Here is a 144,179-nt window from a genome sequence, read left to right on the forward strand (position 1 = left end):
AGAGAAAGAGGCCAAGGCCCAAACTGAGCTCCAAACTGTGCTTGACACAAAATAGGCCGAACTCAAAGCTGCCGACGAGAAGGCCTACGCCGAAGGGGCAACCGACGTCTGCGATGCCTACAAGAAGCAAGTTAACCAGGCGTGCAACAAGGGTTACAACCTTGGCTAGATGGCTACATTAAAGGAGATGGTCATCACCGATGACTCGCCTCTTTATGACGCCAACCGACTTACTCGACCATTCCAGTCTACTCCAAGCCAATCTAAGGACGACGAGGATGAGATAGAAGAAGACATCGAGGCTGACAAGTCCAAAGAAGTTGCTATTACAGGGGCCAAGTTCCTAACTCTGAATGAGCAAGCCCTAGACTTGACTCAAGATAAGGAGGATGAGGTCTCCAAGGGTGCCTCCCCTAAGAAGACTACTTTTGAAGCCAAGATCCAAACCGCCGAGAAGACTCTTGACCAAACCCTTCTTTAGATCGATGCTGAGATCGAGGCTGAGAAGACTGCTGAGAAGCTTTCCCAACTGTCTGCCGAGGCTGAAACATCGTCAATCGCCGAAGTAGAACAATCTATTTAGAATTTTTATCTTGTTTGCACTTTTCTCTTTCACTTTGAACAGTTGTAATCTTTTTGAACAATGTTAGTTTCATTTTGGCCGACGTGTCTACTACCTTATAACTTGAACGAGTTCTTCTTTGCCAGGCCAAAGTGCCTTTTTATCGGTATTTGACCAAGTTTTCTTTAAATGCATTCTTCTCTTTCTCTAAGTGTTGAATGCTTTTCTTCATGTATGCTTACTACGTTCCTTCTATGCCTTGCACGTTTCCACACTTAGAATATTTTTGTAATTTTCCAAGTATACCTGAACTGTGTAATCACTTCGAGTGAGAATACTTCTGACATGTATCCCCTCGGATCTACTTCATCTCGGGTGCACCATTAGTTGGTTACGTCGGATCAAATTACCTCGGAGTTCACCTTTTATTATGATCTCGGCCAAACAACACTTAAAAATATTTGATTCAAACATTTTTACAAGTGTTCTTCCATCACTTGTACTTGCTGTCTTTTATCTATACTTCATTCTTTTAACCCTTCCAAGCTTTGACAAACTGTTTGGTTATCCTGGGTGACAAATCTCGAGTAACTCCTCAAGATTTTACCTCGGCTAACAAATGTTAAGCCTATTCCTGCTTCCTACCCCTTAATGTGAATTTGAGTACCACTTATATTCATATTAAATAAGCAACTCCAATTCTTGCCAAGGTCTTATTCAAACAAAATTTAGCCAAGTCTTACGACCTCGGTCTCTCTGTTAATCTATCTAGATTAAACTTAGTTCAACTCTGCCGTCGTGGAAAGTCTAAGTTATTCGTCATGTTCTCATTCGAAAATATCGCCAACTTAGTTCAACTCTATTATATGGCAAGTATAATTCAACTCTACTATATAATAAGTCTAAGTTACTCGTCATTTTAATTAGAAACATCGCAAACTTAGTTCAACTCTATCGTGTAGCAAGTATAATTCAACTCTACCATATGATAAGTCTAAGCTATTCGTCATGTTTCAATTAGAAACATCGCAAACTTAGTTCAAATCTATCGTATGGCAAGTATAATTCAACTCTATCATATGATAAATCTAAGTTATTCTTCATATTTCAATCGGAAACATCGCAAACTAGTTCAACTCTATCATATGGCAAGCATAATTCAACTCTACCATATGATAAATCTAAGTTATTCGTCATGTTTCAACCGGAAACATCGTAAACTTAGTTCAACTCTATTATATGGCAAGTATAATTCAACTTTACCATATATGATGAGTCTAATTTATTCGCCATGTTTCATTCGAAAACATCGTCATAAGACTACTTCAGTCCTATCGTACAAATATCACCAACAATAAAACCAAATCAAGCTAATGTTTTTTTAAAACTTCGGTTGATATTGCATAATTCTCAAAAAATAAAACTAATGATAAAAAAAAAACTTTAGATTGCAAGTGTTCTAGGGTCGTGGCAACTCTTTGCCATCAGTGTCTTCAAGCCGATATGCCCCATTGCCAGCAACCAAGATGATTCTATAAGGTCCCTCCCAATTTGGGCCAAGTTTGCCCTCCCTAGGATCCTTCTTGTTGCCAACAAATTTCCTCAAGACGAGGTCCCCAACCTTGAATTCTCTTGGGTTGACCTTCTTGTTGTAAGCCCTAACAAGCTTCTGCTGGTATGCCCTCAGTCGAATTGCTACTCTCTCCCTTCTTTCTTCCAATAGGTCCAGATCTCGGGCCAAGAATGCCTCATTAGTTCCATTCTCCATTCCCTGGATTCTGATTCCAGGGATATCGATTCCTAGTGGGATGACTACTTCAATGCCATAAGCCATGGCAAACAGAGACTCCTTAGTTGATCTTCTCGGCGTAGTCCGATATGCCCACAAAACATTAGGCAATTTTTCCCACCACTTGCCTTTGGCTGCTTCCAGCCTCCTCTTGATCCATCCAAAATGGTCTTGTTGGATGCTTCTGCTTGCCCATTACTCTGGGGGAAACTAAGAGTAGAATAGTAGTTCTTAATCTTGTACTTGGCAAAAAAGCTCTTGATCAACTTACTATCAAACTGAGTGTCATTGTCTGCTATAATGGCCCTCGGGATCCCGAATCTGGTTATTATGTTCTTCTAGATGAAGTTCTTCACATCGATATCTCGAATCTTTGCAAGGGGTTCAGTTTGTACCCAATTTTGTAAAGTAGTCTACGGCTACTAGCAAGTATTTTCTTTGTCTGGTTGCCTGTGGTAGTGGTCCCACTAGGTCTATGCCCCACTGGGTAAACAGTCAAGGACTGGACACTGGGTTCAGATTTGCTGCTGGTTAATGTATCAAAGGTGCGAACCTTTGACACTTCTCACACTTTCTAACATAGGCTTCAGCATCCTTTTGCATATATGGCCACTTGTATCCCTAGGATATGGCTCTATGGGCAAGTGACCTGCCCCCAACATGGCTTCCATATACTCCTTTATGTATTTCATACAAGAAATCCTCAACCTGGAATGGATGCACACATCTTAGAAGGGGCCCAGTAAAGGATCTTCTGTAGAGATGGCCATCTGCTGACAAGCAAAACCTGGTCGACTTCAATCTGGTCTTATATGCCTCTTTGCAGTCATTCGGCAGCTTGCTATCCCTTAGGAACATTACTATTACATCCATCAGCTTGGACCCATCTCCACACACATATCTTCGTACTTTGTGATCAGTGGTTCTACACTTGGGCCTGACAAATAATCAACCTTTATTGTTCTTGTCTCTCTTAATTTCATTGCACTAGTTAGGTTAGCCAAGGCATCAGCATGACTGTTATCATCTCGACTAACCTACTGTAGTCGACAATCCTAGAACAATGCTAGCAGTCTAACAACTTCTTTGACATAGGCTATCATTCTTTCATCTCGGACTACATACTTGCCTGTTGCATGATTCACAATAAGTTGGGAGTCACAAAAGACTACCACCTCATCAGCTTCCATTGTTGTTGCTAACTTCAACCCTACAATTAGTGTCTCATACTCTGCTTCATTGTTTGAGGCCTTAAACCCCAAACAAATAGACTGCTCTAACATTCGTCCATCTGGCGATACTAACACTACTCCTGCCCCTGCTCCTTGATGGTTTGAACTTCTATCAATAAACGGGCGAAAGGAGTTGTCGATGTAGATGTCGCAGGGCTTTGGTTTCTCTTTTTTCTTCTGTTTTGTTGGAATGGGGTTCTTGGGCCCCGGTTGGGTTTCTTCTTGCTCCCTCTGGGCATCCCAGGCCGCTGCTCACCGAATTCCGACATGGGATGGCACTAGGGGTGAACTCGGCCACAAAGTCGGCTAGAACCTGGCCTTTAATTGTTGTTCTAGGTCTAAACTCCTAGTCATATTGGCCCAACACTACTGCCCATTTAGCTACCCTGCCTGTCAGATCTCCTTACTACAATAGGAACTTCAAAGAAAGCCCAGTTAGAACCACAATCTTGTGGGCTTAAAAGTAGTGATTCAGTTTTTTCGAAGCCATCACCAGGGCTAATGTTAGTTTCTCCAAGGCAGGTACCTGGTTTCTGCACCTGCTAGGGTCTTACTTACATAGTATACAGCCTTTTGTTCTCCTTCATCTTCTCAGATTACTATCGCGCTTACTACGTGTTCTGAAATTGCTAAGCATAGGAACAATTCTTCTCCAAGTACTGGATTTGATAGACTAAAGCTGTTGTCAGGTAATTTTTCAAGTCGGCCAAGGCGACTTCGCACTCCTTTGTCCACAAAAAATCTGTGGCCTTCTTTAACAAACTAAAAAAATGTTTATACTTATCTGAACTTTTGCTAATGAACCTGTTCAAGGCTGCCGCCTTGCCAGTCAAAATCTAGACTTGCTTGGCCGATGTTAGACTCTTTAAATCAAGGATAGCCTTGATTTGATCTGTGCTTGCCTTAATGCCTCTTTTGGTGACCAATTATCCTAGGAACTTACCAGACCTGACTCCAAATGCACATTTCGAAGCATTGAGTCGGAGTCGATATGTTCTTAGGATATCAAAAACTGCCTTCAAGTCGGCCAGATGATTTCCAGGTTCTTTGGTCTTCATGACCATGTCATCAATGTACACTTTTACTGTCTTGCCAATCAAATGTCTGAACATCTTGGTCACTAACCTCTGGTAGGTTGCTCCTATATTTTTCAATCCGAAAGGCATCACTCTAGAATAGTACAGCCCTTTTGGAGTGATGAATGCAGTCTTCTCCTCGTCAGGGGGATACATTTCTATTTGGTGGTATCCCTTGTAAACATACAGGAAGCTCATCCTCCCATGCCCTAAAGTGGCATCCACCAGCTGATCAATTTTAGGCAGAGGGAAGCTATCTTTGGGACAAGCCTTGTTTAGGCTAGTGAAGTCCACATAAACCCTCCACTTCCCATTCTTCTTTTTCACAACTACTGTGTTAGACAGCTAGGTTGGGTAGTTCACCTCCCGAATAGCCTTGGCTTCTAACAGTTTGTCCACTTCCTCTTCTACTGCCTCTACATGAATCAACGTCGGCTTTCTTGCCCGTTAAATAACAGGTTTAGCCGACCTGTCTACATTGAGCCTATGGAAAGTGACCTCAGGGTCAATGCCAGGTATCTCATATGGCTTCCAAGCAAACACTTCTATGTTTGCTAGCAAGAAAGCCACCAACTCCCTCTCCTCCTCCTCGGCTAAGCCTGAGTTGAGAAGGAATAAGCGCTTTACATCATCTTTTTTTACCAGAATCTTCTTCAGTACTTCGTCACTTTTGTTGGCTGGCTATTTGCAGACATCATCCAGGACCTCTATGTCATCGTCTTCAATTTTTACTGTTTCTGCCTCTCGCACATTGCAGGTGGATTTCATTGCTACTATGGAGAAATTTTTTGTGTGCACCTGATCTCTTCTGGCTTCCTCAATTCCATGTTCCGTTGGGAACCGCAACAACTGGTGCAATGTTAAGGGAACAACCCTTATTGCATGCAACCATGGCCTTCCCAAGATAACGTTGTAAGGGAAGAGGGTGTCAATTACCGTAAACTCGATGCTTACCTTCTTCATGCCTGTTTGAACTTCCAAATTCGTGGCTCCTAGAGGCCACGTCGACATTTCGTTGAATCCAACCATCAGGCTGTTGGATTGTTCCAGATCATCCAGGTGAAGGCCAAGCTCCATGTAACATCTAACATACATGATGTCACTAGAGCTGCCTTTATCAACTAGTATGCACCTTACCTTACAGTCCCCAATCTTCAGCATTATCACCAAGGCATCATTGTGTGGATGCTGCTCCATATCCAGGTCTGCCTCGGTAAAAGAGACCATCGGTCCTTGGTACTCAATGGTTCGAGGTTTCTTCTACTAGACTTGATACACATGCTGCAGGTGCCTTACTCTTTGAGTTTCCCTATGCACCTCATTCTTATTAACCTTTGAGTGAATAACATTGATCACCCGAAGTCCATCTGCTTGCTGTGGTGGCGGTGGCGGTGGCAGAGGTGGTGCTGTCGGTGCCTAGGGTAGTCTTGCCTGCTCTTCCCTTGTTCTGGCTTCATTTACTAGATCTCGCAAATGACCCTGTCTAACCAGATCCTCCAAGTGCGTCTTCAGAGCCCTACAGCTCTGAATCAAGTGTCCATCCTCATTATGGTAGGCACAGTGCTTCCCAAGGCTCTTTTCTATAAACTCGCCAAGAACCTTCTCTGGCGCTCTATAATACAGCTGGTTTCGAATTCTTTCTAGAACTTTGTAAACTGGGATTTGGAACACAGTGGTGACTGCCTGTGCAGCCCTCAACCCTGTCTCCTGCTTGTTAAAACCAGTTTTACCTCGACCTCGCTTCAGCTAGCCGTTTCTCTTCTCTTGCTTTGGTGCCTTTGTTCCTAGCGTAGCCTCTTCTGCTCTGGCATATTTTTCAATCTGAGCCATAAGCTCCTTCATACTTTTTGGTAGAGTTTTTTCCAGTGACTTCCAGAGAGGGCATGCATCCTGCAGGTTATTCTTAAAAGATACAACTGTCAGCTCCTGGTTACATCTCGGTATTCCGTTGAACACCTCATAATACCTTTTGGCATATGCCATGAGGCTTTCACCCTCATCAATTTTCAGAGCCATCAGGGAGTTTACCCTTAATGGCTGCAACTTATTCGTAACAAACTTGGCCACAAATATCTCAGCCAAGCCTTTCCAACTCTTCACAGTTCCTTTCGGCAACTTGTGGAACCAATCCGATGCGATTTCCCTAAAGGATGAGAGGAACACCTTGCACAGTAACTGCTCGTTCTCGGTATACAAAGCCATTGAATTCAGATATAAGTCGACATGAAAGTTCGGATCAAACTTACCATCATAAATCTGGAACCTTAGCATATAAAGCCTCTTTGGGGTTTTAAAACTATCTAACTCCACTGAAAACGGCATTCTCGGGTTGATGGGTGACATGACCTTGTCATTCTGTCGCTTTCTCTGGAGGTAGTCCTTCAAATCCTCCTTTGTTCATCCGGAAGCTCGGCTATCAACAGATTTTAGCCTTTTTGGATCGCTACTCCCTACATCATTGTGCGTCCTCTTAGACTTCTCTTCGCTCACTATATCAAAGCAAAGTCCCTTCCCCTAGATATGCCGAGGTTCTTTGACATAGGTCCCTTTTGTTCATGGTGTCTTTTGCGTCTCACCTCTTGCTGACTCCACTCGCCCGGCATCTCGTGAAGGCCAATGTGAGCGTTCATTCTCCTTGTCATGCTGAGGGACTACTGGGATTGCTTTCTGCCTCCTTTCTGGGCATTGGTCTTGGCCGCTAGTATCGGTGTGTCTCGCAATGGGTACGGTGGTTGCATTACGTTGTTCTACATCATGAAGTTGGTAACCGATTATAGGTTTGCCAACTTGTTTGTATTCCCTTCATCTCGCCGTCCCTCCTCAGGCATCTGTCCATTCATACCTGGAGGTCACTTTCGTTGTAATACTTGTCTCGGCCTACTTTCTTCGGGCATCTCCATCTTTGCCGACAATATTCTCCCCAGGATTCTGATCCTGTGCTCCTTTATTATGATTTTATTCCTCTATGTTGGGATCGACATGTTTACCACTCCCACCTAGGACGTCATCCCCGATCTTTTCTCCCTGTCCATTGTTAGCTATCTATTCTCCTTAAGTTCCCACAGATGACGCCAAATTTCGGGTGTTGATTTCTGACCACACAAGCAAACGGGGAACTCAATTGGAGAGCACCGGCAGAATAGATTAAGTCTAACAACCTGCACAAGAAGATAAGAATCCAGCAGTGGTTCGTCCACCCAGGGTGTTACGACTCAACCCCCGTCCCACGGGGTTAGAGACGTAACCGGCCAATAATTTAAGATTACCACAGGCCTACTTAACAATTAGTAGTATAAAAGGCTAGTGGAAGCCAAGAATATCACAATACATCGGCCAATGAGCTATGAAACTAAAATGAATAACAACCCTGTATATGCATCATTGTACAATCCTCCAATATTATATCATATACATGGACCAAAAGCAAATACAATATCTAGGGAATTAATCCCTTAAGGACTATTCAAAAAAAACAAAAGATCTTTTCTATGAGTCACTTGAGCACGTAATAAAAGGGTGAATTCATAACCACCCAAACAGCCTTGGAGTTAGACCCAAAAGGAACCTCGAAGGGAGGCACAACGGCTGGCTTGACAACTAGAAGGTAGGTTGACGCCCTCAAGTCCTTTCTTGAGCTTCATCAGCTACACGACAGATATCAACTGTGAGCCAAAGCCTAGTAAACAACAATGTGTAAAGAGATTAGAAATAATGTCCATTTGAACAGTAAAGTCAAGTCACATAGTAGTAGCATGTTCGTTAAAACATAGCAATCATATGGATCTACGGGCTCATATGTCAGTTCTTTAAATCATATTTATATAACTCAATATCTCATACGCATTTGGCCATGGTACTATTACCCCTAGGCGAGGGCCACGTGAATATAGGTCACGGTATTGTTAGCCCTAGGCGAGGGCCATGTGAACATAGACCACGGTATTATTACCCCCGGGTACGGGCTACGTGGATACAAACCACGGTATTATTACCCTAGAGTAAAGGCCACATGTATAAAACTGCAGTATTGTTACCCCCGGGCAGGGGCCACATGAGCATATTACATGGAATGGACTCATTCATTCAGTAAATTATATCACTGTAGAACAAAACTTGACCAAGAACAATAATAATCTAAAAGAAGTAGAACTCAAACATAGCTTTACTACATTGTCACTCACAATTAGTTTCGTGTAGCACGTGGCTAGGATGCGGCGTTTGACCTACATAGACACATGAAAGCACAATGGTACAATGGTTCAATATACAGTCCTTCCACCCAATTAGTCACTAACTTATTCCTTACTTATTATTTAATCCGATCTCATTCATTCTTTCATTTCCTCTTGTGTTTCTACAATGCACATACACAAGAAAACAGTTGAAAATCATGCAATTAGAGGCCCGAAAGTAAGAGAAAATAGAAGAAAAATCAAACTGGGTTGGCCCTGCTGGCCGCACGTGCGGTGGCCCCAACCACACGTAAGATGGTTTGGCCATTTGTGCAATGGCCTTGGTTGCACGAGTGGGTGAACTTCAGAATGCAAGTCTGGCCAAAACAAGGTTGGCCGCTCGTGCGGTGGCCCAGGTCACTCGAGCGATCTGAGTGAAAAACCAGTGTGAATTTTTGCTGAAAATGGAATTTTTCCCTTTTTCAAACCCAACTTCATTTTACACAAAAGAAGGCTAAAAAACACTTCAAAACCACATGGATTGAATACTTCCAACTTCAAACAATCAAGCAAGGCTCAATACTCGAATTAGACCACAAAGTCATGAACTTTGAGTGTAAAATCAAACTCAATGTAAAGTGTGGTTACCAAAGCTAAAATCAATACAATTTCTCCTCAAATTTGAGGAGTCATGCACAATCTCACATGGAACAACAAAAATGATGCCATGTGTGCTCTAATTAAAAGCTATTTCCTACAATCTTCATCTTTAGGGTTCTTAACAACCATTAACACTACTCTACTTTTTTATTCTACTTATTTCATGATAAATGCAACCTTAATTCGTAAGATTTAAGGAAAATTTCTTACCTTGCTTGATAGTTTGATGAAGATTGCTCAATTCCCCTTTTTCTAGAACCCTAGTTCTTCCTCTTCTTGAACCCTAGTTCTTCCTTTCTTTCCCTTTTTGGCTCTAGAATGCTCAAGTCCATCTAAACTGTCTATCTCTATTTACCTTTATTTGATGAGTAGATTTAGGCCTTGTTTGGGTCTTCCTAATTCTATGTTTAATTTTTAATAACTAATTCTCATCACAAGCCTCTTCAATTAACACTTAATTAAAACGTACTACTGTGAGTCAGGCTCTAATTGCCTATTTCAAATATTTAATTTTAATCTTATGGTTCGCTTATTCAGACAGGTTTACTTCCTAACTTTTTCTATCTGTTCTCCTTATTCTAATGCAATGAACACATAGCACAAGAGTACATATAACACATGACACATAATTTGCATATAAATACATAATTACGACAAATCACATCATTTAACAAGTAATTAAGGAGACGGGTGTTACACAGGGACACTTTGACGATCAAGTCAGTAATCAATATCCCTCAAAGATAACAAATTGTGCTTAAACTCACAGGAAAGAACTTACCTTAGACCCACGAGAGTGCCTTGCTTTTATAACCAACAGCGACTTGATCTCATTAAAAGTCTCACTTCAATGGACTCAAGCTCAATGCTCATCATGGACTTTCATCAGATAGAGATGAACTCTTCTTGAGCCTTGTCTTTATCCAGACTGAGACCCTCCCATGTTCTAAGACTTTTGTCCCTTATCCGCTCATCTCAGATTTCAGTATCTCCTTAGATAACCTCGGCATAGCCGAGATCACCTCGGCACATAACCAAGCCACGTGACACCTCGGCTGACACTTTAGTGTCACCTTAGTCACTTGTTGTCATTCACAAAATACTTCTCCACAAAAACATATAGTGATTAAGGCATTATATATCACTATGGTGTAAATCTAGCCCGGCCCAGCCTATGTCGGGCCTCATGGGCTCTCGTTAAAATTCGGGCCGGGCCGAGCTATGGGCTAAAAAATTAGGCCCATGCACTAGCCCTAGCCCAGGGGTATTTGGGCTTTAAGCGGGTTAGTGGGCCAGGCCTCGAGTTAGCCCGGTGGACTTGGGCCTAGCCTCAGACTTGGGCAGGCCTAGCCATTTTTTTTTTAATTTTTTCTACTAAAATTTTATTATTTTTCACTAAAAATAATCCTGGGCCTCGAGCAGGCCAAACTTCGAGTGGACTTTGAGCGGGCCGACGGGCTGGGCCCACAGGCTAGGGCGAGCTTCAAAATGATGGCCCAGGCCTTGGTCTAGGGTTTCGGACTGGGCTCGGGTCCGGGTCTAAACGGGCCGGGCCGCCTCGAATCGCGAGCCAATTTTACACTATATCACATAGGGCTGAGCAAGGAATCCGTGAAATCCGTAATCCGATCCAATCCAGTCCAATCCAGTAGGTTTGGATTGGTTTTTTGAATCCGTGGTTCGGTTCCGGATTGAAAAATTAAAAATCCGTAGTTCACGGATTGGTTCCGGATTGAATCTCACGGTTCCGGATTGGAACCGATCCGGACCGTATACAAATAGTCTATATTTTTATTATACACCCTCCTGCATAGTATCTTCTCTTATTTCATATAAAATTTAAATCCAAACCTAAACTTGCATAGTATCTTCTTTTATTACTTTTGTTTGCTAGTGTTTAGTGTTAATTTGTAATGGTCTAAATACTTATGGTGGAACTAGTTTCTTTATGGTTGTTTAAATTCTAGAACAGTTTGTCGTTATTATGAAAAGACATATTGCTATTGTGAAACTAATATGGTGCTATATTTATATTTTTATGAAAATAAAGTGTTATATATATTTTTGTTATTTAATTATATAAATCCGTGGTCCTAAACCGATCCAATCCGTATTTAAATAGATTGGTTCGGATTGGTTCCATGATTTAAACGGATTGGATTGGTTCCAATTTTTCAGGATCCGTAGATAACGGATTGGTTCTGGTTTTATTCCAATCCGGACCATGCTCACCCCTAATATCACAATAATAATGCTTTCGCCATAAGAATGAATATGAAAAATTACATATTTCAATTTAAAGAAAATAATAATAATAATTTTATTTGTATTATTAACAAATAATTAATAAAAAATAATTAAATCTTATACTATAGAAAATAAAATTATAATAAAAAGGCAAATTACATCGATAGTTTTTACATTTATTCATAGTGTCATTTTGATCTTTCTTAGACTTTTAATTGTTTCAATTTTGACATTTAATTTTAGATTTTATATCATTTTTTTATAACTTGATTTTATATCTTTTTGGTTTAATTGATAATACCTTTAATATTTTTTTACGGAAAATGATCACTAAATTAGTTGAGGTTAACCCACAAAGTTAAGAAAATTTATAATTTTATCTCTAAAAACATAACACATACCACTTATATATGTATTTTTTTTATGAAAAATAGTCACTAAATTAATTGAGATTAAATCACTAAGTCGAAAAAATTTATAATTTTATCCTTAAAAATATGAGACATGTATTTTTTTTTTATTTAAAATGTTAACAAATGTAATCATTTTAGACTACGGCCTTTTTTGACAACATATAGAAGTGGGTTGGCTTTTTGACTTTTTAGCTTTTTTGGCTATTTTAGCCTGTGCTTAAAAGTTTGGTTTGGGAATGGTTTTTTGGCCTTTTGACTTTTTTAAATTTTTTTGTGAGAGAAGAATATAATGATTATGGGTTGGATGTGATATTTTGTTTGTTATGGCTAAAATAGTCTATTTTATTTTTTGTGGCTAAAATAGCCAAAAAAAACCCAAACCATGGCTTCTCAAACGAAACCATATGGGTTCGTTTGGCAAGAAGAGTTTGGGGCTTTTTTGACTATTTTAGTCACAAAAGACAAAATAGGTTATTTTAGTCACAAAAAACAAAACATCACATCCAACCCATAATCATTACACTCTTCTCTCACAAAAAAAGTCAAAAAAGTCAAAAAATCAAAAAATTCTTCCCAAATCAAGCTTTTTAGCCCAGGCTAAAATAGTCAAAAAAAGCCAAAAAATAAAAAAGTCCACTTCCCAAACGGAGGCTATGGATATTATTTACTAAAAAAAAATTATAAAGCTCAACAGTTTTTTAGAATTATTTGAGAAATTGATTAAAATTTATTTTTTTATTCTTTTAAAAAAATAAAAAAATAAAGGAATAATATAACTTAAAATGAAATAAAAATAAATTTTTAACTTTTAAATTTTTCAAATTACGCCTTAATGATAACTTAACCAGAAAATATAAAAATTAGTCCCACCGACCGTCCATCTAATTTTCATTATGTGATCATTTTTTAATCGGCGAAGTGACCGTAACCTGACAGGTCGGATAGAGAGAGAAAAAGATACAGATAACTCAGACACAGACACAGAGAGAAAACAGAGCGGAGAGAAGAGAGAGAGAGAAGTTTCTCCCCCCTTCTGAGTTCCCACCTATCTCTACCAAATTTTCTCTCCGATTCCCGGAAAATCTTTCACTACTGCTTGGTCAGAATATTCGATTGTATTTATATGTTTCATCTCTGCTTGGTCAGAATATTCGATTGTATTTTGTTTTGACTCATTCGATTCAAAGAAAAGAAAACGCGGCATGTTAGGTTCAGAAGACAATGATCCCAACGGCGACAACAAGTCGTCGTCGTCCTTCGATCTCCCCTCCTCCGTTGCTTGCTCGATTTGCCTCGATTTGGTCACCGATAATGGGGACAGGTCCAGAGCCAAGCTTCAATGCGGCCACGAGTTCCATCTCGGTGATTAAACTCCTCCCTAAAATTTCTTCTTCATTGTTGTTTTTTTTGAGAAATTGATTGTTTCTCAGCTGAAATTTTGAATTGAGTTGTGTTTGGTTGTGTCTCTGATTTTTTTCTTTTTCTTTTCTTCTTATATTGAAGACGACCTAATGTCGAAGTGATTGTGTTTTTGTTAAAAAAAAAAACAAAACGGATGCCTTGTTTGGGGGAGTATCCGTGTAAATTCATCTGTTTGATATCTGATTAAGGTTTTAGTAATAGTTGCATGGTCTCTGGGTGGATTTGAACATCTTTGTGGAGTTGAATATCAATTCTAGATATGTAAACACAAGCTTGAAAACTTGGAAGAGATTGATGAAAAATCCCCGATGTGGTTGGACAATTGGTAATTTTTTCAGAAAGGTAATTGGTGTTTAAGATTTAGATGGTGAGCTGAGCACAACTTGGAAAAACCTAGGATTGATCCATTTGGTGAGGATATAATTGTATTAACTTAGATGGTTTAGTGAAGTAGGGATTCTCTTTCTTTTGCATTTTGGTTACAAGTGGAAGCCAGGTCAGATGGTTTGATCTTATGTGTTGGTTACAAATGGTTAGCGCCAAAAACATTGTGCTTGAAGTAGTGATTAGACATGATTGACAAAAAGGACTTATGCAATTTTCTCCTAACATTTCGAATTAGACTTTCTGGAGTTTAAGTTGTGGCAGGGAGAAGGCGTAATGACTTTGGTTTACTGTGTTGATGGGATGTCAAATTGAGCAAAGTGGTTTTGTTATTTTTATAGTGGGATGATGGTTTGTGGAATTTTTTTATTTTTTATTTTTTGATTGGCACTGGGGTGTCCAGATCAACGTCCGATCACATTAGACTAAGATAAGGTGTCATGTGATGCTAATTAGTTAAACTACTAGATTGGACAATAGCATTCATGTAACTGGGGAGCTGCATGGGTTGACAAGACCTCAACTGTATTGAGTTTTGTTGCAGCAATGAGTAATCTTTGTTTATGCAAGTAGTTGTAGTGTAGAAATTTTCTTTTAATAGTTGGTGAATTGATGATAGATTTAATCAGTTTAGGATTGGTTAGAACCAAGATGCCTAGAGGATTATATTACTCCTCCTGTCAAGTGTTAGATGTTGACAGAAGTATGAAAATTTCTTTAGGCCAGTGATATTTGTCAGAAAGCCTTACGTCAGTCCCATGTCATTAATGAGAAAGATCATAATTTGAAGAGACAAACTTTCTTTAGGGTTGAAGGGTCAATTGAAGCAACTCTTTCTCTCTCTCATCGATTTATGGGTGCCACTTTCAAATTCAGACTTTTCAAATTCAATTGAAGCAACTCAATCTCTCTTTTCTGCACATAACTTTTCTTGGGGGACAAACTCAAAGAAAGGCAAGCTTAGCAACACTATCAAAATCATCTAATGCAGGCCTCGGCAACTTTGCGACTGAAAGTAAATTCTTCAAAGACTAGCTCCAAGATAATGATTATGAACAATCTTACGTTTTGTTTAGGAGAATTTGACTCATGCAAAAACAGTCCCTTTTTAAGTGAACAAATTTTGTGAGAAAAATTTGCTAATCCAAATGCAACCCCTGAATTTTGACTTGTAAGAAATCTGTAATAAATTTGCGGATTTCAAGGAATATATATACTCAAGTCGCATGCTATGTAGGTTGTGTAAATGACTATAAATCTACCATGTCTTGCAAAGAAATTTTCCAATTATGAAACTGAAAAGTTCTTTTTATGAACTCAAGTTGGCTCCATTCTTTGCTGCAAAATTAAGAGCTCTTTGTAGATAATCTGCAACTTGGAGATTATGTTCCTTAATCCAAACTGGTGTAAATACCTGTAGTGTGTACAACTTTGTCTAATAATTAGATTACCTTAAATGATGCAAAAATAGCTTAAACGCACTTTATAGAAAAGTGCATTACTTGTAAACCCTTACGCATTCCTTGGTATGAAACTTTTACTTTACTTCTAACTGCATCACAAACTAATCGCAATAATGATAGGGAGGTCCATGGGTCAGCTTCAGTACTTTATCTGTCTACACACATACACACAATACACCTCTCTTGGATTTGGCATAAATTATTAGAAGAAAGCAACAAAACAGTCACTAATATAAGAAACTTTTATTAAATCCAAGTGAGATGCTAGTACTCGTAATCCTGTTACTCTAAAGTTTCTCAGATTTTCAATGCTATGCTCGTTCAATGTTTTGTCAAACACTTCACTTTCTAGAACCTGCTTGTTTTCATTGATTTCACTGAGTTGCTGCTGGGCATGATTTTTTTTAATTTGTCAAAGCATGTGGTTGCAAGAAATATAATGAATATTGATTATGAGAGATAGTTCATACAAATCCTATGGAGCTTCTCGTACAAGGAGTAGGGGTGTAAAATGTCTCAAGTTATTCACAAGTAGCTAAAGCAAGGCTTATTAGGAGCTCTTGAAGGCTCATTCCTTGCCCTGGTCAACCTCACACAAGCTGGACCTCCTAGCTTGTTAATAAGCATCAGTGTTCTATGACTCACCAGCTCTTTAGACTCAATGTCAATAGAGCTTATAAATGTAGATCATTCTGTGATCACTACAATTGTCTTTCCTAAAATCAAAAGAGGCTTATACATGATGTAATTAGGAACATTATTAGGGGCATCTTTTATCCTCCATTCACTCTCTAACTAAACAGCCTAGTATCTTCAAATGATAAGCTTTTTACCGGATCATAGAATAGAGAATCTGTCCTTTCAAATAAGTTTAGACAACAGCTCTTTAATAATTGCATTCTATAGTCCTAAGCCACCTATAGGCACTTCTGACAAGGAATGACAACGGGCCGGGGCGGGTCCGGGGACCACACTCCCCGTCCCCGATCCCCGAAGGTTCAAATATCTCCGTCCCCGTCCCCAATCCCCGGCGGGGAAACTCATCACCCCCCCATCCCCGTCCCCAACGGGGATCGGGTTTCCCCGACCTCAAAAAATCCCCGAGATTTTTTTAATTTTTTTTAATTTTGTTCAAGAACAACAAATCAACATAGTAGATCTGAGAACCAACAATCGTCATCAACAGATTTAAATTAAAAAAAAAAAATTAATCTGAAAAAAAAAATATATGTTTTCATCATCATTAACAGATTTAAATTAAAAAAAAAATCTGAAAAAAAAAACAGATGTACCAACAATCAGATCAAAGCGAGAGAGAGAGAGAGAGAGAGAGAGAGAGAGAGAGAAAACAGATCTGAGAGACCGTGGCTGTGGCGAGATTGATGGTGGCTGTGGCGGTGGGTTCGGTGGTGGTGAGAGAGAGACAGACCTTCTGCGGTGGTGGTGGTGGCGGTAGCGGCGGCCATGAAGAATAGAGAGACAAAGTGGAGAGAGAGAAAGAAACCGACGTGAGGGGAAGAGAGAGAGAGAGAGGGTGTCGGGGCCAACGGTGGTGGTGGGACACGGCGACTGTGAGAGTGAGAGAGTTGAGAGAGAAGAACGAGAGAGTGATAGAGTTAAGAGAGAGAGTGAGAGAGAAGCGCGACAAAGTGAGAGAGTTGAGAGAGAGAGAGAGTGAGTGAGTTAGACCGATATAATGATGCACTATTACACTAGATATTTATTATAATACAACTAAACACCAACATAGGTATTAGCGGGGAAATTTCGGAGCGAGGCCGGGGCTCAGGAGCCTATTCCGGTTCCCGGCCCGAAAATTATCGGGGATGTATTTTTCAATACCGGCCCTGGCCCTATGGGGAATAATTTTCGGGAAAAATCCTATTTATCGGGACGGGGTGGTCCGGGTCCCCGTCGGGCCGGATTCATATTGTCATCCCTACTTCTGACCAGGCAATTTTTACAATAATTATTATTTTTTAAGTAAAATATACACCAATGTTCCAATTATGAATTGAACCTTGTGCCTTCCTATTTGCTGGTAGCAGGAGATACCGCTGAAGCTAATGGCTAGTGGTGTTTTCAGATAGATTATTCCCATCAAACAAGCCTTGTTGAGCTAGAGAAATTTGTTTTCTTATAAAATGGAATTTTAATGTGGCTGGCCAACCTTCAGTTCTGGTAAGGCTCCCAGTCAATGAGACTGACTTTTTTTTTTTTTTGTCCCTTTCTTTTACTTTGTAATACTCGAGTCTTTACGTCCTTACTGATCTTAAGTTCAACAAGTGAACTTCATTAGATGGAGAGTATTGATGCCATCCATGCATTATCACATTCAAGTTTTGGTTGCGCTTTGCATTTACATACCTAAAGTCTTTAATATTGCCACCTAAGTCTGCATTTTAAACAGTGTTTTAAAAAGTCCTAGGTGCATCGAGGCGCCAAGGTCACCTGGAGCCTAAGCCCTGAGGCGCGAGGCGAGGCGCAAGTTATAGAAGTTAAGTAAAATATTAATAAAGCACAATTTTCTACATAAACAAATATTTAATATGTATATTATTAATTTTTTTAATAAAAAGAAAAAAAAATTAATTTTTAATATATATATATTTTTTTTATTTATTATATTTTTTAAATAATGTGTTTTAATTAATTTTTTATTTTATTTTATTTTATATACATGTGTTTATTTTTATTTTGCATAAGTATATTTTTATTTTATATACATTTGTTTATTTTTAAATAATTAATGTATTTTATTTTACATATTATCTATAAGTATATTAGATATTATATAATAGGTATTGTATTACATTATATATATAAATCAATTATATTTTATATATTATAAGTATGTTGTATATTATATAATAGGTATTATATATATATAAATCAATTATATTTTATATATTATAAGTATATTGTATATTATATATTATATATTAGATATTATATAATATTATATATATATATATATATGAATAGAAGATAAGGGAGAGACAGAAGAAAGAGAGAGAGATAGATCGTCAGCGCGAGAGAGAAGACGAGAGAGAGATTGCGATCGCGATCGCGAACAAGACAGGAGAGAAAGAGAGAGATCGCGATCGCGAGAGGGAAGGCGACAGAGAGAGAGCAAGACAAAAGCGAGAAGAAGACAACGAAAGGAAGAAGAGGAGAAGAATCGAACCAGAGGAGAAGAGAAGAATCGAACCAGGAAAAAAAATAAATAAATAAAACAGGGTATAACAGAACCAGAAGAGAAGAGAAGAATAGTCGAAACAGAAGAGAAGAGAACCAGAGAAGAGAGAAGAGAAGAAGAGAGAGAGGAGAAGAGAACCTGTGTTTTTGCTCTGTTGACCCACGTTTGTATCATTTTATGATGTAAATGAGATGTTATCCCATGTGGGTATCCACACAGTAAACAAATGGGGGCTGCTGAAGTGAAAAACATTTGAAGCGCATGAAGCGCACGCCTCAGGCTTTATAATAAAGCGCGCGCTTCGTCGCCTAAGCTGCGCCTCGCCCATGTCGCCTCGCCTCGCCATGCTTGAGGCGCAAGGCTGTGCTTCATCTCGCCTTGGGCTTAGGCGCGCGCCTAAGCGCGCTTTTTAAAACATTGATTTTACATGTTTTACTAGTAGTACCATGTGAATGGGGAAAATCATTTATGCATATATATATTTTTTCCGTATTGTTTTAATGATACTAGCATATTTGTATTTTCAATATTCTGTATTCTATGTAGATTGCATCGGTTCAGCATTCAATATGAAAGGAGCAATGCAATGCCCAAATTGTCGTAAGGTTGAGAGAGGTCGATGGTTATATGCAAGTGGCTCTGCATGTTCATTTCCTGAGTTTAGCATGGACGAATGGATTCCTGATGAGGATCCTTATGAGTTAAGTTATTCTGAAATGGTGAGTGCAAGGCCTGTTTTTACCTCTCCTTTTTCGTTTTCGTTTTCATTTTTTATGTTTGGGTGGAGGGTGGATGTGCTTAAGCCAAACTTTTATATTATGGAATATTGAGCCCTGATGGCCAGGCAAATACGTACTTTAGTATATAAAATGAAAGACTTATATTATGAATTTTATTTTGTTACAGAACTCGTACTGGGTTGAGCCAAACCTAGGAAGACCTTTTTACTAGACCTTGCCCAAATATGAATAGGTACAAGTTTGCCATGATTGAAGCAGGAGCAATATTGAGACACTGAACTTGCATCCTTAAAGATATCACACGCACCTCTAAAGTTTGTATTATTATCATTATTTTTATTATTACCCCTCCCAGGCGCCAATTACTGAGTACTAAACTGGGCATACTTATTTTTATTTTTATTATTGGATCAAAATGTGTCTGGTTGTTTCAAAACCTTTAAGAGAGCTTTATAAAAGGAGGTTTGCAGCTAGAGAAACCCAATTAAATCCAATGAGTCATGCAATTACCCAATTGTACAAACAACTGAACAATGTATAGTGACTGTCGTGAGTTTCCCCTTGAACAAAATATACATCTATGGAGACAAGCTCTAGTTATGTTTCCAACCACATTTGAAAAACTAAAAGCAAATTAATTGCGGTTTCTTATATTTTATTGCAGCCGCTTAGCGTTCATTGGTGTCCGTTCAGTGGATTGGCACGAGTGCACTCATCTTTTGAGTAAGCCAAATTTCTGAATATTGTCTTACACAGGAGTTCTTTTTTTTCACTACAGTTTCATCAATCTGTTTTATAGTTTTTGCTTCTTTCACATTCAGGTTGCAGTGATTGTAAATTACATCTAATCATATAAGTCTACTACCTAAGGTAGAAAGGGAGGGAGGTGTTGGGAGTTGAACTCTTAACCTGATGAGCACCCTTTCAAGGCCCTAACCAATGGGTTAATGGGCTTGCTCATGCTTATGGAGGTCTCTTGCCTAGTGCATTTTGGTTGGCCTACTTGTATGAAAAATCACTATGGGTTGATTGAAATGCTTATGTTGATGATGATTACTGGTACTTCTGCATTTAATATGTTTCAGTTAACAAGCATGTGATCCTGAAGGAATTTCAGCCCAATTTTTCAGTTTTGTAACTCATCCAAATAAGTAGCATTGCTTTAATTTGGTTGCCTACTCACTGCGAGGTTGTGAAACTCTAGATGTTGCCTGCAGCTTCATTGGAGTTACATCCCACTCTTGTTGGCTTTACCGAAAAATGTTTTCAAGAAAATTTCCTGAAAACATCCTATTTTCAGGAAACTTTTTAAAACTCTATTAGATTTTCTTTGAAAATTCAGGTGCACAAGAAAAGGTAAACAATTTGAAAAGATTTTATCCTAACTTATACATTGTTTTCATTTCTGAATGAAAACTAAATACAAACAAAAACGATGAAACAATACCACAGACCCTTATTCGAGGAATCTTGTTGAAAGCACGAATCATTGCTCAAACAAGTATAATAGTCTTTTCCACAATTCATCATTATTGCTATCTAACATTTACATTATTTCAGGGAAGTGGAACCGCCATCAACAACATGTAAGAATTTTGTTTTGATTCTTGATTGAAAATTCAGTGGTCCCCAAGCAACCCAATGTAATCGAAAAATGTTCTTGGTGCAGATCATAACTTACAGAGACAACATGCTTTATTTGCTGAACATACAGCAGCATCACCCGTGGCTCATTCATATGTTGCATACTTCAGGCCTCTTCCACCGGCTTCCTCAAACACAAATGAGAGTGAAGATCCCAACTTCAATCATCACTGGAATGGCATATCTGGACACAATGAGATCTTTACTGCCCACGGTTTTCCAGTGATTGATGTTCAATATCAGACTTGGGGTCATCATTCCCATCCTTTCTCCACAAGCAGCGCTCATAGTAACAGCACCGATCAGGCTTCAGTTCCTCCTCCAACTCTGAGATCTTCCAGGGGTGAATATGATGCTATGACAAGATCTGGGTCATTTGCGCATCCATTTCCTTATGGTCATGGGTAAGTTGTTTTTGCTAAATGCTGAGGCAACATATAGGATTTTTGATTTCTTCATTGCATTGAACGTGGCTTGTGAACCTATTATTGGTTCTTATCTCAGTGATGGTGCGAAGTCAACACTTTATTGAATGCAGTATCTCTTTCACCCCTCAAATAGATTTTTGGTTTTTGTGAAGCACACTTCTGAAATAAAAAAAGAACAAAAAAAAAAAAAAATGAAAGAACAAAGGGTGATGACAGGCTGCAAATTACACTCCTTTTCTTTGTAGTTTGGTCTGCAAAGAATTGTAGAATGTAGTACTGTACTCCTATGAAGTTCATCTTAATATTTGGAGCATTCTATGATGATTCTGATGCTAAATATGGATGCCCATGTTCATTTTCATGGATTTGTTGTTAAAGGTGCTGTCTCATTCTTCTCATCAATTGTTCATTCTGGCAGAAACAATCGGCCTCACGAAAGAATACAAACTTCTCATGCCATTCATCATCAGCAACATCTGAGCAATCCCACAGGCATACCTTCACCTGCCATTCCTGGTGTCAGGAGATTCAATGGCCCGAGGGGCTTGCCACCACTGGTGCCACCAACCTCTCAATCTGATCACACTGGAGGCTTTTTTATCTTCCCCCCTCCTCCAGGCTCATCGGGCCAAAACCTCCATGAAGCAGAAAATTCGTTGCTGAATCGGATCCACGTATGGGAAAGAGACCGTTCATCTCATCTCCCCGTTAACTCATTTGACAGGGACTCTGGTCGGGGTTCATTTCATCACCCTGCCAGTGGCTCTGATTCTGGCAACAGTTCTGCAAGCTTTTGGCATAATAGGCACTGATCTTGAAAGAGACTCATTTGCTCGCCTATTTGCAGGAATCTATTAAGCCTATTTATCCCGGCTATCTGAATATAAACAACTGGAACCAGGAAATTTGTATGAGAACAGAAATATAACAATATTTGGTTTCTGTAAATTTTGACAAGACCCACCTTGTCATATATATTGCCCGAGAAACTGTAAAAACTGTTTTGGGAAAACTTGAAATGGGTGATCAGTGTGGTTGAGATAGACTTTCCTACATTCTTGGGAGCTTAATGCAGGATATGGCAACCTTTCAAAGGGGTTAGATTTGGGCCAAAACACCTATTTCGGATTTGGATGACTTCAATTTGGAAGGGCTCATGATCAAAACTCACATTGAGTTATTGTTTAAACTTCTGATTTTGCCATTTTTTGTTGTTTTTGAAAGTGTTTTTTTATTATTTATTATTACTTCAACCAGGAGTTTTTGATTTTTTGTTTTCTGCTTTTATATAGAGAAAAAGCAAAGAGATATATAATAGGTATAAATCAAAGAAACAATATGTACAAAATTAACTGCCAGGCTTCATGGTAGCTCTTGATGATGGTTGTTTTGGCATACACTCACTATTTTTGGTATCTTTTTTCTCTCTCGTCTTAGCATTCATTTGGGAATTGATTATGTAGTTAAAATAGTCACAAAAAGATAAAAGATAAAATAGGTTAAAAAATTAATAAGATAAAATGTTATATTTAAATTATAATTATTTTTTTTTATTCTTATAAAAGTCAAAAAAAAATCAAAAAATTCATTATAAATAAGACTATTTAGTCTCAGGTTAAAATAATTAAAAAAAATTAAAAAGTTAAAAAGTCAATTCAAATCTCAAATAAACCCTTATTATTTCATGTTTTATTAGTAATAGGGTTATTTTGTTTTAAGAATTGCAGGTCTCTATGTTTTCTTTCATCTACTAAAACAATTTTTACCTTTTGTTGTTAATGCTAAGTTGGTGAGTTTGGCACTGTACAATGTTACAAGGTGTGCTACAAAATTATACTATAGTAAATTGTGTATTTTATTTATTTTAGCTGATGTAATTTTGAAGTAAATTAAGAAATTGAAGTTTTTTTAGAGAAGAATAATTAGATGGAAAAGATTATGGTATATATATATATACCCTCAAAGGGTGAAAATAATAAATATTGCTTTTAAAAATTTTGATATTTAAAAACATGTAAATACACATAATTAGATAGATGGGAAAGACTATGGTACACAACCTCTCAAAAGGTGTGTATTATATGCACCTTATAACCACAGAAAAAAATGACATAACTATATACTTTATGAGTCATAATAAAAAAAATAAAAAAATTATAATTATTTCAAACTAATGTCATAATTAAAATTTAAAAAAAAAAATTAGTCATAACCAAAGAAGAAAACCATGTAACTAAAGACACATATGTTATGAGAGTATATAATAAATATATACAATCACTGAGTCATATGGTGATTGTGTTAAAAAAATGACATACACTACTGGAACAAGTTTGTCAAAATATAATATTCTAACAATATAACGTACTAAAATATAATATTTACACTATTAAAATATCATGATTTTCTTTGTAAAAGGATACTCGCTATCATTAATTGTGTATGTGTAACAAAGAATAACTTACTTGATAAAGAGATTAAAAGGAAACTCAATATTGAAAAATCCATCAGAAAGTAAATCTTCTCTCGACAAATAAATGAAAATTATGACAAATTTTGTGTTTCTCACAATAATCGACAGATATATGATACTTGGTCATGCCAATTACAAAACAGTAGCAACATTCATTTGAGTAAACAAACTGGCATTCAGTTTTGCATAGCAAAGCTACTGAGAAGAATGAGATTGAGAAAGAGTGGAATCTATCATTTTCTGAACTTCAGTGGCACCATTCAGATTCATGCTCTGTCCCTTCAAAAAATTGGAGTACCAATGTGCAGAGAGTTTAGGGTATCTTTTCAAATCCTTGTCATTCAAATCTACATAGTAGAGGCCATAGCAAGATTCATAGCCGTCTAATAACTCGAATAAATCCATGAATGACCAATAGAAATACCCTCTTGCATTTGATCCATTCCTTCCACAATGTCAAATTGAAAAGAACCAAAAAAATAACTATATCAGATCTAGGAAAGGCCAAGATTATTAAAGAATAACAGTTTTTCGTGTGATGTTTAACAATATTGCTACATGCACAGAAAAAATCACAGAAACATACTCAAAAAATTTCAATGTGTGCTCCAAATTCTATCAGACCACAAAGTTAGAACGAATCAGAGTCCCATTGAAACATGTTACCCAGATTCATTTGAATGTGGCCAGCCTGTTTCAGATTTAAATCATGATCATACACTTCATTTTCTGTTCATTTTGTTTGTGAATTTTTTCCTGTGTGCAACTTTTTCGCATGTCCCTGTGGTGTTACAGCTTGGTGTAAAACTAAACATACCTCATAGCATCAAGCAAACTCCCAATGAAACTTTGTATATATTTCACTCTTCCTGGATCACTCAATGTTGCATTCTTCCATGTCCGTTGACCTATCCAAATTAAACCAAGTCATAAATTTTCAACAATTAGATAGTGACATAGTAGAAAGAAAAAAATGAGTTAAAAGCGAAAAATTATTCAACGCTACAAGTGACATTACCCAAGACCCGCACAAATATTTGATCCTAAATCTGTTGAGGACAATGTCACTTGTGACATATTGGAGAGAGAGAGAGAGAGAGAGAGAGAGAAAGAGAGACCATTTTCATGGATGTAAATAGGAGGGTTTCCATAATTTTGCTTGAAGTACTCCAAAAGTGCAAGCAGACCCGAGGGTACAAGAGCCAGCTGAGTCCATAGAAAAAAGAAAAACTTATTAGTAAAATGAATAGGCCTCAATAGTAAAACCAACTTCATAAGATTTGTTTTTAAGCCCTCACCTCACCTGACGATGTATCACCTTCCTCATCTACAACCACCCAAAAATCAGTGACCCATATATATTAGATCCATCAATCAATTGACAGTTATAAGGGCTGGAAAATTGATTAACTTGATACAGTACCATCATGGTTAGCTCATCAAATTAGAAGACATAAATCAAACTATGCAAGTTGGTAAATGTGTTAATAATGTTTTCTACTGAAAATATTTTTCCAAAAAAAATGTTTTAATGTATTTCAGGCATTTGAGGGAGAAAAAAAAATAAGGATGTTTTTCATGAGCCAAAAAAAAAGAGAGAGAGAGAGAGAGAGATCACAACATCTAGCACATCATTGTCAGGATTGCAACCAAAGAAAATTATTTTCTGTGAAATGCATTTTATAAAAAAATATCTTATGCAGAAAACGTTGTCTCGGAAACAGACGTGAGTAAATTCAAACATGAGATTGTGCAGAGTACATCAGTAAATTCAATCAAGTTGAGTGAAGGGGAAGCTGAAAGTAAATTCATCTTACAAGTAACTTTTTTAGAGTTTAGTCAGTAATGTAGTGAGAGTAACACGTACATATCAACTCCACAGCCATGTCTGCATTGAAGTCCCTGGTATCCATTTTCAAGCTACTAGATTTGTCCTTGGTGTAAATTGTGGTGTAATGATTCACTCCTATGAAATCAAATGAACCCTTCACTTGTTCTGATTCAATTTTTGTAAATGCAGGAAGTCTTGTGCCTACATTCTTCTTCATTATGTCAGGGTAATCCCCGAATACCAAGGGACCCATAAACCTGCAATAGAAATTAGTTTTTTTACTTTTCGAAAACAAGAAAAAATGAAAACACAACCAAACAACCCATAGTTTGTTAAAATAATAATACCAAGATGTATAGACGTCATTTAACCTATTTAGGTTAGTGAATTGTGTGACTCACCAACCAATAAGAAAATCTTTGGTTCTTTGGGCTGCAATCACATCTTCTGTTGTATTTGTGTAAGGAAGAGGCCAATAAGCATATACATTTATCCCTATGAATCCTTGTTGCTTGCCCTGTTTCATCACATTTTCCCCAAAGTCATGAACACTTTATGTGATGTTTCTTTCATGATTGTCATAATTAACTATTATAAAAATAAAAAATAAAAAATAAAAGAAAAAAAGAGAGGTCTCAAGATGATTAGTGTGGAATCAATATAGATAAATTTTCAAATTTCCCCCCCAAATATAGGTTTGGATAAGGTTGGCAAGTTGTCAAAGTTCACAAGGAGGAAAAAAAGCAGAACTGTTGAAATGATTGTTATCCCTAAAGAGAAAGAATTAGGGTAATGGTTGGAATGAGATTGATAAAGGCCTCGAGAAAGGCTGACTAGGAAAAGGGGAGAAAAGATCAAGAGGTAGGGGTACAAGTTTATAATGTTGAAGCAATACTTGTATAGAAAAGGGGTCGATGTTGTGCATTGTGCCCATTGGTGGGGCTTACCCTAAGACCTACCTCCATGATTCAAACCATTTAAGATGAATAGAGAATAGTTCAAATTATGGAGGTGGGCCTGGGCTAAGTCCCACCAAGGGGATAACAGTGATTCCTTCTCCAATTTATATGGCAAACACAAAGACAATTTAACGAATAGTAGATTCCTTAATATCCTTGCAAAAAAACTCATGTAAGATATACCTGGTACTTTTTCTTGTACAATCTTGCAGCTAATGAGTGTGCCAACAAGATATGATGAGCAGCAATGTATGGCTCCGTTGAGGAGTTGCCCACAGCGCATTTCATTCCAAATGGGGAAGAGCACCGCTGAGGGGGTATTATTCCTATATCATAACCACCGACTACAAATATATTGGCCTCATTCACTGTTGTCCAATACAAAACCCTATCTCCAAATTCTCTAAAGCACACCTCAGCATATGCTGTGAAGTCTCTCCTGCATCCACAAATTGGTAATTTTATTACAATTACATCTTACAATTTCTACTTCAATGAGAGCACGCAAGAACCAAAGAAAAGCACATTATTCTAACTTCAGGGGTGAATGTATGTGCAATAAAAAAAAAACTTGGACATATAGGCCTAGAATACTACTAAAATTTCTCAAAAGAAAATCTCAAAGGCAGTATTAAATTTTCCTTTAAAAAAAAAATTAGGGAGCAAATAATACTACTATAGTAGGGGGTTTTCAAAACTTTTGGGGGGGCGGTTTCCCCCTGCAGCCCCCCTGGTCCATCCCTGGCGATAACTGAATGAGGCAAGGGCTAATGGAAGTTGAGAACCATACACCATTTTCCGACTAAGCCATCCTCCATATTCATCTTGAAGAACCTGAGGTAGGTCAACGTGCGTTAATGTAGCATGTGGTTGGATTCCTGCTTGATAAAGATAAAATTATATCTATGGCAGAGAGAGAAAAAGAAAGAGAAGCCAAGTGTCATTTGGTTAGCATTTTGGAAGTACCTCTTCTTGCTTTTACAAGAAAAACAAACTGGTTTGATATTTTCTCAAATGCTAACAAAAAGTAATGCAATGTTTATAATGGAAAATTCAAATTTGTGTGTAACCATGTTTGACAAGTTCATTGATGAGATTGTTGTAGTATTCTAAACCCTTTGGGTTGACAGGTCCTCTTCCATCTGTAAAAGAGAGTGAGCACAAGCATGTGAGCGAGAAGAACCAGACTTTGCTTTTTGTGCAATAATCAAGTTAATTACGTGAGAGACAGACAGTTAGGTGATCTTACTAGGGATAAGTCTTGACCAAGATATGGAGAACCTATAAGCCTCCAACCCTGTTTCCACCATGAGTTGGACATCTTCCTGCAAGAGATTCATGCTCCAAATCACACATGGACCATACTCCAGCTACCAATAAGTTTGTGATGTTATTCATGTTAAAAATCAGCATTCATGTTAAACCACCATTTTGTATACCTCATTAATTTTCTTGTTTGAAAATAATTATTAAGAGCAAACAAATTATATAATACCATATAAGTCGACGACATAAAGAAGTAAAATAAACAAGTAAATATATATCATTCTTGAAGGGAAAAAGCATAGAAAAAAAAAGAAGGAAAAACACCTTGTATTTGTGGTATCCATCACATGCTACGTCCCCAGTGGCTCCTTGCGCTTTCCCTTAAAGTTTTGAGTTGGAAACATATATCAATCAGTTTTTGGTCAGGATGATAAATGAACCAAACAGTTTAAATTAAATTTATTAAAATTCTTTTGAATTCAGTTTGTCAAATAAGTCAGTTTTGAAATCATTTTGGAGAGCTTTAAAATTTTTAAACCAAATATAAACATAGCCAATTATTCATTCAAGTTAAATGAACCAAACAGTTTAAATTAAATTTATTAAAATTCTTTTGAATTCAGTTTGTCAAATAAGTCAGTTTTGAAATCATTTTGGAGAGCTTTAAAATTTTTAAACCAAATATAAACATAGCCAATTATTCTTTCAAGTTAAATGAACCAAACAGTTTAAATTAAATTTATTAAAATTCTTTTGAATTCAGTTTGTCAAATAAGTCAGTTTTGAAATCATTTTGGAGAGCTTTAAAATTTTTAAACCAAATATAAACATAGCCAATTATTCTTCTGTCTTATTAACTTATTTAGCATATTTTGTCTTATTAACTTATTTAGCTAGAATCATTTTACTTTTTGGAGAGCTTTAAAATTTTGGAGAGCTTATTTTGTCTTTTGTGCTTTTTTAAGCCAAAAAGCCAATGCCAAAGTCTGTGTTTGGTTAGAGGATTTAGGAAGAGATTTGAAAAAGAAAATAAAAAGAAAAAATGTGTCAAACTATATGAAATGTAAATATATTTTATTCATATTTTATCTTCTGTTTTTTTTTTTTCTCTTTTCAAATTTATTCCCAAATCTCTAAGCCAAAAGACAGCTTAAAGGAATCGAAGATAGAACACAATTGGAGATGCTTTAAAGGCAGCTCCGAATATGGATAGAAAGAATTCAAAGAGAAAAATAAAACAAAATTTACTCTTAAAAATGAAATAAAGAGGACAAGAAAAAGACCAGCATGAGCAAAAGTGTCCCAAATGCTAGCAGTCCTTCCGTCTTGGAATGCAGCTCCCTCTGACTTTTATACACACAACACACATGCACATAATTGTAAAAAATAACAACATTAATCAGAATCTTCTTTCATTATATAATCCAAATCCATGTTCTGCATTTTGAGGCCCCCCCCCCCCCCCCCAAAAAAAAAAAAAGAGCATAATAATGAATAATAAATCAAACCTGATAAGCAGTGGTTCCTGAACCGAAAACAAAGTCAGGAGGGAATGGAAACTCATGTCTGCTCAATGTTTCTGCGCAAAAGACTAGGTTAAGCACCACAACAACAACAAATGACCCAACAAAACACAGGTTCTTCTTTGCCATATCTTTATCTATCCTCTCCTCTCCTGTGTTATTTCTACCTATCTATCCATATCTAGAAAATACTTTAATGATATGGCAAGTTGTTCACACATTCATTGATTTAAATGAAGCCAAAACACAATCACTATCAGCGCAACCTCATCCTCTACATAAAGCCCCCCACTACACTTTGGGTCCCCCCAGTTTGGAATTTAAAATTTGTCCCCTTTCTTATCAAACATAATGGGGCTGCTTGATATCTGCTTACTTAACTATTTATAAGGATAATTTTGTCTAGGATGGACTTCCCTTCGAATTGTTCAATGCAAAATGTCTTTTTTTTAAGTATACTATTAAAATTATACTTGTCGTTCATTTTTTAACAATAAATTAGATGCATACAATTATTAAAGAATAGGAGAAAAAAAAAAATTTATACAAACATGAGTCACTTGCATCCCATCACAAAACTACTTACACCTCACATTATTTTGTAATTTTTTTTTATCTATCCCCTTGTGTTAAAATTCTCCCATTATTAAATTGACCTAATTTTTTTTATAAATTATTTATAAATATAAGCCTAAAAAATGACTAGAATTAATCATAAAAATAGACAATGTAATACTAAAAAATTATCAATCTAAATAGTTCAATCAATATTTGTACTAAAGAAATGTCCAATTCTTTTGTCCATTAACAAGTTTACAAACACAAAACTCATTACGTAAAACAATTACAGTTATACATGTTAAATGATAAGCCCATCATAAAATATATAATTTCACTCAAACTATTTTACTTATATATTATGTGGCTGTGATTAATTTTATAGTCCATTTTGTATATGTAATTTTGTTGTTTGTTTTTGCATACTAAAGTCTTACAAATCACATCATGTAAAGACAATCCCATGTGACTACATCCCTTTATGTTACATATTTGATTGTGTGCCTTGATGGTCCATACTGGTCCATACTGTGTTTTTATGCCTTTGGACAAGTTAATAGAGCCACCCAATTATTAAAGATATCTCTAATTGGGTCAACTCTAGTAGTCATGAAAAAACTTTTAAGGTTAACACATTATTATTCTATTACTTATACTATATACGTCCCTTACCTTGTCATATTATATATGCCCTACTTATCAACTATTTCAATGAACTTGTTAGTTTAGTATGTACTAAAAAGAAAAATTTTGTGTATTGCCGTAATTTATTTCACTACTCTGTAAATGATAAAATCAATATGATCATAACATTACGTCATGTGAAGTAATTTTTGGATACACAATATTTTCAATTAAAAATATTCATCCTAACATCAAAGAATAAGATGACATATACAATTTTTATTGTGGACTTTGAATAGGGTTTAGTTTTTTGAAAAAAATTAATTTATCAACTCAACTAAATAAGAGACAAAAAAGTTTACAGAGGAAGAAGTAAAATTATATATGAATAAAACCCTAAGTTATTGTGGACACAGGTCTAAATTTGTTGACATGAAGTTAGAATGAAAATCCTAAGTGATTCGTGATTAAATCAAGATTAAAATATTTCAAATCCCAAGTATCCAAAACACACAATCTAAACCAACAAGCACTTACGAAAGTGATTTAGATTGTTTGTTTTTCGGAATAAACAATAAATCGACACAAACGATTTTTACGTGGAAAAAACCACAATTGAAGAACCTTCAATTGTAATAAAAAACCACGGAAGAAACGCCACTAATCAATCCACTACTGAAGTAAGAAAGATTACAAAGATAACACACAAATTACCCCACTCAGTCAATTTGCCTTCGAATCTTCTGTAACTCTTTCTCCACGCCTTCGTCTCGGAACTGATCAATCCTGAAGTTGAATCCACAACTTCACTTGTCGAATGAATGACTACGTACAGAATCAAACTCCTTTTAATACTCTACGCTTGAATCTTCGGAATCCACCGAAGAGATCTCTCTCTTGAATTTAAAGTAACCAACTCCTTGATGTATGTATCTTAGATCATGATTGAAGAACTCTTCTCAAAACATCAAGGAAAACTTACAAAAAACCTCAGAACAAAACTTCAAACAAAACCCTAGGACTCTTGAATAAGATCTAGGAAAAAGTAGTCCTAAAAACAACCTAAACAGATATAAATAGGAATCTTGAGTCCGCGATCTCCGCTCGAGCGGCCAACATCCCGCTCGAGCGTCTTCAGCAAAATCTGCGAGCGACAAAACAGAGTTCCGCTCGAGCGCTTGATGACCCGCTCGAGCGCGAAATCATGCCTTCTAGTATTTTTACAGACCTGTCAAAATACTGAGAGACTACAATATCCGCTCGAGCGCCAATGGTCCCACTCGAGCGGGAAGAACAAAAACACAGGAAAATTACAACTTGTTCAACCCAAAGTTTTGTACCCAGATTTGACAATCAAGAGACCTAACAATCTCCCCCTTTGTCAATTCCCGGACAAAACCTTTCTAAACAAATGTCCTTAAACACACGCACTAGACAAGATTAATAAACAAGAAAAAAAAAAACTCTAAACAACTCTATTATCAAACAATCTTGCCCTGTGATCAATCAATCCATCCATCCAACTTCATTCAACATTCACCTGTGAAATAACTAGCAACATACCAGAAAAACAAAACTTGTGGAACTGTATAAGAATATACCAAAACATACATAAAAAGAGAACCATGATACAGTATCCACCAACTACAATAACCAACCTATCCGAATATCAACAAGGTATCCAACATATCCAAACATGAACAAAATATCCATAGAAACAAAAGATCAAAAAAAAATGTATACCACAAAGATCATCACAAAAAGAATGTATACCACCAAGATGTATACCACCAAGATCCACCAAGATCACCACTGTATCACCAAATCTCCCCCTTTTTGACCGGGAAGCAAAGAAGCAATGAATCATGCACCAGGAGGAGGGGGTGGTTGCTGAAGCTGAAGTAAGGAAATGATGTGGGCCAGATGAGAAGTAGTGTGGACGGCAGTCTGCTCCAACTAACCAAGGCGACCATCAAACGCATCAAAGCAGGCATCCAGAAGGTCCAATCGCCAGGTCATAGCCTCCTCAAAATGCTGAAGCTGATCATGAAAGCTCGAGGTGGAACAGGGGGAATAGCATCCTCCTCACCCCCGGCTGCTGCAGCGTCAAACTCAGCCTCCTCAACTAGGCCAGCAGTGGTACCTGCAGAAGTATCAGCCCGAGAAGACTCCCCTTAACATGAGCCCGACTCTGAGAAACAGTTTTCTTTGTGAATGGTCGGGAGGGAAAGGCAAACTCATCATCCTCTAACACTCGAACCCCAAGGTCAGACAAAAGACGGTTGATCAAACAACCATAAGGAAGTCCTAACTGTTTATTCCCAAAAACACCTATCATTTTCCTAATAATCAGGGTAGCTAGATCAATAGACAAGTGACGGGCGATACAAAACAAAACAAAACCTTGGTCTTGATTAATTTCGGTGGAGTGAGTGGTCACAAGGATGTTTGCACAAACAATCAGATTAAGCAGTCTAAACTCCGGAAGAAGTTCAAACTGTTTAATCAAAGCGCCCGTAGGCCAAGGACGGGAAGAACCACATAACACCTCAGTCACAGTATTGAAATCATAGGTAGGACGGCCTGGAACAGGAAAATGATAGTGTTGAGGGTACACTTGATCAATATTAAGAAGATGGCGAATGAGAGCAGGTGTGACAGAAATGGATTTGGACCGAACCCAAGTAGTGAAAGAAGGCTCAAAATCACTGACTTTCTCAATACTGCAGTAAAATTCTCGGATCCAATCGAGATTTTGACGCCCAGAAAAAGACAACACCAAGTCACCACCTAAAGGATCAAACAATGGACGGATAGGGATGGACTCGAAAGTGTTAGACTGGACATTCCGTTCTAGGTGAACAGTGCGGGCCTCAAAAGATTTATGGAACAACTTGTCTTGCTTAGCAGTCTGAAACCTCTCAGAATTAAAGGATGGACGAGACACTGTCGCCTTGCGGCATTTAGGGGCCGACATGAGGAGATGAGAGAGGACTAAAACCCGAAAACCCAACAAAGCCAAAAAGAAACCAAACCCGAAAAGCAAACCAGGCACAATACAGAGAACATTAGTAACATGAAACGCATAATGCATAAACATGAAGGACAAATATCAATGATATCATTTCATAAACATAGAGGACAAATATCAATGATATCTTTTCATAAACATGGAGGACAAATATCAATGAAATGCAGAATGCAAAAATGTGCATAATGGCAATGGTAGAATATCAATGACCTAGTGAAGCTAATCACTGATATAAAAACCAAGAGAACTCCTATGGCAACACTACTCCATCATGTGGTCAAAACAGTTGCTCAAATTTGTAGCACAAACACAAATACCTCAAGCATGTGGAACACAGAACCCTAGGTTGAATGGACAACACAGACTCCATACAAACAAACAAGAAATGCAATATGAGGAAGACAAAACGACTTAGTGAAAGAGTGGGAGAGAAAGGGAAAAAAAATGAAACACAAAAAACCCAAAAACCCGAAATACAACCCCTAAATGTGCCGAAATTACAGAAAACAAACAGACAAGAAGAAAGGGAAACACTTACCAAAGTGTAAATCGGCAAGGAATAGGAAGAAGGTAGGTGAAAACGAGCACACAGAGCCCACGAGCCAAACCCTAGGTCTGAGAAACTGAAGAAGAGGGGAAAAAATGACCTGAAGAGTCGAGGGAGGGAGTTTTATACAAAATAGGTCCGCTCGAGCGTAGGTATGAACGCTCGAGCGTGAATCAAGGCAAGCTGACACCCGCTCGAGCTCTAATAAGGACGCTCGAGCGCAAAAAAAACTCTCTCAGAACTGTAAAGCAAAGAGCAAACTACTGCAAGGCGCAAAAACACGCTCGAGCGTGGAAATATCCACTTGAGCGGGAAAAAAAAATAATTTTTTTTTTTTTTAAATAAAACAAGAAACTCAATATCTAGAAGAAACCTGGGACAAAAGTAGATGATCACATTTAGCCAAAATTGACGACGAAGATGAAATAATCCGCAATTCATGAATTCCGTAAACTTGCAATTTTTTTAAAAAAATGACACTGGAAATCATGAGCAAAGCAGATAAAATATAATCAATGATCATAAGCTACATGAGAATGTACAACTCAAAATCCAACATGAGAGCTCACAAAAGAAGTGTGTGTGTGCAATCCATGAGAGGTCACTGAGCTAGAGTTAATCCTAGTAGTGATCGGATGGCTGGACTTCCATCAAGAGTAACTCAACAATACAGAGAAAAGTCAAACCACTAGGAATCACGGGGTATTTGTTGAGTAAAGGCGGAGGCTCCCCCTCAATCAATGAGTCCCTTTTTTTTTTTTTTTTTTTTGACATTTTCTTTCTTGTGGGCATTCACTGGTGGCATTCACTCTCAAGAGTATGGAAACCAAACCAGAGAAGAATGAAATCATAAAGGATGGCCTGGTTGGTGCCTCTAAGGTAGCCTTTTCCTAATGCCCGGACTTCAAAGAACTGAGGGAGAAACCGTGGAAGTGAAAACAGATGGTAGATGGTTAAGAGACTCAACATCACCCATGATATGCTAGTATCGGTCAATTCCACTGTAAAAGTACAAGAAACACTGTTAGTGGTCCATAGAGAACTTTGATCACTTGTGCGGAAACCCCTGCAACAATTAATCTCAAGGATGTGTACAAAATGAGATCATGAGGTTAATGAGCATGGGCATTCAAAATGAGCTATGACCAATGAACAATGAGATCTTGTAAGCAGCATGAGTAGTGTACATAAAAAGTTGGATGCAAGTAAAACAGATATCAATGACAATGAGATTATGACATCCAAGCATACATAAGGCAAAACACTTACACCTACTCAAGAAACAAGTAACACTCTAGTGATCGAGCATGACACCCAAGGTCTTTCTAAGGAACTCAAACCGAAGAAGATCAAGGGGTTTTATAAAAATATCAGTTTTTTGATGCTCAGTGGGAATATGCTCAAGAACAACAAGGCCCTCTTCCACTAACTCTCAAATAAAATGATGGCGTATGCCAATGTGTTTGGTGCGAGAGTGTTGGACAGGATTTTTTGAAATGTTTATGGCACTTGTGTTATCACAGAAAAGAGTGAGAGTGTTTTGTTCTATCCCATAATCATGAAGCATTTGCTTCATCCACAGCATTTGTGCACAACAACTCCCTGCAGCAATGTACTCAGCCTCAGCAGTCGAGAGAGAGATGGCATTTTGCTTTTTACTATGCCAGGAAACCAGATTATTCTCAAGGTAAAAACACCCACCGGATGTACTTTTCCTACCATCAGCACACCCTGCCCAATCGGCATCAGAAAAACCAGTAATCTCAGCTGTAGTATCAGTAGAAAACCAAACCCCATACCCCAATGTCCCATTAACATATTTAATGATGCGTTTGACAGCAAGAAGATGAGACTCTTTAGGACTAGCTTGGTAACGAGCACAAACACCTACACTGAAAGCAATATCAGGACCACTGGCTGTGAGGTACAAAAGACTCCCTATCATACTCCTATAGAGGGTAGGATCAACATCAATACCAGAAGAATCTTTGGAGAGGTGAAGACTGGTGCTCATGGGAGTGCGTGCATGTTTGGCAGACTCAAGACCAAACTTAGACACAAGATTTTTTGCATACTTAGACTGAGACACAAATATACCTGAAGGAGACTGTTTAACTTGAAGACCCAAAAAATAAGACAACTCTCCCATCATGTTCATCTCAAACTCATGTGTCATGCAATCCGAAAAATATTTCACAAGATGTTCAGCAGTGGATCCAAACACAATATCATCAACATAAATCTGAGCAACAAGAATATGAGACTTAGTATGTTTCACAAATAAAGTCTTATCCACACTACCCCTTTGAAAATCATTATCAAGAAGAAAGGTAGTAAGTCTATCATACCAAGCTCGAGGGGCTTGTTTCAATCCATACAAGGCCTTGTCTAACTTGTAGACATGATTAGGACATTTAGGGTCCTCAAACCCTTTTGGTTGCTCAACATATGCCTCTTCTCTCAAGTACCCATTCAGAAAGGCACTTTTCACATCCATTTGAAACAATTTAAAGCCAAGAAAACATGCAACACCAAGCAAAATATGAATAGATTCGAGACGTGCAATTGGGGCAAACGTCTCATCATAGTCAACACCCTCTACTTGTGTGTAGCCTTGAGCAAGCAACCTAGCTTTATTCCTAACAACTGTACCATTCTCATCAGATTTATTTTTAAAGATCCACTTGGTACCTATCACATTCATGTCTTTAGGTCTGGGAACTAGAGTGCAAACTTTGTTACGTTCAAATTGACCTAATTCTTCATGCATAGCATTGACCCAACTATCATCTAGCAAGGCCTCTTTAAAATTCTTAGGTTCAATTAATGAAACATAACACATGTGTGATACCTCACCCCGAATCTGTCTTCGGGTTTTCATTCGATCCGAGACATTTCCAATCACCTGTTGAGCTGGATGATTCAGTTTCACCCTAGCTGATGGTTTAAGCTCAGGACTTGCGGTGACAGGAGCAACAGTAGTGATGTCCCTTGGAGCACTCTTTGGATTTGAACTTACCTGTGAGGATGGAGCTATAACAATTTCTTGTGATTGGTCTGCAGCTTCTCCTTGATTTTGTGGTTCAGTATCCAAGATTGGAGACTCATCATTGTCATCCTCATATGTTGCTGGAGCAGGTGCACCTGTGTCATCTATAACCACATTGATAGATTCCATTAAAGATGAAGTTCGCAGGTTATAGACTCGAAAAGCCCTACTAGTGGTTGAATACCCTAGAAAAATACCTTCATCACTTCGGGAGTCAAATTTGCCCAAAGGCTCTCTATCTTTGAAAATGTAGCACTTACTCCCAAAAGTTTTGAAGTATTTTACATTAGGTTTCAATCCCTTCCACAATTCATATGGAGTTTGTAAAGTGCCAGGCCTTAAATACACGCGATTTATGACATAAATAGCAGTATTTAGGGCTTCGGCCCACAACTTTGGAGGAAGTTTCTTACTAAGGAGCATGACCCTAGCCATTTCTTGAACAACCATGTTCTTCCTCTCAACAACTCCATTTTGTTGTGGAGTAATGGGTGCAGAAAATTCATGCTTAATTCCATGTATAACACAAAAATCCGAAAACGAACTATTTTCAAACTCACGACCATGATCGGTTCGGATTCTTATGATACGACCAATGGAAACACCTTGTTCATTTTGGATTTTAAAGACTAAGGCCTGGAAAGCATCAAACGTATCAGATTTTTCCTTTAAAAAATTTACCCATGAAAATCGAGTAAAATCATCAATAGTTAAAAAAATGTATTTTTTACCTCCGATGCTTTCAGTGCGAGTAGGACCCATTAAATCCATGTGAACCAATTCAAGAGGACGTTTGGTTGTAAAGCTGTTCACATTTTTATGAGGGGCACGGGTTTGCTTTCCAAGTTGACATGGTCCACACACATGGCTCAAATTCTTACCCAATTTAGGTACTCCTCTCACAAGCTCTTTGTTGGCTATCTTAGTTAGGTCTTTGAAATTCATGTGACCTAATCTTTGATGCCACAGGTCAATGTTACTAATGATGGCAGAGTGACAAGTGAGATCATTAGTAGTAACAATCCCATAGCAGTTATCAGATGTGCGAACCCCATGTAAGACAGTATTTCCCTTTTTATCCAAAATTTCACATTTATTTTTTGAAAACAATACTTCATGATGGGAATCACACATTTGACTAATGCTCAAAAGATTTGCTTTAAGACCATCAACAAGAAGAGCATTTTCGAGCTTAGGAAGACCAGCAACACTTATAGAGCCCTTACCAATGACTCTAGAAATGCCGCCATCTCCAAAAGTAACAATTCCTCCTTCATATTTTTCAAGGGAGGTGAAGTAAGATTTGTTACCGGACATATGACGAGAGCACCCACTGTCAAGATACCACATGTGTGAATCATGTGCTTTTAGAGTAGTGTGAACAACTAAACAAGTCAAATCATCTTTTCTCACCCAAATCTTTTTAGTCTTGGTATTCCGCCTAGACATATAAGGTTGTCTCCTAGCCCAAAAAGTTTTCGAATTTCTACCCTTTTGAGACACCTTACCAAACAATTCAAAACAATAAGGACGAATGTGGCCATACCTACCACAGTGATGACAAATAAAAACAGGTTTTACCTCCCTTTTGTTGATCTTACCAACTTTAGGTAGATGAAGAGAGAGATCAGCCTGGTCTACCTTCAACTTTCCCTTTGCTTGAGTCTTCATGTCATATGAAGTGGAGGCCTGTCCCTTGTGAGCTGTTGCACCATAGCCTAGCCCGCTTTTGTCACAACCCATTTGTTGAGACCCGAGGATGTCTTCTAAAGATTTGGAACCTTTGTTCCACATGGCAATAGTGGCTCTAGCAACACGGAGTTCTTCATCTTTTTGACAGACTCTCTCTTCCAATGTTGCTTGTGATATCTCAAGACTTTCAAGCTTTTCTTCATATGTGGAATACACCTTTAGGAGTTCATTCCTTTCAGTTTCACAGGATAGAAGTTTTCCACATAAGTCTTGCCTATCACTCGAGATCTTGATGATATTCTGCTTTGCTGTTACAAGTTCTCCTTTCAGCCTGACATTCTCACTCTCACATGTTTTGAGCTTGAGAGAGAGTTTGTCGTTGATTTTGGACAAATTCAGAGATTCCTCGTATAGCTTTTCGTAGGCTTGTTGTAGTTCATCGCCATTGATCTCATCATTATCTTCAGATGTTTCATCATCCTTTTTTTGCTCTTCATTCTCCTTGACCTCATCCAGTTTGGCAACTAAGACAGAAAGATTGCTGGATGGTAGTGAAGGTGAATTTCCTCTTTCATGGAATTGCTCAAAATTTCCCATGCCTCTTTAGCCTTTGTGCAATAAACAATCTGTTGCTGTTCTTCAGTAGAAATTGCTCCACGAATAGTGATCAGGGCTCTCTGACTGCTCGGATTGTCAGCCCTGTCTGTATCTTCTTCAATAGCCTGCCAGCCTTCTGGATCAAAAGCTCTCAGAAAAGCCCTCATTCTGATTTTCCAAAATAGGTAGTTACTCCCATCAAAGGTAGGAGCATGATACAGGTTCTGACCACGAGCTAACTCTGCTAGTTTTGGAAGAGGTTGAGTGAAAGTGGACCAAAATGCCATGAAAGCACTATCCCCGTCTTCTCCAGATTCAAGTTCTTCAGGTTCTTGCTCCGACCCGCTTTCATCATCCCAAGTCACAGTGTAGACTTTCTTTCGATTCTTTTTCGAAGGGCATTCAAGGGCAATGTGACCAAACCCTTGACATTCATAGCACTTGACCCCTTGCCCCTTTACAATCTTCTTTTCAGTTTTTGGAGCAAGTTTTGGTGGAAAAGTTTTGGGTTATCATTACTCTTGTCTTTTGAAATAGGGTCTCTGAAATTAGGCTTCTTTTTCTTCAAAATTTTTTTAAATTGTTTAGTAAACATAGCCGTCATCTCAGACTCTAAATCAAATTCAGTCTCCGGAGTTTTTGCAGACTCATGAGCACTAGTGAAAGCCACACTTTCTTTTTGTTTTTTCTTTGAAATCTGGTGGGCTTCATAAGTCTGCAAGTTTCCAACCGATTGATCAAGCTTGAGGGTATCAACATTCTGAGCCTCCTCAATGGCTGTCACTTTTGATTGGAACCTCTCGGGTAAAGACCTCAAAATTTTTCCAACAACTTTAGCTTCCGGGATTTTTTCCCCGAGTGTGAAACAGGAATTCACGATATCACTAAGTTTTGCATAGAATTCATCAAACGTCTCATCATCGCGCATAAAAAGAGTTTCAAAAGCGGAGGTGAGACGTTGAAGTTTTGACCTTTTGACAGAAATAGTACCTTCGTGAATCGTTTCCAAAATGTCCCAAGCCTCTTTTGCTACCTCACACGTGCAGATACGACGAAACTCTTCAGGTGTGACGGAGTAAAACAGGGAATTGAGAGCCTTACTGTTCCAACTCGAGTTTTGGTAATCAATTGTGTCCCATTTATCAAGGGGCTTAGGAATATCAACACCATCAATGATGACAGTAGGTTCACTCCACCCATAGATTACGCTGTGCCAAACTTTCTCATCGATGGATTTTAAAAACGCTCTCATACGAGCTTTCCAATAAGAATAGTTTGTACCATCGAGTAAAGGAGGTCTATGGGTCGAGTTACCTTCACGAATAGAATCCATATCACTAGTCACACAAAATCACACTCCTATATTTTAAAAAAAAGAGTGACCTGCTCTGATACCAAATGAAAATCCTAAGTGATTCGTGATTAGATCAAGATTAAAATATTTCAAATCCCAAGTATCCAAAACACACAATCTAAACCAACAAGCACTTACGAAAGTGATTTAGATTGTTTGTTTTTCGGAATAAACAATAAATCGACACAAACGATTTTTACGTGGAAAAAACCACAATTGAAGAACCTTCAATTGTAATCAAAAATCACGGGCGAAACGCCACTAATCAATCCACTACTGAAGTAAGAAAGAATACAAAGATAACACACAAATTACCCCACTCAGTCAATTTGCCTTCGAATCTTCTGTAACTCTTTCACCACGCCTTCGTCTCGGAACTGATCAATCCTGAAGTTGAATCCACAACTTCACTTGTCGAATGAATGACTACGTACAGAATCAAACTCCTTTTGATACTCTATGCTTGAATCTTCGGAATCCACCGAAGAGATCTCTCTCTTGAATTTAAAGTAATCAACTCCTTGATGTATGTATCTTAGATCATGATTGAAGAACTCTTCTCAAAACATCAAGGAAAACTTACAAAAAACCTCAGAACAAAACTTCAAACAAAACCCTAGGACTCTTGAATAAGATCTAGGAAAAAGTAGTCCTAAAAACAACCTAAACAGATATAAATAGGAATCCTGAGTCCGCGATCTCCGCTCGAGCGGCCAACATCCCGCTCGAGCGTCTTCAGTAAAATCTGTGAGCGACAAAACAGAGTTCCGCTCGAGTGCTTGATGACCCACTCGAGCGCGAAATCATGCCTTCCAGTATTTTTACAGACCTGTCAAAATACTGAAAGACTACAATATCCGCTCGAGCGCCAATGGTCCCGCTCAAGCGGGAAGAACAAAAACACAGGAAAATTATAACTTGTTCAACCCAAAGTTTTGTACCCGGATTTGACAATCAAGGGACCTAACAGATGTGTATTGTACAAGTAATGTCAAATAAACAAAAATAGGGTAAATTACACTAACCTTTATTGGCATGAAATTTGCCCTTTGAGATTTGAGAAAATGTAATAAAACTACAAATTTAATATAATTATACCGACTTCCATTTTAATAATGATAAAACAAGAGTAACTAATGCAAACGATGTACAAGCAAATTCTTAATTAAAAGTAAAAAAGATAGAAAGAGAGTACAAATTTTTCTTAGCATAACAAATAGTTAGGAGGGCAAAATGTTATAGGAATTCAAAAACCTTACAAGAACACAAGTGTAATTATTCCAAACATTTCAAGCTTGCTATATTTTTCTTAAAAGTTAAGAGAAGGTTATTGTAATTTATTCATTTTTTCAAAATTTATTAATGATCTATACACATACTTAAAACATGAAGGGATTATTAAAATAAACCCAAAAAAATTACTTCAACCAAACCAATCCTCCAAAATTACATATGGTGGGGCTTTTGTGGGTGTATGTAACATGTAAAAATATTAATTTATTTAAGGTTTTGTTTATTAGGTTTGTGTGATTGAAGTGGTGGAGCTGGGTGTTTGGAGTTGGTGTTGGAATATTATTTCTAAGCGTTTGGAGTAAGTAACCCTCTATCACTGTTGGTACATTTTTATTCCTATTGAATTGTTTAAAATTATAAGTATTTATTTATAGCATTCATGTTCTCTTAAAATAAAATATGGGTCAAGTATAAAACAGTATCGAATATTATTATGAAAATTATTTGAATATTTTGTGAAACTATTCTGAAAATTGTACTAAACGTTTATTCTGAAAATATCAAATGTTTTATTTAAAATTTGTGTATTGTTTGAATTTTGAACATCACTCTAGTCTGGCTACGATTTGGACCCTAGCCAATGGAGGTTATTTATTGGCAAAGAAACTAGTTTCTTTTGGAACTTTATCACCGGCCTATGTGTGGTTCTGGGCCTTGTCACAGGCTAAGTGACCGTAGTCACCAAGACTTGAGTTTTGTGAGTCAAATCATTGAACCATCGATTTGAACGACGAATTTACTTTGAATTATCTTGTTGGCTTTTCAATTAAAATGTATTGTACATTGTATTTTTTTAGCTATGAAACCATCTTACAAATAATTGTTCATTTATTGAATTGTAGCAAAAATTATATTTATTGGTTATCGACTATTTATTTTTTTTTTGTATACTTTATCCAGCTAGCAATGATGATTGGTTATTTACAGAGTTGACTAGCTTACCCTTATTTTATTTATTTTTTTCAGATTCTAAGAAATAGAGCTGCGCGGGATTTTTACTCGGGGAGTGCCGAGAGTAGGACTATGATTTAAGTACTTAGATTGTTATTTTGGTTAGTGGATTATATTAATGGACTTGGTACTTAGATTATTATTTTGGTTAGTGGATTATATTAATGGACTTGGTGGACAATTTTATATGATAAGAATTATCTATTTTTATGGATTTAAGCATTTTGATATTTAAGGATTTAATTTGAGTATTTTACATTGTTGGTTATGTGTTGGACTCTTAACCTTGCATGCTCACTTAAATGAGTGTGCGGCATTGTCACGGAGCTTGGGGCGTGACATTAATGATAGTCTGAAAAATTATTTTAAAAATATATATATATTATAAATATTAATGGTTAAAATTATATATTTTTTTTATTAACATATAATAATTTTTGAAGACCGGTCCCGAATGGTAATTTCCCTTTAATCATAGCCTAGAGGTATATTTCAAAAAAAGTTGTAATCCATATTCAACTTTTGATTAGTTGTCGTTTGATAATTGATTTATTTAGTTAATTTTGTAATTTTTTTGACTATTTAACTTGAGATTAAAAATTGGAGCAATTACTCATAAGTCCCATATGGAAAAATGTTACTCCATCTAGTCCTGAGTGTTTTTTTATAAACCATTTAGTCCTTTTTTTACATCACAATAACATCATCAAAACAACATCAAACCTCACAACATCATCATCAAACAACATCAAACATCATCATCAAAACAACATTAAGATTATTCATTTTTCTTCGCCCAAACATTAACCTAATTTTTTTCCTCTTTTTAAAATTTTTATAAAATAAAAATACGTTTCTTTTCGTGTTAATGTTTTCGATCTTCATCAGAAACTCCTCATCTGTCTCCCTCTCTCATCAATCGCATATACTTCACCATTCTTGCAAACAATCATACTTCACCATTCACCATTCTAAATTGAAAATACCAGCAAAACAAAAGAGACAACAAATCTAAACATCAGATTGGGTACAAATCGAACAACAACAACATCACGATAAGGCTAGAGTAACCCTGTGACGGCGCCACCCGTAACCGAAAATACACCAACACAGATCTTGGAGATCAGTGAACAGAACCCAATAAGTTTCGATTTTTTCCTCATTTGCAGATTCATGGATGTAGATATATAGGTATAGAGAGATGTGTATGTGATTGAATTTGGGGGATTCTGGAGAGGTTGAAGAGTTTGCACCTGCAGAGGGAGAACATCATAGATCCGACATTCAAGAACATCACTGTGTTGAAGAACATCACAAATTCGATATTCGATCCGATTTGAGGGTAGAACATCACCGTGTTGATGATGTTTTGTTGATGTTGATCTGATTTGATGATGTTTTGTTGATGTTTGATGTTCGAAAATTACCCAAAACATCATCGAACATCAAATGGGTTAACATCAAACATATTTTGAATGTGCTTGAACACATATTTTTTTGTTGATGTTTGATGTTCGAAAATTACCCAAAACATCATCCAACATCAAATGGGTTAACACCAAACATCAAACATATATCAACAATAGACATTAGATGATTTTTGTTTATGATATTCTGATGTTGATGTTCATGATGGTAAACATTAGATTATCGAAATCTGATGTTCATGATGGTAAATGAATCTGATGTTTCATTCTACAATTTCAAACATTATTGAAATATGATGAACATTAGATGTTTGAAATCTAATGTTTGAAACATTATTGTAATTTTTCACGGTGTTTTAAATCTGATGTTTGAAATCTGATTTCAAACATTGCAATTTTTCACGTTATTGTAATTTTTGATGTTTGAAATCTGATGTTTGATATCTAATTTTTGATGTTTAAAATCTAATTTTTCACGATGTTTGTTCATGATGTTCTGACGTTGATGTTCATGATGGTAAACATTAGATTATTGAAATCTGATGTTCATGATGGTAAATGAATCTGATGTTTCATTCTATAATTTCAAACATTATTGAAATCTGATGAACATTAGATGTTTGAAATCTAATGTTTGAAACATTATTGTAATTTTCAACAATGTTTGAAGTCTAATATTTGATGTTGGATGAATAATGTTTGATGTTTGAAAAGAAGAGAAATCTAAAAAATGCCTATAGTAAGCTTCTTGGGAAATAGGACCTATTAGTCTAACAAAAAACTTTCGGGACTAAATGGGTTAACATTTCTAAATTTGGAATTTATTGGTGCTTTCCCCTTAAAAATTTGTTTGGTTTGAATTTTTTTAGCTTTTTTAATTTTTGTGAAATAAAAAGTAAAATGATTCTAGTTTAGATGTGACATTTTATTTTATTAACTTATTTAGTTTATTTTGTCTTTTGTACTTTTTTAGCCAAAAAGCTAATGCCAAAGTCTGTGTTTGGTTGGAGGAGTTGGGAAGAGATTTAGAAAAGAAAATAGAAAAAAAAAATATATGTGAAATTATATGAAATATAAGCATATTTTATTCACATTTTATCTTATCTTTTTTTTTTCTTTTCTCTTTTCAAATTTATTCCCAAATCTCTAAGCCAAGAGACAGCTTAAAGGAATCGAAGATAGAACACAATTGGAGATGCTTTAAAGGCAGCTCCGAATATGGATAGAAAGAATTCAAAGAGAAAAATAAAACAAAATTTACTCTTAAAAATAAAATAACGAGGACAAGAAAATGACCAGCATGAGCAAAAGTATCCCAAATGCTAGCAGTCCTTCCGTCTTGGAATGTAGCTCCCTCTGACTTTTATACACACAACACACACATGCACATAATTGTAAAAAATAACAACATTAATCAGAATCTTCTTTCATTATATAATCCAAATCCATGTTCTGCATTTTGAGCCTCCCAAAAAAAAAAAGAGCATAATAATGAATAATAAATCAAACCTGATAAGCAGTGGTTCCTGAACCGAAAACAAAGTCAGGAGGGAATGGAAACGCATGTCTGCTCAATGTTTCTGCGCAAAAGACTAGGCTGAGCACCACAACAACAACAAATGACCCAACAAAACACAGGTTCTTCTTTGCCATATCTCTATCTATCCTCTCCTCTCCTGTGTTATTTCTATCTATCCATATCTAGAAAGTGCTTTAATGATGTGGCAAGTTGTTCGCACATTCATTGATTTAAATGAAGCCAAAACACAATCACTATCAGTGCAGCTTCATCCTTTACATAAAGCCCCCCACTACACTTTGGGTCCCCCCAGTTTGGAATTTAAAATTTGTCGCCTTTCTTCTCAAACATAATGGGGTTGTTTGATATCTGCTTATTTAACTATTTATAAGGATAATTTTGTCTAGGATGGACTTCTCTCCCAATTGTTCAATGCAAAATGACTTTTTTTAGTATATTATTAAAATTATACTTATCGTCTATTTTTTAACAATAAATTAGATGCATACAATTATTAAAGAGGGAATTCCATCCCGGTGGGAGAAAAAAAAAATTTCACAAACATGAGTCACTTGCATCCCATCACAAAACTATTTGCACCTCACATTATTTTGTAATTTTTTTTATCTATCCCATTGTGTTAAAATTCTCCCATTATTAAATTGACCTAATTTTTTTCATAAATTATTTATAAATATATGCCTAAAAGATGACTAGAATTAATCATCAAAATAGACAACGTAATACTAAAAAATTATCAATTTGAATGGTTCAATCAATATTTGTACTAAAGAAATGCCCAATTCTTTTGTCCATTAACAAGTTTACAAACACAAAACTCATTACGTAACACAATCACAGTTATACATGTTAAATGATAAGCCCATCATAAAATATATAATTTCACTCAAACTATTTCGCTTATATATTATGTGGCTGTGATTAATTTTATAGTCCATTTTGTATATGTAATTTTGTTGTTTGTTTTTACATACTAAAGTCTTACAAATCACATCATGTAAAGACAATCCCATACAATCCCATGTGACTACATCCATTTATGTTACATATTTGATTATGTGCCTTGGTGGTCCATACTGTGTTTTTATGCCTTTGGACAAGCTAATAGAGCCACCCAATTAAGATATCTCTAATTGGGGCAACTCTAGTAGTCATGAAAAAACTTTTAAGGTTAACACATTATTATTCTATTACTTGTACTATATATACGTCCCTTACCATGTCATATTATATATATCCTACTTATCAACTATTTCTGTTAGTATATGTATTATATGTTAGTACATATATATATTAGCTGTAAAACACCAACTAGCTTTAATAATGTTGTTTCTTTAGTGTATGCTTTCCCCTTTCGGTGGCCCTTTCCCCTTTCGGTGACCACTTTCCTTTTAGGCCATGATGTTGTTTTGTATAGTGTATATACCACTTAGGCCATTTTCTCCTATATAAAGGAGACCGTGTATAACATTCAATATATCAATAACATCTCATTTATTCACTTGCTCTCTCTCTTTCTGTATACATAAACTCTTACATGGTATCAGAGCTAGGTTAAGAACCTAGTCATTCTGTTTCACCGGCGGACGGCAGCCTCGCCTTGGCCGCCCGCTGGACCTCTACACATACCTTCACTCCGCTGCCACACTTCTTGCTGCCGTGAACCATCACTATTTCTTGCTGCAGCTTTGTTACAACATAGATCTTACCCACGTCGTCGAGCACTCCGTCGGCCCACACGACAGCCACCGACGCCGTGATCTGGCCAACGTCGACCCACGCCACCTTGCACACCGTCGGCGGCCACAACCGATGTTGGCGTGATACCAACCGCGACGCCACACAGTGGGTTCTCTCTGTATACTCCACACAGTGGCTTCACCTGAACTGATGTTCCCATCTCTCTTCCTACCAACTTGTTTGGTCACCTTTTCTCTCTCTAGACATGCTCTCTGCCGAGAGCTCTACATCAATTGAGGGGCACACACACACAGCAGCAGCTCCTATCACACACTCAACACACACACACAGTCGAGAGACACTCAACACACACACGCATGAGGCAACACACGCCACCATTGCTGTCACACACCACACCACCGCTACCATCACCATTCACACACTGATACACAGACCGATCATCAACCTCTCTCTCTCTAACAGAGCTCTCTCACTCTCTCGGCACCTCTCTCTCTCGACAGCTTTGACACAAAAAAAAAAAAAATACACACACTGATATGCACACTGCTACACCTCTTTTCCATGGCTGCTGAACGAGTTGAGAGAGACGAGTGGCTACACGTGTTACAGCTGCCCGTGTGTGGAGGAAGTTGGTGTTGCACGTGGATCCAGCTTTCCCGCTGCTCACGTTGTGGTTAACTCAATTTTTTGGAAATACTAGTGGTGGTTTCTAAGTTCTGTGGGCTGGTATGTTCTATTATAATATATTATATTGTTGTAGTATGATATATTATATTGGCCATTATATATCCAGCTGGTTTTGTATGCAAAAAGTAAGCATTGGTATGCGTGGATCAAGTCTCACGTGGGACCGATTAGCTCGATGTTGATGTTGTTTCTGCAGAAGTGATTCACGTGCGTTTTGGTGTCTTCCTTGGGCCCACGGTTTTGTTTGAAAAAAAAAAAAAAAAAAAAAAAAAAAAAAAAAAAACTCGTTTTATTCATGGCAGGGATCTCCCCCAATCAACATTCTACACCAAAAAAAAAAAAAAAAAAAAAACAACCCTTCTACCATTTTTTTTTTTTTTTTTTTGAGCCGTTCTGCTCCACTTTCTCAATCCCTTTGTTTCAACCTCAAATAGGTTTCTATCTTCACACCTATTTGAGTTTGAGGGGGGAGCTATACATATATCATGGTGAGCATGGTTATACACCATGGGAACCACTCAAGCCACCCCATGGCGCACTCCCTAAGTCGTCTCCTTGGTGCACCACCACAAGCTTCTACAACGGTCCGGCATGACCCCATAAACTGTCCCGACATTGATTCCGGTCAGCTTCTACAACAGTCCGGCATGACCCCATAAACTGTCCCGACATTGATTCCGGTCAGCTTCTACAACGGTCCGGCATGACCCCATAAACTGTCCCGACATTGATTCCGGTTAGCTTCTACATCGGTCCGGCATGACCTCGTAAACTGTCCAGCCATTATCTGCTACAACGGTCCGACACGACCATACAGTGTCTTCTCCAACGGTGTGGCACGACCATACCGTGTCTTTAACAACGATTTGACACAACCATACAGTGTCTCCTATCCACTTTTATTTGTCAGTTTATTTTCTTGTTTTGTTACTCTCTCCAAACTCAAGTTGGTTAGTACCTATCCTCCTTGAGTTTGAGGGGGCTGTTAGTATATGTATTATATGTTAGTGCATATATATATTAGCTGTAAAACACCAACTAGCTTTAATAATGTTGTTTCCTTAGTGTATACTTTCCCCTTTCGGTGGCCCTTTCCCCTTTCGGTGACCACTTTCCTTTTAGGCCATGATGTTGTTTTGTATAGTGTGTATACCACTTAGGCCATTTTCTCCTATATAAAGGAGACCGTGTATAACATTCAATATATCAATAACATCTCATTTATTCACTTGCTCTCTCTCTTTCTGTATACATAAACTCTTACAATTTCAATGAACTTGTTAGTTTAGTATGTACTAAAAAGAAAAATCTTGTATATTGCCGTAATTTATTTCACTACTCTGCAAATGATAAAATCAATATGATCATAATATTACGTCATGTGAAGTAATTTTTGAATACACAATACAATTTTCATAAATTTTCAATTAAAAATATTCATCCTAACATCAAAGAATAAGATGATATATACAATTTTTATTGTGGACTTTGAATAGGGTTTAATTTTTCGGAAAAAATTAATTTATCAACTCAACTAAATAAGAGACAAAAAGGTTTACAGAGCAAGAAGTAAAATTATATATGAATAAAACCCTAAGTTATTGTGGACACAGGTCTAAATTTGTTGACATGAAATTAGATGTGTATTGTACAAGTAATGTCAAATAAACAAAAATACGGAAAATTACACTAACCTTTAATGGCATGAAATTTGCCCTTCTGAGATTTGAAATAAAACTACAAATTTAATATAGTTATACCGAGTTCCATTTTAATAATGATAAAACAAGAGTAACTAATGCAAACGATGTACAAGCAAATTTTTAATTAAAAGTAAAAAAGGTAAAAAGAGACGACAAATTTTTCTTAGCATAACAAATAGTTAGGAGGGCAAAATGTTATAGGAATTCAAAAACCTTACAAGAACACAAGTGTAATTATTCCAAACATTTCAAGCTTGCTATATTTTTCTTAAAAGTTAAGAGAAGGTTATTGTAATTTATTCATTTTTTCAAAATTTATTAATGATCTATACACATACTTAAAACATGAAGGGATCATTAAAATAAACCCAAAAAAATTACTTCAACCAAACCAATCCTCCAAAATTACATATAACACTAGCAAGATTGAAAATCCATAAGAAACAAAATCATCTGATGACAAATAAATGAAAAATGTAACAGTTTTTGTTGTGTATCTCACAATCATTATGTCAAATACAACACATTAGCAACATTTATTTGAATAAACTAACTGGCATACAGTTTTGCAAAGCAAAGCTACTGAGAAGAGTGAGACTGAGAAAGAGTACTACTGCAATTAATCTTCTGCTCAACTTCAATGGCACCATCAATGGTCTTTCCTTTCAAAAAATTGGAGTACCAATGTGCAGAGAGTTTAGGGTATCTTTTCAAATCCTTGTCATTCAAATCTACGTAGTAGAGGCCATATGAAGATTCAAGGCCGTCCAATAACTCAAGTAAATCCATGAACGACCAATAGAAATACCCTCTTGCATTTGACCCATTCCTTCCACGATGTCAAATTGAAAAAACAACAAAATAACTAATATCAGATGCAGGAAAGCCAAAGATTCTATTAAGAATAACAGTTTGATAACAATAATGCTATGTACACAACAACAACAATAACAATATATATATATATATATTTGTAACCCAAATTTAATGGAACCATACACCTATAATAATAAAAATGAACCAAATATTGATTTTTTTTAATCCGTTGAGTCTTGACCAATATATGTCCTTCAACAATGCTACAACACACTTACTTTTCTACGTACTTTGTGTGTTTGTAACTTTTGCGTCTCTCCTTATTAAATGCATATCATTCAAATGTCCAAAATTCCATATGCTTAAACCAGAAGTGGGAAGTGGGTAGGATTAGTCTTATGTAACATAAAAAAAAAAGACATAAAAATGGATTCTATTTCTATTGGCGTGAGGTTATGGAATTTTGGTGTACCAGCTTATTGTAAAACTAAACATACCTGATAGCATCAAGCAAACTCCCAAGGAAACCGCGTAAATATTTCACCCTTGCTGAATCATTACATGTTGCATTCCTCCACATTCTTTGACCTATATCAAAATAAAAACAAAATTCATCAAAGTATCAGCAATTAGATAATGAATGACACCCAATTAATACATCATATGAACTGAAATTATAAACTCTAGGGATTAATTAGATGAATTTGATAGTTTAAGGATAAAATAGAAAAAATGTCAATAGTTTAGATAATAAAAATGAAATTAACCCATATTTAATTTTACATCTGTTAAAGACAATGTGATTTATGGCTTAGGATGTAACAAGGATATGAAAGAGAGAGAGAGAGAGACCATTTTCATGGATGTAAATAGGAGGGTTTCCATAACGTTGCTTGAAGTACTCCAAAAGCCGTAGCAGACCTGAGGGTGTAACAGCCAGCTGAATCAAAAACAAAACAAAACTGTTTAGTAGAAAATAGGCCTTAAAACTAAAACGTGATAAAATTTATTTTAGTCCTCACCTCACCTGTCGATGCATCACCTTGCTGATCTACAACCACCCAAAAATCAGTGACCCATATATTAGATCCATCAATCAATTATATAGGTTGCAAAATTGATTTACTTGATATAGAGTAACATCATGGTTGGCTTATCAAATTAGAAGACAAACACAAATCAAACTATGCAAGTTGGTAAATATTAACAATGTTCTTTTTGGGGGGAAAGGGTTTTGTCAAAACAAAAAAAAAAAATATCTGCATTTATTGACATTAAGTATGACGAAAAATTATTGTTAACAGAAAATATGAGTTATTTAAGCGGAAAGTATTTTTCATTTTTCAAATTTAGAAATGCTAAATCTTATCACCACCACTGTTAATAGTCATTGTCACTATCACAACCCTCCTACCACCACCAGTACCAGTATCACCACCTCAACTAGTGCCAATGCTGCTGCCACCACCCCCTCCCCAACTCCCTACCACAGCCACTGCCACCACAACTACTAGCACATCATTTTCAGGATTGCAACCAAACATTGAAAAAGATTTTCAGTGAAAAGACATTCTGAAAAATGTTTTCCCTGTAAAAATGTTTTCTATTCAAAAAAGTAAGTGTAGAGGTTGTGCAGAGTTCATCATCAGTAAACTCAACAAAGTTGAGTGAAGCTGAAAGTAAATCCAACTTGCAAGTAATCTTTGTATCAAGTGTAATCAGTATAGCGAGTGACAGTAACATACAGATTGTCTACCAAAAAAAAAAAAAAAAGAAGCACAGTAACATACAGATCAACTCGATAGCCATGTCTGCATTGAAGTCTCTGGTATCCATTTTCAAGGTGCTAGATCTGTCCTTAATATAAACTGTGCTGTAATGGTTCACTCCTATGAAATCAAATGAACCCTTCACTTGTTCTGATTCAATTTTTGTAAATGCAGGGAGTCTTGTCCCTGCGTTCTTCTTCATTATGTCAGGATAGTCTCCGAATACCAGGGGATCCATAAACCTTCAATAGAATTAGAATTTTGTTTTCAAAAACAACCCATAATTTGTTAAAATAATAATCCAAGATGCATAGACATCAGTTTATGTATTTAGGTTTGGGAATTGTGACTCACCAACCAATTAAAAAATCATTTGTTCTTTGGGCTGCAATCACGTCTTCTGTTGCATTTGTGCAAGGGACAGGCCAATAAACATAGACATTCATCCCTATGAATCCTTGTTGCCTGCCCTGTTACATCACATTTTCCCCAAAATTATGAAACATTTTATGTGATATTTCTTTCATGATTGCCAAAATTAACGGAAAAAAGAATGATGTCTCAAGATGATGAGTGTGGAATCCACGAGTAGAGAGGAAATTTCATTTTTTTTTTTCCCTTTCAAATATAGGCTTTGGCTAAGATTGGCAAGTTCTCGGAGTTTATGAGGAAGAGTTTATGGATATAGAAGAAAAGCAAAACCGTTAAAATGATTTTTTTTTTTTTTTTTTTTGGATAAATAGGTCATATTATAACCAAAAAATAAAGATATACAATGAAATTCAATACACATTTTTTGGTAAGAAGAACAAACATAAATAAAAAAACAAACTCCTCCCTCAAAAGAAACAAACTAAGCCTATAGATGACAAACACAACATACATAACAAAGGATTCAAAATTTCCCTCTAGCACTCTTCAAGTAATGAAGTTTCGCTTTGAGTTTTCTTCTGTTATACTCTTTTATAGTCTCCCCATTAATGGGAACACTTAGAGATGGATTCCCTCTACTTTTTAGGCTCTTCGTTTGACACAACAACTCTTGATTTAATTCTACATTCCCCAACTCTCCCATATCACATGATTCAAGGACATCAAAAGCATTAGATGTTGATGGGGTGAAACGCTACGTCTCTCCCTCTTTATTTATCACTGTCGTTGAACCTTGCCCACCATCTCTCCCTTTTTTCTTCACCACTTCCCACTTAGTTGGAACTTGTATGTTAGTCTCCTTGACTCTCCACTCTTGTTTGGAAGATGGAGGGTTTAAGATCTTTGGCTTCTGAGAGCACAAATTAATGGTATGACCAAAAGTCTTACAAACATCACACCTTTGAGGCTTCCATGGAACCTCAACTTGTATGTTATCCCTAAGGCTATGTTAGGATCTTGGATTTGTAGGAATTGGAAATAGAGAAAAAATTTAACTTATATTTCATTTACATTTTATTCACATTTTCCTTTCCCTTTGCGAATTTCTACCCAAATCCATGATCCAAACAAGGGAGAGAATTGGGATAATGATTGCAATAAGGTTGATGAAGAAGTCTCGGGTTAGAATGTTGGAGTGGGATTGTATAAGAGAAAATTGTGCCCCTCAGTAGGCCCACCCTAGACCCTTTTTTATAAGTTGAATGATTCATTTTATAGAGCTTGTCAAACAGATCATTTAGGCCAAAAAAACAGATTGATCAGATATCATTAATTACACGATGAGATCATATTTGTTTTTTTAAAAAAAAAAACTATCATTTGTTTTAGAAAAAATGAACGATCTACTCTCAAAATTCACATTTGCCGTCTATTTTTGTTAAAACAAATGTGATCCGATTATGATTACTGATCAACCTTTTTTTTTTTCACGAATGATTTGCTTTGCAACAATGTAAGATGAACAGCAGGATCACAAAAATGAACCTGAGGTAAGCCCCACCAAGGGAAACAGCCGTGACCCATTCTCTAATTTGTATGACAAACTAAAAGACAGTCTATGTAAAGAATAGTAGATTCCTTAATATCTTACCAAAAAGGCTCATGTAATATAATATACCTGGTACTTTTGCTTGTACAATCTTGCAGCTGATGAGTGTGCCAGCAGGATATGATGAGCAGCAATGTATGGCTCAGTTGAGGAGTTACCCTTAGAACAGTTTATTCCAAATGGAGCAGAGCACCGCTGAGGGGGTATGCTTCCCATATCATAACCACCAATTACAAATATATTGCCCTCATTCAAGGTTGTCCAATGCAAAACCCTATCTCCAAATTCCCTAAAGCACACCTCAGCATATGCTGTGAAGTCTCCCCTGCATCCACAAATTGGTGATTTTGTTACAAATATATTGAACATTTTCTACTTCAATCCAGGAATGTACCATAAGTGCAATAATCAGGGACAGACATTATTTTGATTTCAAGGGCTGGGTGATATGTAATGAAATTTTTTTACATTAAATTACTCTAGACTAGAAGTACTTTAAATTCTTATAGTGCAAACTTTACAAGTCTACCCCGATTCATATTCTAGGTAACAGAGGATCTTCCCCTCCCCCTAACATCTTGAATTCTCTATAATAAAATAAATAAGTAAATAAAAATCTTGGAGGGCAAACTATATAATTCAAAAACAATAACTAACACTACTATAATAAGGGAGTTCTCAAAACTTTGGAGGGAATTTGAGAATCATACACCATTTTCCGACTAAGCCATCCTCCATATTCATCTTCAAGAACTTGAGGTAGGTCAATGTGCATTAATGTAGCATGTGGTTGAATTCCTGGTTGGTTGATAAAGATAAAATGGTATTAATCACAGAGAGAAAAGGAGAGATATGTCATTTGGTTGGCATCTTACAAGAAAAACAAACTGCTTTGATATTTTCTCAAGTGTTAACAAAAAGTATTGCAATGTTTATAATGGAAATTTCAAATTTGTGAGTAACCGTGTTTGACAAGTTCATTGATGAGGTTGTTGTAGTATTCTAAACCCTTTGGGTTAACAGGTCCTCTTCCATCTGTAAAAGAGAGTGAACACAAGCATGTGAGAGAGAAGAACCAGAATTTGCTTTTGTGTACTTATCAGGTAAATTACAAGAGAGACAGTTAGGTGATCCTACTAGGGATAAGTCTTGACCAAGAAATGGAGAACCTATAAGCCTCCAACCCTGTTTCCGCCATGAGTTGGACATCTTCCTGCGAGAGATTCATGTTCCAAATTACACGTGGACCATAAGTTTACAATGCTATTCATGTTTAATCAACATTCTTACGTTAATTAAACATAATGTAAATGGATCCTCTATCCCACTCTTTCGTGTCTCAAATCACATCTCTACAACACGAGCTATCTTTCTGACTCTAATCATGTGATAAAGAAGGTGTTGGCTCCATTCACTACCCACATGGTAATGAGCCCACCATTTACATAGTGTAGGTAGCACCATGTTGTAAAAGAAGGTGGTGGAGGGCTACACCAACTCACTAAAGGAAGATAGTGAGGGTGGCACTACCTTGGCCAATTATGGCTAGCACTTCACCTACTCCTCCTCTCTTGGTTATAAATTGAGATGAGTGAGGAGAGGTTTGAATCATCAGAAATTGCAGAGTGACAGCTGTGAGTTGAGTGAGTTTCATCTCCTCCTCTGTAATTGTATTTTTGCTCCATTTTAGTGATAATTCTCATTTCTGTCCGTGGATGTAGGCATTGGGCCGAATCACGTAAATATTGTGTTCTCTGTGTGTGTGAGATAATTCTCTGGGTGTCTTTGATCCCAACAGAAGGGATTTGAGATAAAGAAACAGGGCAAGTGGGACAGAGGATCGTCAACTATTGCCTATACACACAATTCCAATGAATGTTATGATTATGGATTTAATTTAGTTCTTCCACAACCAAACAAGAAGAATGTTTATCCACCACCAGCATTTCTGTTTAAGTTATGGGGTTTGATAAGAAAATAAATAAATAAACTGAAAGAAATCTCTCATCACCTGTTTGGAAGATTGAGGAGGTAAAAAAAAAGTGAGAAATGAACAGAAATTATAAGAAATTTTTTAAAACTCATGTTTTTTTTCTTACTAAAAGTAGTGAGATATTTGGTGAGAAACAGATGTTGATGTTTATACAATTTTTAATATATTTAAATTGTTCAACTAAAGAAAATTAAACCTCACCTAAATGAGAAATCATAGCCTTCTCATTTTTTTTCATTGATTTGAGTAGTATACGCTTCCAAAAAAAAAAGTGAAATTTTAACGATTGTGTTTAGGCATTTGGGCACCCTTAAAAAAAAAAAAAAGTACATTTTACTATTCACCATTTTCAAAGCAAGCAGTTATTGATTTCAGAAAAGTTTTAAATATTTTTACTTATTTTTAAAATACTCTTTCATTCCATTTCCAATATTAACAGGAGGCCCGAGGCAAAATAAACAATGAATTCCCCTCCCACATTAGATGCAAGGTCCAACACATGACAAAATCATAACTCTCCAATGATGCACTACAGAGGAAATTATAATATCAACCAATCTTATTAAGGTAGTGGAGGAAGGAAAAATGCATTAAAAAAAAGAAAAAAGAAAAAAGAAAAACACCTTGTATTTGTGGTAACCATCACATGCTATGTCCCCAGTGGCTTGAGCTTTCCCTGAAAGTTTGAGTTGGAAACATATATATATATATATATATATATCAATCATTTTGTAGAACTAATCAATATCAATATCAATATCAATATCAATATCAATATACATCTGTTAAACGTATAGACATTTTATTGGAGGACATAAAATTGGAGCATAATAAAAACTAGAAAACCATCCCAAGAGAAATAAATTTGAAGTAAATTCCTATTTAGATAAACCAATTGACCCAAACTCACAAGTCTCATGATTCCCCCAAATTCCATTGTTTTGGATTCAGAAACAAGAAGGAAAATCAAGAAAAGTCAGAAATCGTCCACGCACATAAAATGGGATCAAAATAATCTTTTAATTTGTAATTCTCCCTTTTAACTCTCGCTGACTCGGGGTGGCCATGGCCGAATATTTTTAGGATTTTCAAAATAAGATATTTAGTCATAGAATCGGATTGCATAAGAGTTTTAAGTTCATTTAATTTTTAGATTGATAGTGAGATAAGAACTTTTAACACAATCCAGATGGACTCAATTTATTTATTTATTAATTTTAATTTAATTTTTTTATATTATTTAGTTATAAAATAAATTTTAAAAAATAAAATAAAAGGCAAAAATCTATAATATATATATATATATATAAATTAAAAATTTTGTTAAAATATTATATTTAGTTTACAATTAAATTTTGTTAATGTATTAAATTTAAATAATTATTATAAGAATCTAAATAATTTAATAATTCTGTAAGACAATAATAATAATAATAATTAATATTTCATATTTATTAAGTCAAGTGAGCTGAGTTTTAGATTTTTTTAAAAAAAATGTAATGATTGGATTTGGGATTGTATTGTTAAGTTAAGTTTGATGTTGGGTTGGGTTGTGTTGTGTTAAATTTAAAATGACACATATAATTTTACTATACAAGGTAGATCCAAATCAAACCTTGTCCGGGTGGTGTTTACCCACTATAAATGAAATAATGACATGGCTTTTCTCTTGTACAAAGTCCGAAGAATTATGGAGCATTTGGATTTGGAAGGAACTCATCCTTTTTATTTGTCATTGCATGTCATATATTGCATTGAAAATAGATGATTCTATAATAAAACAAAATTTACATAGAAAATAAAATAAAAGAAACAGAAAGGAAGGAACAAGAAAAGAAACAGACCAGAATGAGCAAAAGTGTCCCAAATGGCAGCAGTCCTTCCATCTTCAAATGCAGCTCCCTCTGACTTTTATATGTAATAATAATACACACACAAATGCAAATATAATGTTAACAATATTCATCATAATCTTCTTTTCTTATGCAATTCTTTTTCTTTTCTTTATTTTTTTTATGTAGTGTGTTCATGCTCTATTTTTTGAACTTGAGAAAAGAAAGAAAAATAAAAGAAACAGAGCATAATAAGAAGAAAACAAACCTGATAAGCAGAGGTTCCAGAACCAAAAACAAAATCAGGTGGGAATGGAAACTCATGTCTGCTCAATATGTCTGCACAAAAGACTAAGTTGAGCCACAGAACAACAAATGACCCAACAAAACACAGGTACTTCTTCACCATCTCTCTCTCTCTCTCTCTCTCTCTCTCTCTCTCAATGCTAATGTATTTATCTATGCTTTGAATATTGTATTTTAATGATGCCAAGCCGTTCACACATTCATTGATTTAAATGTAGCCAAAACACGATCACTATCAGTATACCCACACATATTGTTATAATAATTTTTTTTTAACATCAAATTAATTATAAATGAATGAAGGGTTTGTGCTAACGAAAGCAAAGATGATACTGAACTAGTTGGAATCAGAGTACGCATTATAATTTTAGCATTTTCTATGGACAAATTGGCCGTTTCAATGTTGACTCTGTTTTTTAACCATTCTCTGAGAATAATTTTATTAAAGGTGGGGCTTCTCTTCATATTGTTCAATTTAATAATTTATCAACTCTAATGACTTTTTTTTTTTCTTCTTCCGAATGATCAGTTACCTTTTATTTTACTCAGTCTAAATTTTTTTAATTAAATCGATTTGATAATAATCAGCATGACTTTATCATAGTTATTTTGTAGTATATTTTTAAAATAATACTTGTCATCTTTATTTTACAATGATTGATCTTCAAAATATAAGAATTGATAACGTGACGAGCACACTACAAAATTGATCTTTATTTTGTTGGATAATATTTACTGTATTTAAATAGTTTAAATTCTGTTGTGTATTAAACAATAACCAGAATATAAAAAAATAAAAGAAAATGAGAGAATTTGTTTGATTACAAAAATCAAACTAGAAATAAAAATAAATAAATAAAAATAGATTTTATTTTGTTACAAAAAAAAATTAAAATCTGATTTAAATAAATAAATAAAACAGAATAATAAATTAAACAACTTACTTGATTAATTTCTTTGAATAATTATCTGATCAAGTCCAGTGTTTGACACTGTGTCCTTAAGACAGATTTGTCCTCTCCATGGTACTTTCAGAATTTGGACGTCTATCTCTCAGGATAAAATGATCTACTACAAACAATAGTAGCACTACAAAAACGGGAAGGGCCCTGTTTGAATGTACAGTAAAACCAAACCAATTTATTTGCAGTTTAATTTGAATTATGGATTTTATTTTATACAAAATAAAATTAAATTCAAATATTTTTTGTCCAAAAAGATTAGTATTGGGCCGAACAAGCCCAACCTCACACCACGCACACGCGCCCAAGCCAGCCTGCCCGACGGCGGCGCGCGTGTGGTAATTTTTTGGTCCAATGGGTCTAGCCCATTTTACCCATAACCTCTCTCTCTAAAACACTTGGATACCCCTTGGGGCACACCCCAAGTACCAAACCTAAGCCTTATAAACCCATTCAAAACTTCCCACCAAATCAATGTGGAACAAGTCATTTAACAACCTTAAGGAATTTTCACCAAAATTCCATTTCCATGGAACACACTTTAGCTTCAATTTCTCATTCACTCGATAATGGTTTTGAACAACCAAATATACCACGTAAATCACAACGCAGCATAGAACGCGTTACCACTTTGACTCGTGAAAATCGACGCACGGGACCCACCTAAAAAATAGACAAACTTGGAAAAAAAATTCTGATTTTACCCAGAATTTTATAATTATTTCCAACATATTTTACAATAATTGATTACAAGAATTAATCTCCAAAATCAAAAGTACATTACCCTGTTTAGAACGGCAACTCCATAAAAGAAAATTAAAAAATTGAGTGTCGTTATTACTACCCTATCAATTATTTTGGAACTTATATTTTTTAGTTTTTTTTTTATTACAATAATAACTTTAAATGAAATTACTAAAAATGACATTAATAATTTTGGAACATCTCATCTCACAATCAAACCTACACACCCACTAGATCATGAGTTAAGATTTATGAGAGTATCCACCTTCATCACCATCTATCCATCTTCTCCAAATCCTATCTTCAAAACCTATTCACCCTCAAAACCTTGAAAAAATTTTGGCGGCAATATTTCGACGGTAACAGTGGCAATCATTTAATTACCTTCACTTCTCTGCCAATAACAATAAATGGAAGTTTTTTCGACAACCACAACTCTATGAGACGAGAGGAGTATAACAATAAAAGCTCATAGGAGGTTCATAACTTAATGGTGTTCTTAGCTCAGAGGAGATTAGCCTTATAAGGATAAGTTTTTTGAAAAAAAATGACAAAAATAATAAAAATTGTTTATCATTTTTTTTTTGAACTGAACTCCCAAACATATAATTAAAATTCAAGAACATATACCCAAACATTGTTTATTTGTTCGGGAACAGATAACCAAACTTTATTTTCTCAAGTCGTGAATAAGCATGTAGAGATAAAGTAGCAATCACCTTCGTGGATTTTGTTAAGGTTTTTGAGAAACTTTTTGGGATGTTTGGGTGTGTAATCAATTGAATAGGTGAAACATTTTTATAAGGATAATTTTGATATTATTTAAGGGATTCAAATAAATAAGGCTCCGAAATAATTAACAAGATCTAATAAAGTCTAGGGATGGCAATAGATAACCTACCCTGTGGGTATCCATGGAGACCCAACCCAAATACATGGGTTTTTCCTTCTTTTTCTTATCCATTGGGTAGGGTAAGTGATATTCTTTAAATATCTACAGGGGATGGGTACCCACTAATTTCCCCATATGTTTTTTTTTTTAAGATTCACAACCAAAACTAAATATACATTCAATCTTTTTTTCTTTTTTTTATTTATTTATTTTTTCAGGTTCACAACCATTTTTTTTTTTTTTTTAAGATTCACAACAATTTTTTTTTTTAATTTTTAAGATTCACAACCAAAGCTAAATATACATTCAATCTTTTTTCTTTTGTTTTTTTTTTAATTTTTTTTTAAGGTTCACAACCGTTTTTTTTTTTTTTTAAGATTCACAACCAAAGCTAAATATACATTCAATCTTATTTTATTTTATTTGGCTCAACAATAAAATCAAATACACATTAATTAACATTGTCACATTATTCTTGTCAAATTTTATGCATATCTAGAATTTTTAAAATTTATTTAAAAAAATTAAGGACACTGTCTAGTGTAGGTTTCGGTTTGCTTTTCTATGTTATTTTATTTTGTTATGTATTGTAATTTTCAGAATGGTTTGCTTGTTCTGAAATTTCAATTAACGAGTATGAATCTATTTGTTTTATGTTATCAGACAATTTATACAACATATATATATATATACATATACATATATGAATGTATTTGAAAATAAGGAAATTGTAGAGAATCAAAACAAGCATGAGTCGTGATTGGTTACAAATGATGGTTACAAAGATTTATTTGCTGGAAAAACAAAAAGGAGATACAAAGTCTTACTAAATAATTTTTTTTTAAATTAAAAGAATTTTTCTTAGTTATAAACAGATTTAACTGAAATCAGCTTGTTTCCCAATGTTATGCTTCATTTATTTAGATATAAAATATTTTTTAATGAAAAATAATTTTTATAAAAAAAATTAAAAATATTTTTTTTATATTTGGTGGTGGTGGTAATAGAACGAAGGTGAAAGTAGAGATTGTTATATAGTGGTGGGGTGATGGCGGCAGTGATGATGGTAGTGGCTATGGTGATGGTAGTGTGACAGTGAAAGTGAGAATAGTGGTGATGGAGTTGTGAAATTAGTAAAAATTTAATTGAAAAGATATTTTTTGTTTTTTAAAAGTAACAAACAACAAAATTCGTGAGGAACTAAAGGAAGAAGATGGAGGATGGATTGGGTGTGGTAATGCATAGATATTTTAAATGAGTGGTTCAGATTTGTTAAAGGTATAATTAGATTTTGGAAAAATTAAAATGAATGGTTCAAATTTGCTAAGAGAAAGATGGTTTAATGTTTAAAATGTCCGTGGCTAAGAGATCAACAAACAATTCCTTGTTTATGCCCTGATGCAATTTAATATGGGTCTTATAACACTTTCTTCAAACAGGTTCTTTCACATTTTATTTCTTCAAACAGGCTCTTATAACATTGTAATCAAGTTCTTATAATATGTAGGGGAGAGAGTGAGAGTGAGAGTGAGAGAGAGAGAGAGAGATGGTTGTAATTTTTTTTTAATCTTTCACGTTCTTCCATATTTTTTTTTTCAATTACTAAAACTTATTTGATTGTCTCAAAATTATATATTTGATTATTATAAAAAAAACTTTTTAATTAATTAATTAATGTGTATTTGATTTTGTTGTTGAACCAAATAAAATAAAATAAGATTGAATGTATATTTAGCTTTTGTTGTGAACCTTAAAAAAATAAAAAATAAATAAATAAATAAGTTGTTAACATTAAATATATTAAAAAAGAAAGAAAAAAGATTGAAGGTATATTTAGCTAAAACCTTTATAAAAAATAAAATAAAAAAAAAAAGAAGGTTGTTAACATTAAATATATTAAAAAAGAAAGAAAAAAGATTGAAGGTATATTTAACTTTTGTTGTGAACCTTAAAAAAATAATAATAATAAAAAATAAATTGTTAACATTAAATATATTAAAAAAGAAAGAAAAAAGATTGAAGGTATATTTAACTTTTGTTGTGAACCTGAAAAAAAAAAAAAAAAAAAAAAAAAAAAAAAAAAAAAAGTGATTGTTAACATTAAATATAAAAAATAAAATGGGGATTAAAGTGAGTTGGGGAAAATCCATACCCATTAAAAAATGGAAAGGATGGTACCCATAGAGAATAGGAAAAATTTATTATAAGAGAATAGGAATGGAGAATGAATATCCACCCCGTTGCCTCCTATTGCCATCCCTAATAAAGTCCACGACATCTTGATTACGTCCTTTTGATATTGTTTTTACGCTCTTAGACAAACTTATGAAGCCACCTCAAGTCAATTCTTGTGGTTGTGAAAATAACTGAGGTGAGCATTTGTTATTCTATCGCTTTGCTTGTACCATATATGTAATGTAACCTCCTACCTCATCAACCTATTCTAATGAAATTGTTTGTTTAATTTAGTGGAATCAAAACAAAATTATATCATATTTTGATAGTATAATTAGTAAAAAATATAAAGTCTTAATTATTTGTGTTAAATAATTAAAAAACATGAAAAACATAATAAATAATAATTGATAAGAAAATATAACTACATAATACTAAGATTATTGTATAATTTTTCCATATTTTGTCCTAACGATACATTTCACTAGCCTGCAATTGGTGATATCATTATGATCACAACATCGCGTCACGTGGAATCATTTTTGATACAAACAACACAATTAAATATATTAAAAGCACCAGAGACTAAGATCCTACATATACAAATTTTATATGTAGAACTTAGTCAATTAAAGAAGACACACACAAACCAATTATTTAAAATAAAATAAAAAAAGAATATCTAAAATATTCGCATGAATGTAAATGCCGTTTCAAGTATTCTATGTATTTTTCTTTTGTTTAGTTATGTATATCTAAAAGTTTTGCTTGATACCATCCAAAACCAGTGATTGGCCCGCCTTGCAGCTAGTTTTTGATAGCATTTCACAAAAGCCTACTCCAGAGGCAGCTCCATCCAGAATGTGAGCTTGTATGTGTGTGAGAGAGATCTACACAATACAAGGCATCCCGAGAAATTTACACAAGTCAAAAAACAGTCCCAAGCTACTTATTAAAAAAACATTTACTATTTGCAAGATGCACCTTAAATGGCCCAAACTATGTCATTATATACATGGCCCAGTTGGTATTGACAAAGCCACCTAGGTCAAGGCACCCAAAAAGATGATTGCACCAGCGCAGGTAGAAAAACCGTTCCAAGGAACAGATATGATATATAGGTCTAAACTGGGGAAAATCAAGAATAAAACTAAACAAATAAAAACAGAACGAGTAGCAAAGCAAACTTTGCTCAAAGAACTTCTAAGCAATCAACACCAATAATATCACAAAAAAAAAAAATACCAAAGCGTTTTGCAATATGTTGCAAAGATCACAAGTAATGCAGCAATAATTTTGTAGATACTGGGTTCTACTTCAACAAGCATTTTAGACAATAGTTCAAAATGATAAAACATGAGTTCACTATCCATGTCCAGACAAATCCAATCTAATGTAATTGATTGTAGTAGACACTGTTAACCCAACACAAGTAAATTATCTTGGAAAGTAACATCCCCTTGTTCACAGCATCTGGAGTTAACAGATTCAACCACAATCAAATCTCACCTGTAAAAACACATTTGCAATCAGAAACTTGACACATTTGAGACTAACAAAGCACAAAAATGGATGATAACACAAATTTGGGTACTAAGGCCTCGTTTGGAAACAGGCTAATTTAGTGACTTTTTAGCTATTTGGCTAAAATATGAGCTAAAAAAAACTAGTATATTTGGAATGACTTTTTAACTTTTTACGAAAAGATGTGCAAAAAGTAGAGAGAAAATGAAATCTTTGACCTTTTAGTATGAGTTATTGGCTTTTTGGCTAATTTAGTAACTTTTTGGCTTTTTGGCTAAAAGGGAAGGTGTTCCCAAACGAGGCCTAAGGAATAAAATGCCCAAGAGGGAGGAATAGAAATATGCTGCAAAACAACAGAACCTGGATACACTCTTGCTCCTGCTCCTGCTCCGGCTAGGACTGTTCTTTTCCGGGCTTTTACTCTTGCGTTTAGGGCGCTGAAAAAATTTAAATTCAAAATAAAAAGCAATACAAAACACGCATTGGCAGGCAAATACAAATCCATTTTGCAACTGTAAATTGTCTATTTAATATTTACCCATGGAAGGGAGCACAAGTAAAACTCTATTTAAAATATTCAATCTTATTGATGAGACAATTGAAGGTTCAACCCAATTCAACTGCCCCAAAACTTCATGCTCATAGCCAAGAATGGGGGCAGTCACCAGAATCAGTTTGCCAGCAATCCATTCCATATATCAGAATATTGCATAAAACAATGCGAGATTTCACTTACAGATGGTACAGGAGATCTGGATCTTGATGGAGATCTAGGACTCAGCTTTTTCGGGCTTTTACTCTTGTGTTTCAGGCGCTGAAGAAAATGAAATTCAAAATAAAAGGCCATAACAAAGCAGAAAATGGCAGGCTTGTATAAATCAATTTTGAAGCTGAAAGTAGTTAATCTACCAATGGAAGAAAATATGCTTAATAGGAACACCTATGAAGCATGGATACTTCGACAAACATGCCGTACAGTATTACCGGATACTTACCAGCGTATGGCACTTCTACATAAGTACCAGATACACGAAATACGTATTCAAATTTTTTCTTCTTAATTTTTGGCATACCTAAACGTATCTAATATATACCCAAGCTGTACCTTATCTCAATCGAAACAATATTTTCTTTTACTACAGAAATAAAATTGCTTTCACTAGACTTCTTTTTATTTTTAGTTTTATAATTAGCATGATTTTAAAATTAAGCTATGATTTGTAAATTATTTAATATAATGACATTTAATTTTGGTTTATACCTTTTCTTTTGGCATTAAATATTAATTGTAAGTTGGATCTTAACAAATTAAACTATTTAATCAATTTTTGCATTACTCCAAATTAAAAATAAATATTTTTTTTACAACCATACAAAGTCATAACCGTATTCTTTTTTTTTTTAGATTTTACCGTATCGATGTACCTGTACTAAATCAGTACCCATATCCGTACACCCATACCTGTACCCGTAACCGTACCCATGCTTCATAGAGGAACACCCTATTGAAGATATTCAATCTTATTGAAGAAACAATTGAAGGTTCAACCCAATTCTAACTGCCCAAAAATTTTGTGATGGATGCCATGACCAGTATCAGTTTGCCAGCAGTCCATTACAGATTTCAAAATATTACATAGAACAATGTGAGATTCACTTACAGATGGTACAGGAGATCTGGATCTTGAAGGAGATCTAGAACTCTGCTTTTTTGGACTTCTACTCTTGCGTTTCTGGCGCTGGAAAAAAATAAATTTGAAATAAAATGCAATTCAAAGCACACAATGTCAATCAATGTCGAAACTGAAAATAGTCTATTTAGTATTTACCCATCAACGGACAGGAGCTCAACAAGAAAACCTTATTTAAGATATATAATCTTATCGCTGAGACAGTTGAGGGTTCAACACCTAATTCAACTGCCCCAAAACTTCATGTTCATGGACAAAAATGGGGGCATTCACCAGAAATAGTTTGCCAGCAATCCATTTTAGATATAAAAATATTGCATAAAACAATCTGAGATTGCACTTACAGATGGTACAGGAGATTTGGATCTTGATGGAGATCTGCAAAAGTTCCACAAATAACCCATTTTAATATCCACAAGTTCCTTTTAACAACTGTGATCCAAGAGCCTTGATGCCTCTTCCACGTCATAGTTACCACAATCAAAATGCATAAAAAAGAAACTGTCCACAAAAATTTAGCACCCAAAAGAGAAATGTAAAGACCATACATCCCAATAAATATAAGCCCTAATAAAGTTACAATGCAAACCTTAATGAAATCAATGCAATGGTTGTTTAAGAAACCAGTAAACAGGATGCCCAAATGACCAACAAAGAATCCAGATACCGAGCCCTATTAGCTTGGCTATGTCGAAAAAGCAATGCAGTAAAATTGTTTCTACCGCAGACTGATGGTGTTTCCCAAATTCCATTAGCACTTGGCCCACAGTCCAGCTTTACCATCGCAATCCATGATCTTCTTTGTTCCCAATCTAGCACCGATGGACATTTGCGATGCTTAATGTATTAGAACAGACAAACCACGAAGGTTTCTAAAGCTGCCCATCTAGAAAACACCATACCTCCACAACCAAAAGAGTTGCAGGCATTTGAACCATATACCACCAAGATCCTAACATGCAATCCCCAGATCGCTGCATATATCCCTATCTAAAAAAACAAACAAGATAATTTCATATATATGAAAGGAAAAATGGAATTGATGATAGTTTGACAATGGCATGTTTTCTCAATACCACGTCTGCTAAAAAACCATGAAATGAAGCAAAGATGGCAAAAAAGGACAAAACAAGCAAGGTAAGGTATTATTATCATTTCCAGTTTGAAATTTGCTGAAACCAATATGTTGTAAAGTGCGAGGATGCAACTTGCCACTTCCCCATTTAATTGAACCCAGAACAACTCATTTAGCTGAAGCAAAAAGTATGCATGCAGAATTACAGATCCATCCATTATTCTTTGTTAAGTACGCAGATTTCTTAACTCATGACACCACAAAATATTTATAGAAAATATGTAGCCATGATAAGAAAATAATTTAAAAAATCAAGATGAGAGGTGAGACAGTAGCTGGTAAGTTAAAAATACCACCATAATTTCAAAAAGTGCACAATAACCTAACCAGAAAATATGATAGATATATATGTGACATTTTGGTACAATCCACATAAATTTATCAGAATGAAAACCTATTTGAAGAAATGGCAACATTGATATGAAAAGTCACTAACCAAAGCCACTGCTTTAAAATATGATCCAGGGCATGCAAAATTTAACACCAACTTCAAGAAGATTAAATACAAGTAGTTTAAAGATCGAATCCAGTTCAAGCCAAAAAGATGGATGCACAAAATAATTTAAGTAAGCAAACCAAAAAGCAAGTACAAGGTAAAGGTAGATAAAGACCCTCCCACCATTCATATACTTCTCAGAGTGTATATAATACACATGGTGGGGAAGTGTCTGACAGGACACACAACTCATCAGGTTATAAATAAACTCATCTTAAGTTTTTCTACAAAATAATACAACGAAAATATTTATAGAACAGTGTTTCCAGTGGATCCTGTGATATAACAATATGATACTGCAATGATACAAATAATAGTTGTTGAATGCATTAAACAGAACACACAGATGATTGCAATTGCAATTTACCCTTCTTTTGGCAATGGCTTTTAAGCCAGCTTAAAAGTTGTTGTCATCAAGGACAAGGACCAGGACCAGGACCAGAAACATACTTTTCCCGTAATAGTTAGCATCACGATGTTTACATGCTTGTCGAACACACCAAACAATGTCAAATGGACTACCTTAAAATATTTTACACGCGACATATGGCCACACTCTATTAGACAATTTACACCACAAGTAAAATTGTTCCATAGCATTTGCACAGGAATTTCACATTACCAATTAGATCATTTACTATTTCAACATGCATAATTCATCCTATTGTTCTCAGTATTGGCTCCTTTTTTCCCTCCCCTCCTTATCTTTCCACCAATTTAAAAATCGATAACTTTACACGGTGGACCAACCTTCAGACACTATGCAAAACAAAATGAGATGCACGCATTTACAGAAGACAAGAAAGGACAAAATGAACATGACTAGGATAGCAGATGACAATAGTTTACTAGTAAGCATCCTAGCAAAGGAATATGAAACCTTAGATTAATAATAAAGACCTCTGTGAGCAAACCAAAACTATAACATTAAAAGGTATACCTTGACTGAGAGCGCGGCTTTGAACCAGAACGCGAACGAGAAGAAGCAGATCTTGAACGAGATCCAGCAGGTGAGCGACGTGAAGATTTGGGTTTCGGAGACTTGCTGAATGAAAATTCCACAAAATTAGAAATCAAGAACACCACAGTACACAACAAAATAAATAATTCACCATGTCATGACCCAACCTCCTGCTCCTGCTCGGACTCAAACTCCGACTGCGACTGTAACTCCTGCCTCTCGAATATGAACGACTACGACTCCGGCTCCGGCTCCGGCTTGATTTATATTCTCTTACCTATAAGTAATGAAATCCAGACAGAATATATGTATGATGTGAATAACAATGTAACATTCTACATATTGGCATTAAAATATCAAATAAAAGTTAAAATTATACACGAACTATTGCTCGAGTAAAAGCGTTCCGAAACTCAGAGTCATCGAGTTTCCTAATCTGCAGACATGAAAACAAAATCTGCTTAGACATATCAAGCAAATGATTGGTGTTTTAAATAATTGTTAACCCAAAAAATTTGTCAGTAAACCACTAATTTCAAAAAATAATCAACAAACAAATGAAAAGTTACTGCATATTTCATGTCATCATTGTTTGTGTAATCTACAATTCCCGTTGTGCCTGCAAGACAACCATAATACAAATGATAAGACTCTATTCACAAAGATAAAAGATGACAAATAGCCAACTCTCAAATTTTTTTGAGTCTCAAATGCCACAGTTTGCAGAACAAAATTGTCAGAGTAACACAAAAACCCAGTGATTCAGACAGTTAGTTAGAAGTCCAAAACACAACTCATAAGATGGACTGTTGTACATAGAATCAATCAGCCAAACTTATGTGTAGCTTTTGCACATTAGTGGAAGAAATGGAATACCAGAATAACAAAATAATGGGTAAATTACACTAAACTCCCCGGAGTTTTGGTAAAAATACAACTAGCCCTACAGTTATGACATAATTATATCATGCTCCCATGAAGTTTAAATTAGTATAACACTTGTAATGAAACCAATAGTGGCTCATCAGTCAACCAAATGAAAAAAAAGATGGTCATCTTTTTTTCAACACTGAAATACCTATTTTTCCCTAGATTAAAATATGTCGAACTTTATTCTTACATTGAAACCCTTGACGTGAAGAATGACAAGACAAAGAAAACCCTCCTGTGAGGGTATTATGGAAGCCATGGTCTCTTGCCTTCCTCTTATCCCCTATCACCACTATCTCTATGTACACAGAGAGAGCGAGGGGAGCGAGCAAATACAAAACCCTTCCAACACATCACCAACTACCCACCACCATGCCCAATCAAACACACCAACCACTCCCAATTAGCCATCTCATAGCCTCACTTAGCACCATTGCCTCAATCAGCCACCTACTTCAAATAAATTATTTTTACAAAGCAAGACTCCTATAAATTTTCATCCAATAAATACTCCAACAAGTGAATCACACAAGACTCAAGGATGGTCTTTAACCAACAAAATCCAAATGAATTATTCTTACAAAATAATCACTAAGCCAAATATAATTTTTTATCCAACAAAGACTCCAACAGGTGAATATCATTGCTCAAACACAAGTCCTCTTACTAACATATGAATAAACAAATAATTCTATAATTAAATTTTCTCATCATACCACTTGCATCACGAAAAACTTGGGAGAAACAGACATCCCCTGCTCGACGCATGTGATCCTGCAAGACAATGCATGATATCAAAATTCATTAAACAACACATCTAGACTTTGAAAAATGGCAATGAAAGAATGTGTGGTTTTGTGTATATATGCACATATAAGACCACTCTTAAAAAAGCTCCTGCTCACCTTAAGATCTTGCCATGAAGCAGAGCTAGGCAATCCAGTGACTAACACTGGATAATAAAGATAAATGTGAATCAATTTGACGGTAGATAAAAAGAATCAAAAAAATCAATTTGCTGATCAATCAAATGAAACCAAATAAAATCACACAACATGCATATTTCAAAGGAAATACACACCACGATAATCAGAGTGCCTAGACACTCCTCCCCCGCGGCCACCACCACCACGTCCACCGCGACCACTGTTATAACTACTATACCGATCTGTTGATGATGGATGTCCACGCCCGCCATGTGCAAGTTCCACCTTTATAAACATCAAGAGAATACGTCTCTTAATTACCAACAAGTAAATGTTTGCTACATAAAAAATGCATCATATGTGTGACTAACCCGCAGCCGGTGCCCATCAAAATCATAGCCATCACGACCACGAATAGCATCTTCCGCATCACGAGCCTCTTCAAACTGTAAGCAAAATTTGTCAATACATCACATATATTATAACAAATAGAGTGCACTCAAAGCAGCTTCAAAATCACCTCAACAAATGCATAACCAGGAGGTCTTGGGGGGATTTTCAAATCAATATGAGCTATTGGTCCATACTGCAACATGAACACCAGTTAAACACCCGACATCGACAATTTACATTAAGAAAATATTTAAAATTAAACTAACTCATTTAGCACCCTTATCTGTCAATTTTATATTTAAATTAACTCATAAAAGTACCATTACCGAAATAATTTGAGATAATAAATTTGATTAGCATGAAATAATATTGCATTTATATAATGTGGTTATTAATTCATTGTCATTTTAAATAATAAAGAAAAATTAATACTTTGTAAAACAAATCTTCCACTTCCCGCTCGCGAATGTCACCAGGAAGATTGCCAACATAAAGTGTTCGACTTGAGCGACTCATGTTCCTGAAACCCAATCTCAAAACGACGAAAGTCAGAACGAAATCAAAACACACCCGAATTACAAAAAAAAAAAACAAATAGAGAACAGAAAACTGGTGATATCTAATTAACAAAAGCAACGGTAATACAGACTGATTTAAAAATAAATAAATAAATATCTTGAAATATAAAAGCCCTAATCTAGAAACAGCTATCACGGTTGTCGAAAGATTAGCATAAAAGACAGAAGAAAAAAAAAACCACAATGACAAGCACGAAAACAACAAACATTGATCAGATCTACATGGATGTTAGGGTTGACAGTGAGAGATGAGACGTTACCTCTGAGAGACTTGAGATCGCGAAAGAGTAGAGAGACGGAAATTTTCTGAAGATTAGGGTTTTGAGAGGTGGAGTTGCAAATATAGTACGGTGATGATTGTGTGTGGTGTTTCGTATGCTTATTTCGTAGTACGTTCTTTATTGAGTGACGATCTAGTGGTTAACATCGCATCTTGATCTAAATCTCCGTTGGTCTATGTAGGAGCGTCAGTTACATCGTTAAAAGGTCTAAAATCCACCGTCCATTCCACCCGACCTGACCAGCCTAGTTTGTAGTATAAAATTAGTTGGGTCTAGGTCAATGTGCAAGGCCCATGACCTCTGGCCCATTACATTATTTAAGGTTGCAAATATATATATTTTTGATTATTTTAGTTACGTATTTGATTTTTTTTATTATTTTATTCTGGTTAAAAAAAAGTTATATTTGAGAAATTAGTTTTAAAAAAAATTTGTAATTAATCTGATGGTTGTGAGAGAAAAAAATGAAATAATTATAAATTAGATGTTACATTTTATCTTATTATCTATTTTAGCCTATTTTATCCTTTTAATTGATTTTTTTAACCTCACCCTCTTAAAAATGTATTTAATGCTGGTACTATTGAGGGGCAATTTGGAAGAAGCTAAAAAAATTGTTTTTTGATTTTTTAGCTTTTATAACACAAAAAAGTCAAAAAAAAACACACACAACAAAAAAAATTAACTTTTTTACCAACTTTCCAAAGCACTATTGAATAATATGGTATTTCAGTTTTGTATTTAAATTTTAATTTTAAATGTATTTAACTGTCAAATTAATTATTTATATTTTAAAATAGTGAAGTATTATTCTAATTGTTTAAAGATATTATTTAATTTACTATGCTATTATTAATGTTTTAATTTTAATTTTTTCACCTCTAAAGGAAAGCCAAGTGATGAATAAATCATTTTCAAATAAAGTTTGGATTTTTTGAATAATGGTTTTGACACGAGATTGTTGTAATTCTTGATCTATAACTTTGTATGAAACTTTTTGAGTAAACAAATTTATTTTGTTTATAAATAAAATTTGTTTTTAAAGTATTGATTTAATGTTCTTGAGGAGGAAAAATGAATTTGTTTGGGATTTACTAATAAGTATACACTAGTGGTAAACCCGTGCTATGCACGAGACTGATTTGTAGTATATAAATTTTTTAATAATGCATCAAGTTCTAAATTTTGTCATAAAATTATAATCATAATGAATAAAGTTCATCTTCTCAAATTTCATAAATAAAGACAATAATTTAAAAAGTAGATATGCACAAAATGTTATTATAATTCAACTGATCTATTTTTCTTGAAATAATAAACTTGATTTCTAACTAATGAAATAATATTAACAATAAATAAGATGTTTCTCAATAACCCTAATGTCTAAAACATATATATGCTAAAAAGAATTACTAATAAACCGAATGCCATAAATCGATCTATCTATATTTGTTATGGGTTTATATATATTTTTAATTTATATATATGGTTATAAATATTTGTGGGTTTGTAATTTTTTTATCACTTTATGCCAAATATATTTTTTATTTTTAAAAATTTTAAAATTGAAAATTTCTATTTAATGCTTGAAGCTCTTGTAAAAAAATAAAAATTCAAACAAAAAAATCAAAATTTTAAATTAGATTTGTTTAGATAGACTTTAAAAAAAATAAAATTTAAAATTAGATATTGAGAGATAAAATAAAGATTTTAACTGAACATATAGGATCAAATTTGTTAATTACGAAAGATTTTAACAGAAGCGAGATAGATCAAATTTGTTAACTTTATCTATTTGTATATCAATTTTTTTTTTTTACGTTTATTTAAAAAAAAATAGAAATTAGGAAAATTAGTAAAGGGGACTTGAGAGAATACCAGTAGGAAAGAAAGTGATTAAGAGTTAGTATTAAGGGTTTGGCGGCCTTTCATGTTTCACGCTGCATTCTTATAATATATAAGAAGATAAAAGAAAAGGAAGGGACTAAACATCTTATAAATATTTTATTTTTATTTTTTCATATGTACCAAAATCACACATTAATATAAGTAAGTTTGTCTTTTTTATTTGGTCCTTAGTTTATTATTATTATTATTATTATTATTATTATTATTATTATTATTATTATCTAAGATTAATGTTTTAACCATTTGTCACACATGACCTCAAGCTAAAACTTTAGCAAGAAAGAAAAAACAATGGTGTGTTCATATCTATTGGACTAAGAAAAAATTGTGCCAAAAAAAATTGAAATACAATTAACAACAGTGAACACTCAAATAGAAAAACTCTCCATCTCATATACACAATTTTTATGATTCAAGATTCTAGTTATACAAAAACAAAAACAAAATTGAAAGAAAGAAAAGGGCAATAAAAACAAAAGTGTCCTCTTTACATAATAGTCTTTAATAAGTTTCTTATTGACATTGTTTTAAGACTCGCCGGCCATATGTGCTTCCAAACTAAAATTTCTTCCTCATGGTAAAATTTTCTAATTCCTCTATAAAAGCCATCTATTTGATCGTTCCAATAATTATCGATTATCCTTCTCATTTATTGTTGTTTGTTCTCCTTATGACTTAGGAGTATTGTTTGAACTTTAGCACTATTGTAACTTGTAAAATACTAAATTTTCTCAAATATAAGAAAAAGAAAAATATATACAAAAAAAGAAAAAAAAAAATTTGACAGATTGCTTTATTGATATGGAATACAAACACACAAAAATTCTATGTAAAGTAATTGTTTTGTCTATATAATAAGTGAAACATATAACTCAAAAACTTGGAAAGGGGCTTAAAAAATAAATAAAAATAAAGCAATGGCAACCTCTTTTATATCATACATATATACCAATCTCTAACTTTCTTACGAAATGGTCATATAGGCAGTACCAATCTAACTTTCTTATGAAATGACCATGGAGGTGATGGTGACAAATAAGGGCAAGTTTTTTGGGAGAGAGATATAGTCATATTTTTATTTTTTTATAAGAAACAGTGTGAAATTGAAACAAAAATGTAATTATATATAAAGAGGGAAGAGAGACATGTGAGAGAGGAAGTCATGTGAAAGAAGGTTACTTTAATTGAGATAAAGGAAAGAGGTGATAAGAGAGTTTTAAAATTTTTAATTTATCTAAAGTGATAAATATATATTTTTTCTTATATATTTCATGTGGATTTTTGTCTCTCCTCTATTTTGGCTAGAAAAAATAGGCTGAGAGAGGAAGCAGTGCCACCTCATTTTTTTAATCTCTCAAAATTATGAGAAATTAGGATTAAATAATTGATAGTCTGTGAGCTTCCACTACATTTGCTTTTATAGATAGTATAAATAGATAGATAGATAGATAGATAGATATAAATATATAGGTAAAAAGATAGATATCAAATCTAATTTGAAAAAAGATAAAAGTAAAATAAACATCCTTAAAATAAAATAAAATAAAATAAAATAAATAAAAAAAAAAGAGAAATGTGAGAATTCAGTTGTTGATAATTAAAATTTTTAAAAAGATAAGATATTTATGGGAGATTATGTATGAGTAGAAGATAATTTAATTTTTGTTATATCGAAATAAAGGCATATATATTTTCTTGAATAGTAGCAAAATAAAGTTACTTTTTTAATAAAGTTGTAATAGAATAAAATATATTTAATTTTTAAAATGCATGCTTGATGGCAATTTTTTTTTAAAAATACATTGATAGAAAATTTTAAAATTGATGGTAGTCAATTGTTATCATTATAGCCAAAAAGAATTTAATAGTGGTCAATCATTAACCAATAATTTTGGATAAAATCATAGATAGCCAATAAAAAATCAACACTTAGCAACTTAAATTTTGTAAAAATTTTCAAAAAAAAAAATTGGAAAAATCAGAAAAAAAAGTATTGGAATTTCACAAATCATAGAGTTAAATATTTTCATTAATTTTAAAATTTAAATTTTAAATCTAGTAATATTATTCCATGTGTAATAATTCAAAATTTAGACAATACACTAATAGATTTGAGTCATTTTTTTCTAAGATTGTAAAAAAAAATCAAAATCTTAAATTAGATATGTTTAGATAAAATTTAAAGATTTTAAAATTTTAAAATTAAATATTGTTAGATATACCAATCACTTTAAGCCAAATATAATTTTGTTTTCAAAAATTTTAAAATTGAGAAATTGTGTTTAAGGTTTGTAGCTGTTGTGTGTGTTTGTGTTGTTAAGTGGGTGTATATTGGTTGTAGATGATCCGAAGAACTCTCATTTGAGAGAGCTTGAAAGAGCAAAAGTGAGATTAACTTTATGCAGAGCTGATCTTCTTGATTTTGAGAGTTTACGCAAAGCCATTAACAGGTGTGATAGACATAAGATAAAGTAAATTAAATTAAATTCAAGATTTGATGAGTTTTAAATCTAATTAAATTGAAAAACAAAAGCAAATTACAAATTAAAAAGTAAGCAAGCCCAAATCGTGCGAAATGTAATAATGAAGAAGATGAAAAGATATGTAGATAAACTGAAAAATAATAGAAAAAAGAAATGCATATATATACACAAAAGTAATAAACACTGAAAAAATACATATAAAGTAAGAAATAATACTATGAGCATAAAAATGAAGAAAATGAAAAGATATACAGATGAACTAAAAATATTTAAAAATATATATACACACAAAGTAACAAACATTGAAAAAATACATATAAAGTAAAAAATAATATTATACTGACCTTGTAATGATTTTTTTTGCAAATAATCAAACTTGCAAAATGTAACAATGGAGAAGATGAGTTATTATGAGAAAATAAAAGATGACTGGAATAAACTGAATAGAGAAATGTGTGTGTGGAAGTTGTAGGAGTTGTTGGTTTCTTTTTTTTTTTTTTTAAATTGAGATTGAGAGTGAGATAGATATTATTGCGAGTGATGGATATAGATGATTATTTTATTATTTTGGGATAAGTATTATTATGGGTGATGGATATAGATGAATATTTTATTATTTTTTAATTTTATATTTTATACAGGGAGAAGGAGTGAGAAGGCTTGAAGAGTGGAAAGGGAGATAAAGGGAAGTGCCATGTAATATTTTTTTTTTTCAAAATTATGAGAATTTAGTATTCAAGTTTTAGAGTCTTTTGACTTAACAATTACATTTGGCTATATATATAGTATAGATTTTTTATCTTTTTATCTTTTTTTCATCACATCATTTCTTTATTTTTCTGTAGATCTTTTTGTAAAAATTCAAAAAATACATTTATTTATATCATCCCAAACATTGATTAATAAGTACAGTAAAAATTCCTTCATTTGTGACGGTAAAAAAAACTATCATGGTGAGGAAAAATGTACCTAGAATAATTAATTGGGACGTATATAATGAATGTGGCATTTTTTTATTTTTTATTTTTAACAACGCAATAAAATAAAAATATTATCAAAATTGATATAATTTGTTTTTATAAACTGTAACTTTTTCACGTAAATCCAACTTTTCACGGTGAGTCTCTAAGTTAATATAAAATTCTTGTGTCACTCAAATTATTTTAAGTTTAAATTTAAATTTGAGATGAGGTTATCGAATAAGTAACTTTATAGCAGTAAGAGGGAAAGAAAAAAAAATTACATTATAATATTAAAAAATAATCAACTTGCTTGTTTTTTGTTTTCCAAAAACATTTTTCAAAAAATTATACTTTCTTATTTTTCGTTTTTTTTTTGTTTTTACTAAATTTTTTTAATATTTTAAGTAGTTTTTAAAATTTTTAGACACACTTAACATAAATATATATAAAAAAATATAATTTTTATGAAAATGGAGAATTAGAATCCACCTGATTGGAGTAGAAATCAATATGATCATGTAAAACACAATAAAAATATATGTAAAAAATAAATTTATTTTTTAAAAATTAAATAAATTAAATATCAATAAAAATATATGTTATTTTTTAATTAAAATGTTAAATAAATTTATTTTAAAAATAATAATTAAATAATGAAATTAAATAAAAAATCTATTCAAATTTAAATAATGAAATTAAATAAAATATAAATAAAATTTTAAAATAAAACATCAATAAAATATCTATAAAAAATTAAATAAATAAAACATCAATAAAAATTAAATAAAATTATTTTATTTTTGAATTGAGACATTTAAATTTTATTGAATTTTACTAAATATAATACATAATTAAATAATAAAGGGTTAAAATGGTCATTTCATCACCTAATCTCATATCTCCCTTATCTCTTCATTTGTGTCTCACCCCCCCATGAGACACAATAGTTCAATGTATTTAGGACTATTACTTCAGAAAGACTAATAGTCCGGTGCAAAAAATTGGAACCAAACAATGGACTATTAGTCCGGATAGACTAAGGCCCCTATAGGTTTAGCATCGTAATTAGCCAGTAATCCTTGGACTACCGAAGGCCTCTAAACAAATTAACAAGATTAAGGGGCTAGTGGAAGCAAATACATAAATATAATTATCCAATGAGCTGTGCTGACTTATATGAAACGGAATATTTAAAAACTTTATATACATAATCAAAAGTCAATTATACATTATATCCACACACAATATGGTATCTTAAGCCCAGCAAATAGAATTAAATCAAGTCATACATATATAGAGAACCAATAGAACTTGAACACAGAACACTTCGGGAACCTCCACGTGAGGCATAATGGTTGGCTGACAACAAAACACAGATCCAGACAAAAGCCTTCAGGCTCGGGCTCCAGAATGCTCACCTATACATATATATACACATAATGAGCTAAAACCCAATGAATAACATTAAGGTAAAGAGGTTAGTGAACGAAATCCGAATATATCATAAGCGGAAAACAGGTCATAACATAATCATCGTCATATCAGAACATAATAATGGTACATCCCATAGAACATATCAGAGAACGTCTTCCGACTAGAGTAATCGGTTCCGGATACCGATTAAACACATATCACCACAATGAAGTGGCTAACGAAATCTCGTAATTACTTGTATGTCATGGACCTGCATTTTCATGCCGTCCCCCATGACTTGGGACTATCTATGGATGCCATAATAGATTTCAAACTTGGAATGTTCGTTCACGTAAACAGATATCATTTCAGAAATCATAGTTTATCACATTTCATGTGGAACATAATTCATATCAACATATCTTTGCAGAAATGTTACTCACAGTGGTTCCCGTAAATAGTCAATCAATCCTCGAGTCTTGACCTACAAGCACAAAATACATAACACAAGCATGTCTTATTATTACACATTCATGTGGCCAACACGGCTTAGCTTTCATTACGTTGGTTCTTGTTCTTTCTCATCACATTGTCTAACACCTACACACACATGCTATCTCGGAAATTAGTACATTCTTTCTTTAGTGTGTTTCTAATCCATAACCTCATTACTATGGCTTAATTAAGGCTTAAGAATGCCTAAGATGCAATGAGGATGCCAAAACATCCCTTGGAACACTTAGGAAATTTCTGAAAATAAGGTCCACGCTCGAGCGTAGCTTTTCTCGCTTAAGCGGACATGCAAAATATGAATGGTCGCTCGAGCACACATTCCTTCGCTCGAACGATCTGTAAAAGACATGAAACTTCTGGGAGCTTGCAATTCACGCTCGAGCGGACTTTTGATTGCTCGAGCGGAGTGCACACACTCAGATTGGTCGCTCGAGCGTGAACTCCTACGCTCGAGCATAGATGCAAATTCTAGAATTTCCAAATTGCATCTTCAAGCTCAAAACTCAAATTCCAACCTTCAAAACACATCTCTTGGGCCCCAAAACTTGCGATAACATAGTAAACTTGTAAAACATGAAGAATTTAGGATAATTTCATAAAATCATGGCCCAAGAGTTTGTTAAAAACTCACAATTTCAACTTAAACACATGATGAATGTTCATGAGCATAACATGCATGTAAAATCTTTTCTTCAAACCTCATGAAACTAGCAAATTGAGCTCATAAGCTCCATGCATGTAAGAAATTCTTCCCAAAACATGATTTTAAGTGAAGGAACATGATAATTCAAACATGGATGATATGAATCATGTTCAAAATGATGAAATTAAACTAAACTAAGCATGCATGTATGAATTAACTCTAAATTCATCATCTTTGGTCCAATTCTTGTACATAATCACAAATTCTTCTTGAAATGATCTACTTGATGGTTAAAAGTCATAATTAAATCTTAAATCCTTACCTAGAGTCTTCAATTAGCTAGGTACTTGCACAATCTTTGATCAATTCAAGCTATAGCCTTCAATTCTTCTTCAATCTCTTCCTTTCTCTTTTTATAATTGTGCTCCCTCTCTCTCTAAAATGTTTCACCAGATTTTAACACTAAGGGGCAAAAGGATTGAGCTAAAAATGAGCTTAAGGCTCACATATAAAGTTATGTTGCTAAAATACACTAATTAGAACATAAGGCTTGCCAAACGCAACTTAACGAATCAGATTGAATCAATTTTTAATAAAACTTGTCATATGGTTCTAAAAATTCTAAATAACATATTGGTGGAGTCAATTTCGGTTTCGGATGCCGATAAGGCTTTTAATTTACATAGTAAAGCGACATTTCAGATAGATATTTCTACAAGTAACAGATAGTAAGCCAAATATCATGCAAATCACATAATAAACCCATAATTTATTTTATTCACTTAATTAACATCCTTAACTACCGATTAGTGGCTAATTGTGGATCGGGGTTATTACAGTCTCCCCATCTTAAAAAGTTTGATCCTCAAAACTCAAGTTATCTTATATCAAAAGAAATGATGTCCATCAAAATATAACTGCAATTCTTTACAAAACAGAAGCATAACTATATTCATAAATATGCTCATAACCCAATCTTGACCTTAGCTTCGTACAGAAACAGAATCACAAATCATATACAGAGATTAGGGTTCGTATAAAAACAGAGTCTTATACGCATTCAGATTTTAATCAGAAACAGATTCATATTCATGTTCATATTTACATTATTGTCCAGATCATACACAGATATCACAATTCTTGCTTGAGCATACATGGTGCATTCATTAGCACTAACAAATCCGATGACCCATAAAGGGACCTGATGACCCATGAAGGGACGCATATTAAATGATGCTAAGGATGTCACGAATACATATCATAAATTGGGCAATCATTCAGCATACAACATATAGCATTTCAGAATACAAAACTTATTTTGTCACACAAAAAATAAATACAGTTTGACATAACTTTATTACGTTATTATTCACATTACTTATATCAAGTACTTATCGGGGTCATAGATTCACACTGTTTCCATTTTCACAAGTAATTTCCCCCGTTAAGATACAGAGATTTGATTTATTCGTTTCCGAGTCATCTATTCGGTCCTTGTTCAACTTGGTTTTCAATTCGGTAATCCATTACAGTTAGTCCAGGTCATCCAAAGTATAGTAGAAATACAAGGCAATTTCGTACGTTAACCCCATAGCAGTAAACGGAATTCTGAGGTAATCATTCATATACTATTCATCGGCCTCAGTTTCCATAAATTCAATCGTACTATGTGTCAATACAGAAGCAGTCCTACTGATTACATATACCCCCAGGTAGTCAGAGTTTATAATCAAACCAGTTTGCTGTCACAAATCCCATCAGTTTTGAAGTACAGTAATACCAAAGCAATCATCCTCTAGTCAAACAAGTTCATGGTCAAAACGGTAATACCGGATAATTAAGCACATGTCATATATACAGTACTCCCATATTCCCCAAGCACAAGTTACCAAATTTCATAATCTCATTCACGTGTTTTCCCAATCGGTTACAGGCATATAGTAAGAAACTATTCATAATCACATAGTCTGCCGTTGACGGTTCACATTCTTTCTAAGGATTCAAGATTGATTCTAATTCTCATTTGGTTAGTTCCCTTAGCAACACAGCCCTGTTATTCAATCATAAGCAATTCACAATCCCCCATAATGTAATCAATCAAATAATAGCTCTCAATAAGGGTCTCCTCATATCAAATCAATGAAAGTTCAACCAGGTCATAGCAGATGCAAGTTCTACCCAGTCATATCAAGTTAAAGTTTAAGTGTGAGTCATCAAACAGAAGTTCTCTCAGGTAAACAAAGGTCTCATCAAACCATAGTTCTATCACATTAGATCAGGTAAAGGTTCTAGCCTTATTATTTCCAAACGAGGTATATTAATTCTATAGTTCATACTCTATTCGCTTAGGTGCATAGTTAGTAGTTCTACAGTTGTTCCAAGTTCCTCGGCTCTCAAATCACATCAGAGTTATGTACCACAATAGTTCATATCGAAGAGTTCAGGTCAAATACAATGTTACATTCTCCAAGTAAGTTCACATATGGGTGCACAGATATGTAATTGTTCATATCAAGAAGTGGGTTTCAAAGCGTTCATTAATCACAGTCCAGCCCCGTTAATTCTTCCAGGTATATAATTCAATAGAACGTAATTAGTCACTATCAATGTTTTCACTAGTTCCATAATAATATAATTTCAGTAAATGAAGTCTTACTTCTTTAGATATCAAGTAGGAAAATTTTTATTGGCCCAAATCGTTTAGTTTTTAAGTTAGTTCAAATCTTAGTGATACTCTAATAATAATCTCCTTTTTAGCAACCTCAGTTGAGTTCTAAATGATTCCAACAAATGGGTTCCGTCTTAATCAAGTAATACATAACATAACTGGTAACAAAACATGGGATGAATTGAGTTCATCAATCAAAATCTTTCAAAGCCTCTAAGGCTGTTTACTAACATATACATAACATAAAGGATGACATTCTTGACAGAACAGAGGAATAACCGCCCCGGAATCGAAGTACACCCGTTCATGACCGTCGGTGGCCGACCCGGAATTGGTTAGACAACCCACCCGTACAAGACCATCGGTGGCAGAACATAACCCACCTGTACAAGACCGTCGGTGGTACCATCTGTACATGACCTTCAATGGCAAAGAGATATCTCAACAAAGGTGCTATATAAGCTTAACGTCCCCTAGCACGAAAGAACCTTTCAAGAATGTCATCAAAACAAAGCTAACACTTGATATAAAAACTAATGGATAATCATTCATGCTAGATTAAATACTCTTCCAAAACAAAGCAAAGCAAAACTTTATCACAACATTATAACGCAACTTTATTTAAAAACAAACACCCACACATAAACTGTTAACTTCAAGCAGTCCTACTTGTACATAAGTACTATCCTTAACCAATTAAATTATTTAAGCTTTCTCTTAGGTTTTGGGATAGTCTTTTATTTAATGCCCCAACTTCTCACATTTCCAGTAATTCGATGACACAGTCTCCGATAGATCTTGTGACATATAACATACTAGGATAACTTACTTTTCTTACAACGTTACCTGGAATTGCTCGTCTTTCCTGCCACAAAATTCTTAGTTTTCTCCCTTTGTTCACTTTTCACTTCCACACTTAATTCTCCCTTTTGATCTTGCTATGTGCGATAGGATTCACAGCTTTCACTACGTTCTCTAGTACTTCTTCTACTTAACCTCATCACTCTGATAAAGACTCAATTTCCACTTCATTCATACTTTTCACCACCTCCTCCTATTCACGGAAGGGAAGGGTTAAACACAAGAAAATGGTTGACAATACTTGGGTTGATTCATTGACTTAAATTATATTACAAAGCACATATCATATACAAGTAGACATACATACATAGACATATAAGGACGCTGGTAAGGTGACCTATTCATTCCCAAGGAATTTACCAAGAATTTCTGATTCGAAGCATGCTGGCCAAACGTGATTCCAATCAAACTTTCAAGGTCATTCTACAAAGGCATGAGACTCTACGGTTTACTATTCCACATAATAGGTTCCTGTAACAACCCTCGTCACTGTTTACCGAATAACCACTGATTACCGTTAAACTGAACTGATTATGACTGATAAGTGAACTGGATAAACTACTGAACTGACTGACTGAAATTGAAACTGAATTGACTGAGTATATCTGTTCAATTGTATGTCTATCTGTTTGATTGTTAATTGATCTGTTCGTGTTTTTATGTTTAAATTGCAAATTGAATGCCTTATCGGCGGCCGAACCGGAAATTGATTAATGTTTCATGATCCTCATAATTTATAGGATTTTATGGTATATTTATCTGAAAACTGATTTGGTATGATTAAATTAGGTTAATTATTGAGAAGTTACATAGTTTGACTTAACTACAACTTTGCCATTTGAGTGGGCCACTACACCAAACCTTGTTTAAGCCTTAGCCTTGCATTACAAAACATTTCCTCAGCTTCTTTTGAGCACGCCACCGAACTAGAGAGAGAGGAAGTGAGAGAGTTGAATTGTTCTAGAGCATTGGCTTGGAAGACTTGAAGGGATCATAGGAGAATTGCCTAATTGGACTTCTATACTTGTAATTGAAGCTTTAGGTGAGGAATTCAACCTCTCATTGTTGTGTTTAAGTGGACTCTTGCATTGTTCATGTCTAAATTGATGAATTGAGTCATGTTCTAGTCCTAGCATGTCAAATTGAAGCTCATTCCATGCATACATGTTTGAATTGTTGAGTTGTGAGTTGATTTCATAGTAAAATGTTACATGCATGTTCATATTGTGTTTAAGCCCATGATTTCATCTTGTCCTTGGAAGAATTGGCTCACTAGAGCATGAAATTGAAGCTTTGAATTGAGTTAAACTCATGCATGTCATGTTTGAAATATTGTTCATGAAAATTGGTTTCAAATTGAGTTTATTTGAAACACCCTTGGGGTTTGATTTTGCAAATTGAGCTTTGAATCATGTTAAAGTATGAGTTTTGATGTGTTTTCTGGAAAATTGGCCCAAGAGGATCGAAATTTATGTTTTAAAACTTGGTTTTGAGCTTGAGGTTCAAATCTGGAAATTCCAGAATTTGGACTCACGCTCGAGCGGGGTGACTGGCGCTCGAGCGTGGAAATCGTGCTCCCAGTATTTTGTTCTGTTTTGAAGTCCGCTCGAGCGGAATAATTGACGCTCGAGCGGGACATTGTGTCTCATGCTCGAGCGAGTGTCGAGCGCCCAATCGAGCGTGATTTTCACCTATCCAGCACTTTTGACTGTTTTGCAGAACGCTCGAGCGGGTAAGTCTACGCTCGAGCGGAAACCTTTGTCTGCATGTCTGCTCGAGCGGAGTAACCTACGCTCGAGCGTGACCCCTGTTTTCTGAAAATGCTTTTAAAGTGCATCTTTGCATCCTCATCCCATTCTAGGCATTCTTAGGCCTAGTTTAAGGCATCTTAATGAGGATATAGATGTAGAACACACCGAGGCAAATTAGGGATTAAGTTATTATCTCTTTCGACTTCCGACTGTGTAGCTTAGTGTGTGTTCAATCTATTAACTGTGTAGGATTGGCTTTCCGAGGAGATGCTCTAGTCTTACTGTAGCCCAGAACTCTGTGAGTAACATCTGTGTAAAGATATGTTGAAAATGATTATCTTCTGAACAATTGAGCTGTACTGCTTTCTGAACTGATTACTGTTAACTGAATGAATGTATGTCCCATATTCTGAACTGTATTGTGGCATCCTTAGCAACTACTGTTTACTGATACTGTTACAGAGATCTCTGTCGGTTCCCTCGTTGGAACCACTACTGTTACTGACTGATGGCCATCATTACTGCTCGGTCTTTTAAGACCTACTGTTTACTGTACTGTCATGCTAATGGATGTACCACATATGACTGTATCGACTGAACGACTGAAATACTGATTTAATGAACTGTTTTCATTACTGTAAGGACATTTATTCTTAACCCCTTTACGCATTGTGTTATTCACTGCGCTTTAGCTCACTGCTCATATATATATGTAGGTGTACAGGCACCAGACCGCAGCTAGAAGCGTCGGGGTAAACTCCAGTTTTGTCAAGCCAACCTATGTGCCTCAATGCGAGGTTCCGAGCCTGTCAAGTTACGGCTTAGGGGTGTTTTTAATTTCCCCGTCTGTTTCTGTATCTGATCTGTACGACTGTATAGACTGTACTGTATTGAATGATTGTATATATGTATATACTGTTTTATCTGACTGTGTATATTTGAATGAGAAGTCTTTTTGCATACAGACTGTCTCAGCTCATTGGATATTGTTTATTTACTGTATTGGCTTCCGCCAGCCCCTGTACTCTGTATTACTGTATTACTGTTAAGCAGGCCTTCGGTAATCTCGGATTACTGGCCGGTTACGGTGCTAAACCCATAGGGGCGGGTTTGGGTCGTGACAGTTCCCACTAAAATGTACTATCTTACATATCAAATGACTCCTCTCATCCTCAATCACCATAGTTCCACGCATCTCGTTGATCATCAAATTCCTCAATTTTCCAAGTATTCTCATAGTCCAGTTTAACATATAATGCATATAGCTTCTATGACCTTCATTGAAGATTCTAATTTTGCATAATACTATGTTTCCACAAATCAACATGCCTATTCTCACCAATGCTTTAGTCAAACTCTTGATTCCCTTATAACATTAGACATTTCACAACATTTCTTAATTTTTAGCCTCATCGCTAAGCTTGTTAAACACATTCGAGTTTCCTCTATAACCATCACAATTCCTTAACAGCTCATAAAACTTAGATTCAACACCTAAGCATATCACACAAATGTGAATACATAATCCTGAATGCACACTTAACTTCTTATTTCCCGTATGAATGAAACTTAAATTTGTTCTAGACATTCCAATGCTCAATGGACATGTGTGTGAGGTATTATCTCGTGCTCTAATACCACTCTGTCACGACTCAAACCCGTCCCTATAGGTTTAGCATCATAACTGGCCAGTAATCATTGGACTACCGAAGGCCTCTGAACAAATTAACAAGATTAAGGGGCTAGTGGAAGCAAATACATAAATATAATTGTCCAATGAGCTGTGCTGACTTATATGAAACGGAATATTTAAAAATTTTATATACATAATCAAAAGTCAATCATACATTATACCCACACACAATATAGTATCTTAAGCCCAGCTAACAGAATTAAATCAAGTCATACATATACAGAGAACCAACAGAACTTGAACACATGACACTTCGGGAACCTCCACGTGAGGCACAATGGTTGGCTGACAACAGAACATAGATCCAGACAAAAGCTTTCAGGCTCGAGCTCTAGAATGTTCACCTATACATATATATACACATAATGAGCTAAAACCCAATGAATAACATTAAGGTAAAGAGGTTAGTGAACGAAATCCGAATATATCATAAGAGGAAAACAGATCATAACATAATCATCGTCATATCAAAACATAATAATGGTACATCTCATAGAACATTGTCACGACCCAAACCCGGCCCTATGGGTTTAGCACCGTTACCGGCCAGTAATCCGAGATTACCGAAGGCTTGCAGAACAGTAGTACAGTAAAACAGAGTACAGGGCCTGGCGGAAGCCAATACAGTAAATGAATAATGTCCATTGAGCTGTGTCAGTCTGTATGCCAAAAAGATTTCTTATGCATTCACGTATACAAACAGCACAGTCTATGCAAACTTTACAGTCACACAGTACAGGGACTTAATCCCTTGATAACAGTACGGTTAGCAGTTAACAGTCTATACAGTAAACCGAACAGTATGGAGACAGACGGGAGAAAAACAAGACACCCCAAAGCCATAGCATGGCAACTCGGAACCTCTCAGTGAGGCACAAAGGCTGGCTTGACAAAACTGGAGTCTAACCTACGCTCCTAGCTCCGATCTGGTGACTGAGCACCTACATATATATATAAACAGTGAGCCAAAGCCCAGTGAATAACATAATGCGTAAAGGGGTTATGAATGAAATGTCCTTACAGTAATGAAATCAGTTCATTAAACAATACTTCAGTCTTTCAGTCAGAATAGTTATTCAATCATATGTGGTACATCCATTAGCATAGCAGTAAACAGTAGGTCTTAAAGACCGAACAGTAATGATGGCCATCAATCAGTAAACAGTAGTGGTCCCATGAGGGAACCGACAGAGATCTCTGTAACAGTAACAGTAAACAGTAGGTGCTAAGGATGCCACAATACAGTTCAGAAGATAGGACATACATTCATTCAGTAAACAATATCAGTTCAGTAAACAGTTCAGTTCAGTTCAGTATTCAGAAGATAACCATTTGAACATATCTTTACACAATTGTTACTCACAGAGTTTGGGCTACAGTATGCTAGAGCGTGCCTCCCCAGTCGCCAACCCTACACAGTTAACAGATTGAACACACACTAAGCTACACAGTTGGGAGATAACATAATTTAACCCCTAATGCCTTGGTGTGTTCTACATCTATCCTCAACAAGATGTCTTAAACTAGGCCTAAGAATGCCTAGAATGGAATGAGGATGCAAAGATGTGATTAGAAGACTGTTTCAAGATTTTCAGAAAAACAGAGTCCCGCTCGAGCGCAGGTTTCCCCGCTCGAGCGGTCATGCGACAAAGGTACACGCTCGAGCGTCAACTTTCCCGCTCGAGCGTACTGTAAAAGTACTGGATGGGTGAAATCTCCGCTCGACGCCCGCTCGAGCTTGAGACATGACTCCGCTCGAGAGCCCAATCCTCCGCTCGAGCGGACTGTAAAACAGTGCAGAGATACTGGATGCTCGGATTCCACGCTCGAGCGGCACTTCCTCCGCTCGAGCGGATGTGCAGAATCTGGGAATTCCAGATTGCACCTCCAAGCTCAAACTCACATTCAAATGCATCAAAACCAATCCTCTTGGGCCCATTTTCTGGAAAACATTTATAAACACATAGAATATCTTAGTTCAAAGCTCAATTTTGAGAAATCAAGGCCCAAGGGTGTTAATTCAAACTCAATTTCAAACCAATTCATGAACAATATGAACACGCAAACATGCATGAATTCAAATCATTTGGAAGTTCCAATTTGATGCTCTAAGGAGCCAATTGATCCAAAAACAAGTTGAAAACATGGACCATTACAAAATTATGAACATGCATGTTCCATTTCACCATGGATTCAACTCAAACCTCATCAATTCAAACATGCATGCATGAATTATGCTCTATATCAACATGTATGAACTAAAACATGGCTCAATCCTCAACTTTATCATGAATCATGCAAGAACAAGATAAGCAAGAGGGTGATTACTCTACCTTAGGTCTCCAATGCAAGATTAGGAGTTCAATTATGGAGTCTATACATCAATTCTTCAATCTCTCCAAGCAATTCATAAAGTAGAACTCAAGATCAACTCAATTCTCTCTCACTCTCTATCTTGGTCGGTTGAGTCAAGGGAAAGAGCTGATGGAAATGTTGTTTTAATCAAATGCACTAAGTGTAATAAGCCTCAAAAGGTTTGAGGTAGTGGGCCACTACAAGGCTAGTTTGGTAAATAAGTCCTACTTGGCCAATCAGCTTATTTTAATCTAATTTAATCATACCTAATCAGCTTTCAGATAAATACACTATAAAATCACATTAATTACGACGATCATAAAACACCAATCGGTTTCTAATTCGGCCGCCGATAAGGCCTTCAATGAGCAGTTAAAACATAAGTCATGAACAGATCAAGCATACAGTCAACAGATAAAATGCAATTCAAACAGATGTATTCATCCAATTCAGTTTCAATTTCGGTCAGTCAGTTCAGTACTTTTAATCAGTCCAATTATCAGTCATAATCAATTCAGTTTAACGGTAATCGATGGTTATCGGTAATCAATCCGTCATTAATCGGTAAACAGTATGAGGGTTGTTACAAACATATCACAGAACGTCTTCTGACCAGAGTAATCGGTTCCAGATACCGATTAAACACATATCACCACAATGAAGTGGCTAACGAGATCTCGTAATTACTTGTATCTCATGGACCCGCATTTTCATGCCGTCCCCCATGACTTGGGACTATCTATGGATGCCATAATAGATTTCAAACTTGGAATGTTCGTTCACGTAAACAGATATCATTTCAGAAATCATGACTTATCACATTTCATTTGGAACATAATTCATATCAACATATCTTTGCAGAAATGTTACTCACAGTGGTTCCCGTAAATGGTCAATCAATCCTCGAGTCTTGACCTACAAGCACAAAATACATAACACAAGCATGTCTTATTATTACACATTCATGTGGCCAACACGGCTTAGTTTTCATTACGTTGGTTCTTGCTCTTTCTTATCACATTGTCTAACACCTACACACACTTGCAATCTCAGAACTTAGTACATTCTTTCCTTAGTGTGTTTCTAATCCATAACCTCATTACTATGGCTTAATTAAGGCTTAAGAATGCCTAAGATGCAATGAGGATGCCAAAACATGCCTTGGAACACTTAGGAAATTTTTTGAAAATAAGGTCCCCGCTCAAGCGTAGTTTTTCTCGCTCGAGCGGACGTATAAAATATGAATGGTCGTTCGAGTACACATTCCTTCGCTCGAGCGATCTATAAAAGACATGAAACTTCTGGGAGCTTGCAATTCACGCTCGAGTGGACTTTTGGTTGCTCAAGCGGAGTGTACGCACTCAGACTGGTCGCTCGAGCGTGAACTCCCACGCTCGAGCGTAGATGCAAATTCTAAAATTTCTAAATTGCACCTTCAAGCTCAAAACTCGAATTCCAACATTCAAAACACATCTCTTGGGCCCAAAAACTTGAGATAACATAGTAAACTTGTAAAATATGAAGAATTTAGGATCATTTCATAAAATCATGGCCCAAGGGTTTGTTAAAAACTCACAATTTCAACTTAAAACATGATGAATGTTCATGAACACAACATGCATATAAAATCTTTTCTTCAAACCTCATGAAACTAGCAAATTAAGCTCTTAAGCTCCATGCATATAAGAAATTCTTCCCAAAACATGATTTTAAGTGAAGGAACATGGTAATTCAAACATGGATGATATGAATCATGTTCAAAATGATGAAATTAAACTAAATTAAGCATGCATGTATGAATTAACTCTACATTCATCATATTTGGTCAAATTCTTGTACATAATCACAAATTCTTCTTGAAATGATCTACTTGATGGTTAAAAGTCATAATTAAGTCTTAAATCCTTACCTAGAGTCTTCAATTAGCTAGGTACTTGCACAATCTTTGATCAATTCAAGCTATAGTCTTCAATTCTTCTTCAATCTCTTCCTTTCTCTCTCTAGAATTGTACTTCCTCTAAAATGTTTCACCAGATTTTAGCACTAAGGGGCAAAAGGATTGAGCTAAAAAATGAGCTTAAGGCTCACATATAAAGCTATGATGCTAAAATACACTAATTAGAACATAAGGCTTGCCAAACGCGACTTAACGAATCAGACTGAATCAATTTTTAATAAAACTTGCCATATGGTTCTAAAAATTCCAAATAACATATTGGTGGAGTCAATTTCGGTTTCGGATGCCGATAAAGCTTTCAATTTACATATTAAAGCGGAATTCCAGACAGATATTTCTACAAGTAACAGACAGTAAGCAAAATATCATGCAAATCACATAATAAACTCATAATTTATTTTATTCACTTAATTAACATCCTTAACTACCGATTAGTGGCTAATTGTGGATCGGGGTTATTACACATACCCAATTCATATTTCACAAAAAGTCAAAAAGTGCACTTATTTAGATCATCTCAAACCACCCATTTTGAGGGATTATTTTATGAGATTGGACTATTAGTCCATCCGAATTAATAGTCCGTTGTTTGGTTTAATTTTTTTGCTCTGGAGTAATTAGTCCCTTCGAACTATTAGTCCTTCATATGAGGGATTATTGTATCCTAGGGGGAGGGGTGAGATTATTTCCATGGAATTGGTATTCCATGGGGATTAATGTGTGAAATGTCCATTTTACCCTCATTCTCTTACTTAATAAACAATTGTAAAGGGGTAAAATAGTCTTTTAAACATTTATAAGTAAAGGGGTAAAATAGTCTTTTAAACATTTATAAATTATTTTTTTAGTGTTGTTAATTTAAAATTATATATTAAACAAAAATATAAATTATAAATTTAATTTAATTAAAAATAATAAATTATGGCCTTATAATTTTTTTAGTGTTGTTAATTTAAAATTATATATTAAATTATAAATTATAAATTTAGTTTAATTAAAAATAATAAATTAAAATTATGGTCTTATAAATTAAATTTTTTTAGTGTTGTTAAAAAATTAAATTTTTATATTAAATAAAATTATTTTTTTAGTGTTGTTAATTTAAAATTATATATTAAATAAAAAATATAAATTATAAATTTAATTCAATTGAAAATAATAAATTAAAAATTATGGAAATTTTTTTAGTGTTGTTAAATTATAAATTATAGATTACAAATTTAAAATTATATATTAAATAAAAATTATAAATTACAAGGGTAAAATAGTCTTTTACACATTTCTTTATCCAATCCGTCCAACCAAACATTGGATTTACTAAAAATAGTCCAATCCAGAAATCTAATCCCATGACTAAACAAACATAGGATTCAAATCCAATCAAACCAAATAGTCCGGGAACAATGTATCTCAAGACTAACAGTCCGATAGATTACAATCCCCCCTTATCCAGTCCGTCCAAACAAACACACTCTAATAGTCAAATCCCATGGAATAATCCCTCAAAACAAACACATTCTAGGGCATATTTGTTTAGACGGATTGAATAAGAGGGGATTGTAATCCATTGGACTGTTAGTCCTGGGATACATTGTCCCTGGACTATTTGGTTGGACTTGATTTGTATCCTATGTTTGTTTAGTTATGAGATTACATGTCCGGATTGGACTATTTTTAGTAAATCCAATGTTTGGTTAGATGGACTGGATAAGCATAAATGTTCAAAGACTATTTTACCCTTGTAATTTACAATTTATATTTTTTATTTAATATATAATTTTAAATCTATAATCTATAATTTATAATTTAACAAAAAATATATTATAAGGCCATAATTTTTAATTTATTATTTTTAATTAAATTAAATTTATAATTTACAATTTATATTTTTTTAATATAGAATTTTAAATTAACAACACTAAAAAAATATTAAATATAAGAGGGTCAAAAATGTAATTTCATAAGCTAATCTCATCCCATGATTTTTATCCCACCCCCCATGGGATATAACAATCCAACAAATATGAGACTAATAGGCCAGAGCAAAAATTGACTACCAAACAACGGACTAATAGTCCAATTCCATACCCCAATCCTTTAAAACAAACATCACCTTAAAGTTTTAAGTCATTAGTAATACAGTAAATCTCATTTTTATCAATAATTTATTAATGATTTATAAAAAAAAATGATATTACTATCTATTTCATAGTTTTTGACTTTATTTATCTCCTGATTGGAGTAGAAATCAATACCATCAGGTAAAAATTGTGAAATTTATTCAGTGTGTTTGGTTTAAGTTTTCTGGATTAAGTTTTTTGAAAACTGAATTTTTTAGTTTTTATGTTTTTTTGTTTTTAGTGAATATTTTTAAATTTTTAAAATTTTAAACATTTTTTTAACTTTTTTAGATGCATCTTACTTAGATACATCTAAAAAGTAAAAAAATTGTGAAAATATATTTTAAAAAATTAATAAATACATAAAAATACAAAATGTGTACTGAATTCTTGTATTTTTTTTTATATTTTTAGTATTTAGTGGATTTTTAAAAGATTTTTTTTATAATTTTTTTACTTTTTAGGTGTATTTATGTTAAGTGTGTCTAAAAAGTAAAAAAAATACTTAAAATATTAAAAAAATTCAGTAAAAATAAAAAAACACAAAAAATAAGAAAGTAAAATTGTCTGAAAAATGTTTTTGAAAAAATGGAACCAAGCAAGCTTAGTACTTTTTTTTTTCTTTCCTTAATGGCCCCGTTTGGTAGAGTTGTGAGATAGTGATTATAACTTATAACCTAACAGCTTATAGCTGATAACTGTGAACATAAGCTGATTTTTTACTTATAAATTAAGCTTCTCATTCCCCACTCAAAGAATAAGTTGATTTTTAACTTACAAAAAGTTATAAGCTGTATTATTAAGCTGAACCAAACACATCAAAATAACTTAAATTAAGATAAAAGTTGAAATAAGTTGGAAATAAGCCCTACCAAACAGGGCTAATATGGAGATAACTATGTGTAATTCATCCCCGACCCAAAAAGAAAAACCACCCAAAACCCGGCCGGGTCGAACCAATAACCCACCCACTTCACCGAACAAAGCCTTGCAGCGGCATACGCGAACAGGAAGAAAGAGAAGAGAGAGAAAGGCAAAGTTTGCAGAGAGAGAGAGAGAGAGAGAGATGGCATCTGGATGGGGGATAACGGGAAACAAAGGCAGGTGCTACGATTTCTGGATGGACTTCAGTGAGTGCATGTCTCGTTGCAGAGAACCCAAAGACTGCGCTTTTCTCCGAGAAGACTATCTCGAGTGTCTCCACCACTCCAAAGAGGTCCTCTTCCCATCTCCCCTACTCCTTCTTCATTTCACTTCCTCACTTCAATCATCTTTAATTTCATTTTGTTGAGAACCAATTTCAAGATCACCCTCGAAAACCTATACCATTGTTCTTCCAACTTAGGGTTCTGTGTCAAGTTTGAATTTTTTTAGAGGGTATATCTGAATTCGCAATAATGAGTCAAACTGGCATTGAATTTTTGAATTTGAGAACATTAAAAGAGGTGGATAGCATTTTTTGATAGTTACACCATAGAAAATCTGCTTTCTTAATCTAGAATTGGGAGATTTTAATAATTGTCCTGTTTCAATCACCACAATTGAATTAATTAGCATGATGCAGAGCATGGAAAGAGCAAATTATTAGTAGTCTTTTGCTTTCCATGTTTTCAGTCCTGTTGTTTGTTGGTGCTAGTATAATTCTACTTGTGTTAAATTAGGTTTTATACTAATAATTTCGAAATTCACTTAACATGGACTATAGTCTCTTCCATGTGTTGTATTATTGATCAAATATGTCTTTGGTTAAATTGGCTATAAATATGCACTTTATATTTTTATTCATCAGATACAAATTTCGAGAAGTTAAAAGCTTTTGATGCATCATTATGTGGCATTCTTTGCATCTTTTTACTCTTCAGAGCCTCCTCCTCCACTTTGTTCCTCAGATTTTCTTTAGTTACTATTAATGAGTTACGGCTTGCTGCCACCTAATAGCCCTCATTTTATCACCAAAACTGCTAGCCAATTGAGCCTCAATCAACAGTATTCATTCCACTATCTTTTGGCTTTTTAATACAAACCTATAATTATAAGTTTATAACCAGTTGTTTTTCAGAATTTCCAGCTACGAATAGTCTCTGCAAATTCAACCAAGCTCTTCCTATATACAACCCATTTGATCCCCATAGCCTATATAAATTTTGTTGCACCAATTGAAATCCTGAACTTACAAACTTTCCACAACCTTAGCCTGCAATAAACCCAAAGAAAGCAATAATATTCCGAGTTTCCAAATATGTTTTATATTGTGCTTTTTATGCTCTTCAGCCATGGCCTACTAAGAGCTTTACTCAAGCTGAAGCACACATATATGATATACCCAGTTGCACCGATCCCATTGCTAAGTCAGAGACTTAAAAGTATGCTTATATTTTAACATTCTCAGCCACTCTCACTCTCAATCTACGTGTCCTCACTTGCATTTTAGTTGCCAAAATACCATGTCCCAACTTTTCATCCATGACCTAGGTTCATCTATAAGCAAGTCCTTGAAGTTTCAATCATACATTGAGGTTACCAATCTTTCAGCTATTTGTTGAGGAGAAAGTGGTTTGATTCTTGATCCCTCTCTCCGTCTCTTTCTCATTAGATTTTTCCTCAGCCATTTGCTAATGCCATTATTTCTAGAAGGGTTTTTGGTATTTACAAAATGGAGAAAAAGTAACTCTTAATTTTCCAACTACGCTCTTCTTCACCAACAAAGGGTCATTGATTCCACTCATTCCAGACAAACCGCATCAACACCAAAGGAATCTATCTCAAGCCTTCTTCCTCCTGCCCACACGAGCTCCTTTCCAAGACCAAGGAAGCTCCCCCGCCTCCCTAGGGAACACCCACACAACTCTAAACAAAATAAGGCCCAAAGGCCACAGTTTCCATGCCATCCCACAATGAATAAGATGGCTCACTGTTTTACTCATTGTGCTTACACTTACAACACCAATTAGCATGACTTTGCCTCCACCTAATCAAATTGTCAATAGTAAGAATTTTATGCACACCCCTCATCAAGGAAATCGAGAACCCCTGTGGCCCATAAGGATCTCATTAAAAGATTTCATATAAATTAGCTGGAAGAGGATCTCAATCATCAAAATGAATCACCTCCATCCCTAATATGTGAAGTATAAAGACACACAAAAAGATCCATGAACTAACCTGTCCCCTAATCATTAAGCTCCCTCTGTAGGTCAATGTCCCAAAACACTTGATCATTATCTGCCTTAAGATAATCACTCACTGAAGCTTCCCTATCCAAAGCCACACGAGCAATATAAGGGAAAATCATCTCCAATTTCTCATCCCCACACTAACGATGACTCCAAAACTTGACGTCTGCCCCATTACCAACAACAAACTGATATGACCTGAGAAGGTTTCTCACCCTTTACGAATGTCTTTCCACACACTCACTCCATAAGACATAGTGACCTCCTCTGTAGGTTTGCGTGTAAAGTAAGGGAGACATATTAGAGGAGGGTGGTGGAGTGTATTGACAACATAGAAGTTGCACGACCAATGTCGGTGGCTTGATTAAATAAATTTGATACTTTCTATGTTATACAATATTAAACATTAGGGTTGACGATAGGTTGGTTTTAGCTTTTTAGGGTTTCATACTGTGACCCTTCTATTTTGCACGGTCGGGTTTAGCCATGGAATTAGACCAGCGAGCTTATATGTAGGTTTGAGAATTTTCATTGGTGTTTTCATATTTATTATTGATATCATTTATTACTGTTATTTAAAAAAATATATATATATATATATATATTGAACGGAGGGTAACCTTGAATTGTTTTGGTTTTTTATTTTTTTGTTGAGAATATAATCTAAAATTTCCAACCGCATGAATGTGAGCTGGAAAACATAGTGTGATAATATTTAAGTAGATCTGTAACCTATTATCATCTCTGTTACTGCTTGACTGCATGCATTATTAATTTTCAATAGGTCTATGTGGACTTGTATTTTGCAGTTTCAACGTAGGAATCGAGTTTACAAGGAGGAGCAACGTCAACTGAGAGCAGCTGCACGGAAGGGCAAGGAAGGTGGAGATATTGCTGGGCATCATCATTGATAGAGTTGTGATTGATTACCTTTTGGACTTTCAATAATAAGAATGCATAACTCAGTTGTATTCGGTCTTTTTTGCCATGCTGTTTTCATGACCTGTTTTTGTATCTCTTAAATTGGATTTATGAGTATCTGCAAAACGGCAAGGTAAATTTAACTTTCCTTGCATGTAGACACCAATGACATGTGCTTTTGCTGGTAAGGCATTGATTTTATTATGTGAACTACTTTTTATTTCTTTCCAGCTCTATGTGTGCCTTTCATTCACATGGTATGTGTAGAATAATGGTTTTGTTACTGTTAGATTGATTCTGGAGCAGAGATCACAACATTACCTTCCTCTCACCCCACCAACCACTACTAAATCACCATCGGAGCCCACTGCCTCTGCTAAAAGCCCAAACAGTCACACCACCACTACCACCACCACCACCACCATCAAACCTCAATTGTGGTACCATTTCCAAACTGTCTTGATGCACAGCTGTTGCCCTCCAATGCTCCACAAATTATGATTTTTCAAATTCGGGTTTGATTTGCTAGCTTTAATTTTTGTTTTTGTTAGTGTTAATGTGGATTGGTTGTGAGAAGGGGAGGATGGGGGTGGAGGATAGTGATGCCGTGAGAGGGAGGATAGGGAAGACAGTGGTGTGGGTGAATTAACCAATCAATGATTTATTTATTTTTGGGAGAATTGTTGATCAGTGGAGATTAGAAAATTTATTTATAAAAAGGTAAAAATATATATAATTTTAATTATTAATATTTATAATATGTATCATGTTTTTGTAAATAAATTTTTTGATTCCCACTTATCAATAATTGTCCTTTTATTTTTTTCTTTTAAATTGATCAGCCAAGTGTTCTCGTTTTTTTTTTTTTTTTTGGTTACCCACCCGGTATCCGACCCACTTTGGGCCGACTAATCCGGATTCGGGGAGCAGTTCTAGATGGTTAGACTCAAGCCCCCTCCCAATTGGCGTTGCGGGGGATCGAACCGTAGTTCTCCCTACCAAGTCGAGTTCCAATCGCCCTCGACCAACAACCAATTGGTAGCCAAGTGTTTTCGTTGACTAGGAAGATGGGAAGAAAGAAATGATGGAGGTAGAGAAATAAAATAGAAGATGGAATGGGAATCTAAAACTTCACTAGGAGGAGAGAAATGGAGGTATGGAAAGAAAAGAGATGATTGATTTGACCTTTTGGTCAAAAATAATAAAATGGGAATCTAAAGCAAAACCACAAGAAAATTTTAGAGATACTTAGGCTTCGTTTGGGGACTTACTTTTTTAGTCAAAAAGTCAAAAAGTTATCTTTTTAGTCAAAAAGCCAACAACTCATATCAAAAAGTCAAAGATTTTCTTTTCTCTCTACTTTTTGCACATCTTTTCGTAATTAGTCAAAAAGTCATCACAAACATATAAGTTTTTTTTACCTACTTTTTTAGTCAAATAGCCAAAAAGTTACTAAATTAGCTTGTTCCAAAACGAGGCCTTAGGCCTATTTTGAGAAGTGAGTTATAATTTACTTTTCAGATTATAATTTACTTTATCTCTTACAAAAAAAATTCCTTATAAGCTGCTTATAAGTAACTTTTCACTAAAAAATTAATTATAACTATCTTTTCAAAATAGCCCTTAACCTTTATTTGTCATAATTTAAAAAAGCTTAAAAATTAAAAAATTACTATCATGTTTAAGTTATATCATTTTATTTAAGTCATATCATTTTTCTATCACATCACTTCAAACTCAACTCATATTTCATAAAAAGCTAAAAAATATACTTATTTAGATCATCCCAAACCACTCCTTAAAAAAAATTTGGTTAAAAAACATTTAGAGATAATTCTATTTAAAATTTTAGAAGAGTTTACCTCAAAAAAATCATTTAAAAAATAAATTTACTTTCAATTTTTTTTTAGAGGAGTAAAATATTATTTAAAAATTTAGAAGAATTTGATTAAAATTTTCTCACAATAAAATTTTAATATAAGAATAAACATAAAAAAAATCTTCAAAAATCTAATACTATACATTATTATTATCAAAATATTAAAAAGAATTATTAAAAGTAAAAAAACTTACTATTAATTAAAAATTTTAAAAAAATATTTTTAAAAATGCCAAATTATTGCATCTCACATGTTGCAACTCTCTATTGTGTCCGATTCGCTCCTCCTCCTCCTCCTCCTCCACCACCACCAGCACTGTGAATATCGATTGATTCATCTCTCTCTTCCTGTTCCACAGTCGAAACCCTAAACCCATACCAAGAAACCAGATACTATCATCAGAGAAACCAACAATGCCGCACAGAACTCTTGATTCGCGTCACTCCATTGAGTCCTGCACATTCCAACTTCACAGCTGGAGGCCATTTCACCTCCCAACTTCCACACCCAAATTCCTCGACTCCGATACCTCTAAACCCTACACCAAGAGGCCTTGTCTCTCCGACCGAACCACTTCGTTCCCTATCGACTCCCTCGACATGTCGAGGCTCAGCTTGTTTGACGATGATCGCTCCATGTCCTCGCACAAGCGTGAGAGTCTCCGCTGGATCGCTCGGAAGAGGCGCCGCCGCTTGTCGCGGTCGATTTCTGGGCGGAGCAGTGATCGGAGTGGGACTCGCCGGCGGTGCTGCTCTGTCGGGGCTTCGGCGGCTTATGCTACGTGTTCCGATATTCCGGTGGCGGCGGGGACCGATTCGAGTGGGGAGTTGTTTGTGAATGGGGACGCCAATTGGGCTTCGGATGTGAGCGAGGCTGCTAAGAATTCGAGGAGGGAGAGAGATGGTGGTGGGGGTGGTGGGAGTGGGGAAAGAGAGAATTTGATTACTGGTTTTGGGCATATTGGGAATTTGGATGGGCTGGGTAATGAATCGGGGTATGGGAGTGAACCGGGATATCGGGGTGATGCAGAATTCGGATATGGTGATGAGCTAGATGAAGAAGAAGACGATCATCGGCTCATGTTTTGGGGTGAGAAATTTGAAGGTACACTAAATTTTTTTATAGTTCAAAAATTTATTTGCTTGAATTTGTTTTTATGATATATAATTGTGGTTCACATATTGTGCTAATATTGGTTGAATATAACTTTATTGGATGCGATCATCATGCAACACTAGTTGGTGTTCATATTTTGGGCGAATTGGTACCTGCTCAGTGATATAGTGAGTGATCCAAGAAATGCATTCACTGTTTTTAGCTCATTGGGAATTGTAATAGGACACACAACAGTAAGGAAGGTGTAATTGAGGGGGTTGGACATAATGTAACTCAATCGAATCCATTAATCTCTTGCTTGGTTTGAAGCTAATGTGAGAATGACCGCACTAGTGATTTTTGGAAACAAAAAGCATGGGTTATAACTGGTATTTGGTAATCATTAGGAAAATGAGCTTTATATCAATAGTAACTTAGATGGATTGTAAATTGAGAACCTGGAAACATTAGTGACACCATGTATTTTTTAGCTTCAGTCCAAATTTGGAGCATAATGATAATTCTGCTGTGCTATATCATTTGATTTAAGTAATGAAGGCTATTGCTTGCTCCGATATCTTCATGCAGAGCTGTTAGGAAATAGGAGGGGGATGACTAATGTGATGTTGAGAGGATGGGATCTTCTATCTAGGAGGTGGTATATGTGTAATGGATTACCAGAATGAGACTTCACCTTTTTCTTCTTCAAGAAAAAATAGGGTACTTGAAGTGCTGTAGTTGGATGACAACAAGCAGAGAGAGAGATGTGCAGTGTAGACTCTAGAGGCCCAATCGCATGGATTCTACAGTCCAAAAGCTCTTGTGGGTGTGGGCAGGATTACAGTGTCTGTTGTAATCATAATCTAACTTGAGTGGTAAGCCTGTATGGTCCGGGACTCTGTGCTTGGACCAGCAGTGTCATCAACAGGCAACTGTTAACAGTGTAGAAGAAAACACATTATGAATACCTCTTGTCAAACTATCCATAGGGTTAGCTCTTATGGATACAAACATAGTATATAAACAATACCCTGGTATGAAACTGTTTCAAAAAAATTTAGAATAGGAACATTGGGATGATAACCTAATCACTGATGATACAAAATCTAATTAACTAGTGTTTTTTTCATGATGATCATGTTAGGAGCTCAATTCCTTTCTTGTCTCTGTTTGCAAATAAAAAGAAAGGGTGGAGAGGGTTTGTAGATAAAGGGAAAGAGGGGTGTTGGGAAACACAGAAAAACTATTTCTATTTTTTCAAGCAAACCTTTTATGCTACTCAATTCATCAATATATCATTTTTACTCTCTCTCTCTCTCTCTCTCTCTCTTTGGGTGTGTTCAACAGAATGCAATCACGTCCGACATTTTTTTTAACCATCTTATCTCTTCTTTCCTTTCCACATGGCTATTCCCAAGCCTTAGCATCTATTGAAAATCTAATCAGTTTGATAACAGTATAGCAATTGGATTTAAACTTAGAACTGACTGTCACTGCCCTAAATCATTGATGACTCATCAGAGAGAGAGAGAGAGAGAGAAATGCATGTGTGTGTGAATGACATGTACAGTCTTGCAGTTGTGTTGATGTATTCCTTTACCCCTTTGTCACCAGGCACAGATTCTAACATGGAGATGGTTGGTGAGAACACACTCCAAAAGACCCATCACAGAGGCCGGCGTAAGAAACACGATGTGCGAATGATTGATCAACCGCGGTAAATGATTGTTGACTCTTAAAAAATATGTCAATTTATTTTCTCACGTCTTCCTGCACTTGATTTCATTGTCAAGGTTTGCTGGTTCCTGGAGTTGCCACTGGGGTCATGTATTGTCCTGACTCTGCTATTCTATGGTAGTAATTGTATTTCAATATTGTTGTGAAACAGTTTATTGTTTGTTTTCTCTTAGAAGGGTATTGACGCATTTGTACCAAAAAGTTGTGTAGTATTTGAGTGGAAGTGGAACCTTGTTTATCTCTGTAACTCTGTTCTGGCTTCTTTGGGTAGGTTATCAATTTTGTATCCAAGTTCTACCAGTGAAATATTTCACAGGCTTTAAGTAGTAATTCTCTTGCTCGATGTTGTTTTGGTGGAAAGTGTGGAAAGAAATTGCACTGCAGATTTCATATCATTGTTTTCATCTCTAATATTTTCTTGATGTGCTTCAGGATGCATTTTCAGCTCCCCATCCCTAGAACACGTCCATGGCTTGCAGTTGTAGAGAACCCCTTTAGATGCAAAAGGGTCCCAAATGCTTCAGAAATAAATGGAAGCCAAGATTATTATATATGAGCTTGAAGCATGGCACATATGGGCACTAAAATTTTGTGGGGTTGGGACTACATGGTTTGATTAATGAAAGTTAAACAGTGTTCGTCTAATTTTATTTGCAGTATTTTATTGATCAATCTCTCTCCATATATTGTTCTCTCTCCAAAGGAACTTTCATATAATCAAAGAGTAATGTTATGTAAAGATAATTTTTATATATAAAAAATAAAGTTTCGTATAAAATGAGGTGGTCTTGGTCTTTCATTTCAAACTAAAAGTATAAAGACAAAATATCAATTGATTATAATAGTTAGATTTAATTTTTAGCAAATTCTGTTGAAAATAAAATATCAATAAAATCGTTATTAAAAATAATTTTCATAACGATTTTTTACATATGTCGTTAAAAATTGATAATTAGTAATTTTTTTGTCACAAATTTTATAAATTGTTATTAAAATTTACAATTAGTGATTTTTTTTATAACGATTTTTTAAACAGTCGCTGAAAGTTAAAAATCAATGATATATTTTGTGATGGTTTTTTTAAACTGTCGTTAAAATTTATAATTGATGACATTTTTCGTAACAATTTTGAAATTGTCACTGAAAATTAACAATTAATGATTTTTTTAATAGTTTTTGATAAAAAAAATATTGTTAATTATCAAAGGGCCTATTGGATAATAAGTTCACCTATTAGAACTGTGCGGGGAGCAAATATTCAGGCAAGTCCGTACTCCTTTCTTCCAAGCTCCTGTCTGTCCAATCGACCTGCGAGCACAACGGCGGTGAGCTACCCGGCGGTGTGTGGCCGGAAAACCCCTCCGACAATCAAGTTAGACACACACACAGGGATAGAGAGAGAGAGAGAGGACTGAGTTGAGTGTTTAGTATATGTCTCACCAAATGTTCATCTGTCTTCGTATGGGGGGCGCAGACGTGCTTATATACCTTCTGCGCCCCAAATCTACTCTCAGTGACCTCTCAACACGTGGCACTGCTATCCCATCTGTCAGCATAAATCTTGCTGAGCACCACCTAACCCAACTGCTTGCCCATTCTCCTGGAAGCTCGGCAGCCGGGCAGTACCATCTCGACCATCGTCCGCCATGCTGCGCTTCATGCCCAAGTACTCCAGCAGCTAAGCCCAGATGAGGACCAGACTCGGCGGCATCTCTGCAAAGCCGAGCTCGGGACAACTCACGCTTGTCTGCGGTCGACCTAACTGCCGAGCAAACAGGTACCTCGGTCCAACCTTGTCTTTCCTGGCGCTGGACTTTTCACCTGACCAGCTTCGTAACCACGGATCCTTGCAGCTCGGTCAATCCGCGCGCTGCCTTAACCGAGCAGCTTCCTTCAAGGCCGGGCCACACAACTTGGCCCAACACTTGTTTGGCCCAAATCTGTCCGGCCCAATTTCATATCATTAATCTCCCTCTCAAGAACCTACACATAAATTTCAAAGTTTAAAATATTGAAAAATTTTCACATCAGTCTATATCTTCAAAAATAATTACAAATTAATGATGAATTTTATTAATATTAATAATTAAAATTATAAAATTTTCTATGCATATGTAGTAATTTTTTGAAGATCCCAATATGGACTAATTTTCTCTAAAATATTTATTATTATGACTCATAATTTTAAAAAAGTAATGTTATCTACATCTAGGGTTACAAACGAGTCGAGTCAAACTTTAGTATATTTCGATTTATTTATTAAGATTTTAACGAGATTGAGCTCGAGCTCAATAAAAAATTAACGAACCAATTTCGAACTTGTTCACAAACCTTAACGAATCAAAAAATTTATAAATTCATATTTACATATGACACTAAAATTATAATTAAAATTTTAATTATACAATTATATATACAATATATAAACATACTGTGGGAAGTTGGGTTAAAAAAATCATTATTTTACCAAAATAATAATAGCTACCACTACTATTATATAAATGTACTATATATAGTTAGCTATTATTTATATTTACATTTTTTAAATACATAAATAACATGTTTTATCTTATTTTATATATGTATTTTTTATATTATTTAATATATAAATAATAAATGTTAAACAAACCAACTAACGAGTCAAATTGTAATATATTTAGACTTATTTATTAAAAATTTAATGAGCTTAAACTCAAATGTAAAAAAAAAATTAACGAATCGAATTTGAATAAGCTCTTACCGAGCAGAACTTAAGCCTATTTATAAATGATTATGTTCATTTACCGCCCTAATTATATCATCTAATGAGCTTTTCAATATTAATGTGAAAAAAAAGTAAGATTTAGGAAGTTATTCAATACTTTTGTAATAATATTCTATCTCATTTATTGGTTGATATATACGGTCTTTTAAAATTATCAAATAAAAATGGTAAATCTCATAATTTGGTCCATTGATTAATTTGAAGGCCCTAAAGCAATTTATCATGCACATAAAAAATGCCAGATAATGCTGAAATATAATTTCCTTTGTCTTACCTATTAATGTTTTTAATTAATATACTAATATATATTATAATATTATTATTTTAAAATTATAAATTATACCCATTATATTGATCATTGATTGATATATTAACTTTATTGTTAAAGATATGCTTGTGAATTATTTTGCTTGGTAAAATTGCGGAAACAAAACGACGTCGTTGCAGAACTGTCCAGCTTTGATGCCTCAAAAAACCCATGCGCTGTCGTTTCAGGGGGGGGAGGAGATAGGCGTGGTAGTTTGGAAGCTGTGATCAGACTTTTTCCACAGAGAGAGAGAGAGAGAGAGAGAGAGAGAGATGGGGAGAAGGGGAGCGGGAGAGGCAGTGAGAGCGTACAGAGCGCTGCTGAAGGCGACAAGGAAGACATTCGCAGGGGACACTCTGATGCTGAGGCAGTCTGCGGCGGAGGTGAGGAAGAAATTCGATGAAAACCGCCATGTCACCTCCGAAACCGACATCAATAGACTCCTTGACGAGGCAAGCCAGGCCTCTGATTTCATCTCCACCATGATCGTCCAGGCCAGACTCAACCCCCACGGCAGTTACTGTAATCCCTCCTCGTAGTCCTCTTCTTTTTTCAGCATTAGTTGTGCACACCATGTGTTTGTTTAATTGTTTGTGTTTTTTAGTTTCTTGCATCCCTTCTTGTTTCCTACCTACACTTGAATGCAAACAATAAATTAAAAATGTTAGATGACTTGGAAGTTGACTATGGAGATTTACCACAAAAAAAATAAAAAAATAAAAAAATAAAAATTAAGAGGGAAGGAAAAAGGGGTACAGATGCAATGGGGAAATTGCAGATTATAGGTGCATTCTGTGGTCTATTTGTTAGCTAAAAGCCTAGGCTAAATTTAAGCGAGGCTTGTCTTTTCAGGACATGTTGTGAAGAAATAACATTTGTACTATTAACACTGTTCATTGTCAAAATTTAACTTTAGCTAGCCATTTTAGCGGTGCACTATTGGAGTTATTGTGAGAAGTTTGAATATTTTGGGTGACATTTGGGAAAATAAGTGTGAATGTCTCTTAAGGCCTTATCCTTTTTTAACTTTCAACCCATACATGCATACATACGTGTTTGGAGGGAGAGAGAAGAGAGGTTTGGTGGAGGGGAGGGGGATTGCAAAGCGAGCGGATCCTCTAGAGTTACTCTCTAGAGTGATCTCCTAAAGTGGATGATCGGACGGCTGTGGTTAAGCCTCACCAAAACGACGTCGTTTTGGTGAAGACTTTCAAAAAAAAAAAAAAAAAAAAAAAGAAGAGAAAAACCAGATTCGGGGATTCAAATCGCTCTCTCTCTAGTAATCTTTCTCTCTGCCATGGCTCTGGTTCTCTGCAACTCCATCTTAGTCCTTCTTTTCTTATTCTCTAGCTCTGTCTCTTTCTCAACCCAAGAAACCTCAAACCCAAAACTGTCCAGAACACTTGTCAACAAGTCTCTTTCTCTCTCCTTCCCTCTCACCTCTGTCCCTCTCTCTTCTCACTCTTCTGCAACTTTCCTCTCCTCTCTTGCATCTTCATCTCTACCAACCAAACGACCCCCCCAGTCACCAAACCATCCTCCTCCCCCTACAACTACAGAACTGCTTTCAAGTATTCAATGGCTCTGATAGTTTCTCTCCCCGAATCTGGTTTTTCTTTTCTTTTTTTTTTTTTTTTTTTTTTTGAAAGCCTTCACCAAAACGACGTCGTTTTGGTGAGGCTTAACCACAGCCGTCCGATCATCCACTTTAGGAGATCACTCTAGAGAGTTACTCTAGAGGATCCGCTCGCGATTGCAAAAACTGTGCCCTGCAGTTAAGGAATTTTAAATACTTTAAAATCTCTAACCTTGAGCTCGTGACTGGTTCTCGGTTTTGCTGAGCTACATATTTGAACAACTGCATCTTGCACTATTATACGAGGCCAATAGTCTCATGTAAATCAAACAAAGTCTAAAGTCTTATTAAATGGAGTCGGTTACATGAATTTTTCTTTTCCACGCGGCTCTATAAAGGCCATTTCAGTAGTTAAATTAATTAGATTCATATCTTTATTTACTACGTTAACCAATGTTAATTTAGGTCTCCCTTGTCCCCTAACATTTTCATCTACCGTCACTGCATCGCATCTCTTCGCTACTGCCTCTGTTAGTCTTCGTTGAATATGACCAAATTATCTCAATCTATTCTCTCTCAACTTATCTTCTATCGGTACTACTTCTACTCATTCCCAAATATACTAATTCTTAATTCTGTTTTTTCTAGTCTTACCACACATCTACCTTAGCATCCTCATCTCATCAACACTCATCTTATCTACATGTTGTTTCTTGGTTGCCCAACACTCCGTCCCATACAATATCGATGATCTAATAGCTGTTCTATAGAATTTTCCTTTTAGTCTAGTGGGTACTCGTTTATTACACAGTACCCTAGATGCACTTCTCCACTTAAATCACCCCGTCTTAATTCTATGGACTACATCCACATCAATCTCCCCCGCCGTTGTGATAATCAACTCTAAATAACGAAAATATTCACTTTTAGGTAGTTCTTGGTTCTTAATCTTCACTTCTCCTATGCTTTCATTGTTACTGTTCCTAAATTTATACTCTATGTATTATGTCTTAATTCTGCTTATCTGAAATACTTTAGATTCAAGTGTTTCTCTCTAAATCTCCAATTTTGTATTACTTCTTTCTCTAATCTCATCCACCAACAGCCTCATGTAGTGAACCCAATTTGCATTCATCACCTAGATGTGTGGGACTTGGCAGCGTCGGTGTCATGTAACTTTTGGTTGCACAATCTGATTGCCCACTTTCTACTAGAGGAACTTATTGAATGATTTCAGTGCATTTCATTTCCCCCCATTCATTATCTCCCAATTTTTTATTGCTGACTTGGTTGCTTCAGTGCACTGTTTGTGGTCCTCTGGTCAGTATATTTCTATTGGTGTTGGTACTTACTGTTTCGGCTCAACATGTGTGCAGTGGTGAAGCCAGGTAAAGAGCATGCAGGAGCGACACTCGAGATTCCTTCAGAAGAGATTCTTAACAAGTCTGCATAAGTAGAGGGAGTATAAGCATCGCTGCAACACATGCTCAATCATTTGGGTCTCCTATCTAATGACGGTAATTTATTTTTGGTAGTGCTCTGTCAAAAAAAATTATGAAATCTATCATTTGTAGTTCATTCAATTAACAATTTCTCCTTTGCTCTGTTGAAAATTTTGAAAGACTTCAACTGTACTAAGCTATTGTTGTCAACATTTTGTTCTACTGCTATCTGGATTTTGCTTTAAGTGAATTTGCCCTTCTATCAAGAAAAAAGATTTTTGCCTTGAAGCTCATCTGAAATTTTAACATATACTTCTAAGTTGTGGCTAATCCAATCAAAAAATAAAATAGTAGATATTCCTAAACCAATTTTAATACAATCTATATCTCATTTTCTTAAAACATAACAAAAACAAAAAAAGAAATTATTACATATCTCATTTTCTTAAGACCGGTGGGATTGTCCAAAAGACAAGAAAGAGCACCAAAAAAATAATAATAATAAAAAAATAAAAAAATTGGGCCACCTATAGTCGCTTTGATAATCATCGAAGTTGCTGGGAGCTAATCTTTCCCCAGATCTTCCACATTTTTCTGGTTTCTGTCGTCTTCCTTCGCTTCCTGCCTTTTCTTCTCACTACTATTTCCTGAAAAGGACAGAGAAATATATGAATAAGGGGTTGTAAAGGCCAAAAAGTGGAAGCTTAAATAGATAACTTTTAGGGTGTGTTTGATTGGACGGATTGGATAAGGGGAATTAGAATCTATTAGACTTGAATTTTGAGACTGTGAATTCCTCGGATTATTTGGTTTGATTGGATATGTATCCTGTGTTTGTTTTCTCATGAGATTAATTGTCTGGAAATGATTATTTTTAGTGAATTCAATGTTTGATTGGGCAGACTGGATATGATAAATGAGCAAAAAATTATTTTATCATTTTTCAATTGTTTACTAAGTAATAGCAATATTAAACATATCTTTAATATTTTAATTATTTTTAGCTAGATTAAATAAAAATTTATCTTATTTTATTTTTTACACAATTAAATAAAATTATTTTTAAAAAATTAAATAAATAAAATATTAATTAAAATTTTAAATAAATTTGTTTTTAAAAATAATAATAATAATAATTAAACAATAAAATTAAATAAAACATCAATTAAAATTTAAATAATGAAATTAAATAAAATATAAACAAAATTTTAAAATAAAACATCAATAAAATATCTATAAAAAATTATTTAAAAATAAATAAATAAGACATCAATAAAAAGTTAAATAAAATTGTTTTATTCTCAAATTGAGAAATTTAAATTTTATTGAATTTTACTAAATATAATACATAATTAAATAGTAGAAGGTCAACATGGTCATTTTATCACCTAATCCTAACAGTAAATAGTCTCTCCAAAATTGTCCCCCCCCTCCCCCCAAGGATAGTATACGGGGGATAAGGAGTCCGGCCGGACTCCATGTCTGGCGGACCAAAAAAAAAACAAATGCTGGATTAGATGCTTCTTCCAGATTACAATCTATACAGTAAATATTCCTCTCCTTATCCCTCAATCGAACTGACCCTAAGGGCATGTTTGATTGGATAGATTAGAACATGAGATTTAGTTTATTAATCCGTAGACCTAATTATCTTATGTTTGTTTTAACATTTTGGTTTAGAATAATTAATCCAACGGATAATTAATCCAACAAATTTGTAGGATTATTAATAATGGGGTAGGGGTGGGATGATTAATCCAATGGATAATTTATCCTGTGAATCCAATTGGATAGTAAATGCCATATTAATTTGATAAAATTATTAATACCTCACTATTAGTCTTATGAATCAAACATGGCTTAAAAGTACTAATCCAGTTGTGACAAGAGCTTCATGTCACTACAAGAAAAAACACATTTGGCGACTAAATTTTTAGTCGTCAAAAGTCAATTTTTAGCCGTCAAAAGTCGATTTTTAAGTTTCCCCGACTAAATTTTTTAGTTGCCGGTTTGATCGCTGGAAAACGATCGGGAAATGTATTGGTGACTAAAAAACTTTTAGTCGCCAAAAAGCAAGTCTTTAGCGACCAAAACTTTGGTCGCCAATAGTCAATTATATTTTTTAAATTATACATTTGGCGACTAAAAATTATATTTTTTTAAAATTATATATTTACCGACCAATGTTTTAGTCGCCAATACTCAAGAAATCGGCGACCAAACCTTTTAGTCCCCAAAAGCTCATTCGTGAAAAAGAAAAATAACACTCACTAGCTTCTCATTTGCTCTTGTGGAAATTCAAACCATCAACCTCCCACACTATAAGCCTTATACAAGGCACTCTTTCCACAACGCCGCCATAACACAACATGATTATAAATGTAACATATATTATTTATATAGTATATAGACTCGTATTAATATAAATGTATATATATATATATATAAAGATAATTATTTTTTATTCAACATAATTTATGAAAAAATAAATTATTTACTAGGAAAAAAAAAGAGAGACTACTTTTGGCGACTAAACATAATTTTAGTCGTCAATTCTATACTTTTGGCTACTAATTATTCTTTAATCATTAAAAAATTTAATTCCCGCCCTAAAATTACCACTTTTGGCGACTAAATTTTTTTAGTCGGTAAAAGCCTCACTTTTGGCGACCAAACATTTTTTTAGTCGCCCAATGCCTCACTTTTGGTTACTAAATTTTTTTAAGTCGCCAAAAAGCCTTACTTTTGGCTACTAAAATTTTTAATCGGCGACCAAATAGATTTTTAATCGCCAAAATCTATACTTTTGGCTACTAATTTTTTTTAGTCGCCAAAAATTCTCATTTTTAGCTACTAATACTTTTTTAGTCGCCAAAACTTATACTTTTAGCGACCAAAAGTGCATTTTTAATCGTCAAAGATGTATGCTTGTGACATTCATAATAGGGATAACATTTCCAACACCTCAACTAGGACAAATAATGGCATGCTAATGCTATGCATAATTTAACATCCAAAGGGAGTTGAAGTGAATCATAGGTTGTATCAAAGGAGAGTTTCTCAACATCCCCACGTAAAAAACATAAAAAATAAAAAATAAAAATAAAAAGTTCAAGGAAAGATTTTTGACCATCAAAAAAAATGGAAAGATAGTCAAGAAGAAAATATATGGTAAGCAACAAGCGGTGGTAGAGTTGCCTAATTGGGTTATGAATTTATTTAATTTTGAAAAAAAAATCTAAATAGATCATGGGAAATGTGTACAAATTTAAACTAAACTAAACCAAGTCTTGTGTCCCAATTAAGTGGGGAAATGAGACTTCAGAATATGATCTAATGCTCTATATTAGTGGCTAACAGTCCTAGAGTATCATGTACAATTGTCTATGTGGTGTTCTTAATCAATAACATAGCAGAAAATTTTACTAGTGGGATCCATTTCTTGGTTCCCAAAAATGTGACTATCGCTCTGTCTCATGATCATAAGTGATGAAATAGAAGAACAAAACTAGATTAAGTCAGTATCGGCAAATTATGTGATCTACTCAAGAATATTCAACCTATTTTATGTGCTTGTACAAGGCAACATGGTTTTGAAAACCAAACTGGACAGGTCGGCTCGACCGGTTGAACCGTCGATCGGTCGGAGTTCCGATCCGAATATACCCACTAAACCATTTGAAGCTAAAAACTGGCCTATTTACAAAATTGGCGGTTGAGCTGGCCAACCAGTCGACCCGGAGCCGGTTCGCCGAGTTGGTGAAATTGAAAATTTTGTTTTTGTTTTTTTTTTTTAATTTCTGTTTCTTTTATTCTTTCTTTCTTTCTTATGTTATATATAAGAAAATTTTAATTAGAAACTCTCTTTCAAGGGTTTCCTCCTGTAAGGAATCCTATTAAGAGTTTGAAATTATTGTGAAAGTCTCTACCTATTTATAAGAAAAAAAATTCTTCCAAAAAAACTCAATAAATCCATGTGGCATTCAATCAAATATATTGGAGGGAATATTAAAATTTTGATCTCTCTCCAAAATTAAAATTTTTCCTCTTCTTTTAATCAAATTATTTGAATTAAAATCATATGGAAGGAATATTGAATATTTGATTTCCTCTTCCAAAATTAAAATTAATAATATTTTAAAATATATTATTATATTTTTCAGTAAAAAAAAATTAGGAGAAATATTTAAGATAATTTAATATTTTTAATTTATAATTTTATTACTTTAATTTTTATTTAAATATAATTCTAATATATTTATTACGTCACCGTTCAATTCCGGTTTAACCCCGCGGTTGAACCGGTAATCCGTCCACCCTATCTCTTTTCCGGTTCGCACATTCGTGTGATTTTTAAAACATTGCAAGGCACCAAGTATTAATTCCAAGTTTCCATCAATATGAAAGAAAAATAAAATCCCAAATAGATCTCTTCTCCTAAAGTACTCATGAGAAACTCACCTGCCCATTCACATGATCTTGTCAATGTCCTAACCTATATTCATGAGCTCACCAATCTCCTTTTCTTTTATTGCATTCACTGCCCTCTTGCGTTCCTAACAAACTCCTACACATAAAGCTCTCAATCCTTGCCAACTCATTTAAAACCCCATCCTTTAAAAGCACACCCTGTTAAGCTCTTCATTTCATGTATTGATTACTTGACTTCACTCTCTTCCTTTCCTCCCCTAATATTCTAGTTCTAGTACTTATAAAAAGAGTCAATGAATACAAAATTTTAAACTATTTTTTATTCTTTGATCCATGAAAATGGCACGAGCTAGTAAGCTTGTTCTAATGCTCTTGCTCCCTGCATGGATGACACTTCTGTGCACATCTGCATCCGGGCATGGCAACAGTTATGTTCGAGATGCTTGTAGTGTCACCCATTACCCTGATGTCTGCATTCACTCACTCGCACCATTTTCACAAACAGCCAAACGAAACCCTACTACATGGGCACGTGCTGGGGTTTCGGTGAGTGTAGGTGAAGCAAAAATTGTTGTTCAATACTTGATAAAGTTGAAGAGATACGGCTCTATGAGGGGAAGAAACCAAGTTGCTCTCTTAGACTGCATCGATTGCTTTCAGAACACCCTCGACAACCTTCACAAGTCACTTGGTGTGATTAGAAAACTCAATAGCAAAGCATTTGTCACGCAAATGGATGATATTACTACGTGGTTGAGCGCTGCAATGACTGATGAAGATACTTGTTTGGGTGGCTTCAATGGTCAGAAGGAAAAACAAGTTAGGTTATTGTGTAATAAGGTTTTGAATATGAGTTATATCACTAGTAATGCACTGGCTCTTGTTAACAAACTAGCAACAATTGGTCCAGGAAGCCTAATAAGTACTGATCTTCCATAGATGTCTTTTAGAAAAGGGTGTCTTTGATGATCAGAATATAGGGTATTGTTGTTGCGTGAAAATTGGGGATTTGGGATGGTTTATATTTCCCTCACAATGTCATGGAATTGTATGAAAGAATAAAAGCCCTATGCAGCTTGTTTGGTTTCGTTTTTCTGAAAACGGTTTTTAGAAAATTTCACTTTTTTATTTTTCGTATTTTTTTGTTTTTATTGAATTTTTAAAAATATTTTAAGCAATTTTTTTTAAAAATTTTTAGACACACTTAACATAAATACACATAAAAGTCTAATTTTTGTGATTTTTTTTTAAAAAAATTCAATAAATATCAAAAATACAAAAAAAAATGAAAATTTAGTATGTTTTTCGTATTTTTATGTATTTGTTAATTTTTAAAAATATTTTTTCACAAATTTTTTATTTTTTAGATACATTTAAGTAAAGTACATCTAAAAAAGTCAAAAATACTTAAAATTTTAAAAATAATCACTAAAACAAAAAAAAAATAAAAAATAAAAAAATTCAATTTTTAAAAAATTTAATCCTGTTAACATATAATATACAATATAATATACAATATACATCATATAATATACAATATGCATCACACTTATATACAATATAGCTGTAAGGATGTAAAGGCTCTGTAAAGGCCAAACACACCCACGAGCACCATGTAAAGAATCTGTAAAGGCCAAACACACCCACGAAGCACCAGCACACACCTTCAGCTTTAGGAGTAGTTATATATTGTTTAATGTCTTGCATTACGCTCCACTGTCGCCTTCTCTTCTCTATAAAGAGAGAGAGCCCAGTCTCTTGTAATAATACACATACAATAACAGACAACTGAATACATCAAAAACATAGAGCTAATATTTGCTCTCTCAATCTCTCTCAATTTCTTATATGGTATCAGAGCATAGGTTTTCTGCCTAGCCTCTTCTTCCAACATATTTTTTTTTCTTCTGCCGATTGCATTTCATCTGTATCCCTTTTTCGTCCATCTCTGAAATACAGTTTTCACCACACCAGAGCCTTCGTCTCCTCCGGACGATTCCAACGCCACCAATTTCAGCCCAATACGACGTTACACGCGCTCTCACGCGCCACTTCTGCGAACGGCGCGTCGCCTGCCTCCGCCTTCCGCCTCACACGCGCTCCACGCGTCCTCCACACTGTCCCATGCTAACGTGCACCGCGTACTACCTTGCTAACGTGCGCCGCGTGTTTCTGACGTCAGCACACGTCAGCCCTCTCTGCTACCGTGCACTGCCTGGCCTGTTTTGCTAACGTGCGCCGCGCCCTTTCTTGCTAACGTGCGCTGCGCCCTTTGCCTCTCATTTCTGTGCCTCTGTGGTCATATTTTGGGTCGTTTCACTCATTTTCCCACTAATTTCGGCCTTCTGAATTCACTGGTAACCTCGGTTTTTTCATATTCTACCTCCATTGTGCTATTTTTCCCTCATGGATCGCCCGGATTCCTCTAATCACCCTATTTCCGTTATTCTTGACGGGACTAATTATGTCCTTTGGGCACAAGCCATGTCTGGCTTCCTCAAAGGCAAGAAACTTTGGCATATCATTACTGGGGATGTGTGCAAACCAGTCCCAGCAACCACGGAATCCGCTGCCATGGACTCCGCTGCCAAATATATCGACCGACTAGAAGATTGGGATAGTAAAAACTATCAGATCATCACCTGGCTTCGCAATACTTCTATTACATCCACCAGCCTTCAGTTTGGTAGGTTCCAACTTGAGTCTGCTTCCTCTCCAGCCAAGGCCATCTGGGATTTTTTGCAAGAACGCTATCAGACTACCGGTCTTGCTCACCAATATCAGCTTCTGAGTCATCTTCACCGTATGCGCCAAGAAAACACTCAGACCATTAATGATTTCCTCTCCCAAATGTTTTATGTTTGGGATCAACTCGCTCTTTCTGAGCCTCCATGGCCTTATACTGAGGATGCTGCCTTGTTTACTACCTACCATGACCAACAGCGCTTGGTTCAGTTTCTCATGGCTCTCACTCCTCGTTTTGAGCCCGTCCGCGCATCTCTCCTACATCGCACTCCTTTACCCACTCTTGAGCAAGCCGTTTCTGAACTCCTGTCCGAGGAAACCAGGTTTGGTACTCTCCATCCACACCCTGTGGACTCTGTTCTTACTACTCCCCAGATTCGGAGTTCTCCTTCACCACAGCGGTCCACTACCTGCAACTATTGTCACAACCGCAATCTTCCATCGACTCATCTTCTGGTTCATTGTCCCGTTCGTCTTTGTCGATTTTGCAACAAGACTGGCCCCGGTCATCTCCAACAAGATTGCTTCCGCAATCCTACCCGTGCCTCTCGCCATGGTCCTTCCACCGGGAATTTTTCCCGCAGCAACTCTCACCGTTCTGGGACTCCATTTAAAAACATGCCTGCTCCACGCACTGCTGCTGCCGCCTCCGAAGATTCACCTTCTTCTGTCCCTGTAGATCCTTCCACTCCGGTCTTCTCTCATACCGATGTTGAAGCCATGTTTCACCATTTTTGGCAGCATTCCGGTACTCCTCCATCTACTGCTTTGTCTACCACCGCAGGTAACACTTCCTGGTACTTTGACTCCGCTTGTTGTAATCACATGACCTTTGATCCTACTATTTTTACTCCTCTCTCTTCGATGGGTCTCTTCTGTCTGTAAGTCATGTTGGGTCTGTTTCCACCTCTCACTTATCTTTATCCCATGTATATCTTATGCCTGCTCTCACTTTAAATCTTATCTCCATTAGTCAATTATGTGAGCATGGTCTAACTGTTACCTTTTCCCATACTGGTTGTTTGGTGCAGGACCCTCGGACCAGGCAAACTCTTGGGATAGGCCGTAAGCAAGGACGTCTCTACGAACTTATCCATCTTCATGTTCCGGATTCCTCTCAAATCACTGCTCCTACCACTGCTACCACTGCTCCTCCTTTATCTCATTTTCAGCTTTGGCACTATCGTTTGGGCCATCTTTCTGTTGGTCGTTTGAAGTCTTTAATTTCTAGTGGTCATTTGGGTACTGTAAGTTCTGATGCTTTCAATTGTGTGTCCTGTCAACTTGCAAAACAACCTGCTTTGTCGTTTAATAAAAGTGATTGTAACAGGCCCGCGGGGGACCTCGCCACAGCTCGGACTCGGCTTTTGTAGTCACGGTTCTAAATCTGAACCAAAGAGTCCAAATCCGGCAAATCGTTTTAGGAGAACTGATTTTTGAAAGAAGTGCCAAACATGGACTGCTTTGCCAGATACAGAGTCGCCACCTAAATATTTTATTTTGGGAAATTTAGGAAACCCTGACTCGGTGCCAAAAGGCCACGTGTCCGTCATCACCAAAGTTGCCTCGGCTCGGGAACTTGGGTACGATTGGGGAAGGTCACTTCGTGAGCACCCCCGCTCGCCCGGTCATAGACCGGCCTCTACTAACCATGATATCAATTTTTGAAAACATTGTGAGTTCTTATTCCGGTTATTAGCCTAGGTTACTATGTGATGCTCACAACATATAAGTATAGACCGGGTCGCCCGAATTGGAATAAAACATTTCATGTTTGTTTTTGAAAATGGTTTGCTACCCGCAGGTAGGCTTGAAACATTTTGATGATTCATTCCAATTCAGATAACCCAACCTTCACCCACAGGCATTCAGGCAGTTATATCAGATAAGCACATAGCCTCATGGTAAGCATGCTATCATGGCATTCACTCACACGCATGCAAGGATGCTAAAGCATAAAAACTCACCGAGTACTCCAAGCCAAAATAGACACTTATTAGAAATCATGCATGAATCCTAAGTATACAGAAATGCCTAACGCAACACATGCAAAAATGCAATTATAGTAGGCTCGGCTGTTCTAAGATGGTATATGAGATGCTACAACTATCATGTATTCAACTTTGAAATTGAAAGTACAATGCAGTTAGTATGATGCGCCGAGCCCGGTGCATGCAATACAGATGAATGATGCAAACATGCTGTCATACCGTATGCTAATTTAAATATGCCCTAATCTAACCATCATAAGCGGATAAATAAAAGGGAGAAAGACGTGGGGTTGGAAGACATACAACACACCCACGCACACTTATTACAGTTGTGCCCTCGCACAGAGGGTCCGAATAAATATACAGTCCAAATATTACAGTCCCGAATAAAAGAATATTACAGATTTCTAATTAATTAATGAATTAACTAAGAAAGCAGATAAAACTGGCGTGCAGGCCAGGGACTGTCTTGCTTCTGATGGACGATGCATGTCCGGGTTGTCTTGCGCGGAAATCCACCGAAATGCCCCAATTAGCCTCTGTTTACACCTGTTCTTGAAATGTGTGCTGAGCCCTGAAAAATTGCTGATTCTTCGTTTTGCTGCAACAGAGAGCAGGAAAGGGGCATAGCAATGTATTTGCACAGATATATGCATGTCTCGATCCTCGTGCCACTAATCGCGCATACCGAGGCATGATGGCCGAGGAATCGAAATGCACAACTCAATATAGGATGAATGCACATGAAACTACAGCTAAAACCTAACTCCATCATGGATAATCCGGAGTGTCGGTGACTGGGGAATTGAGACACATTCCGTCACTCGGAGTACGAAATGTACCTCGTTTCCCGTGCCCGGGCTAACTCCTATTCCGAACATGATGCAATATGCATGATATGCATGAAATGCAACTAAGATATAATCCTAACATACACAATGCTATGGAATGACATGCCTCGAAGTGCGTGCACACGGGCACGCAAACCGAGAAAATAGCAGAATGATATGAAGATGAGGTGCCTCGAAGTGTGTGCGTACGGACACGCAAACTGAGGCGATGGCAAAAACGATGCGAATGAGGTGCCTCGAAGTGCGTGCACACGGGCACGCAAACTGAGGCGATGTTAAATGCAATGAAAATGAGATGCCTCGAAGTACGTGCACACGGGCACGCAAATCGAGGCGATGATAGATGCAGTGAAAATGAGATGCCTCGAAGTACGTGCACACGGGCACGCAAATCGAGGCGATGATAGATACAGTGAAAATGAGATGCCTAGAAGTGCGTGCACACGGGCACGCAAATCGAGGCGATGATAGATGCAGTGAAAATGGGATGCCTCGAAGTGCGTGCACACGGGCACGCAAACCGAGGCGATAATAAATGCAGTGAAATGACAAATGGGCTTATACCAACATGAGTGAGCCTCAGCCACACTCACATCGGATGCCGTCGGATAAAAAAAGGAGTGCCTCGAAATGCGTGCACACGGGCACGCAAACCGAGGCGATGCTAAAATGACATAGAAATGACAAATGGGCTTATACCAACATGAGTGAGCCTCAGCCACACTCACATCGGATGCCGTCGGATAAAAATGGAGTGCCTCGAAATGTGTGCACACGGGCACGCAAACCGAGGCGATGCTAAAATGACATGGAAATGACAAATGGGCTTATACCAACATGAGTGAGCCTCAGCCACACTCACATCGGATGCCGTCGGATAAAAAAGGAGTGCCTCGAAATGCGTGCACACGGGCACGCAAACTGAGGCGATGCTAAAATGACATGGAAATGACAAATGGGCTTATACCAACATGAGTGAGCCTCAGCCACACTCACATCAGATGCCGTCGGATAAAAATGGAGTGCCTCGAAATGCGTGCATACGGGCACGCAAACCGAGGCGATGCTAAAATGATATGGAAATGACAAATGGGCTTATACCAACATGAGTGAGCCTCAGCCACACTCACATCGGATGCCGTCGGATAAAAAAGGAGTGCCTCGAAATGCGTGCACACGGGCACGCAAACCGAGGCGATGCTAAAATGACATGGAACATGGCAAAAATGATATGCAAGCATACTAACAGAATTTCAGCAACAAAATATGGGGAAAAACAGTCCCGAAATGTAGCGAAATGATACCAGATGCATGAAATTGTCCCGAAATGCAACATTAGGCACCCGAAATGGCCTATAGCCATGCTAAACATGCACAACATGGACATGCAATGCAAAGACAGAAGCTAGACAGCCCCAAAATAAGCACTTTTCCAGTTATAAACATGGCCAAACAGCAAATATAGGTATGGCAAAAATAGCATACAAGAATAGGGGCCAAGATAGGGGTAATGAAGCAAGTGGTATAAGCTAAACCCAAACTGAAAAATTTCCTTCTACAACAATGAATATGGACCAAAAATATGAACATTTACAGTATATGGCAGCCTCAAAATCAGTATACAAATATGCTAAAAATGGGATGCAAAGCAAGGCCCAAAAGGTGCTATAACATGAAGTATATAAAATAGTCACCAAACAGAAAAAAAGTGTGAATGAAACATGAAGTATAGGCCAAAATAAGGCCACTTTCAGTTCGGACCAAGGTCCAAAAACAGAAATCAAGAGGGCTATCAACTTATGCAAAAATGGGGCCAAATAGGGGATTGAACTACAAGTGATACATGGAGACACCAAACAATGTTGAGCCCTTCTCCAATGTTGAAGAGGGGCTCAAAATAAGCCCTAAATCAGTTTACCACATGCTCGAAAATAAATTGTTCATGGGTCAAAAATAGCATGCAAAACTATGACATACAAGATGGTCAATGAAGCAAGTGTATCATGGAGGGCTCAAACAGGGTTGAGCCCTTAATGAGAAGTGAAGATGAGCTCAAAATATGGCCCTTTTCAGTTAGGGCCGGAGCTTGAAACAAAAAGGAAGTGAGGCTTAGAAATGGATCAAGAAAAAGGGTCAAAAGGGTAAAAGTGTAACTTACCCTTGAAGATTCGAATTTTTGTTGCTTCTTGGATGGATTTGCAGCTTCTTTAGCCTTCAAGAATCCCTCCTTGCTGCTGGAAATGAGATGGTGGTGGTAGAGCTTGGTGGTGTAGAAGGAATGAAGGTTATGGACTTAGGGTTTTTTGAAGAATTGAAGAAGAAGAAGATGGAGGTGGCTATGGAGCTTTGAAGAAAAGTTTTTCTAACCCTTGTAGAGGAGGCCATCAGCTGGTTAAAAGGGCCAAAAGGGGGTGTAAAAGGTGGGGGAAATGGAGAGAAAAACTCCCCCACAAAATATCCCCCGGATACAGAAAATATCTGGGGGATATTGCCCAACAGCTGGAAAGGGTACAGTGAGGAGAATACGGCCGGCCTCATACTTTTACAGGAGGTGGCCGGCCGGCCACACCCCCTAGCCGGCCGGCTAGGGGTCAAAAGGGTCAAGGAGCTTTTCTGGCCGGCCAGATATTGGGGAGGTAGCCCTATGTGTGTACAACACAACCATGTAATTGAAATTCCAAGAAAGTGGGCCCAAGGGGTTCAACAATGGCTCGGAAAGAGGGGGTCAAAAGGGTCAAGTTGACTTACTGGCCGGCCATGAACTTTTAGGAGCCTCTCAGGTGTGTACATCACAGATATGTGGTTCAAAGTTCAAGAAAAAAGGTCCAAGGGGTTCAACATTAGCCCGGAAGAAAGGGGTCAAAAGGGTCAGGTGACTTTAATGGCCGGCCACCAACTTTTAGTGGCCTCCCAGATGTGTAGATCACAGATATGTGGTTGAAAGTTGGCAACACTAGCTCTAAGGTATTCAACATTAGCCCGAAAGTGCGAAAAACGGGCGCCGGGAGGCTCCGGAAGAGAAATAACTGGTTGCTGCAACAATTGCTGGCCTCCCACCCTTCAGTGACCTTCCCTGTGATAAAACAGAGGTACCTGCCAAAAATGAGCGAAAACCGTTGCAAAACGAATGTTCCGGAGCCAAAACACGCAGTTCGGGGTCCCGGAAATGGGCCGTTAAGCACCGAAAATGGTATTCGACCTTGAAGTGGGTTTCTCAACCCCCAGTGTCCCTCAAAATGGATGAAATAAGATGTATGCAAAAAATCAAAGCAATAGGAGATGGTTAAGCGGTCCCGAACCGAAGCACACGGCCTGACGGCTCCGAAAACCGGGAACCGGACTCCGAAATGGGCAAAATGGCCTACGGCCACCAAATGTAGCCTACGAACATTGAGAGATGGTCTACGGGACCTCTCCCTTCCCTCAGGAAAAGAAACAGAGAAAACCGAGTCTGGTTCGCAAACCGAGACAAGGCACAGAAGAGGGTTCGGAAATCCGGAGGCAAGGCTCACGGCCGCAACTCTGAAGCTTCTGAACAAGCACATTATGCAACATCACCAAGCGCTCAATCGGTGACGTCTGAGTCTTAAGGTCGGTCAAAAATGGGGTGTCTACAGTGATTCTGTTTCTCTTGCGCCCTTTGATCTCATTCATTCTGATATTTGGGGACCCTCTCCTACTCCTACTATGGGAGGCGCACGTTATTTTGTTGTTTTTATAGATGATTTTTCTCGTTTTACATGGTTGTTTCTTATGAAAAATCACTCTGAACTCAAACAACTTTATTACAATTTTGCTGCAATGGTTAAAACCCAATTTTCTAAAACTATCAAGATTTTTCGCTCCGACAATGCCATGGAATATAAAGATTTTGACTTTCTTTCCTTCCTTAGGAGTCATGGTACTCAACCTCATCGTTCCTGTCCAGGTACGTCCCAACAAAATGGCCGTGCTGAACGAAAACATCGGCATCTACTTGACACTACTCGAGCCCTCCTTCTCTCTTCCTCTTGCCCAGAAAATTTTTGGGGTGAAGCCGCTCTCACTGCTGCTTACACTATCAATTGTATCCCTACACCGGTCATTCATAATCACACTCCATATGAGCGTTTACATGGCGCCCGTCCCCCTTACGACACCCTTAGGGTTTTTGGCTTTGCCTGTTTTGTTCTTCTCCAACCTCATGAACGTACCAAACTTGAACCTCGCTCTCGCCTTTGTTGCTTCTTGGGGTATGGTATTGAACATAAAGGGTATCGCTGTTGGGATCCTCTCTCCCAGCGTCTCCATATCTCTCGTCATGTGGTCTTTTGGGAACACACAATGTTTTCCTCCCTCTCTCAATTCCGTTTATCCGTTCCCTCACCCTCTCTGTGTTTTACTAACCCTTCTGCAGATCTGTTTTCTGATGAGCTTCCTCCACTGCCCATGCCTGACTCTCTTGAGACTGCCTTGCCTACTGGTCTTTCTCAAGCACCTGCCAGCTCTGATGGTCCTGATCTTGCTCCCTCGGACTCCTCACCCCCTGTTGAGTCTCTTCCTCTGGCTCCTCCTCCTCCTGCTCGACCACACCGGGTAATCCAACCTTCTACTCGTCTTCGTGACTTTATTGTTGGTTCTACTGCTTTTTCTACTTATGAACCCACCTCCTATCGGGAGGCTCGCTCTAATCCTCTTTGGCAGCAAGCTATGACTGATGAATTACAGGCTTTAGACAAAACTCACACTTGGGACATTGTTGATCTTCCTCCTGGCAAGACTGCCATTGGCTGTAAATGGGTATACAAAATCAAAACCTGTTCTGATGGCTCTATTGAGCGCTATAAAGCTCGCCTTGTTGCTAAAGGCTTCAATCAAGAATATGGTATTGACTATGAGGAGACCTTTGCTCCTGTTGCTCGTCTCACCTCTGTTCGCAGCCTCATTGCAGTTGTTACTACCCGACACTGGGATCTTTATCAAATGGATGTGAAAAATGCCTTTCTTAATGGTGTTCTTCTTGAGGAGGTCTACATGCAACCTCCCCTTGGGTCTACTTATCCACCTCATAAAGTCTGCAAACTTCAACGTGCTTTATATGGTCTCAAACAAGCTCCCCGTGCTTGGTTTGCCAAGTTCAGCTCTACTATTCATGATTGTGGTTTCACCTCCAGCTCTTATGATACTGCACTTTTTATCCGCAGAACTGCTCAAGGGACCACCTTGCTTCTTCTTTATGTGGATGATATGATTATCACCGGTGATGATGTCAATGGTATTCTTCATCTTAAACAATTTCTTAGCCATCATTTCGAGATGAAAGACCTTGGTCCTCTCAGCTATTTCTTGGGTCTTGAAATCTTCCATGATTCCACGGGTTCTTTTCTCTCTCAGGCTAAGTACACATCTGATCTTCTCACCCGTGCTGGTCTTACCGATTGCAAGACTGCCTCAACTCCCCTGGAGCCTCAGAGTCGTCTTACACCTCTTGATGGCACTCTTCTCTCTGATGCTACTCTATATCGCCAGCTCGTCGGCAGTCTTGTCTATCTCCCAGTAACTCGTCCTGACATTGCCTATGCTGTTCACATTGTTAGTCAGTACATGTCGGCTCCTCGCACTCCTCACTATACTGCTCTACTCCACATCCTTCGATACCTCAAAGGCACTCTGTTCCATGGTCTTCACTACTCTTCTTCCTCCTCTCTTGAACTGCGTGCCTTTTCTGATGCTGATTGGGCTGGGGATCCTACGGATCGACGCTCCACCACGGGCTTCTGTTTCTTCTTAGGGGATTCTCTTCTCACTTGGCGTAGCAAAAAACAATCCCTCACTGCCCGTTCTAGCACCGAAGCTGAATACCGAGCTCTTGCTGATACTGCTCAGGAACTTCTCTAGCTTCACTGGCTCCTCACTGATATGGGTGTTCCCTCTTCTGGCGCTACCTCTCTTTATTGTGACAATCAAAGTGCTATTCAGATTGCTCACAATGATGTTTTTCATGATCGCACCAAGCATATTGAGATTGATTGTCATTTCATTCGACAGCATGTTACTCGTGGTACTGTTCATCTTCTCCCTATTGCTTCTGCCGATCAACCTGCTGATATTTTCACCAAGGCTCATCCTCCTGGGCGCTTCCGTGATCTTGTTTCCAAACTCAACTTGGTCGATGCCTACCCTCCTTGAGTTTGCGGGGGGCTGTTAACATATAATATACAATATAATATACAATATACATCATATAATATACAATATGCATCACACTTATATACAATATAGCTGTAAGGATGTAAAGGCTCTGTAAAGGCCAAACACACCCACGAGGCCAAACACACCCACGAGCACCATGTAAAGAATCTGTAAAGGCCAAACACACCCACGAAGCACCAGCACACACCTTCAGCTTTAGGAGTAGTTATATATTGTTTAATGTCTTGCACTCTCTATAAAGAGAGAGAGCCCAGTCTCTTGTAATAATACACATACAATAACAGACAACTGAATACATCAAAAACATAGAGCTAATATTTGCTCTCTCAATCTCTCTCAATTTCTTATAAATCCAAAAAATTCAAACCAAACACACTGATTAATGTTAGAAAAGTTTAGTAGTTGCCCCGCTTCTATTTTCTTGCAACTAGCCCTTGATATAAAAGAAAACATGTGAGGCGGCTCGGCTCACAAGAAAATTTAAAAAAAAAAAAAAAATTGTTTAAAGTTTTACCTTTTCAAAAGTTTAGTTAGATAAGGTGTTATTTTGATGATTAGTCTGAAATATCTAAAAAATATAAGCCGATACTGCATATAGAGATTGTATATAGAATGACAAAACACCTTTTCTTCGAGGTTTTTATTTTATTCATAATGATAGGTCTCTTTTCCACCAAGTTTGACAAATCCTAGCTAGGTTTCTTGGTGGGTTGCTTCATTGGGCCAGACCCGTCATATTAATTCAGTTTGTTTGGGTCAACCCAAGGCTTATGTAATGAGTGGTGCTATATCCCTCCAATTTTGTCCTCTAATTCTATCTTTAATGACAATGACATGACATACTCCCATGTGAAACAGTCCTACACTCCTCTTCCTCTCATTTTTAACCTCCTTAATTTCACATCATATTCATATCATTAAGGATGGAATTGAAGAAACAAAATTAAGAAAATGAATCATTATTCCTTATGTAATTCTTACATCTTTCGAGTAAAAAAATTAGAACTCATATATTCAACACAATCAATTTTAAATTTAGAACTCATATACGTTCAACCTAATCAATTTTTCAAACTTTATTGACATTATTTTTATCCGGGGTTAGAGCCCATGAACCTCACTAAAGAGGTCTTGAGTTCGATTCCTCCTCAAATCTAATGCTTTGGGGAATAAATCCAAAATTAAATTAAAAAAATTATTTAAGTTGTAACAAACAGTGCCATAAAAGGTGGGAATAAAGTATGAAAGTTTTTTTAAGATGGGCATAGTATATAAAATTTGGCATTTCCGAATCTATCAAATTAGTCAAAAATGAAAATAAAAATAAAAATAAATAGTAAATTTTCTAAGCCATGGGCTCAACAAATGGACCACCATTTACATGCACAAGATGGAAAATCACCTAATCATAAAGTCCCCATCCATGAAAAGTCAATTAACTCTACGTTATATCTAATCTTTTTTATTCATAGTACTGATTACTAGCTTCTTTTTGTTTCTTGTCTTATTTAAGTCTTGTTTGGGCCTTAATTTTATAAAAGGAATATATAGAAGCTAATTTCATCTCAAAATCCAAGGAAAAGAAGAATAAACAATAAAAATATACATATATATATATATTTATTTTATATGCATACACTATTTTGATTAAAAAATTAAAAATTGGGTTCACTCCATAGGATTTAACAATGCCATTATTGATATATCTAAAACTTTCAATAGTGTACATAGTCAAGGCCAAGTGAGATTTGCACAATAACAATATGTACTAATTCACATAATCTTGAGTCTGCCTAAATAGTCCATTAGTTAATAAAAGGGTAAATTACAAATACACCTCTAGAAGTTTACTTAAATTACAAATTACCTCCTATGGTTCTATAAATTATATTATGTCTCCTAAGGTTTCTAATTTCATAACAAATAGGTTATTTTATTAATAAATCAACAAGTTAATTAACAGTTTTTAATAATGTTAAAATTTTATTTCAATTTATAATTTAGATAATTTCATTATTGTATAGGTGAATAGTTAGAAATTTCACTTTTTTAATTAATTCTGTTAAATTAAAATTCTTACAGAGAGATATTTGTAATTTTTCAAACCACAGGAGGCAATCCGTATTTTAAGCAAATCTCAGGGGGTGTATTTGTAATTTACCCTTAATAAAATTAGATATATTTGTCTTTTTCAATTTAAATGCAAAATAATATTGATGGATAAATGATTTTGATTTTTTCAATCAAGCAAATTTTAAAAGCTTATGTTAAAAATTAAGAATTCACAGTTATAGATGGGTGCAACCCTGCACTACAAGCCTAAAATGTCATCGAAAGTCTTATAAATGGGCTTGAGCGGGCCATTGGGCCATGTCCACCCTACGCGAGAGTGCTTACTTTGTGGTTTATCCCTTCTGCATTTAATATGGTGTTTCCATGGAATTTAATTAAAATTCTTTTAAAAAAAAATTTGATTCAAGTGAAGGGAAGAAAATAAGGTTATGTTTGTTTTTCCATATAATAAAATATGTCTAAAAAAAGAGTTGTTAATAAAAAAACTATTTTATACAATTTTTCAGTTGTTTAGTCATATTAAAAACTTGCAAGAAAAAATGTCTTGTCACTTTGGTTGTTTGAATAATTTAAAAAGTTAATACATAGTTATTTTGCTCTTATGTCCCTATTTAGGCGGCATTGTTATGTGATTTGTGTAATTCTTTGGATTTGTGGTATGTGTATGTTAATATGCTATTTTTTATATATAGTTTGAATGTCCAATCATATATAAATTTCGTGATATTTGTAAATTCTATTGGTAATTGATTAAAAAAATAAAAATATATTAAGATCGATTGAGAAAGAGCGATTGTCATTCTTGGACTTTTTAGATGAAACAAATAATTTCTTGTCCCATCATAAATCAAATATAACCTCAACAATAAAAGAAGCAAAAAATAGTTTATTTTCTCTTATATTTGTTTATGTTTGATTTGTAAATTATATTATAAGTACGATAAAATTAAGTTATAAAATTACTAATATTAAGTTGAAGATTTAAAATAAATTATGCCTTTGATTGAACTCACCAATTAACAATTTAGTCTCTCTTTCCAAACTAATAACCGAACATACACCTTTTGGTCAAGAGCTAGAGAGTTATATAGAGATGGCAATCGGAACCCGACCTGACGGGGACTCGATCCACCGATTTCGAATTGAGCGGTTATTTCCCGAAAAATATCCTCGACGGCCCGGGGATGGTATTAAAAATTAAGGCCTTGTTTGGTTTGTGTTTCTCAAAAAAATTGAGAAAAATTCTCTACAAATAAGTTTTCAAAAGTAATTAAACCAAACAAATTTTTCTAATTTTTTTTTCCAAAACTTGTTTGGTTTACAAATTTTCCAAACAAATCTCTCTCATACACATCAAATCAATCATTTTTTCCAAAACTCTCTCTCAAAATTATTTTTCAAAACATCTTTTGAAAAAAAATCAAACCAAACAAATTTTCGTACTTTTTATCTTAAAACATATTTCTCAAATACAAACCAAACAAGGCCTAAATCTCCGATGATGTTCGAGTTGGGGACGGAGATACATGTTTTAGCTCTGGACCTGGCCTGACCCCAGCCCAGTTGCCCCTCGACGTGAAATTACTCTTTTGCCCATGCTTATATAGAACATATGTGTGAATGTGAAGGGTTTTGTTTGAACACTCACACACAATCAACACAAACACAACACAGAGTCGTCTCTGCTCTAAGTAGGGTTCTCTCTCTCTCTCTCTCTCTCTCTCTCTCTCTCTCTCTCTCTCTCTCTTCTCCCTTACAAACCCACTTCTCTCTTCCCTCTACTCTCTCTTCCGCATCCAAAGTTGTCGACTCGATTCTCCGACGCCGTTGCCTCTTCCAACGCCATTACCTCCTTCGACGCCACTACCATCGTGTTACCCCTGGCCAGTGGCTGTCATCCCTCACTATATCTTCGCCGTTGCAGATTTACTCCAGGGATTACGAGATCGATCAAGCATAGTGGAGTCCTCCATGAACTCCACCATATCTAGTTTTTTTTTTTCTCTCTGTCTCTCTCCTCCGTCGTCTTCTTCTCAGATCTGTGTCTTATTCTATCAATTTTTTTTTATTTTTTTATTTTTTTGTGTAGTTGATATGTTGTTAATGATTTGTTGCTGATGTTGAAAATGTATGTGTGTCTTTATGTTATTGTTGATCTATTTGATGATGTTGATGATTTTGTGCTTGTGTCTCATATCTATGTTGTTGTTGTCGTTGTTGAAATTGTATGTGTGATGTTGTTATTGATGATGTTGAAACAAATTTAGGTCGGGCAATTTTCGAGGTCAGGGAAACCCGATCCCCGATTGGGGGCAGGAACGGGGAGAGTAATAGGGTCCCCGTCAGGGATCGGGGCCGGGGATGGGACAATGTTCATCATTGGGAATCGGGGACGGAGAGTGTGATCCGTGCCCCGTCCTGTTGCCATCCCTGGAGTTATACACTATCATATAGCTTTGTTTGGGAAAGATTATTTTTAATTATTATTATTATTATTTTTTTTTTTTTTGCTCACAAGTGTTTGTAAGATATAAGAAAAAATGAAATAAAAAAAAATCTCCAGACACTTATCACATTTTCAATATTAACAAGGTATTGGAATTGTATTTTTTTGTTTTTTAAAAGCAATGTTACTTTAACTCAAACTTATCACATTTTCAATATTAACAAGGTATTGGAATTGTATTTTTTTGTTTTTTAAAAGCAATGTTACTTTAACTCAAACTTATCTTAAATGGTTCGAATTTTATTTTATTGATCATTTAGCCATTCGTTCAGTTAAAAAACTCACAGTTACAATTAATAAAATGACAACTACAATTAACAATTAATAAAATGACAACTACAATTAATAAACGGTGCATCTGGTCATCCGAATGACCGTCTAAAAGATCGACTGATAAATACAAATTTAACCCATCAGAAACAGCTTAATTGGAGTTCCCAAATATTTCTGTAAAAGATCAACATGCGACGGTGTTGGTGGTGGTTGGTCGAATGAGGAGGCGGAAACGTGGGAAATCGTTAATCGCCACGTGTAGGGCAGTGAGTTGACGTTGCTTTATCTCGAATCCACTACGACATGCTAACGAGAATTCCCCCACCCCCCTCAGAGCTGGGCCCAACCCCACAAAAACAACAAAAAAAACTACCCACTTCCCCAGGCCCCGTTAAAAACCGTCCCCATCCTTTTCAACGATTTTATTGCACTATTTAGTACTTTTTTTCATCCACTTTAATTTTAATCTTTTTTTTTAAAAAAAAATTATTTTGGTATGAATTACTGTAGTTTTTTAATCAATTTTTTACAAAAAAATTAATTTTTTTTTATCTTATCCCAAATTTTTCATCAAATTTGATTAAAAAAAATATTTATAACATTTCATCTTTTAAAATTTTTATCAAATTTAAATTTGATAAAAAAAAAATTCTCTCTCAATTTGAAAATATTTAAAAAAGAGTTAGAAATGATTTTTTAAATAATTTTTCATTAAATTTAAATTTAATAAAAAAATTAAAGAATTAGAGATGGTGTAACGCACTTTAAAACGAAAGCAAAAACCAATAGGTCCTTGTTTTAGTCCGAGCGTGGTGGAATTGAACAAACGATCTGATTTTATCACACAAATTATGTTTATTTTGAAACAATATATAGGATGGTTAACAATTTCATGAGACTAAAAATCCCTTCTAGGTATTATAAATATTATTTATAATCTCATCTTATAAAAATAATAAAATTACATTTTATATATTGAAATTTTTATGTAAAATTATAGATTTAATCTCTACCAAATAATATGATCATATTATTACATAAACAAATCTAATTTATTTTATATTTTTAACCTATTATTTTACTCACTCGATCTTAATGTATTAATAATCTCATTTCTAGTTTCACAAACAAACTAAGCCTAATGTTGAGTTCAGTCATGGACGACCCATGAGGCCACGAGTTTGTTTGTTTGTTTGTTTTATTTATTTATTATTATTTCCGTTTACTTTTTAAAAGAACAAAACGTGAAAACTGAGGAAAAAGTTGCAACCAATATTTTCTTTCAAATTAATGGGTATCTTTTTTGAAAAAATTATTTATAAATCCTATCTTGAAAAAAGTTCAATTATTTAGTCCTTTAAATTTTTTTGTATACCATTTGGTCATAATGTTTGTCCAGATTTTTGAGGGTTTGATTTGATTCCATTTATTTTTACATTAATACCCTTTTGAGAGTGCGATTTATCTCTCTCTGCAACTACTTATCAATGGCAAAAGAGAGAGAAGAAGATGTTTGTTGTAATACTAACCCAAAATGGTAAACATCAGATTGAATAATTTTGGGTGGGTGTTTATATGTTTCAAACATTAGCCTTGTCGATACCTACTATCAGATCTTGAACGTTCCATCTCTTCTCCTACGTAGACCGGCCGGTGCCCCTCCGGTACAGTTCCGGATCGGAGTTTGGATCGGCAAAACTTCCCCGAACGGAACGATTCTATCACTTCCATCGTTCCACCACCTGGTTCTCGTTTTTCTTCCTCATTTCAAAACCATATCCCCCACTTCACCCCCCTCTCTCTCTTTCTCTCTCAAATCCATATTTATTTTTTATCATCACCCGAATATCTTGTATCTCCAAACAGCTCTTTGCTTGCTTTATTCTTTTCAAATTGAATCTATTCCATTAGTTTTCTCGAGCACCCAGTTGTGAAAAATGGATTTTTTGAATACCCATTTGCCTAAAATCGAATATTTTCCTTCTTCATCACTCTCGAATCTCTCAAAACCTTGAAAAAAAAATGGATTCGTCTACGTTTTAAACCCTAGACAGAGGCCTTTTCACGAGATTTTGATTAATGGGTAGAAGAGATTTGCAAGTTTTGGAGGTCAAAAAAGAAGGGTTTTTCTCAAGTTCTGGATTGGGCCTTCAATGGAGTCTCCCAGATGGGTTTTGATGTTGTTTTGATGATGATATTTGATGTTGATCATGGCCTTGATGTTGATGATGTCTACCACTGATGTTGATGATGGATTGGTGTAGATCAGAACTAATATTGATGATGTTGATCATGGCCCTGATGTTTATGATGTCTAGCATTGATTTGATGATGATTTCCTAGTTTGATGATCTCTGCTTGGGCTTTTTCTTTGTAAAAAACACAAAATCATTACTGGATTCAGAGAGAGATGGCTAATGTTGGTGATGGCTAATGTTGTAAAAAACACAAAATCATTACTGGATTCAGAAAGAGATGGCTAATGTTGTAAAAAATACAAAATCATCACTGGATGTTGATGATTAATGTTGGTGATGTTTGATGGTTGAAGTTTTTTTTAAAGTTTGATGTTTTTTTGATGATGTTTTGTTGATGTTTGATGTTGTTTTTTGATGAAGTTTTTTTTAGTGATGTTGATGATGTAGTTGACAATGTTTGATGATATTTTTATGATATTGATGATTTTTGATGATTTTTTTTAGTGATGTTGGTGATGTAGTTGATGTTGTTGATGGTGATGAACACCAACCAAAAAAAAAGGCCATTAACATCGGTGTAACGATGTGTTTGGAGGAAAAACAAACATCTACAGAGTTTTCGGCATTTCAGTCAATACCACGTTGAAATTTTCCTCATTTACCCTTACTAAAAAGCGCAAAACATAGTGTAACACTGGTTATTTTGTCAATAACATTAGTTTGGGACTAATTGGATCATAAGATAAAACATAGGACTAAATGGGTCATAAGATAAAGATTTGAGATTTATTGGTGCATCTCCCATGTTTTTTTTAGGAATGGAGTAAATCTGGAAGAAAAATAAGTCTTTGTTCAAATTAAAATTGTATGACAATCCTAGCTTGGGAAAATGATAGGAAAAAAAAAAAAAACTATAATTCAAATTGATGAAATTTTATTTTTAAAAGTTATGATACAAGGATATCATATTATCCTGAATATAATATGATGCGTGTAAATTAATCCGGCCATCTTATTATCAAAAATATTATCAAAAATATAAATTACAATTTAATTTTCTCTCTTGTATCTATATTCTTTTAACTTTTTATTTTTATAATGTCATGAGATAGATAGTTTTCTTGGGGCCATCAGTACCCTCGACTTTAGCAATTTTATTGGGAAGGTGACATTTGATAATCCAATCACATTTTATCCATTTACTTTGCGGAGATAATAAAGTCATATTTTATATAATGATTATTTTACATAATTTTAAGTATTCAATGACAACTAATTAATATTTTGCACTAATGCATAAATAAATATAAATTCATCTTGCAATCATAATCTAAATCTAACAAACACACATGACCTCACAATTGTCATTTCTTTGTACAGACTGAAGTGTATATGCAGCCAATGCATATTTAAGTTCTTTTCTTTTTGTCAAAAAAAAAAAAATCATTACATTAATATTGACAAACTATTTATTACTCAGTTGCAAGTTTTCAATGAAGGAACAAAAAGAGAACCAAAAAAAAAATGTCAACATTCATTATTGGGAATGGCTTTTATTTATTTTGTCTAGTTACGTAAAGTGGTGCTAACTTTGAAGGACTGAATACCTAAACAAATAGTATAATGGGATAATAATTTAATAATTTAGTAATAATAATAGTATATAGTAGTGATGTTATGATAGCCTAATTTAGGATGGTTGCATTGCATGTTAATAGGCTTTTTGACTAATATTCTAAGAAAAATGAGCTTCTAAATTACTCAAAGCTCTCTCTCTCTCTCTCTCTCTCTCTCTCTCTCTCTCTCTCTCACCAAATTGGCCCTTTAAGTGCCTTTCAGGCTTCCATCGGACAGTTGCCATCATTTGGACCAAAACCCATCTCCTCTTTATGGGAATTTACTAATGATCTATCATTATTAATAGCATCAAGTAATAAAATTGTTAATTAATTTTTTAATTATTATTTTAATATTGTGTCAAAGTGTTTTATGCAATTTTGAGCTTGTAAAAAATCAAAAGAATTAGCATTTTTTTGTTATTACTTTTTTATTATCAACTTTGAACTTGTAAAAAATGTACTATTTATAGTCTCCTTGACGTGTTTTAAAAATAAATAATTCAGATCTTGAAAATTGTCATACAATGGGTCCACCGTGTATGACAACAATAATTCTAATTCCAAATATGTCTATTTTGGAAGAAGTGATGTTATATGTACTAATTGATATATTAATTAATGTACCAACATATATTATGATATTGTCACTTTAAAGTTATAGATCTCACATATTATACAAATTACAATATCCAAAACTCTAAAATTATGACACATTATTTGTTAATATACTAATTAATATATCAATTAGTATATATAGTTTTATTCTTTTGGAAGAAAAAAAAGGGAGGAAGAGTATCTTTGTTTTGTTCGATTGACTTGAAAATTTGAATGTTTAATAATGGCCACAATTGTCGGGAAAACAATTTTTGACTTATGAAGAAGCATGCATGAGATGAGATGAGATGTTACTTCTTGTACAACTAATCCAAAAATTACTTTATTTTACACCATGACAAAATACTATTTTGCTAAATTAAGACAAAAAATAGTTTGATGAATTATAATTGACCTCCCATGATTTGTGAACAAGTTCAATTGTTTTTACAAGATTAGAAAAATAAAATATGACTAATGTTACATGTATCAATTGATATACTAATTAATGCACTAATAGATGATGTGACATAATTTTAAAGATTTTGGATATTTGTTATTTATAGGGCAAATTACAAACACTCCCCTCGAAATTTGGTAAAAATACAGATTCTCCCTGAGTTTTGAGAAATTACAAATTGCCCCCCGAGGGTCAAATTTTCATAACAAATTAGGAGAAATTAGGGGGGAATCTGTATGAAAATAAAAACCTCAGGGAGCAATTTGTTATAGAAATATAAACCTTAGGGGGTGGGATGTAATTTCTCAAACCTCAGGAATGAATCTGTATTTTCACCAAATCTCGAGGGAGTGTTTGCAATTTGCCCTAATTTATATAATGGATATGATCAATAATAATATTTTATAATAAATATTAATATACTAATTAATATATTAATTAGTACATATAATACCACCGATAAAATATAAGCTATGCATTTAGGGTATGTTTGATTGGAAGGATTGAAGCATGGGATTGGGATTATTAATCCGTGGGCCCAATCATCCTATGTTTGTTTTGACACTTTGGTTTAGGATTATTAATCCAATGGATAATTAATCCAACAAATTTGTAGGATTATTAGTAATGGGGTAGGGGTGGGATAGTTAACACCACACTAATTTGATAGGATTATTAATACTTCACTAATAGTGAAGTGAATCAAACATGACCTTAAAGTTTCCATTGCAATAGAGAATTGCACTAAAATATTTGGGTTACGATCTTATTAATTTACATAAGGGTTGGACTTTTCCTCCGTTCACAATTTTAACTGGAGGGTGTTCTGGATCGTGGAGCACACCACAGACTCATTTTAATAATTTAAAATTTTCATTTTGTAGGTTCCTAACATATATCATTTATAATTTAAAAAAAAAAGTTAAATTAATTTAATAATTATAATAATTTTATTTTATCATATTTGTCTAAATAAAAAACATATGGTCTAATGATGAACCTCACATGTCTGAATAATACCCTCTCATTCCAATGTGGACAGGAAAGAAGATCAACATTTTACATAATATCATCTGTATATATAGGACTCACCATTTATTATAATTTTCACAAAATGTTGAGTTGTCATTTATTATGTAAATTCACAAAAGAAATTAAAAAAAAAATCACTGAAATACGTATAGTATTATTTTATTTTTTTTGGTCTTCATTATACTATGCAAAAGGGTCATATAATTTTGGCTTTTATTAACATATGCCCTAAGATCACATGTTAAGAAAAGAAAGTATTAAATTGATACAACTACCTCTAGTAGTATAGGAAGTTGTAAAAACTTAAATGCTGTCTAAATTAAATAATTATGTTTTATAATACGATCAAAACACCCTTGCCGTTTTTCTTTTTCATTTTAACTTTTTATTTTATTTATTTATTTTGGTATAGAAATAATTTATAAAAATCTGACACAATTTTTTTGTTTGTATTTATTTTTATTAAATTAATTTTTAATTTTTCAAAATAAATTTTCAAAATTCAACCAAATAAAAATGATTTCCAAGTCTATTTATTTTGGATTAACTTGTTATAAATTCAATAAAAGATACAATATATAAAATTAAAAATTAAAAATTAAAAAAAAAAAGAGAAGACAAATGATAAACAATTGAATAAGTTTGTTGGGCTCTCACATGGAAATTTTAAATTTTTTTCTTTAAATTTAATTAATTATTATTGTTTTAACATTACATTGTAATAGTTAAACAGCTTCACCACCAACTTCATATCCCAAGAATAGGGTATTTTTGTCTACACCAAAGAAAATATAAAGTTTATTGACTTTTTTAAAAATATTAAAAATTTATTTATATTTTTATTCAACATTTTCCATATTAATAGAAATAAGTAAAATTAATTATTGATTTTTTTAACGTGTGCCCATATGTTAGGTTATTATTGGGTGGTCTAGGAGTATTGCTTCATATCACTAAACACTTGATAAGTAACAAATTGTCTCCTACTAACCTTAAAAATAAAAAAAGGGTAAATTACAAATATACCTCTGAGATTTGATCAAAATACAAATTACTCTTGTGATTTTGAAAATTACATTCCACCTCTGAGATTTATAATTTCATAACAAATCACTTATTTTATTAATAAATCATCAAGTAAATTAATAATTTTTAATGATATTAATAATTTGTTTTAATTAATAATTTAAATAATTTTATTATCGTATAGGAGAGCAATTATGAATTTCATTTTTTTAGTTAATTCTGTTAAATAAAAAATACTAACAAGAAGGTATTTGTAATTTTTTAAATCACAAAATATAATTTGTATTTTAAGCAAAACTCAAGAAATGTATTTATAATTTATCAAAAAAATACCAAATTTCATAATTTCAACCAATCGTATTGAGTTAAGGCATCATATAGCAACTAATTTTTCGTTAACAACACCCTATAATTTTTTTCATTTTGTGATTCATGATGCAAGAGGGTCGTCATACATGAATTGGGAAATGCTAGAGAGCTCTAAATGTAGAGCTCTAATTTGAGCTCTAGTAATGTGTCCAAGCAAAAAAATAAAATAAAAAAATAAGACAAGACACAAACATCACATCAGAGTGGGTCACACATTTCCATTAATGCTATTAGAGCTCTTATATTAGAGCTCTAAAGCATTTTTGTACATGAATTAATGGTACAAATTACAGATACAATGATGCCTTTGAATAAGTACGGTGCAGATTGATACCATGTAATCAATCATACGTCCCTTGTTGTCCTTCATGTTCTTCTTTCAACCTCACTGGGTGCCGTGAATAGTGCTACCTACTTACTTCTATATTTTATTATAAAATTTATTATTATTATTATCTGTATATAATTTTTGTAAATAAATTATTAAATTTTTAATAATATTAATCCTCTTGTGTTGGTTTTAATTTTTTGAATTTAATTTTTTAAAATAGATTATTTTATTTTTAGTAATTTTAAATATTTTTTATATTTTTTATATTTATTGAATTTTTTAAAAGAATTTTTTACAAATATTATATTTTTTAATTATATTTATATTAAGTGTATTTGAAAAGTAAAAAATTTACTTAACATATTAAAAAAATTCACTAAAAATAAAAAATATGAAAAATAAAAAACTTAATTTAAAAAAATTAAATTTAAGAAATTAAAATCAAACAAGGTAAATATAATCCAATTATATAATAATCGATACTTGGTCAATCTATTTTTGAATAGAAATATAAATCATAAATATGACAGGATGATGGACTACCTCTATTATAAAAAATAAAAAAAATGTAAGGATAAATAATTCACCAAATATTTTAATTTGGGTAAGAAGTGTCCTAACTTTTCCCATGTAACTAAACGTTAATATTATAGTCATATATATTTAGGCAATTAGTTGGATTGCGATTTTTTAAGGCAAAAAATAAAGTTGTTCCGAGGATTGGGGTCATCTCATTAAAAATCATTATTGTCCTATGCAACTCATAAATTAATTGCGTAATAGTCTCGATAAAAAATAAATAATAATAATAATAATAATAATAATAATAAATAGATTGATAGTTAGGTTTCATTTGCAAACAGACTATTTAAAAAAAAATTGACTTTTTACGAAAAGATATGTAAAAAAATAGAGAGAGTGATATGATAATTTATACAGTTATGTTACGTAGCTCGAATCCTCCCTTCCCCGAATCCCCCGAATTCAAAACGACGTCGTTTTGTCGTTTTGAATTTTATTTATTTATTTATTTTTCAATAACGCAGAAGAAGAAAGAAGAAGAAGAAGAAGAAGAAGAAGAAAGAGGAAGAGAAAGAAGAGAGTAGCAGAGAGAGAGAGAAAAAAAAAATCATCATCAACAACATCATCATCATCAACATCTTCGGATCTTCATCAACATCATCAACAACCATTCATCATCTTCATCATCAACAACAACATCTTCATCAACATCACCATCATCTTCATCAACACATTTTCAGGCAAAAAAAAAAAAAAAAAGAGCTTCGATCTGAAAAAAAAAACCGGCTAAGGAGATCGGCGATCGACGATCGACCTTCTCTCTCTCTCTATTCCCTCTTCCCCTCTCTTCTCTTTCTCTTCCCCTCTCTTCTTCTCTCTTCTCTCCCTCTTTCTCTTTCTCTCCCCCTGTTTTAGACTGCATAAGAAGAAAAGAAAAGAAAAAAAAACTGCCAAAACGACGTTGTTTTGGACAGTCGGGGGATTCGGGGAAGCAAGGATTCGAGTTACAAACCATTTTCCTAATTTATAATAACTTTTTAACTAAAATGTATAATTGACAAACAAAACTTTAATATATCAGAATCAATTGGCGTAGGTTATAAGGGGATTCCTGTACAACACCATTCTTTTTGTAACCACTAAATAACTTTGGAGATAAATTATACATTGTTGTGAAGCCATCTTAATCAAATTCAAATCATCAAATATTATCCTAATTGGCAATTAGTGTTTACTAAAGCTCATGCTAACACCAATTAGTTGTGTTCTAAACACATAATTTTTTTTTATTGAATGAGACACATGTTGTCACTACAAAAAAAAGTGGTTTTTGCGACGGCAAAACGCCGTCGCAAATGGTCCCGCGCGCCATCTCTAATATTTTTTGCGACGGTAATTTGGCTTTTTGCGACGGTAGGTGGGGGTCGCGACAAAGGGAGTTGCAAAAGGGTTTTAGCGACGGTAAGTGCCGTTGCCATTGTTTTTTGCGACGGGAGTCTGCCTTTTTTGCGACGGCAATGTTCTGTCGCCAATAATGGAAGAAAATCTGCGTTTTTGCGACGGCACAGTATTTCCGTCGCTAAACAAGGTCTTTTGAGATGGCAAGAATGCCGTCGCTAAAGGTGTCGAAGCTGAAACTATTGGCGACGGCAGACTGAGCCGTCGCTAAAGGTTTTATTTTAAATTATATTGCGTAGCATTTGCGACAGTATGTCTGCCGTCGCAAAAGACTTCTAAAGCTTTTTTGCGACGGGATATTAAGCCGTCTCAAAAAAAAAAAAAAAAAAAACCTGTTTCGAAATTATTAAAAAAATTAAAATAACCTGTATTAAATGAAAAATAACTATAAAAAAATCCAAAAATTACATAATAATATAAATACATACATAAACAAAAGTTGACAAATAATGAAAATTTATAATGTTGTTTCATTCATAACAATACAGAAATAAAAATTCATAAAAACAAAAATTATGCCACTACATAATGTCGCATACTACATACATAATGTTATTCACAAATTTAAATAACATAAATCAAAATCAAAACCAAAAGTTCTCGTCTTGATTCTTTCGTGGGTTACAAAAACAAAAGTTGGTCATAATCTTTATACGCCCGCATTCCACAAGAAGCAACTGTTACTCAGGAAATATCTGAAAAAAAAAAGATAAAAATAATTAATAACCATATAATGGTGTTAATATTTTAATTACAGAAAAATATAAAAAAAAATTGACTACTATATAATTAGAAAGATAGTTTAGTAAATAATTTTGACTAGACCGAAATCCGGCTCTAACTCCCAAACCGGGAACTCGATTCGAGCCCCGTCTTCTCCCACAAGTCTCTCGTGCCTAGGCGGTCGCGTGTGCCAAGTTTCGTGCTCAACCGACGCCGTTTGGTGATTTTGGGGCGTTAACGCCTCGAATTCAAGTTTCTTAAGAAACTAGTTTGCCTAAAGTGAAATCCAGCTCTAACTCCCAAACCAGGAACCCGATTCGAGCCCCGTCTTCTCCCACAAGTCTCTCGTGCCTAGGCGGTCGTGTGTGCCAAGTTTCGTGCTCAACCGACGCCGTTTGGTGATTTTGGGGCGTTAACGCCTCGAATTCAAGTTTCTTAAGGAACTAGTTTGCCTAAAATGAAATCCGGCTCTAACTCCCAAACCGGGAACCCGATTCGAGCCCCGTCTTCTCCCACAAGTCTCTCGTGCCTAGGCGGTCGCGTGTGCCAAGTTTCGTGCTCAACCGACGCCGTTTGGTGATTTTGGGGAGTTAACGCCTCGAATTCAAGTTTCTTAAGGAACTAGTTTGCCTAAAGTGAAATCCGGCTCTAACTCCCAAACCGGGAACCCGATTCGAGCCCCGTCTTCTCCCACAAGTCTCTCGTGCTTAGGCGGTCGCGTGTGCCAAGTTTCGTGCTCAACCGACGCCGTTTGGTGATTTTGGGGCGTTAACGCCTCGAATTCAAGTTTCTTAAGGAACTAGTTTGCCTGAAGTGAAATCCGGCTCTAACTCCCAAACCGGGAACCCGATTCGAGCCCCGTCTTCTCCCACAAGTGTCTCGTGCCTAGGCGGTCGCGTGTGCCAAGTTTCGTGCTCAACCGACGCCGTTTGGTGATTTTGGGGTGTTAACGCCTCGAATTCAAGTTTCTTAAGGAACTAGTTTGCCTAAGTGAAATCCGGCTCTAACTCCCAAACCGGGAACCCGATTCGAGCCCCGTCTTCTCCCACAAGTTTCTCGTGCCTAGGCGGTCGCGTGTGCCAAGTTTCGTGCTCAACCGACGCCGTTTGGTGATTTTGGGGCGTTAACGCCTCGAATTCAAGTTTCTTAAGGAACTAGTTTGCCTAAAGTGAAATCCGGCTCTAACTCCCAAACCGGGAACCCGATTCGAGCCCCGTCTTCTCCCACAAGTCTCTCATGCCTAGGCGGTCGCGTGTGCCAAGTTTCGTGCTCAACCGACGCCATTTGGTGATTTTGGGGCGTTAACGCCTCGAATTCAAGTTTCTTAAGGAACTAGTTTGCCTAAAGTGAAATCTGGCTCTAACTCTCAAACCGGGAACCCGATTCGAGCCCCGTCTTCTCCCACTAGTCTCTCGTGCCTAGGTGGTCGTGTGTGCCAAGTTTCGTACTAAATCCAGCTCTAACTAGTCCCGTCTTCTCCCACAAGTCTCTTAACTTAGAATGTAAAGAATGCAAAGATACATTTTAGCTTAGAATGCAAAGATACATTTTATACCTGATCTTCTGGTGGTGGTGTATATGGATTCTCGTCTTCTGCAGATTCCCTAAATGCCCGGTGGCCACTCGATGCATCAGGAACCTATGTTAGTCAATGCATAATGTGTTAATCATATTCAAATTTTATACATAATCTTGAGTGACAATTGAACTATCAAACAATTTCATTTATATGGAACCTGTCTGTTGGGATCTACACTCGCCCCCTGTGACACAAGGGCCATCATCTCAGCTCTCATCTGCTGTAAATGTGTAGAGAACTCTGCTCGCAGCTCCTCTCTCAACTCATCCCTTAGCTCTGCACGAACCTGCTACGTGATCTGATCAATAGTCGATGGCTGGGGTGTTGACTGTGATGGCCCAGCACCATCTTTATACACCGCTCTCCGAGGCACAATTCTCCCGTACGTGTGACAATATCCATGTCCGTCATGACCTATCAACTCATGGAAAATGGCATTCCTAGCCTCCAAAGTCTGACCATCCTCAGGTAGCATAGAGAGTTGACGATTAAACTTATCCTGTATTGAATAAGACATACAAGTATATGCCAAATTAAGATGATTGACACACAAAAAATAAACTTTAAATACAATCAGAGGTGTTTGGAAACTACCAAGGTCTGGATAACCTCTGGGTCATCTCCTCTACGTGTCATAAGCCAAACATTCATCTTATCAGTAGACTCCCCCTTACTGGTCATCTACATTTTTTTACAAATATGAAAATTAGAATCCAAATAATTTGCAAATATACAATGTTTATTTATATACAAAAATAAAACAATAAAATGTAAACCTCATGCCGTATCTTAGAGAAAGTAGTACGCCCTGTGGTATGAGCTATGCCGTGAGCTCGCCGATTTTTAGCGTTCCTACTTGCAATTTTCTAGAACAGGTTCAACAAATGTAAGTATGTAAATATGATTTGTATGTTTACATATCATAAATATAACTTATTTGTATACCTCGGCATCGGAAGTACGACAATACTCCACAAGTTGTTCCCACTGGCTTGGCACAATGTACATAGGAACATCATCCTTCAGATTAGGATAAGAACTTCTAGGCTTGAAATACTTCGCCTTAATCTTGTTCTTGTGATCCTTCCATATGCTGTTGCAGTTTTTCATGCAGATTGGCTTGTACTCCTCTGGATTGTACTCCTCTGGACATATATTCAAATTTTCCTATAAAACACAATTTCAAAGTTTAAGGCAAAGTATAACACAAATTTGGAAATCGAATTTGTGGAAAAAATTATACTTTTACCTTCACATCCTTCCAGATAGCATCAACAATATCATCAGGCACATTGTTCCAGTCAAGAAAAGTAAGAGGAACAATGTTACCATTCCGCACAATAATGCCAAGTTGAGTAGTTAACTTAGCCACGTTATCCCCTATTGGACAGTAATTTTCATCAAATTGTATGTCCAGCTTTTTACCAGTACCCCACTCTTTAATACCCTTAGCACATCCTCTACCACGCCTAATCGAGGTTGATGAAGAACTAACATGACCTGCGAGATACAACAACAATAAACAATTTGCAATGGTAATAAACAAATGCAAATTTAAATAATGTGAATACAAATCATATCAAATAAACCTGAGGTGGGCTGTGAAGAAGTCGAAGGGTCTGCAAAATACAATGACAATAAACAAGTTATATATAATGAGCATAAATAAATGTATGTGTAAATAATTTTCATACAAATCAAAGAAAATTTATATACCTGCAGATGGCTCATAAGCTGATGATGATAGCTGCTGTGGTGCCACTGATGGTGGACGCACCGATGGTAAGCGTGGAGGCTGAGTACATGGTAGCTGCTGTGGTGCCACTGATGGTGGTCAATATGCTGGTACTAATGGCCCCTCAGATGGTGGTGGCACTAATGGCCCCTCCGATGGTGGCCGATGTGATGCCTTCTCTGATGGTGGTGCTACTGATGTCCTGTTATGTAGCACATCAGATATCATGCGCCGGGGATGATCAGGCTTCCTCTTCCTTCCCATAATAATCTGCAAGCAATATAACACTAATTGACATTAGAAACATAGACAATGGTTTGTCATCAACTATAATATGACATTAATTGAACTAATACAATTACGAAGACAAAATAAATTAAGAAATTGATGATTAACTACAACCTTGGCCTTAATTGAATTACTAATGTTGATTAAATATCAGCCTATTTGAACATCAACTGTTTCCCCTTCTGCGGCTTCCCTCACCCAACCAACTTCTTCATCACGAAGCATTATATTTTCTTCCAATTGTTGGCTCATGTATGGCTCGATTTGTGGATCAGTCGAACTCATGTCAAATAAACCTCTTTGAGACATCTTCACCACGACTTGCCAGTCTGGTTGTAA

The 144,179-nt window shown here is 35.2% G+C and overlaps 9 protein-coding genes and 1 long non-coding RNA gene across 22 annotated transcripts; 4 read left to right on the plus strand and 6 right to left on the minus strand.

Annotated features, from left to right (window-relative positions):
* Window positions 1–5,340: 5,340 nt before the first annotated feature.
* LOC145807306 (uncharacterized) lies at window positions 5,341–5,886 on the minus strand. Its single transcript, XM_082905277.1, has one exon. The coding sequence runs from the start codon at window positions 5,884–5,886 to the stop codon at window positions 5,341–5,343; it is 546 nt and encodes a 181-aa protein (XP_082761403.1).
* A 519-nt stretch (window positions 5,887–6,405) lies between these two features.
* Window positions 6,406–6,981, minus strand: LOC114299555 (uncharacterized). The gene has a single exon (XM_028244330.2). It carries the CDS (start codon window positions 6,979–6,981, stop codon window positions 6,406–6,408), a length of 576 nt encoding a protein of 191 aa, XP_028100131.2.
* Window positions 6,982–12,993: 6,012 nt separating this feature from the next.
* On the plus strand, window positions 12,994–22,474 carry RFI2 (RING/U-box superfamily protein). Of its 2 annotated transcripts, XM_028244405.2 has the most exons (6): window positions 12,994–13,513; window positions 19,166–19,338; window positions 20,024–20,082; window positions 20,920–20,945; window positions 21,029–21,407; window positions 21,850–22,474. In XM_028244405.2, exons 1-6 carry the CDS (start codon window positions 13,354–13,356, stop codon window positions 22,241–22,243), a joined length of 1,191 nt encoding a protein of 396 aa, XP_028100206.2. In that variant the 5' UTR covers window positions 12,994–13,353; the 3' UTR covers window positions 22,244–22,474. The 2 variants fall into 2 exon arrangements, with proteins under 2 accessions (XP_028100206.2, XP_082760386.1); XM_082904260.1 differs by lacking the exon at window positions 19,166–19,338 and having other exon boundaries at window positions 13,072–13,513.
* Window positions 22,475–23,926: 1,452 nt separating this feature from the next.
* LOC114299631 (beta-glucosidase 11) lies at window positions 23,927–29,838 on the minus strand. 7 transcript variants are annotated; one of them, XR_014350114.1, is made up of 13 exons: window positions 29,469–29,836; window positions 29,244–29,307; window positions 28,285–28,340; window positions 27,944–28,019; window positions 27,765–27,836; window positions 27,485–27,572; window positions 26,878–27,133; window positions 26,137–26,252; window positions 25,772–25,992; window positions 25,203–25,231; window positions 24,923–25,110; window positions 24,722–24,812; window positions 23,927–24,349 (listed from the first exon to the last, which is right to left on the minus strand). XR_014350114.1 is itself a non-coding variant. In XM_082904258.1 (13 exons), the coding sequence occupies exons 4-13, from the start codon at window positions 28,002–28,004 to the stop codon at window positions 24,100–24,102; spliced, it is 1,272 nt and encodes a 423-aa protein (XP_082760384.1). In that variant the 5' UTR covers window positions 28,005–28,019; window positions 28,285–28,340; window positions 29,244–29,303; window positions 29,469–29,838; the 3' UTR covers window positions 23,927–24,099. The 7 variants fall into 7 exon arrangements, 5 of the variants coding, with proteins under 5 accessions (XP_082760384.1, XP_082760381.1, XP_082760380.1 ...); XR_014350113.1 differs by having other exon boundaries at window positions 27,944–28,064; window positions 29,469–29,772; XM_082904258.1 differs by having other exon boundaries at window positions 25,023–25,110; window positions 29,244–29,303; window positions 29,469–29,838.
* A 13,316-nt stretch (window positions 29,839–43,154) lies between these two features.
* LOC114299648 (uncharacterized) lies at window positions 43,155–47,148 on the minus strand. Of its 2 annotated transcripts, XR_014350116.1 has the most exons (3): window positions 46,116–47,148; window positions 45,903–45,966; window positions 43,155–44,432 (listed from the first exon to the last, which is right to left on the minus strand). It is a non-coding gene; the product is annotated as an uncharacterized LOC114299648 (long non-coding RNA). The 2 variants fall into 2 exon arrangements; XR_014350115.1 differs by having other exon boundaries at window positions 45,903–47,148.
* Window positions 47,149–50,594: 3,446 nt separating this feature from the next.
* On the minus strand, window positions 50,595–59,194 carry LOC114262995 (beta-glucosidase 11). Its single transcript, XM_082904261.1, has 13 exons — window positions 58,897–59,194; window positions 58,641–58,704; window positions 57,420–57,472; window positions 55,941–56,016; window positions 55,767–55,838; window positions 55,514–55,601; window positions 54,873–55,128; window positions 53,177–53,292; window positions 52,844–53,064; window positions 52,076–52,104; window positions 51,906–51,993; window positions 51,551–51,641; window positions 50,595–51,066 (listed from the first exon to the last, which is right to left on the minus strand). The coding sequence occupies exons 1-13, from the start codon at window positions 59,035–59,037 to the stop codon at window positions 50,817–50,819; spliced, it is 1,545 nt and encodes a 514-aa protein (XP_082760387.1). The 5' UTR covers window positions 59,038–59,194; the 3' UTR covers window positions 50,595–50,816.
* Window positions 59,195–64,908: 5,714 nt separating this feature from the next.
* On the minus strand, window positions 64,909–72,854 carry LOC114283531 (serine/arginine-rich splicing factor SR34B). 4 transcript variants are annotated; one of them, XR_014350117.1, is made up of 16 exons: window positions 72,602–72,854; window positions 72,196–72,283; window positions 71,891–71,956; window positions 71,742–71,816; window positions 71,526–71,655; window positions 71,350–71,396; window positions 71,161–71,218; window positions 70,084–70,133; window positions 69,894–69,950; window positions 69,682–69,791; window positions 69,494–69,598; window positions 67,267–67,423; window positions 66,893–66,970; window positions 65,968–66,045; window positions 65,592–65,668; window positions 64,909–65,216 (listed from the first exon to the last, which is right to left on the minus strand). XR_014350117.1 is itself a non-coding variant. In XM_028226387.2 (16 exons), exons 2-16 carry the CDS (start codon window positions 72,277–72,279, stop codon window positions 65,213–65,215), a joined length of 1,053 nt encoding a protein of 350 aa, XP_028082188.2. In that variant the 5' UTR covers window positions 72,280–72,283; window positions 72,602–72,854; the 3' UTR covers window positions 64,909–65,212. The 4 variants fall into 4 exon arrangements, 2 of the variants coding, with proteins under 2 accessions (XP_028082188.2, XP_028082191.2); XM_028226387.2 differs by having other exon boundaries at window positions 67,267–67,300; XM_028226390.2 differs by lacking the exon at window positions 66,893–66,970 and having other exon boundaries at window positions 67,267–67,300.
* A 22,012-nt stretch (window positions 72,855–94,866) lies between these two features.
* On the plus strand, window positions 94,867–98,273 carry LOC114283530 (NADH dehydrogenase [ubiquinone] iron-sulfur protein 5-B). Its single transcript, XM_028226386.2, has 2 exons — window positions 94,867–95,165; window positions 97,932–98,273. The coding sequence occupies exons 1-2, from the start codon at window positions 95,016–95,018 to the stop codon at window positions 98,031–98,033; spliced, it is 252 nt and encodes an 83-aa protein (XP_028082187.1). The 5' UTR covers window positions 94,867–95,015; the 3' UTR covers window positions 98,034–98,273.
* Window positions 98,274–98,905: 632 nt separating this feature from the next.
* On the plus strand, window positions 98,906–103,427 carry LOC114283528 (uncharacterized). 2 transcript variants are annotated; one of them, XM_028226384.2, is made up of 3 exons: window positions 98,906–101,027; window positions 102,633–102,735; window positions 103,188–103,427. In XM_028226384.2, the coding sequence occupies exons 1-3, from the start codon at window positions 100,337–100,339 to the stop codon at window positions 103,309–103,311; spliced, it is 918 nt and encodes a 305-aa protein (XP_028082185.1). In that variant the 5' UTR covers window positions 98,906–100,336; the 3' UTR covers window positions 103,312–103,427. The 2 variants fall into 2 exon arrangements, with proteins under 2 accessions (XP_028082185.1, XP_028082186.1); XM_028226385.2 differs by having other exon boundaries at window positions 100,185–101,012.
* Window positions 103,428–113,483: 10,056 nt separating this feature from the next.
* LOC114283526 (pectinesterase inhibitor 6) lies at window positions 113,484–114,412 on the plus strand. Its single transcript, XM_028226382.2, has one exon. It carries the CDS (start codon window positions 113,609–113,611, stop codon window positions 114,212–114,214), a length of 606 nt encoding a protein of 201 aa, XP_028082183.1. The 5' UTR covers window positions 113,484–113,608; the 3' UTR covers window positions 114,215–114,412.
* The last annotated feature ends 29,767 nt before the right edge of the window (window positions 114,413–144,179 follow it).

The sequence above is a fragment of the Camellia sinensis genome, chromosome 14, assembly GCF_055761805.1.
Source record: "Camellia sinensis isolate YWXY chromosome 14, ASM5576180v1, whole genome shotgun sequence".
Taxonomy (NCBI): Eukaryota; Viridiplantae; Streptophyta; class Magnoliopsida; order Ericales; family Theaceae; genus Camellia; species Camellia sinensis.

Excerpts from the sequence above, each read along its gene's own strand:
- LOC145807306 (XM_082905277.1), bottom strand. The coding sequence starts at position 5,886 with ATGGTCTCTTTTACCGAGGCAGACCTGGATATGGAGCAGCATCCACAC.
- LOC114299555 (XM_028244330.2), bottom strand. The coding sequence starts at position 6,981 with ATGCCGTTTTCAGTGGAGTTAGATAGTTTTAAAACCCCAAAGAGGCTT.
- RFI2 (XM_028244405.2), top strand. The coding sequence starts at position 13,354 with ATGTTAGGTTCAGAAGACAATGATCCCAACGGCGACAACAAGTCGTCG. Across the intron at positions 19,339-20,023 it reads AGTTAAGTTATTCTGAAATG|CCGCTTAGCGTTCATTGGTG; the intron begins GTGAGTGCAAGG and ends ATTTTATTGCAG. Across the intron at positions 20,083-20,919 it reads CGAGTGCACTCATCTTTTGA|GGAAGTGGAACCGCCATCAA; the intron begins GTAAGCCAAATT and ends ACATTATTTCAG.
- LOC114299631 (XM_082904254.1), bottom strand. The coding sequence starts at position 29,612 with ATGGCAAAGAAGAACCTGTGTTTTGTTGGGTCATTTGTTGTTGTTGTG. Across the intron at positions 28,341-29,243 it reads GGACACTTTTGCTCATGCTG|GGAAAGCGCAAGGAGCCACT; the intron begins GTCTTTTTCTTG and ends CAAAACTTTAAG. Across the intron at positions 25,232-25,771 it reads CATGGCTGTGGAGTTGATAT|ATGAGGAAGGTGATACATCG; the intron begins GTACGTGTTACT and ends GGGTGGTTGTAG.
- LOC114262995 (XM_082904261.1), bottom strand. The coding sequence starts at position 59,037 with ATGGTGAAGAAGTACCTGTGTTTTGTTGGGTCATTTGTTGTTCTGTGG. Across the intron at positions 55,839-55,940 it reads TTGGTCAAGACTTATCCCTA|ATGGAAGAGGACCTGTTAAC; the intron begins GTAGGATCACCT and ends TCTCTTTTACAG. Across the intron at positions 55,602-55,766 it reads CAATGAACTTGTCAAACACG|GAATTCAACCACATGCTACA; the intron begins GTTACTCACAAA and ends TCAACCAACCAG.
- LOC114283531 (XM_028226387.2), bottom strand. The coding sequence starts at position 72,279 with ATGAGTCGCTCAAGTCGAACACTTTATGTTGGCAATCTTCCTGGTGAC. Across the intron at positions 71,817-71,890 it reads CTGGTTATGCATTTGTTGAG|TTTGAAGAGGCTCGTGATGC; the intron begins GTGATTTTGAAG and ends TTTTGCTTACAG. Across the intron at positions 71,656-71,741 it reads TTGATGGGCACCGGCTGCGG|GTGGAACTTGCACATGGCGG; the intron begins GTTAGTCACACA and ends ATGTTTATAAAG.
- LOC114283530 (XM_028226386.2), top strand. The coding sequence starts at position 95,016 with ATGGCATCTGGATGGGGGATAACGGGAAACAAAGGCAGGTGCTACGAT. Across the intron at positions 95,166-97,931 it reads GTCTCCACCACTCCAAAGAG|TTTCAACGTAGGAATCGAGT; the intron begins GTCCTCTTCCCA and ends TGTATTTTGCAG.
- LOC114283528 (XM_028226384.2), top strand. The coding sequence starts at position 100,337 with ATGCCGCACAGAACTCTTGATTCGCGTCACTCCATTGAGTCCTGCACA. Across the intron at positions 101,028-102,632 it reads TTGGGGTGAGAAATTTGAAG|GCACAGATTCTAACATGGAG; the intron begins GTACACTAAATT and ends CTTTGTCACCAG. Across the intron at positions 102,736-103,187 it reads CGAATGATTGATCAACCGCG|GATGCATTTTCAGCTCCCCA; the intron begins GTAAATGATTGT and ends GATGTGCTTCAG.
- LOC114283526 (XM_028226382.2), top strand. The coding sequence starts at position 113,609 with ATGAAAATGGCACGAGCTAGTAAGCTTGTTCTAATGCTCTTGCTCCCT.